Source organism: Schistocerca gregaria, chromosome 8 (genome assembly GCF_023897955.1).
Source record: "Schistocerca gregaria isolate iqSchGreg1 chromosome 8, iqSchGreg1.2, whole genome shotgun sequence".
In the NCBI taxonomy this organism is placed as follows: Eukaryota; Metazoa; Arthropoda; class Insecta; order Orthoptera; family Acrididae; genus Schistocerca; species Schistocerca gregaria.
In genome coordinates, this window is record NC_064927.1 from 201,555,690 (window position 1) to 201,699,868 (window position 144,179).

General features: G+C 42.1%; 2 protein-coding genes across 2 annotated transcripts; one reads left to right on the forward strand and one right to left on the reverse strand.

Annotated features, from left to right (window-relative positions):
- Positions 1-8,329: 8,329 nt before the first annotated feature.
- LOC126284433 (arrestin homolog) lies at positions 8,330-27,089 on the reverse strand. Its single transcript, XM_049983355.1, has 8 exons — positions 26,864-27,089; positions 25,098-25,219; positions 23,723-23,854; positions 21,432-21,638; positions 15,472-15,660; positions 13,245-13,433; positions 11,204-11,372; positions 8,330-10,088 (listed from the first exon to the last, which is right to left on the reverse strand). The coding sequence occupies exons 1-8, from the start codon at positions 27,078-27,080 to the stop codon at positions 9,940-9,942; spliced, it is 1,374 nt and encodes a 457-aa protein (XP_049839312.1). The 5' UTR covers positions 27,081-27,089; the 3' UTR covers positions 8,330-9,939.
- Positions 27,090-72,624: 45,535 nt separating this feature from the next.
- Positions 72,625-114,905, forward strand: LOC126284434 (peroxisomal targeting signal 2 receptor). Its single transcript, XM_049983356.1, has 8 exons — positions 72,625-73,660; positions 74,041-74,163; positions 78,971-79,146; positions 84,559-84,672; positions 98,050-98,158; positions 99,224-99,417; positions 100,502-100,587; positions 109,243-114,905. Exons 2-8 carry the CDS (start codon positions 74,058-74,060, stop codon positions 109,424-109,426), a joined length of 969 nt encoding a protein of 322 aa, XP_049839313.1. The 5' UTR covers positions 72,625-73,660; positions 74,041-74,057; the 3' UTR covers positions 109,427-114,905.
- The last annotated feature ends 29,274 nt before the right edge of the window (positions 114,906-144,179 follow it).

Consider the following 144,179-nt stretch of genomic DNA (forward strand, 5'->3'; position numbering starts at 1 on the left):
GCCCATAAGAACACAGCTCGAAAGCTGACACCGAGGAGCGTCACCAAAAAGCTGTGAGGCGGCGGCCATTCCTCACATGCCGCGCGGCAGGGCGCCGGCGGGGAAAGCGCCAGATTTCGCCGCACTTCTTGCCGCGGCAGTGCCCTCTTCTTGCCGCGAGCACTGCAGTCTCGCGCTAACGAACCGCCGCCCGCTGCCAGCTGACCAGGACACGCCGAAGACAAAGAAGGCGACCACAAGAAGCGCGCTCTTCAATGGCGGCGGCTCTGCGCCGCGACGACACGAGAGCAGGGCAGGGCAGGCCGCAGAGATTCCGTTCAGCTGGCCGGCCCACAGCGAGGAAACATCTGGCGTCAGGGCCATCTGTCGTTTCCGAGACGTACCGACGTTCACGCATACGAGGTGTCACGTTCCTGCACCGTCGCCACATGGGACTCGTTTCTCAAAATGAAGCATGTCCAACGTATTTTCCGACGCGGCTGGCCCACGCTTGTGGTGCTCAATGGGTGTGCTCTAGTGCTAACTCGAGGGTGTGCCGACAAGTAATGCCTCAGAGTATTTTTTTATGAGAAAACTATTGAAACTTCCTGGCAGATTAAAATTGTGTGCCGGACCGAGACTCGAACTCGGCCAGAATTAAGGCTGTGAGGACGGGGCGTGAGTCGTGCTTGGGTAGCGCGGTTGGTAGAGCACTTGCCCGCGAAAGTCAAAGGTCCCGAGTGCTAGTCTCGGCCCAGCCCACAGTTTTAATCTGCCAGGAAATTGCGTATCAGCGCACACTCCGCTGCAGAGTGAAAATTTCATTCTGGAGAAAACTATTGTTCTTAATTAAAAAACACGTGATTAACACTGTACAAATTTATTCTTAATGTCTACATAATTGTATACTTCTGCTGCTAGAACGCTCCGGATTGTACCATGCGCAATACAACCACGTAGGTGTGTGAAAACAGCGTGCTGTAATAGAATTTTGACTTCTGAGAGGTCGTCCACATAAGGAGCATCGTCTCCTTCAGCATGATAACGCCAGACCACTCGATCGCTGCGACATCTGCTCATCCTCCATACAATGTCGACTTTACCCCACTCGATTAGCATCTGATTCCAAAACGTAAAGAGCTCTTTCGAGGACTTCACTACGACAGTGACGAAACGGCGCAGGCAGTGGTAAGGTTGTAGTTCCGTCACTAAAATAAAACATTATACAGTGATGATACCTATAAATTGTTATCTCCATGGGAGAGATGCGTTCGTCTCAAGAGTGACTATTTTGAGAAATAAATGTTTAAGACATGAAGAACAAAGATGTAAAATGTTAATGCAGTTAGTTTTATTGAAATAGCTTTAATATTTTTCACATGAAATACTCGGAGCCATTACTTTTCACTACACCCTGGTATGATCTCAGCACTTGTAGGCGACTACATAATTATTGATGGCACAAGAAAATTATGTTAGAGATGATGTATTGTTCTGTAACTAATATCTCCCTTTTGATTGGCCACCCATACACAAAAAAGGCAGTGACTTTTACGGACAACCAAATGAAGATTAAAACTCAGATTTACGAAAAAATAACAATGCGTATGCTTAATTTATTTCGTTAATACTCCTTTTAACTTGAAACAAGTCCTCCCTCGGGCATGGGTGCGTGTGTTCTTCTTAGCATAAGTTAGTTTAAGCAATATGTAAGTCTAGGGACCGATGACCTGAGCAGTTTGGTCCCTTAGAAATTCACACATACTTGAACATTTCTTTTTAAACAAGCCAAGAAACAATATTTCTACTTCTCAATAGCTCATATATCCAAACTACGCAAATGCCATGTTTTTTTTATGTAGTTGTTATAGAGTAATATTAATGTGTTTTTCTTATTTACTGATACCGGTAAGAAAGTGAAAATTGTTCGATTTCACCCGGTCGTAGATTCAGGTTCTAAGGGAAACTCTTCTGTTCCGTATTTTCAAATTAAAGGAGTGATTAATTAAATATTTACTCTTCCCTAAGTTACGCTGAAAATTCCTGTACCTGCGTATCATCCTTCATATTTCATTTAAATTTTAGAAAGGAGCCAGCGATGTTATTTCTCTCAGAGATAAAACTTTCTATACCAGCTTCTGTTCAATAATTCCCTTTGTTAATCCATGGCTCCCTATCTCTTATAAATATAATTACTTTAAGTAATGATTTTAAATTACAAATCTAGTTGCGTATTAAAATTTTTCCATAGTACTTGAATAAAATTTTTCCTCATAGGACTTTTCTTTTGTTAAATACTGTCCATTCTTTCTTTACTTTCACTAGGAGAGCAAATGTATTTTCTATTCTTTTTTCAAGTATTTTCTTACTTTAAATTTATGGCAAACCTATTCTTTGATTAAACAGGTAATAGCTTTCATAGGCTTCAATGCAAATGTCTTTTTACTGTCTGTCTCCACTCGCTGTCTGCGAAAACTATAGTATTCCCACGTTTCCACTGCAACTATTACCGTCTTCTTTAACAAAAATGGTTCAAATGGCTCTGAGCACTATGTGACTTAACATCTGAGGTCATCGGTCCCATAGAACTTAGAACAGCTTAAACCTAGCTAACCTAAGGACATCACACACATCCACGCCCCATGCAGGATTCGAACCTGCGACCGTAGCCGTCGCGCGGCTCCAGACTGAAGCGTCTAGAACCGCTCGGCCACCCCGGCCGCCTTCTTTAACACATAGAAGCAAAATAAGCTCATTCACTTCAGGTGTTCGTGTCTCACTACTCATAAATGTGGTACCAAAATGTAACCGATGCTCTATGCAAGTTATTCATTAAGTAGTAAATTGTGTTGTTGCTTGCTTCATGTGATTCAAAAACATCTACTTCCAAATAAGGTACCAGTAAGCAAAAGTTACTGTGAGTGGTTCCAAAATTATTACGTGCTATGAGTTCTAACTATCCCGGAACCATTTGTCAAAGCGCCATTTCATCCTACAAATGACATTGAGTCTGTTTTAGTACTTAAATCATATATAATCACAATACCAGCAACGAAAATAGTCACGGTCCAAATAGACGTGATGTTGCGTATGGATCAGGTATGAATTTTGGATAACCTTCTGGCAACTTTGCTTTAAACATATGTCCAAACCCGTTCGAGACGTAATTTACCTCGCGATCAACTAATGATCTACATCTCTTTTCGATAAAAATCTTAATCGGAACTGAGCTACAGATAAAAGCAAAACGCACCTAATTAATCACAAAGATAATTGCTTTCTGTTCGCAATTGGATTATCGTACTCCGCCGATCGGTACGCAGTCGACATCCACCTCAAAACAAAACTTAGAACTACTCGTACAAAAACCGAAAAGAACATCGTCCTGGTCTTCTTCAAATCGGGCTTCTGACTATTTTGAAGAGAGCCGCCACGAATTCCTCTCCTGTGCCAAACCCTTCATCCCAGAGTAGCACTTACACCCACGGCCTCAATTGTTTGTTATATGTACACCGCCTGGCACGAAAATGTGGAACACACAGAAAGGGAGAAGGAAACGAAATAAAACTTCACGGGATGAGAGGTTATTTGATGTTATTTAAGTGGTTACTCCCCTGAGTTGATTATAAAATCGAGTCAAATTTCCAAGGCACTTGTAATAAGCTCCCTGCCGTGCGATCTAATGCACTGCTTTCCGGGCGGGAAGGCGTGCAGGTCCGTGGCACGAATCCACCCGGCGGATTAGTGTCGAGGTCCGGTGTGCCGGCCATTCTGTAGATGGTTTTTAGGCGGTTTTCCGTCTGCCTCGGTGAATTGGGGCTGGTTCCCCTTATTCCGCCTCAGCCACGCTATGTCGGCGATTGCTGCGCAAACACTTTCTCCACCTACGCGTACCGTACCACGCAAAAATTGGGTTTACACTCGTCTGCTCTGAGACGTTCCCGGTGGTCCACTGGGGGCCGAACCGCACAATAACCCTGGGTTTAGTGTGGGGCGGCGGTGCAGTGAGTGGACTGCTGTAGCCTGTTGTAGGGTTTGTGTACAACTGCGGGCTGTGGCGGAGACGAAGCCTCTCCGTCGTTTCTAGGACCCCAGACCCATACAGAATGGTTCAAATGGCTCTGATCACTATGGACTTAACATCTGAGGTCATCAGTTCCCTATAACGTAGAACTACTTAAACCTAACTAGCCTAAGGACATCACACACACCTATGCCCGAGGCAGGATTCGAACCTGCGACCGTACCGATCACGTGGTTCCAGACCGAAGCGCCTAGATCCGCTCAGTCACACCGGCCGGCTCCAGACCCATACAATACAATACAATATGATCCCACTCATCAGTATAACGTTACACCTCCCTGACCTGTATGCATGCATACAGGTCATAAAGTCGTATCATTTCCCGACGTAAGCTGGCCTACCGAAATTTTAACTTGTCCGTGATGTCCAGGCTACTGGCACTGGGGCTAGTCGATGCCCGAGCTAGTCCCACACATGTTCTATCGGGCGAAGATCTGGAGATCTTGCTGGTTACAGGATTTCAACATCAGGTGGACAGTTCATAGTGACACGTCCCTGTGTGGACGAGCATTGCCCAGTTGGAAAATGGCACCGCAGTGCCATCGCATGAGACGTGACACGTGTTTGTGAAAGTTCCCTCAGTCGTTACCAGCAATTAACTCATACCCAACGGCTCACAGGCCGCCGTTCTAGGCGCTTCAGTCCGGAACCGCGCGACTGCTACGGTCGCTGGTTCGAATCCTGCCTCGGGCATGGATGTGTGTGATGTCCTTAGGTTAGCTAGGTTTAAGTAGTTCTAAGTTCTAGGGGACTAATGACCTCAGATGTTAAGTCCCATAGTGCTCAGAGCCAACTGAACCAACCCAACGGCCCCACACAACATGACGCCCAGGTCACCGCCGTACTCGCCGGCGATGGTCAGCAGGTGCACTGCAGAATCGCGGCTTACCGCTGAACACGCCGTTCGTCGGCAGCGCGTACTTCCAGATTACGACACCACCCCATGCGCTGCCTTTATCGTTGTGGTGTCACGCCAGCCCACGCATGGGACTGTAATAGCCTAGTCCGACTGCTACCAGGCTCCGACCGAGGGTACGGTACACAGAACGTAGCAAGGAGTGTATTACTTGTTAGCGGAGTGCAGACACGGAATTGAGGGGCATACGATGTGCTTGGTCCGCAGTACAGTGAACACCTCCTGTGGTGGGCAGGCATGGTCGACTTTGACGACGAGTATGCCTGCGCTGATGGTCCCATGCAGTTCAACAACGAGCCACTGTCGCATCCGAATGCCCCACAGATCTGGATATTGCACCATAAGACTAACTGACCAAATGGAGATCCATAATGAGGACGCTTTCAAATGCCCAGTTGATGGCGGATGACGCTTCACAGGATCGTTCGACAGCTGGCACTGCTAACGCGCCTTACATACCCTACCAGGCCTGGTAACAACACTAAACACGAGCCGGCCGGGGTGGCAGAGCGGTTCTAGGCGCTACACTCTGGAATCGCGCGATCGCTACGATCGCAGGTTCGAATCCTGCCTCCGGCATGGATGTGTGTGATGTCCTTAGGTTAGTTAGGTTTAAGTAGTTCTATGTTCTAGGGGACTGATGACCTCAGGTGTTAAGTCCCATAGTGCCCAGATCCATTTGAACTAAATGCGAACAAATCTCTGGAGGCCATTCTACCTCTCACAGACACTGCAACTCTAACCACTTACGCACGTTCCGATGGTGTGTACGTGTATGAATTTACATTGACATCCGACCTTGTCATCTGGGTGCGCCACTTTTTTATCAGGTACTTTATATTTCAATCTCTGTTTTTCCTTCAGTTTTCACGCTCAACAGATCTCTCTTGCACCATGAAAGTTGTTCCTTCATGTCTTAACACATGTCCTGTGACGTAGTCCTTGTAAATGTTTTCCGCATGTTTCTCTCCTGACCCAATCTGTGCCGGCCGCTGTGACCGACCGGTTCTAGGCTCTTCAGTCCGGAACCACGCTGCTGCTGCAGGTTCGAATCCTACCTCGGGCATGGATGTGTGTGATGTCCTTAGGCTAGTGAGGTTTAAGTAGTTCTACGTCCAGGGGACTAATGACCTCAGATGTTAAGTCCCATAGTGCTTTGAGCCATTGGAATTTGAACCAATCTGTAGACAACTTTCTCGTTTCTCATCTAATTTTCAACTCCATACACTTCACATTGCAAGCGCTTCGATTCTCTTCTGTTTCGGTTCTCACAGTCCATTATCCACTTATATGCAGAAATTTCCTCCTCAAATTAAGACCGATTTTTGATACTGGTTACTTCTTTGGTCCGGGAATACTCTTATTGCCTTTGCTAGTTTGCTCTTCATATCGTCTATGCTTCATCCGTCATTTATAATTTTGCTTCCAAGATAGTAGAATTCCTTCTCTTCGTGTAGCTCGTGGAGCCCAGTTTTGAAATTAAGTTTGTCAGTAATCTCATTTATGGTGCTTTCACGTGTCTTCGGTTTACTTTCAGTCCGTCGTGTGTGTTCATTAGCTACTTCAATCTGCTTAACAGGTCTTGTAATTCTCATCCACTTTCACTAACAATAGTAGTAATATCAGCGAATCTTATCGGTGATATCATTTCATACTGAATTTTAATCACACATTTTAACCTTTCTTTTATTTCCATAATTGCTTCTTCGTTGTATATGTTGAATAGTAGTGGCATAAGACTATTTCCCAGCCTTACATTCAGGCGCTCAGTCCGGAGCTGCGCGACTGCTTCGGTCGCATGTTCGAATCCTGCCTCGGGCATGGATGTGTGTGATTTCCTTAGGTTAGTTAGGTTTAAGTAGTTCTAAGCTCTAGGGGACTAATGACCACAGATGTTAAGTCCCATAGTGCTCAGAGCCCTGCCTTACATCATTCATATTCTGAACACCTGTTTCTTGTTGTTCTCTCTTTCTCGTAAATATTGTGTATTACCCGTCTTTCCCTGCAGCTTACACCTAATTTTCAAAGAACTTGTTGGGTGCTTTTCCTAGGTCAGCAAATTCTATGAAAGCTTCCTGATTTTTCTTTAATCTTGCTTTCATTCCAAAGCGCGACATCAGAACTGCCTGTCTGGTAACTTTACCCTTCCAAAGTCCAAAATGATCAACATGTAACTGACCCTCAGTTTTCTTTTTCGTTATTTTTTATATTTTCTTGTCAGCCACATAGTTGTATGAGATGGTAAGCTAATTGTGCGACAGTTTTCCCAATTATCCGCCCTTGCTCTCTTTCCGTTGTATAGATGATATTCTTTGCAAAAGTCTGATGGACTGTCTCCACACTCATAATTCTTAGAACCAATTCGAATAATCGTTTGGTTGCCACTTCATCCATTATTTTATTTTCCAAAGGAATGTTATTTATACATTCTGCCTTGTTTGTTTGCAAGTGTTCGAAGCTCTGTTCAAATGGTTCAAATGGCTCTGAGCACTATGGGACTAAACATCTGAGGTCATCAGTCCCCTAGAACTTAGAACTACTTAAACCTAACTAACCTAAAGACATCACACACACTGCGATCGTCGCAGTGGCGCGGTTCGAGACCGTAGCTCCTAGAACCGCTCGGCCACTTCGGCTGGTGAAGCTCTGTTAAACTCCTACTTAAAACTGGATATCGACTTCCATTTTTTTTTCGGACAGTTCTTTAAGTGGTTTTTTTTATCATTTATTTTATCATCTCTGTCGTCTTTCTTAAGCTGTAGCATCTGCCACCTCCTTTCCAACTTTATTTGTCCCTTTAATTTTCCTGATATTCAACAACACAACATTTCGGTTTCCCCATTGCTAATTTTTATTTTCCTTATAGATGAAGGTCGTTTACATTGCATGTGCTACAATGTTTCTTACTTCTTCGTTGTAGTTCCCATGTTGCGTGATGTTGTTTTATGTTATATAGGAATTATTCCTCTCCCAACTTTAATTTCTCGCTGGTTATCATTCATCTTGTTACTTCCTATCACGACTGTTTCGAGTTTATGAAATCTTCAGTGAAAGTTTGCGGTCAGCAGTCTGTCCAAGTAATTTCAAATTTATTCCAAATGTTGTGTAATTCTGTTTTCTTTACTAAATCTTGGTGTCAATATTTGTGACATCTTTCAGATCGTCAATTCTTCGCTTTCCTTTTGAAAATAAACGTATAAGAAAAGCCATCATAAGAAAGGCAAAAAATTACTTTCAAGATTTCGTACACGGTACTAAATTTAACATATGATTTCAGTCGATGAAAACCTCAGTACGTGGACTGTAGGATTTAAGTAAAATATTCCTGAATTACCATTCAATAAGACACATTATTTACGTCCAGATGTCATTTTTTTATTCAGTAAACTCCACAAACAATTACAACCCATAATAATACAAAACGATTACAAATCAAGTTCTCAACCAAGGCAAACACAATTTAAAGCCAACAACTGAACGTATAATCAACTTATAGATCAGAAACGAACTTTGTCAGAAATAAACATTAAATGCACTAAACAAAACGTCTGTGTTGTTTCCTAGGTAGTGCAGCTACTTGCTAACTAGTTATTTACATCTTGAGCTATACCTCTTCTGGTGAGAGAATTTCACGATGATGATGATGAAGATGAAAGGGATGGGTGGTCCAACTATTCTGCTCTGCTTATAAGTTACGCTTCAGTTACCTTGAAAGTTTCACTTATTGGGGCATAAATAACGTTTTATTTTCTTTCTGTGTCGTTAGACATCTACGATGTTCTCAGGTGCAGTTGGTAAAGTGGGTGCTAAGATGGCAGTAGCTTCCTCAAACGTTATTGTATGCCAAAAATCTCTTTTTTTTTTTGCAAAATATTTTATTCGACATTTTTCAATTTTTTTGTAAATTTTTGAGAAATGTTATATTGCGTTTTACTACATAGGCTCCGTCCTTTTTTTCGATGACGTACGATTCGGTATTTTTGTTTTGTTGGCGTCATACACCTTTTTGCCGATTTCTATCAGGTAATTTTACCTTTCTTCTTCCTTGGCGTCGCGCGAAACCCGTGGCGTGACGTTGGGCTGACAAGAAGTTAGACGCTTTCGTATCGTCACAGCTGACGCGTCCGCATCAAGTCTAAGGGACGGGATGGAGTAATTCTACAATTCCTATGCCTCTCCCATAACGCTACTGTGAAGATAAAAAGCAAATGGCTTCATTGTGGTAACCACCGCTCAAAAGCCACCACAACTCGACACTTGCCTTCTGTTTAAGGGAATACTATCAGGACGGGGTGTCAAAGAATATTTATCGCTTTATTCCTACTGAAGTATTGCGGAGCAGTTTTTTCTGCGCAGCCGGGCGACGGGCGCTGAAAGACAAGCCCGAGTACAGTCACACCGGGCTCCACGGCGCGTCTCGTTCGGAGCCTACGCGTAAGAGACAGAGGTTTATTCAGGGGAGGATCCGCCCGGCAGAAGGGCCACTCGCGCTAGGTTATACTGCTGCTTTGTACGGAATCGTACCCCGCCGTCGAAATGTCGCTTGTTAATGCTAACAGGTCGCCGCGAGCGTAAAGGTTCCGTGAGCGCTTCCTTTTGTCGTGGGTAACAGTAGCCGGGAATTCTTCCGCCATTCTTCAAGTGCCTCCGAGGAGACAAGTTCCAAAGGGGCGAATCCTCCCGTTTCTTGGCGTCGAGGAGGGATGTGTCAGAGATGAAGCTACTCGTGTAAAGCTACAACTCTGTGCGCTAAAAGTCTGCTACCGTGCTTCCGCCTAAGATGGTGACAAGACAGGTGCGTGTCTTCGTGAATGAGATGATTCCACTAGAGTGCTCCGAGGAAGCGAGTGGAGGATGAGCTTGCGATCGATGAGAACACCTGTGCAGGGGAGGGGAGACGAACCAGCCTAGCGCCGGTGACTGCGGGGTACGAAGTGCTAACTAGAAATCAAGTCGCCGCTTATTCGGGCTCGTTGAGCCTGAGGCGGGCGAAGTCCTCGAAGACGATGTTGTCGTCGTCGTCGGCTGCGTAGCAAGAGTTCTCATAGCGCGTGCGCTCGACGCTCTTCATCTTCTTGATGGCCTGAGCCTTCTCGCGTTCAGCGGTGCCTGCGCAGGAGGGAAAAAAAGAAATGCCGTAAGCAGACCACTCCTGTTTAACGTAATGATTAAAACTTTAGGCAAAAATGTGTCACTGAAAAAGAACAACAATGGAAACTGCCATGCACTCGTAAATAGCAGGTACACTACAGGCCATTAAAATTGTTACACCATAAAGATGACGTGCTACAGACGCGAAATTTAACCGACATGAAGAAGATGCTGTGATATGCAAATGATTAGCTTTTCAGAGCATTCACACAAGGTGCCCATCTAGTGACATGGAAACCTGCAGTTTAATACAATTCACAAAAACTAAGAAAACAAGCAGAGGTCAAAAACAGATTAAATGCCAACAAGATAATTGTAGTCTCAGATATTAATCGAAATCTGAACGTTTCCACAGGCCAAAATACACTGGCACGAAGCCAAAGATTTGGAAAATTGTAAATGAATAATGTTAAAAGTTGGGAATTTCTATGGGCGCCGTTGAAATAATGCAAACGACACCCCCAGAGAATCTGCAGCGATGTGCTTTCGCACGTTGTATATTACGCGATCATTTGGCCATCTCGTGTAAATAAAGTGACATATCGGATGCTGTGGCATCAATCAACACTTATTTCACTCACTTTTGGATGCACATAGTAATTGCATCTTCCTTATGTTTACTATAGACCAGAAATAATCTTTCATAACTCTACGATTTAGTGACCCGGATCCCACAAGTAAATAAAGCTGTCATCATCCCAACATTGGACTGAAGACCACAGTACTGTGCTGGGCAAGATCCTGTTGGAGGTCAAAGGTGAGCGAAGTAATAAGTAAAAAACTAACATCCTATGACTGAGCATAGAAAGACTTAATTAACTGCTTTCCCTCGGTGCTTGTAATAGCCGATAATATCACTGTAACGTCACATAGTTCAGTAGATAATTGTAGAGCCATCAAAGCATACATCGCACGACTGCAGAGCTATTCATCTTAAAGCTTGGACAGTAGATGAGAATATCTTAAACCGAAGCAAACAGTCGGTGGGCTGCACGTTAATGACAGCCCGACCCTTGTATTGGCCACATTTAACGTAGATATGAGAGGTGAGAGGAAAGTTCCCTCCGGCTTACCTGGAGCTGGGTGCAACAGCTTGAAAGGCACGTCGGTCTGGAGTTCGCCGCCCAGGGTGCCACAGTTGAGCTTGACGCGCAGGGAGTACGAGATGACGATACCGATGGCGTCTGTGGTGTTCTTGCCCTCGCTGACCAGTGTGGAAGACGCCAGGTTCACGTCGTCGTCCTGTGGAAAGCACAGCCCAACTCCGTCAGTCCCGTAGCTGCTTACATTGCGTGACCGACAAGTTAGTTTATGGTGCCATTCTCTTCAGATCTCCCCTCACTCTGGCATCATACTTACATGAAATATTCCATAAGACCACAAGTCGGACAATAAGTATCATATAATGTCAATACTTCGTGTGTCGTAACAGTCCCTGCTACTAAAGCATCCTCAATACATTAGCTTCACATGCTTATTTTCCCAGTATAATTGTCTGCTTCAGAATTCCACAATTGACAGTAAGTCGTTATAAAAGTGGTGGCTGCGAAAATCCTCTATGATTACCCCACTCTACCCTAGAACTATGATTACCCCACTCTACCCTAGAACCAGTTCATCCCACGCCGCCATCCCAGTTTACTGGGCATTTGTTTTTAGGCACCAAAACGGAAGACAGCCTAGTCCCAGTATTTCTCAGTCAGAGATAGAGGCCAATACCACAGTCATCAACACAGAAAAGTGATTTTAATTTGAACTAAGACCCTCGTATCTGTGAGTTTAAAGATCTCGGTCATTGGAAATTGGTCAATATGACGGAATCCCCCTCCACACACACAATTACCATTCTGTCAAAGTAACTAACATTTCATTCTAGCTGGAGCGTTCTGTGAAAATTGCTTTCTTAATCCATTCTCCAAAATCATTTGTTACTATGTTCTTCAGGCTGAAGACTGATTTGATGCAACCCTCCACCTTAGTCTATCCTGTGAAAGCCTCTTAATTTGTGCATAACTACTGCCACCTACATCCTCTTGAACCTTCTTAGTCAAGCGTCTGCTCTCCCACATCTTCTCAAGCTCTGACCTCCCACTGTAGTTTTAACTTCTCAAACTTCCTTCCATTACCAAATTAACAATTCATTGATGTCTCAGTGTATGTACTATCAATCGTCCCCTCGTTTTACTCACGCTGTGCTATAAATCCCCCCCCCCCCCCCCCCCCCCCAGCTCGGTTCAGTACCTACTCATTAGTTATTGTATCTGTTCATCTAATCTTCAACCTGCAGCCCACATTTCAAGAACTTTTGTTCTTTTCTAGTTCATCGTCCACGTTTCATTTCCACACAAGGCTGCACTACAGAGGAATACTCTCCGAAAAGAACTTATATTCAATGTTAACAAGTTTCACTTTTCCAAAAAAAACGCCCTTCGTGACATTGCCAGACTGAGTTTTATATCCTCTCTACTTCGAACGTCGTCAGTTATTTTGCTGCCAAATAAAATGCTTTTAGTGTCTCTTCATCTAATCTACTTCCCATCATCACATGATTTGTTGCAACTCTGTTGCATTATTCTTGTGTTACTTTTGTCGATTACTTTTGAATAGATTGTGGGAGTGACAGTGATCAATATGTTGCAAATATTTACTATTAAAAAGAATCTGGATCACAATTTATTTCAGTCTGCTAGAGAATCACTAGCAGAAGGAGATTCTTACTCATTGGTCTGAAGATGATCATAGTAGAGGTCGAAACCGGCCACCGTACGAAATAAATTGTGATCAAGACTCTTTTTAATAGTAAAAGTTATGTTGATGTTCATCCTTAACCTCTTTTCAAGACTTTACCCATCCCCTTCACTTGAACCTTCAAGTCTTTTGCGATCTCCGACAGGATCACAATGTCTTCGACAAACCTAAAAGTCGAAAATCAGATGAAGCCCAAAATGGTTCATTTGGGAGCTGATATCTGTACCCCGCTTACGCTGCGTTACACGATTCTTGAAACAGGCAATGAAAAAAACGTCGCGAACTGTGACAGTCTGAATATACCTTCGTGATTTTGTCGTCCTTGTATTGGCCACACGAGATGTGACATTGTGGGTACTCACTCACCTTGAGGTATCCGTCGAGCGCGATGCCGTACCGGTCCTTGTTGCTGGCGGCGCAGGGCACCAGGTAGAAGACTTTGGTGAAGGAGGCGCCGGGCGTGATGGGGCAGCCCTCGCGAGTTTCCAAGCTGGCCACGTGTCGCGAGAATTGCGCGTTCACCATCGTCACCTCGCAGTGCTGCACGACGTACACCTGCCGCGCACACCACAAACAGATGCGTCACCACGCGGGCCTCGAGCACCACAAGTTGGCTGATGAGAGACTTTTGGCATTTGAAGGAAATGTCATGAGAAAGACCTTTGATACAGTGCTAGATACGGATTGCTGGATATGAAAGAAGGACCAGGAATGGCACGAGGTGATTCAGCAACACTGTCCATGAAATGACAAGTCTGAACACCAAAATCAGCGCTGGGAAAGACCCAATGGAAGCCACTGCTTCACAGACACGGCAAGTGGTGTATGGATGAAACCATGAGATGCCTACGCAGCTGGGGTTGAATCGAACTACACTCCTGGAAATGAAAAAAAGAACACATTGACACCGGTGTGTCAGACCCACCATACTTGCTCCGGACACTGCGAGAGGGCTGTACAAGCAATGATCACACGCACGGCACAGCGGACACACCAGGAACCGCGGTGTTGGCCGTCGAATGGCGCTAGCTACGCAGCATTTGTGCACCGCCGCCGTCAGTGTCAGCCAGTTTGCCGTGGCATACGGAGCTCCATCGCAGTCTTTAACACTGGTAGCATGCCGCGACAGCGTGGACGTGAACCGTATGTGCAGTTGACGGACTTTGAGCGAGGGCGTATAGTGGGCATGCGGGAGGCCGGGTGGACGTACCGCCGAATTGCTCAACACGTGGGGCGTGAGGTCTCCACAGTACATCGATGTTGTCGCCAGTGGTCGGCGGAAAGTGCACGTGCCCGTCGACCTGGGACCGGACCGCAGCGACGCACGGATGCACGCCAAGTCCGTAGGATCCTACGCAGTGCCGTAGGGGACCGCACCGCCACTTCCCAGCAAATCAGGGACACTGTTGCTCCTGGGGTATCGGCGAGGACCATTCGCAACCGTCTCCATGAAGCTGGGCTACGGTCCCGCACACCGTTAGGCCGTCTTCCGCTCACGCCCCAACATCGTGCAGCCCGCCTCCAGTGGTGTCGCGACAGGCGTGAATGGAGGGACGAATGGAGACGTGTCGTCTTCAGCGATGAGAGTCGCTTCTGCCTTGGTGCCAATGATGGTCGAATGCGTGTTTGGCGCCGTGCAGGTGAGCGCCACAATCAGAACTGCATACGACCGAGGCACACAGGTCCAACACCCGGCATCATGGTGTGGGGAGCGATCTCCTACACTGGCCGTACACCTCTGGTGATCGTCGAGGGGACACTGAATAGTGCACGGTACATCCAAACCGTCATCGAACCCATCGTTCTACCATTCCTAGACCGGCAAAGGAACTTGCTGTTCCAACAGGACAATGCACGTCCGCATGTATCACGTGCCACCCAACGTGCTCTAGAAGGTGTAAGTCAACTACCCTGGCCAGCAAGATCTCCGGATCTGTCCCCCATTGAGCATGTTTGGGACTGGATGAAGCGTCGTCTCACGCGGTCTGCACGTCCAGCACGAACGCTGGTCCAACTGAGGCGCCAGGTGGAAATGGCATGGCAAGCCGTTCCACAGGACTACATCCAGCATCTCTACGATCGTCTCCATGGGAGAATAGCAGCCTGCATTGCTGCGAAAGGTGGATATACACTGTACTAGTGCCGACATTGTGCATGCTCTGTTGCCTGTGTCTATGTGCCTGTGGTTCTGTCAGTGTAATCATGTGATGTATCTGACCCCAGGAATGTGTCAATAAAGTTTCCCCTTCCTGGGACAATGAATTCACGGTGTTCTTATTTCAATTTCCAGGAGTGTAGATACAAAATGCTTCCTGGAGGCAACGTCGATAAGTGTGACGTTACCGAGTTGTAGACTTCTATATCGCTCAGACATGATGTATAGTCGAATAATAGGAGCATTATATCTCACAAATGGTGAATTTACGCATTGCTCAACAAAGATTAACATACGAGAGTCGCAATGGAAAATGAAAGTGAAATCAACGTATGTAATGAAGGCACCGCTTCAGTATGGTTCCTGTGTTGACGAGAATAGAGGGGTCACCAATTTACCTCATAGATCAACAAGGAGGGAATGAGTCGGCGTACGTACCTTGATATTCTTGACGGTCTTCCTGGAGTTGTTATTGATAATGATGTTGGCTGCGAGCTTCTCGCCGTGGTAGTAGATCTCGCGGTCGAGGGTGACCTCCAGGTTGATCTTGCCCTGGGAGAAGGTGAAGCCCTTGCTGACCAGGGAGCTGGGAAGACGGCGGCCGCGAGTCGGTGGCGCGTATTGCAGCTGCGGGCATAAAACAACACACCGCATGAACCTCCTGTACTCTGTTCTAGTCACCTGTCACATAATAATGCCGAGAAACATACAACTCAAGGCACCCCAGCACTTGTTACGTCGTGTTGCTAGAACCATGTGATCTGCCCCGATCAAGGAAAGAAGGAAGATTAGGATTTAACAGTCCATCGACGGAGGCTTCATTACCCTAAGGCACGAGCTCAGATTGGGGAAGGATGCGGAAGGAAATAAGATCGCGTCCTTTCCAAACGAAATAAGGATAGAAGCTGAAGTATGAATTAAAATTGATGCCAACGCTGGAACTTGAGCTCGCGTCACCTGCTTCCTAGGCAGATGTTATCCACTACACCAACCTTTTTTTTATCTATTTTGTTCGCGTTTGTTCGTTGCATCTGCTCGGGGCGGACGTCGTAAGATATCCGTTTAAGTTCGTTGTTGATCGATTAACTCAGTTTTTTTTTATTACAGAGATCAGCTAACCCTCTGACCGAACACGCTGAGCTACCGTGCGGGCGAAATGTGCAACCCGACCGGGAATCGAACCCTGGCCCGCTCGCATCGTATTGCGGCTAACAGAGCTACACGGACTAACTCAGTCCAATGCCCTCCCTAACACAAACTTCAATTCACACCTCAGCCCATCTTGATTTTCCCCTCCTTTTCTCCAGAAAAACGTAATTCCATCAGACCATCCTTTCTATTCAACTGATCATCCTTCTCTTTAGCCGCCTATATATTAGAGCTGCACGTCCTCAGGTTACATAATGCTGTAGTTTCTTTTCACTTTCAGACGAGTCACAGTACCAACATTGGAAGGCCATGTCAGCAAATGTTACACAGCCGGATTAGTCAATCATGCACACTGTTACCCGTGCAACTACTGAAAAGGCTGCTGTACCTCTCAAGGACCATATGTTACTCTGCAGCTCCACTGATACTATCCGATGTGTTATGGCTGCCTATATCGTCGAGGTAGGGCACTTCCCGCCTCCCCCCTCCCCCCTCCCAAAGCAGCAGTGTCCGTTGTTAGTGGGAAGACTTTTCATTAGAAGTCAGAGCTGGAGTCATTCTGGACTTACAAATTTATGGGAGTAAATAAAGTGCGAGGCTTCACCTGTTAGTAGATATACAAGAAATGTATATGCAAATGCGAATATGGACCACTGTCGGCTGTATGTTAGAATGACGGACCGGAACTTGAACGTGGATTTCCAGCTTTATGCGAGTTGTCACCTTCACCGCTTCGGCTACTCGTGCACGAATCACGGCCGGACCTGAACATCCAGTACCTATGTGTCATAACCTGCACTCGTACATTACGTATACTTACCTTCGGGAAGGACATACTTGTTGAGAGTAGACACCCCTGTATTGGAGAATAAATACGAAATAGCAGTGCCTGTGTTGTTAAGAAGTTGGTTCATACATTCATGCATGGCCGAAGCAACATTACATCGTAATTCTCAATAACACAGGCACTGCTATTTTCGTATTAGTAGATAGACCTGTTGTACTGCTTGTTATCGTAGTCCAGCTCAAAGACTGGCTCAAAATGGTTCAAATGGCTCTGAGTAAAATGCGACTCAACTTCTGAGGTCATCAGTCGCCTAGAACTTAGAACTAATTAAACCTAAGGACATCACACATATCCATGCCCGAAGCAGGATTCGAACCTGCAACCGTAGCTCAAAAATGGTTCAAATGGCTCTGAGCACTATGGGACTAAACTGCTGTGGTCATCAGTCCATAGAACTTAGAACTACTTAAATCTAACTAACCTAAGGACATCACGACCGTAGCGGTCGCTCGGTTCCAGAGTGCAGCGCCTAGAACCGCACGGCCACTCCGGCCGGCTCAAAGACTTGTTTGATGCAGTTCTCCACACTAGTTTATCCTGTGCAAGTCTCTTCATCTCTGTTTACCTACTGCAACCAACATCAGCTTCTATCTCTCCCTCCTCAATTTCTACTCCTCACACTTCCCTCCATTAGCCAGCTGGCTATTCATGGATGCCTCGTGATATGTTTTAACGACCAGTACAGTCCGCCCCCGTAGAGTAGCGGTAGCGTTTTCGCCTACCACGCGGGGGACGCGGCTTCGATTCCCGGCAGGGGACTAGGTGTTGTGTGTCCTTCATCTGTGACCCGCAAGTCGCCGGAGTGGCGTCAGCTATGAAGGACTTACAATACGGCGGCCGAACTCACCCGCATGGGGCATCCGGCCAACAATGCCAAACGATCATTTCCATTTCTTTTTTTACGACTAATACATTCTTCGGGTCAAATTACTCCATAAATTTCTTTTCTCATCATTTCGATTTTGCACTTCCTCATTACCCATATCAACTTTGGCAGTCTTCTGTAGCACGATTTTTCAAAAGCTTCCATACCTACCTTGTCTGAATAGTTTATTTCCACATTTCTCTTCCATGCAAGGCTTCAGAGAGTGTAAGTTGAACATCAACAAAATCAAAACGAGGATAATGGAATGTAGTCGAATTAAGTCGGGTGATGCTGAGGGAATTAGATTAGGAAATGAGACGCTTAAAGTAGTAAAGGAGTTTTGCTATTTGGGGAGCAAAATAACTGATTATGGTCGAAGTAGAGAGAATATAAAATGTAGACTGGCAATGGCAAGCAAAGCATTTCTGAAGAAGAGAAATTTGTTAACATCGAGTATAGATTTAAGTGTCAGGAAGTCATTTCTTAAAGTATTTGTATGGAGTGTAGCCATGTATGAAAGTGAAACATGGACGATAAATAGTTTAGGCAAGAAGAGAACAGAAGCTTTCGAAATGTGGTGCTACAGAAGAATGCTGAAGATTAGATGGGTAGATCACATAACTAATGAGGAGGCACTGAATAGAACTGGGGAGAAGAGTTTGTGGCACAACTTGGCTAGAAGAAGGGATCGGTTGGTGGGACATGTTCTGAGGCATCAAGGTATCACCAATTTAGTACTGGAGGGCAGCGTGGAGGGTAAAAATCGTAGAGGGAGACCAAGAGATGAATACACTAAGCAAATTCAGAAGGATGCAGGCTGCAGTAGGTACTGGGAGATGAAGAAGCTTACACAGGATAGAGTAGCATGGAAAGCTGCATGAAACCAGTCTCAGGACTGAAGACCACAACAACAACAAGGCTTCACTCTGAGTAGGTTGAAGCATCACATTTGGTTCCTCCGTAGAATCTGTAGGACCCGACTGACTCCAGCTGTGACTCATCGGTGGTGTATTCGAAGCCAACCAGCGACGTGTTTGTGTTCTTCGAAGTGCTGAGCGCTACACGGAGAGCCAGTTGGCTTCCCCTGCGGTGCCCGGCTCACCTGGTTGCCCTTGCTCTTGTTGCGCACGTACAGGGCGGAGCTCTTGTAGTGGTTCTGCAGCTGGGAGCGGGCGCCGTAAGCGTGGCGCTCGGACACGTTGCTCACGAAGAACATGGCGCCGCGCCACGCCGGCTCAGCCGACAGCCGCGAGGGGTCGTGGCCGCGGTCGAAGCGCCGGCGGCTGTCTGGCCTCAGACGCGCCGCCAGCTGCTATTTAAACCGTCCGGGGTGGCTTCTTTCCCGCAGAAAGCCCATTTCTCACCAGCAAAATTCCTTCTCTTATCCAATTACAGCGGATTGAGGCCAGCCAAATTTTTTGGGCATCGCACGGTTTCCTCGTTGCCAGCTTTTCCACATCAGGGGAAACATTTTCAGTATTTTTACGTTCGTCTGGTGTCTCTTAAACGAAATGGGCTGTTTGCGACCTACATTAGTTACAGAAAAACGAAAGGAAAGACATATTGGTAACGCCACGTTGCGTTCTGTATGAAAATCACTGGATGTGCTATGTGCAGTCTGTGGCTGGTTGGCATTGTTGTAATATTCGCTATTGTAGAGTTGGGCAGTTGGCTGTTAACAGCACGTAGCGTTGCGCAGTTGGAGGTAAGCCGCCAGCAGTGGTGGATGTGGGGAGAGAGGTGGCGGAGTTTTGAGAGCGGATGATCTGGACGTGCGTCCATCAGAGACAGTAAATTTGTAAGAGTGGATGTCATAAGCTGCTATATATATTATGACTTTTGAACACTATTAAGGTAAATACATTGTTTGTTCTCCATCAAAATCTTTCATTTGCTAACTATGCCTATCAGTAGTTAGTGCCTTCAGTAGTTTGAATCTTTTATTTAGCTGGCAGTAGTGGCTCTCGCTGTATTGTAGTAGTTCGAGTAACGAATATTTTTGTGAGGTGAATGATTTGTGAAAGGTATTGGTTAATGTTTGTCAGGGCCATTCTTGTGTAGGGATTTTTGAAAGTCAGATTGCGTTGCGCTAAAAATATTGTGTGTCAGGTTAGTGTTAATCAGAATAGGTGAAGAGCGAAATGTCTGAGCACGTTCAGTTGTGCTCAGCTATCTGAAAATCAAATAATGTAAGAGGTTTACCAGCGCAGTCATTCATTAATCTTTCCAAGGGGACGTTACAAAGTGTGCCCGTTGTTCTCGGAAGTTTGACGATGAGAACTTGTCACATATTCGCTTTGCCTTGCTTGATCAGTAAAACTACATTGCACTTTAAAATGTTTTAAAATCGTCTGTGGTTAAAAGATTGCTATATCAGATACTTTCGTTAGTGGCATATCATCTGTTGTTTCTATTCAATATCTAGTCCAGTACTCTTCTCAACATGCAGCGGTCCTTTGCTGTTATTGGATCATATAAAAAGTCCCTTCCACCAGTTTGAATACAGAAAATACTGCATATTTTACATTGCAGATATAATTTTTATTGCTCTTCCTCTTTATCTATTTATCTTTTTTTAAATTTTTTACTTTTTCATTCTCTTTTCTAATTTTTCCCTTTTCTTCAGTTTATCTCATCTTTCAAATTTTATCATTTTTAGAGCTTTTTCCCTCCCCGATAGTTTCTCTTTTTCTATTCTCCTGTTTCTATTTCTCTCTCTCTTCTCTCTCTCTCTCTCTCTCTCTCTCTCTCTCTCTCTCTCTCTCTCTCTATGAACATACGTTATCAGACCCCCCCCTCCACAATTAATGAATGAAAGAAGCAAAACAAAACTGTTTTTAATTTATTTGCTCAGCATTATTCAAATACGTTGAGCACTGGCATATTTCATTTAATATCTAGTCCAGTACTCTTCTCAACATGCTGCCGTCCTTTGCTCTTACCGAATCGTATAAAAATCCATTTCACCAGTCTGCACCGAGATTACGAATACACAAAATATTCGTTGCAACTAAAAACTGTTGACATTTCCGAGCATTCACTATTTGCTCAGTTCTTCGCTATTTCTCCGACAATATGTGCTGCTGACCCCTAGAGTACTTGAATTCTTTTTATACTGCAAGTTGTTCTGGTCCTTTGGTTTACGATTCTGGACTCAGTTTTAGGGCCTTCGGGACGCCTGTAAAAGCTTTTATCATGAGGTACTCGACTGTTGCGAGATGAGGTGCCTTGGAAATTAGAGGACGTTTCTGCAGTACACTGCTGTTATGTCATCAGATGAGATAATTTGAGTGAAATTTTGTGTGTGTAGGGGAGGCGGGGGACAGTGTTATCTGAAGGTTATCTATCATTTACGATTTAATGATGACGACATGTCGGTGTGCTGTACAAATATCGAGTGATTTCCCCCCTCCTTGTGGAGCATCTCTAAGCGCCCCAATTGTCGAGGTTCTGGGCAAGTTTCCCTTTGGGGAGTTAAGTGAGATACTTTGTAGAGTTATGGGCCGCTGGTTGAGGACGCAGGGCCGTCGGACTTACCTTCTTGATGGCGAGAGTGACGGCGGATCGCTTGTGGCCCTTCTCCTCGGCGTGGTCGGCAACCCAGGTCTTGACTGAGTACTCGACTCCCAGGGGCTTCCCCTGGTCGTCGTCTCCCGGCTGCAGTGTCACGGAGGACGGCGACGACGCCGGGAAGTGGAAGGTGAACGGGAACGCGTTCGGGCCCAGCTTCTTCATGAGGCGCTCCTGCGGACACACCGGCGAACGTCTGGAGAGGGTGTGCCAAAGGTGCTGGCCGAGGAAGCGAGGGAACTCGTGGCCGGAGAGATGGTCCGTCTCAAACGTCAGCGAGGGCAGGAGAAAGGAGAGGGGTTTCAGACATCTGTACTCCGCAAACCAATTTGCGGTATCTGGTGGAGGGTACTTCATGTGCCACCCTCACTTTCTGCCTTTGCGGTTCTAGCCCACTGTTGGTCAGCTTCCGTGTGAACTTGAATCTCTCTAACGATCTTCCTGCGAGCAATATGTTGACTGCCTCTTCTAAGAAAATGCGCTTTCGGAAATTCGACAGTAAACCACAGTGTAATGAAGACAATTCCTCTGTAGCGTCTGCCAACGGAGTTGAACGAGCACCTTTCTCAAGCCACCGCGCTCACTAAACGAAATCGTGGGGAAACGCGCAGTTCTCTAATTTCACTGTCGATCTTAAGCAGTATGGACCTACTGATAAGAACTGGTCGAACGAGGGTTTGTAAGCTACCCCTACCGCGTGTGAACCGCACTTCCTGTAGATTCCTCCGATGCATCTCTATCTGGCATCGCCTTTCGTACGATTAGTTTTATGTGGTCATACCGCCTTAAATCGATCCTAACACATCATAGCGGATGTTTAATGTGTGTGGCTGTCTCCAGGGATTGTTCGGCAATCATGCAATCAAACATGCCGAGTCTTTCCGCCCATTTATACGCAATATACGTCGGTCCCCCGCAGCTCTCCCTGCATATCGCTACAGTTTTTTAGGGTTGGGACTTCTCTGTATGCAACAGCATCATCCGCGAAGAGACTCATGGGTCTTCCAACGTTATCCACTTGCTCATCTTTATCTATATTGAGAAAAATAGTGGTCCTACAACGAAGCAAACTAATACGTGATGTAGTTGCATGAAGGTGCATCGCCGTCTTAAACCCTGCTCTCGGCATTCAGATATCGAGGTGCATGTCGCACAAGCAATATACACTTTTGTACTTGATTATTTCTCGGCGTGCGCAGAATTCTTCGACTACATCAGGGCTATTACAACAATTCCGGACTCTTCAGTGTTACGCGAGGCTGAGGAATTGTGAGTGCTTCAAGTCATTTATAGAGGACTATTCCAATGAAACCTCATTTCCTTGAAGCTTTTTACTATATTTCGATGTTTATCTCATTTAAGTATAATCGGTTTCAAGAAAATATTGTTTCAACTGCAGGTGCCTTTTTTCAAGGAATGCGCTTGTAATACGTCTGTCACATAACTGGGTAATTCCTGTGAAACATCCTGTATTCCCTACGTGAAACGAAATGACTACTGGACACACAGACGTGATAAAAATGCGTTCCAACGAGAACGCAGTAGTGACACCTCTACAGGTGCTGCATCCACAGATACCGAACTCTTACTTTTTTCTCTTAGACCGTCACAGTAATGGCCAATTATCTACACCGCCGCAAACATCACACTTCATTACCAAATCAATTTTCTAGGTCGGAAAAACTCATTTCTGTATTTAAAAGTTACGAAATAATTTTTCGACTTAACGCTGTCCTTTGTTTCTCAGATAAAGAGTTGCCAAGGCAAAAACGTGACAACATAATTTACAAACATCTACATATGTTTCCGAAAAGTGCTTCTTGAAATAAATATCATATTCACAACGGCCGTTATGGCTCGACCGTTCCACAGAACGGAGTCTTTTCCCGAGAGTACTTATAATTTGTATATGAGACCTTTGTCTTGAAAATCTTGTAAAAGTTTTTTGACATCTGTCACATACTGAATCCGTCTGTACTTAGAATTATGGGGCAGTTACACAACTCATGAGGGATATTTGAAGGATACTTTGTAGTTATTGACTTGAAATTTTCCAAATGTAAAATAGCCCCCCAGGAGTGGCGGTACATGGATTTTGCTCCAGTACTGAATCTACATGAAGGCAGAGATGAACAGTTGTTGTGGCTGATACAGCAGTCAGGTTGGGAGAGAGAAAGGTGGTAAAAATGTGTGGATCATTAATCTGATTCTTGTTGATCGTCAGCTGGACGTCGGGATATGGAAAATGCGAGGCTCACCTGGATTGGTGTGAGCTCCATCTTCTCCTTTGGCTGCGGTACAATTTGTTCCTTGGCGAGAACCATCTCTTTGGTGAACTTGAGGCCCATAACCTCGTCCTCCTCTCGTCCATATCGGTAGGTCGTCGTCAGCTGCGCAGAGGAAATTAATCCATTCAGATCGATGGACACTCATTCGTCAGAACAACAAATAAACATTAGTGGTTACTTGAGGACTGTCAAACAGCTCGAAAAGCCAAACCTCTAGTCTGGAAAAGCCAATGCCTTGTAACTTAGGGATGTGGCCGGAGGAAGTTTACCATTCATCGACTGAGAAAACTTCTCCCATTTTTTTCTTGTGACAAAGTCTTATAATAAATATTCAACCGAGCAGTTCTAGCAGTAACATGAAAAGCAACAAGACACTGGGATTCTTGGTGTGTAACTAATTCCTGCGTAGACTATTGTTTCACGTTACTCATCTGCAGAAGATAAGCATCCTGAATCATCTCGTGTTTAGCTTTAGTTTTCCATGCGGTGACTTGCCGATGATGATTGCAAGCATCGAAAGGAAATCTCACTCCATTACCCCGCCTTTTGTAACTGACAACAGTGGGAAGTCCCTAAATTGTGTGCAGTTAAATTCGTAGTAATGATCTGCAGCTATTGTTACAAGAACAACACGAATTATTAAGTGTCGCTGATCTATTCATGCAACTATTTTTATTAAAAACGAAGGGATCGTAACACCATTATTATGGGCCATTACAGTACAGCAGTCTCGAACCTGAATGGTTAGCTGTTCCGCCAATTACGTGCGTGTTATAATCCTGGCGTCAATTAATCCCCTCAATGAAGTTACTGCCATCATTACGAGCAACAAAATGTTATTCCAATGTGTGTGAAACCTTGTGGGACTTAACTGCTTCGGTCATCAATCCCTGATCTTACACACTACTTAATCTAAATTACCGTAAGGACAAACACACACACTTATGCCCGACTGAGGACTCGAACCTCCGCCGGGATCAGCCGCACAGTCTATGACTGCAGCGCCTGAGACAGCTCTGCTAATCCCGCGCCGCAAAATGTTATTGAACCTGAATGGTTAGCTGTTACGAGCGTCTTATCTCCCTAGCGTCAATTTATTCCCGCAATAAAGTTACTGCCATAGTTACGAGCAACAAAATGTTATTGAACCGAATGAAAAGGAAAAACTACATTACATTTTATAGCGCTCTGGACTGTTTATGTAGTAGACTCCACGTTTCCTCCAAGGAATGCCTGATACTGTTACTGTATTTGAAGAAATTAACCAGCGAATTGATTGCACCGCATGAGGAATAAAGATTTTCTTTTTAATTTCAGTTCTCAGGAATGATGTTTGTGTACTTACCTGGCCAAAGACCTTTCTGCCCTTGAGGTAGTCATTGTCGACGACAACAATGCCATCGATGGGGTCCACATGGTCTAGGTGGTCGATGAAGTCCCTTTTACCAAGGTACACGGTGACCTTGCCTGCCAAACAGAAAAAAAGGCATGTCCGAATAATCTCTCCTCTCCTCGACGAAGATCGGTACGAAGCTCAACCCTATGTTCTTACAATAGATGATATCCGTTCACTGCGTTAAACAAAGATGGAGAGAATGGCATTCATACGCCCAGAATTCTTAGTTTTTGTGAATGAGTGGGTGGCTTTCGTCTTGGTATACAAGATCAGAAACTCCCTTACCACGGAATACAGTTTTCTTGACAGTCGATGCCGACTGTACTGTGTCTCTAAATGATTCTCTGGAGCTATTCGAGCATGTACTGCGCGAATCTGAGAGAAGCATAAATAGAAATCAGTGTCATTGGCGTGTATTCTTAAAATAAGTGCTCTAAAGAAAGTGAGTAAGGTTTTCGGCGCTGACATTAAATAGAGAACGAATGATGTCAGTTTCAGTTTACATAAGAAAATGCAGCTGAGTGTAAACTGTAAACGTTCATCATTCATTTGTGAGTTGAGAAATGCTGGATTGCAGTTTTGTAAGAGAAAACATATACGAGTCGATTTACTTGCTCTATATCTGGACTTCAGTGGATTTTTTCAGCTAGGAAAAATACTTTTATCAAATGAACCTATTTGGTTCCAGAGACCTTTTCAAGTCTCGAACATCTATGATGTATATATGCAGACTGAAGTGGTGAATGAAAATCTGTGCCAAAGTTGGGATTCTAATCCAGGTCTCCTCTTCACTAGCCAGATGCGACAACCACTACGCCACCTGGCACAATGGTTTTGCACAACTATACAGTCTATGCTAGCACGCCTTCCTCCTCATTCCAACCCACAAGTAGGCTGAATGGGTATTTGAACTGAAGAGGGAGGCATGCTAGCGTGGTCCGTGCTGTTGTGGAAAGTCTCTGTGCCAGGCTGACATAATGGTTGGCGATCTGCCTAGTTAGCAGAAGACTTGGGTTCGAATCCCGGCCTTGGTACAGATTGTCATTCGCCGCTTGAGTCTGCATACGTACATAAAACATACTTTTATTTACGAAGGCTCGTGTGCTAGGTTATTTACACGGATAAGACGGGATAAAACTTTATGTCAGCTTCCCCATCTAACGCTGAATATCTGCAGTGACTGTACTAGCACAACTCCCGATTCAGTGTTCTTGCACCTACATTCGTACAGTTTCGCCGATGGCTTCCTCACACTTCATAGTAAAAAAAAAAATCACAAAGAAGGGGAGAAACAAATAATTCGAGCATATTTGCAATCGAACCCAAGAACATCGTTTCAATAAACAGTCTTGTTAAACACTGAGCCACACAAATCATTCTCTAAGGAAATTATACTGAGTTTTCCGAGCTCTTTCTTAAATAAAGAAAAAAAAAAGTTTTCATTTGTCTCCAGCTTCAGCAACTGACTCGTTTCAAATGGCTCGAGTAGACCTAAAATGAAGCTGTCGCATCAAAAAGCTGAATGAGTACGCAAGAAACAGTAGCGAATGTGATTTTTTTTCTTCGTTTACAGCGAATGGCATACAGATTTCCCGATCAGTTTTATCGAATGACTGATTTCCTGCGTTGATATGAGGCGAAGAGAATGAAGATTTCTCGCACATTTTAGATGCAAATATCGTCGCGACCGAAAAACAACGAGTCGTTTTACTCACCATTAGGGGTGGTCTTTTTGAAGACCTTTACAGCGACGACGTACACGACGAAGAGTAGAGGTATCATGTCTGTCTGTCGGTTGCTGCTGCTGCTGCTGCTGCTGCTTCTGCTGGTGGCGGCTGCTGTGTCGTTGAGCAGAGAGACCAAAGAGGTTGTTGATGTAGGATGATGTTCCCACCAGAAGTGAGGGCGCGGTGTGCTGGCCGGCGGCGGCATATATAGTGGGGCAGCGAGGGTTTCTGGCGGCGCTAACAGGATGACGGCCGCAAACGGGATCAGCGCTAACCGGATGAAGGCGAGGGATGGGTCAGCGCCGGGCTTCCGCCACACGGCCGCGCCCCAGACACCCACAGGGCAGCCGACTTCGCCCACAGCCTCTGCTGCGAGCGTCTATAGAGCAGTGGTCGTCAAACTGCGACCCGTGCATTGCAAGCCGCCCGATCAGCGGTTGTCAGCCGTATTTTATAACACACTGAAGAGCCTAATATCGTGTAGGGCCCCCACGAGAATGCAGAAGTGCTGCAACATGACGTGGCATGAATCCAACTAATGTTTGAAGTAGTGCTGGAGGGAACTGACACCATGAAACTTGCAGCGCTGTCCAAAAATCCGTAAGAGTACGAGAGATTGGAGATCTCTTCTGAACTGCACTTTACAAGCCATCCCAGATATGTTCAATATTGTTCATGTCTGGGGAATTTGGTCGCCACCGGAAATGTTTAAACTCAGAAGAGTGTTCCTGGAGCCACTCAGTAGCAATTCTGGACGTGTAGGGCGTCGCATTGTCCTGCTCGAATTGCCCAAGTCCGTCGGAATGCAGGTGATCAGACAGGATGCTTACGCACGTGTCATCTGTCAGAGTCGTATCTAGACGTATGATGGGTCCCATATCACCCCCAAGGGCACACGCTCCGCACTATTAGAGTGCTTCTACCAGCTTCAACTGTTCGCTGTTGACATGTAGGGTCCATGGATTCATGAGGTTGTCTCCATACCCGTACCCGTCCATCCGCTCGATACAATTTGAAACGAGACTCGTTCGACCAGGCAACAGTCCAGCGTCGGTGTTGACGGGCACATGGTTTGTGTCGCGCAGTCATCAAAAATAAACAAGTGGGCCTTGGGCTCCGAAAGCCCATATCGATCATGTTTCGTTGAATGGTTCCCACACTGACACTTGTTGATGGCCCAATACTGAAATTTGCAGCAGTTTGCGAAAGGTTTGCACTTCTGTCACCGTGACCGATTCTCTTTAATCGTCGTTGATCCCGTTCTTGCAGCCGGTCGGAGTGGCCGTGCGGTTCTAGGCGCTACAGTCTGGAACCGAGCGACCGCACGTTCGAATTCTGCCTCGGCCATGGATGTGTGTGATGTCCTTAGGTTAGTTAGGTTTAATTAGTTCTAAGTTCTGGGCGACTGATGACCTGAGAAGTTTAGTCGCATAGTGCTCAGAGCCATTTGTAAGATAAGTTATTTGTGGCTCTGAGCACTATGGGACTCAACTGCTGTGGTTATCAGTCCCCTAGAACTTAGAACTACTTAAACCTAACTAACCTAAGGACATCACACACATTCATGCCCGAGGCAGGATTCGAACCTGCGACCGTAGCAGTCGCACGGTGCCGGACTGCGCGCCTAGAAGCGCGAGACCACCGCGGCCGGCAGTTATTTGTGTTATTCGTATGTGAAGAGTAGGAATTCGTAAAAACTCATTGTTCAAACATCGTCTTTTGGCCTACAAATGTACTTCCTTGTTATTTATTTCAGTTCCATAGTTTCTCCTGTGGATCACTAATGCCGACACGGCGCCCGATCCTGAAACGTGTCCATACCACTAGTCGAGAAAAGGGGCCACGGTGTTCACACCAATAAGACTTAGTTACTTCCATCCATCACACAACATATTGCAGATGAGACTGACTTTTACATCCTTTTATATATGCAAAGCCATCATCAGCCACTGTGACAATTTTGAATTAATAAAATTGTATTATTTAAAACCGCCTTACTTCTGTTATATATGACCTAATACGGAAGTCAGATCAAAACAGTGTGCCATAGTCGCTTGGTTTTCTTTCAGATAGTAGGGCCTGAAGGAGATGCGTAGAAAATGTGCCTGGAAATCAGAATAATAAACATGGCACCCTGTTGCGAATGCACTGGCCACAGTACCCGCTTAGGTACGGAAAAGTGGTCACTACGTTATCCTTCAGAAAAGTGCACGGAGTTCCAGTATAATATTTACTATTTCATTTAAAATATTTGGTGTGCTACCTTATAACATACGGATTCAAAATTTTTAAGTGGTAAGCTTCTATTAATAACGACGTGGCGATTACACCTCCGCTCTTCCCTCCCCCCGCCAACTTTCGATGCGTCCCGACATGTTGTCCTTTAATCTCAACATTGGCTGCTAAGCAAAAATGTTTGACGATCAGTGCTGTAGAATGAGATGCTATGAGCGCTGTTACGCACGCGTTGTGATACTGCAATACATAACCCGAAATAAAAAAAAATTGCCACAGCAAAAAGGAATGTTGATAGATGTGTTTCTACACCTGAAAGATGATGTCTATTCAAATTTCTCAGCAGTCGCATAAGAGTGGCGCGCTAGTAGCGCCACTATGAGGATACAAGTTACATTCGCTTTAAATACACGCTGTAACGATCGTGAGCGTTAGTTACCTTTGAGTATGGACGTGGTGAGTTAATGTTAGTCAAGAGTGCCGTTAAGGCAACAAAGACGCCATTGTCGACATCTCACTGAGTTTGAACAAGATCGTGTAATAGGGCTAGGGGAAGCTGGATGTTCCTTCTACGATAGTGCAAAAAGGCTTGGCAGCAGTGTAGCCACTGTACATGATTGAAGGCAGCGGTCGTCACAACAATGGACGGTCGCAAGAAGACCGGACTCTGCACGACCACGTGGCACTACCGAGGGGGAAGACCATCGTGTTCCGTGTGTGGCTGTGACACATCGAACTGCATCTGCAGGAACAATTTTAGCTGCAGTTGCCACAACAGTCACACAACATACTGTGACAAATCGATTACGTGACGGGCGGCTCAGAGCCAGGGGCACTGTAGCGTGCATTCCGCTGACCGCAAACCACGGCCATTTACGACTTCATTAGTCTCAAGGGAGAGCTCATTGGAGGGCAGAGTGGAGGTCTGTTGTGCTGTCTGCCAAAGCTGCTTCTGCCTCGGTGCCAGTGATGGATGCGTGTTGGTTAGAACGAGAGCAGTTGAAGGTCTGTAGGAACCTGTCTGCGTGTTAGACACGCTTGTCCTACATCTGGAGCTATGGTCTCGAGGTTATCCCACGCCCCCTGGCTGCAAATTTAATACGTCAGTCTGGTGATTCGACCTGTTGTGCTGCCATTCATGGACAACATTCCGGGGGGCAGGTTCAAATGGCTCTGAGCACTATGGGACTTAACATATATGGTCATCAGTCCCCTAGAACTTATAACTACTCGAACCTAACTAACCTAAGGACATCACACAACACCCAGCCATCACGAGGCAGAGAAAACCCCTGACCCCGCCGGGAATCAAAGCCGGGAACCCGAGCGTGGGAGTGGGGAGGGGGCAGGGGGGTGGGCTTCCAACAGGATAACGCGTCAAAATGTTGCGTTGGCATGCTCGATCATCAGATCTGTCTCCAATCGAGCACAGACGACAACTCCAGCGTCAACCATAAACAGCATTAACCATCCCAAGAATGCCGCGCGGGATTAGCCGAGCGGTCTCAGGCGCTGCAGTCATGGACCGTGCGGCTGGTCCCGGCGGAGGTTCGAGTCCTCCCTCGGGCATGGGTGTGTGTATTTGTCCTTAGGATAATTTAGGTTAAGTAGTGTGTAAGCTTAGGGACTGATGACCTTAGCAGTTAAGTCCTATAAGATTTCACATACATCTGAACATTTTTGAACATCCCAACAATGACCGATCTAGTGGAATAGGCATGGAACTCCATCCAACAAACTGACGTCTGGCACCTATACAACACAGTGCACACACATTTGCACGCTTGCATTCAACACTCTGGCGGTTACACCGGTTATTAATATACCAGTATTTCACATTTACGATGGATTATCGCGCGCTTGCATTAACCTGTGATCTTGCAATGTTATCACTTAAATATATTACGAGGGTCGGTCAAAAAGTAATGCCTCCCATTTTTTTCTACTTAAAAAAATTAAGTTAAGTGAAAAATTTGAATTTGGCGCCATTCCTCAAACCTTCTGCAATCCACTGCAGTAGTAACTTTCTGTGTCAACAGGTGGCAGCACAGCAGAAGTTTGTAAGATGGCCGACATCGATGTTTGTTTGAGACAGCGTTGTGTGATTGAATTCTTGAATGCAGAAGGTGAAACGGCCATACGCATTCATGAAAGACTGAAGAAGGTGTATGGTGTTGTGACAGTGGATGTCAGCACTGTTAGACGATGGGTTCGTCGTTGTAAGGAAGCTGAAGGGCAAACACCGTTGACTGACGAAAAGCGGAGCGGCAGGCCGGTGAGTGCAGTGACTCCACACAACATTCAGCAAGTTGATGATATCATTCGTGGTGACCGTCGGGTGACTGCAGATGAAGTGTGTCGCATTATTTCTCTTAGTAAAGGCAGTGTGATCACGATTATTAAACAATTGGGGTACTCAAAAGTTTGTGCACGGTGGATTCCAAGAATGTTAACCGATCAGAATACTTGCAGCGCTTCCGTTTGGAGGGAGATGAGTTTCTGAAAAAAATTGTGACCGGGGACGAAACATGGGTGCATTTTTTTGAACCCGAATCAAAGAGGCAGTCAATGGAGTGGCGTCACACAAGCTCGCCGAGGAAGAAAAAATTCAAAACTGTGCGATCGGCAGGGAAAGTTATGGCAACAGTTTTCTGGGATACAGAGGGTGTGATTCTGGTTGATTTTTTGGAGCAGGGATGCACAATAAATTCTGATCAATACGTCAAAACCCTCAAAAAACATAAAGCACGTCTTCAGCGAGTTCGCCCAACAAAATCAATGGCAGATGTTCTTCTTTTGCATGACAATGCAAGACCACACACCAGTCGTCACACCTCTGACGAGATTGTCAAAATTGGATGGGAAGTTTTGCCTCATCCCCCATACAGCCCTGACCTGGCACCATCAGACTTCCATCTGTTCGGGCCACTAAAAGAAGCTCATCGTGGGATTCATTTTGAAGATGAGGAGGCCGTCAAAACATCCGTGCGTCAATGGCTTAGGAAGCAGAGCTGTGATTTTTACCGTGCTGGGATACATGCCCTTGTTCAAAGATGGACCAAAACTGTAGAGATGGGCGGAGATTACATTGAAAAATGACAAAATGATCCTCAATGTTGTGGTTTTCAACCTATGTAATTGCATTTAAATTTCCTGACAATTAAACGTAGAAAAAAAAATAGGAGGCATTACTTTTTGACTGACCCTCGTACGTAAACAATTCCCGAAATTTCATGACTCTGCGTTACTTATTTTTTGGTGCTGTTATATTTGTTTTCGTCACTATATTTGGCAGCCGTGAGCAGAACCGGCCAGGTTTGTTAGTTCTACGAAGGCTGTGGACCCACCCCATACCAAATTACTGAACCTGTGATACGCCGCGCTGGTGCTGAAACCGCCGTCTCGCATCTGTTACAGGGAGATTACACACGGTGCAGGTACGAGTGACGCGTGCTGCCGCCGTCGACTGGAGATCGAGATATCGAGCAGCGAGGAGCCCTGCCGACGCCGCGATGCCAGGCCTGCTGAAGTCCCGTGAGTAGCCGCCGCTGCCGCCACACGGCGGGCCACACAGGCGGCCAGCTGCTGCTGCTGCTGGCTGGCTGCGGACCTCCCGGTGGCTCACCCACCAGCAGACTGGCAGCCCGCGGCCGCCGCAGCCACTGCTAAATCTGCATCTGCCACCGTACCTGCCGTTATTGTAATCCGCACACACACATAACTCACTGCGGAATTCTTTCTTGCCGGCACTAATACGCCAGAACAGAGATTTTGAAGCTCCATTTTCCAACAATGTTATTTACACCACAACCAGGCGATATCGACTGTTTCCCATTTTCAAATACCCTATCCTATGTTCACCAGTTTACACCATCGCCCTTCGTAGGTGTATACTAACGTACATTTGCCATTTTTAATACGCAGTCGCCGCGAAGATTAGTCGCGCAGTCTAGAGTGCCTTGTCACGGTCCGCGAGGCTCCCCCCGTCGGCGAGTCAAGTCCCCCCTCGGGCATGGGGGTGTGTGTTGTCCTTAGCGTCAGGTTAGATTAAGTAGTGCGTAAGCTTAGGGACTGATGACCTCAGCGGTTTGGTCCCATAAAACCTTACCAAAAAATACGTACTCGATCTAATAGTAACGTTAGTAAGAACATAGGCGAATGGTAGAATGTTGATGTTATTCGTGTTGCTTATGACAGCGCTTACGTATAAAACAGGCAGATGTACATTTATATACACCCATAAAGGGTGTAAATTTACGAGTATAGGAGTACGCACCTGAAAATGGCAAATAGCGAAATCAGTTGATAGTCGTGTAAATGATAGTGGCTATATAGCAGTCAGAGTAGACAACAAATCTTTCTAATGCCCAAGCATGTTTCAACACTTTGCGACATCATCAGTGGGCATTTTTAGTGGGCTCTGTTAAACGAAAACATGTTTTAACCACTTAAACTACACTATGTGATTAAAAGTATCCGGGCAACTGGCTGAAAATGACTTACAAGTTCGTGGCGCCCTCCGTCGGTAATCCTGGAATTCAATTTGGTGTTGGCCCACCCTTAGCCTTGATGACAGGTTCTATTCTCGCAGACATACGTTGAATCACGTGCTCGAAGTTGTCTTGGGGAATGGCAGCACATTCTTCACTGAGTGCTGCACTGAGGAGAGGTATCGATGTCGGTTGGTAACGCCTGGCACGAAGTCGGCGTCACAAAACATCCCACAGCTGTTCTATAGGCTTCAGATCAGGACTCTGTGCAAGCTAGTCCATTACACGGATGTTATTGTAGTGTGACAAATCCGCCACGGGCCGTGTATTATGAACAGGTACGCGATCGTGTTGAAAGATGCGATCGCCATACCCGAATTGCTCTTCAGCAGTTGGAAGCAAGATGGTGCTTAAAACATCAATTTAGGCCACTCAAAACAACGTTACAAGCCCCCTCCATCAAAAACCATGACCACAACATAACACTACCGCCTCCGAATGTTACTGTTGGAACTACACAAGCTGGCAGATGACGTTCAGCGGGCATTCGCCATACCCACACCCTACTATCAGTTCGCCATATTGTGTACCGTGTTTCGTCACTTCACACAACGTTTTTCCACTGTTCAATCGTCGCTACTTACACCAAGCGAGCCGTCGTTTGGCATTTACCGGCGTGATGTGTGACTTATGAGCAGCCGCTCGACCATGAAATCCGTTTTCTCACCTCCCGCCTAACTGTCATAGTACTTGCAGTGGATCCTGATGCAGTTTGGAATTCCTGTGTGATGGTCTGGATAGATGTCTGCCTATTACACATTACGACCCTCTTCGTCTGTCGGCGGTCTCTTGTCAGTCAACTGACGAGGTCGGCGGGTACGCTTTTGTGCTGTTCGTGTCCCGGCACGTTTCCATTTCACTATCACATCGGAAACAGTGGACCTAGGGATGTTTAGGAATGTGGAAATCTCGGCTACAGACTTATGACAGATGTGACACCCAATCATCTGACCATGACTCGAAGACCGTGAGTTCCGCAGAGCGCCACATTCTGCCTTCTCACGATGTCTAATGACTATTGAGGTCGCTGATATGGAGAACATGCAGTAGGTAGCAGCACCTAATATGAAAAACGTATGTTTTTGGGGTGTCCGGTGCTTTTGATCTCATAATGTATCTGCGGAATTAAAAACTGTGTACCTGGCAGATACCCGCACCTGAAACCTTCGTCTTTCGCTTGATTTACAAACGTAAGTTTCATGCACGAAAATATTTCGCGATTATATTTTGTGGTTACTTACAGTTTTTGCTGGAGTATCTGTTCTCATCAGCATGCTCAACTGGTGTGGGTATGGATGCAGACACACGATACACATTTTGTATATCCACAACAGATGAGGACATGTACAACGGTATTAACAGTAAGACGACGCGCGGACAGCTCATATTGTCACAGAAATCTATCCACAGATCAGCCAGACCTTGCTATCAGATGCATTAAATGGACCTATATTTAATTTCTTCTCTTCCGGAAACTTATTCTCTATATTTTGCAGGTTCGTATTTCCAAAAACGACAAACGAGCAGCAATAGCTTTCATTCTCTCGTAAAGATTCATGTTTGAAATGCAAATTTCAACCTGCTTTTCTATTGAAATTTACTGCAGTTAGTCTCTGTTGTCAAAACAAGCAGAGATGCTCGAGCGTATTACTAAACGGTCAAGCGCACAGTAGAATTAAGTGTATCTCTGATTCGCGTAGAATAACTGTCAAAATATTTCACTTTTCACTATTAAATTTTCAATAAACTTTAAAAACAGTCCCACCGTTTTCAAAAAAAGTCACTCGCTATCATTAGAACAAATTAATCACGAGTCATATGGTTTTCCAGTGTTTCTTGGTTGGGTATTATTTAACTCTTTATCTCTCATTCCAAACGTGTTCCATTATTTTCATGACGCCACTCTGCGAAAGCAAGCCCGTTTGAGAATTGTTATAGTCTAGAAATCACTTCCTCACAAATACTGCTTTAAGACAGGCTGCGTTGTCACACGCTGATATAAACGATCATCATTTCCGAACTGCTTGTCTACTGCGAGCGGTGCACAAAGCATTAAAAAGTAGTCATGTCCTTCAGCGTTTAGCGTTTTGTTTAGAGCCATAAGAGGAACACATCATGACCACGATGAACACTGGAATGTCATAACAGCACCTCCTCCGTATTTCACTGTTGGTACTATACACTATGGCAGGCAATATCCTTCAGGCAATTCCAAACCTAAACCGTTCCACAGGATTGGAACAGGGTATAGTGTGATTGACCCTTGCAGATCACGCCTTTCGAGTCGTTCGCTGTCCAATGGTGTCCTCAAGAGCCGCATAGCACTGTCAACAGAAATGTTTGGCTTTGAGGAGTCGATCAGTCACTGTACCCCGTTCTTTTTAACTACCTGCGCATTATCGTTGTGGTATCTGGACTGCTGGTCACGAGTCATTCATGTCGCTGATTTTTCACAACCACCCTCCTTCAAGCTCGACGGCCCCTGTCTATCAATATTGAGGTCTGTCTGGTCTTGATTTGCCTGTGGTTGTTCCTTCACGTATCCTCTGTACAATCACGCCACCAACAGTCGACTCGGGCAACTTTAGATGGTTGAAATGTCCCTGATGGATTTTTTACTCGTGTCACGTTCAACGAAATCCACATTCAGAATCACTGAGCTCTACTCATAGACCCGATCCGTTGTTGCAGCTTTCCTACTGGCAACACAACACGCCCTCACCACCTCCTTTTTTTTATGCTGGCTGGTCCGCCTCTCGTGACGTCTTATGGTCAACTTAGCATTCCATAGAAGTCTCCAGAAACTTTTGATCTGATAGTGTAATTCTCTCAGCATCGCCTGATTCAATTACAGTACATTCCACTAGCCTTGTTTTAGTTTTACTGATGTTCATCTTTTAACGTCTTTTGAAGATGATTTCCAAGTTCTTTGCTATTTGCCAACTGCAAACTCCAAATTTTATTACTTCTCTCCGAATCTTAATTCTCTTTCTGAATTTCTCCTTGATGTCCTTTACTTCTTGCTCAGAGTACAGATTGAACAACGTACGCTATAGGATACGACCCTGTCTCACTCCCGTCTCAACTACTACTTTTCTCTTACGTCCTTCAATTCGTATAACTGCAGTGTGTTTTCTGTACAAGCTGGTCATAATCTTTCACGCCCTTATTTTATCTCTGCTGTCTAGCGTATCATAAACTAATAATTTGTACTCTGCGGCCTTATGTGCATCACTACTCTGCAATTTACATCCAAGTGCTTGGCAGGGGTTTCACACAACCACATTCAGCCCATTTTTCGACCGTTTTGAATGGCAGGTGGGAAAAATGAACTCCTAAATCTTCCTGTGACAGTTGTGATTTCTCTTATTTTATTACGATCATCACTTGTCTGTATACAGGTCGCAATCAACAAAATATTTTCGCATTCCGAAGAAGGAAGGTAAATCATCGTTTTACGTCCCATCGGGATCGCTTTTCGCATCCGGAGGAAAAAGTTGGCGATTGGCATTTTGTAAGAAGTTTTCGCCGCAACGAAAAACGTCTTTGTTTCAATCATTGCCACCCCAACTCGCATACGATTCCCGGACATTTTCTCACTTATCTCGCGATGATACAAAACGAGCTGCTTTTCTTTCAACTTTATCGATGTCCTCAGTCCACCCTATCTGCTAAGCCGGCCGCGGTGGTCTCGCGGTTCTAGGCGCGCAGTCCGGAACCGTGCGACTGCTACGGTCGCAGGTTCGAATCCTGCCTCGGGCATGGATGTGTGTGATGTCCTGAGGTTAGTTGGGTTTAAGTAGTTCTAAGTTCTAGGGGACTAATGACCACAGCAGTTGAGTCCCATAGTGCTCAGAGCCATTTGAACCATTTTATCTGCGAAGGATCCCATACCACGCAACAATTTGTAGCAGAGGACGGACAAGCGTAGTGGATGCAGTCTCTTTCGAAGATTTGTTGCGTCTTCTAGGACTTCTGTCGATAAAACATAGTGTTTGGTTAGCTTTCTATGTGATGGTTTCAGTAGTCGTAATCCCTAGGTTTGTATTTATAGTGTAACCGAAATTTAACCTCACACTTTTTATTGTTTTCAATTTCAGAGCACAGCAATCAGCCGCCCTTATCTTGCAGGTTTTATGCGCCAAATCTAGAGCTCGACTAGTTCCTAGCCATTATCAATGCCATCATTTCATAGTATCGATGCATGTCCTAGTACGTCAGTTTCCTGTGCTTCTGTCACAGTTCTTTCAAGACTAGTTTGAAAGTCTAATCAAGAGTAGTCTTGAAAAAAATTGTGACAGAAACCCGAACAACAGGGAACTGAAGTACTAGAACATGCAATGATTGGAATTGTGCATTGATAATGAGTAGGCACTAGCCGAGACCTAGATCTCCCGAATAAAGCCCGCAAGAGAAGAGCGACTGACTGCTGTGCTCCATCATTTGAAAGTCATATCACAGTCGTTGTGCACAACCACGTTTCTAATGACAGGTAACCTGACTTCTTATTGTTGAAGGGCAGTTGGCACTTTTCAGTTAAGTCAGATACCTTGTCCAAATCATTTTGTAATTTGTATTGATCTTCTAATAACATTACTATACCACAGACTAGTGTGACCAGACGTCCAGTATTTCATACGCTCGGCCCTTATTGTTTAGCTTGAGTGTCCCGTTGTCCCGCCAAAATGCCTACGAGACGTGTACTGTCATGTTACTCAATAACAGTCCCGTATGTTCTGAAACAGCGTGGTTTTTTTAAAGTAATATGCAACATTAGCAAGTAGAAAACAAAAGAATAAAGAGAATTCACTCTTTGATTAAATCAAACTGAACGAGGAACGAGTTTGACGTTGTTTGGTACAATGAACTAATACTTTCATATTGCAAACAGTCATTTACGCTTTCTTTGTGCATTGCCTGTTGCTTGTGATTGCCACATTATGAAGTTGGAGTCGCAAGTTACGTTTCTTGATATGATATACTGTGAAGTTTCCACAGAACTATCAAAAAGAAAGTGTGTATTTACCAACGAATTTAAACATTTCTGAAACTAGAACACAAAAATGAGAAATTATTTTGCACATTTGTTTGCAAGTGAGAAGAATAAAAAGAATAAAATATTTACTTGATTAATTATGCAAGGTATTTTGAAGTTTTTTTAGTCCGAAATTTAGCAATAACGCAGTATGATCTGTGTAGTTGTAGCATAAACTATGTATTTTAACACTGCTCTACTACACAGAGATAGTATTATCGAAGGTTTCCACAAAATGTCGACTCATTTTAACTTCTATTTTTTGTCCGATAATTTGTTTTTGGAAATCTGATAACCCTACGGTACACCACAGCATCATCTGCAAATATTCTAAAAGGGTTGTTAACATTGCCTTCCAAATCGTTTACATAGATCAGAAATAGTTTATGGTCTGTAGGGTCTTCTTTGGGGAACGTCAGATATCACTTCTGTTTCATTCGATGACTCGCCGACGTAAATACACTACTGGCCATTAAAATTGCTTCACCAAGAAGAAATGCAGATGATAAACGGGTATACATTGGAAAAATATATTATACTAGAACTGACATGTCATTACATTTTCACTCAATTTGGGTGCATAGATCCTGAGAAATCAGTACCCGAAACATTCACCTCTGGCCGTAATAACGGCCTTAATACGCCTGGGCATTGAGTCAAACAGAGCTTGGATGGCGTGTACAGGTACAGCTCCCCATGCAACTTCAACACGATACCACAGTTCATCAAGAGTAGTGACTGGCGTATTGTGACGAGACAGTTGCTCGGCCACCATTGACCAGACGTCTTCAGTTGGTGAAAGATCTGGAGAAAGTACTGGCCAGGGCAGCAGTCGAACATTTTCTGTATCCAGAAACGTCCGTACAGGACCTGCAACATGCGGTCGTGCATTATCCTGCTGAAATGGAGGGTTTCGCAGGGATCGAATGAAGGGTAGAGCCACGGGTCATAACAAATCTGAAATGTAACGTCCTCTGTTCAAAGTGCCGTCAATGCGAACAAGAGATGATCGAGACGTGTAACCAATGGCACCCCATACCATCACGCCGGGTGATACGCCAGTAAGGCGATGACGAATACACGCTTCCAATGTGCGATTCACTGCGATGTCGCCAAACATGATGCTGTAAACAGAACCTGCATTCATCCGAAAAAATAACGTTTTGCCATTTGTGCACCCATGTTCGTCGCTGAGTACACCATCGCAGGCGCTCCTGTCTGTGACGCAGCGTCAAGGGTAACCGCAGCCGTGGTCTCCGAGCTGATAGTCCATGATGCTGCAAATGTCGTCGAACTGTTCGTGCAGATGGTTGCAAACGTCCTCATCTGTTGACTCAGGGATCGAGACGTGGCTGCACGATCCGTTACAGCCATGCGGATAAGATGCCTGTCATCTCGACTGCTAGTGATACGAGGCCATTTATGATACAGCAGGGCGGTCCGTATTACCCTCCTGAACCCACCGATTCCATATTCTGTTAACAGTCATTGGATCTCGACCAACGCGAACAGCAATGTCGCGATACGATAGACTGCAATAGGCTACAATCCGTCCTTCATCAAAGTCGGAAACGTGATGGTACGCATTTCTCCTCCTTACACGAGGCATCACAACAACGTTTCACCAGGCAATGCCGGTCAACTTCTGTTTACGTATGAGTAACCGGTTGGAAACTTTCCTAATGTTAGCACGTTGTAGGTGTCGCCACCGGCGCCAACCTTGTGTGAATGCTCTGAAAAGCTAATCATTTGCATGTCGCAGACTCTTCTTCCTGTAGGTTAAATTTCGCGTCTGTGGCACGTCATCTACGTGGTGTAGCAATTTTAATGGCCAGTGGTGTGGGTATGCGTAGAAGACGCCACTAGGAGTGGGGGTGTAGGATGTTGTGGACATCTTGCGCTGCCGTGCCTCCTGAAGACGTTTCCCTCGGTGCTGTCGATCGATGCTGGCGGGACCGAGGCGTTCGGCTTTAACGATAACCGCCACCGCCACCGCCACCGCGCCGCGCTGCAGCCGGCTGCCAGCTCTGAGCAGCCGCCTCATGCCTCACGCCCCGCTGGCACGCCGCCCGTGCCGCGGTAGGGACGCGCACACGTCGTGGCCATCTGGACAGGCGTCACCGTCCGCTGTCCGAAACACACCAGAGTATTTAATCTGCCTCTAGTGCATCCTCATCCCCACTACGACTGCTCGCCTACTTTTCCCCTCACAGCGCCCATGTACTCTCTTCTTTACGCGCAATGTATCAAAACCAATTCCCTAGGACGCGTTATGCTGAGTGGTTATGATTAAAATGCAGCTACTGACGGAGTTCCGGTGTGGTCTGTAATTATCGTTTGTCAGCGAATCGTGGTAGATACGCTGATGCGTTAATGCTGAACCGATTTACGCTGGAAAAAAAATTAGTTTCGAGTTCGGCCACAGAGTGAAAATCTGGCACTGTACAGCATCTCGTCGACGTGTCCGGTGCTCATATTGAACAAATTGTGTAATCGGCGGTTAATAATAAAATCAGCATTATGCCTCTCTCAATTCTTTGAATTTTTTGCCCGCGTTCTGTTCTAATCCATTATATACGAAACATACCTACAAGTCCAGAATGAGACTTTCACTCTGCAGCGGAGTGTGCGCTGATATGAAACTTCCTGGCAGATTAAAACTGTGTGCCGGACCGAGACTCGAACTCGGGACCTTTCCCTTTTGCGGGCAAGTACTCTACCAACTGAACTACCCAAGCACGAGTCACGACCCCACCTCACAGCATTAATTCCGCCAGCACTTCGTCTCCTACCTTCAAAACTGCACAGAAGCTCTCCTGCGTACCTTACAGAACTAGCACTCCTGGAAGAAAGGATACTGCGGAGACATTGCTTATCCACAGTCTGGGGGATGTTTCCAGAATGAGATTTTCACTCTGTAGCGGAGTGTGCGCTGATATCAAACTTACTGGCAGATTAAAACTGTGTGCCGGACCGAGAGAATGCTGTGATGGACGGGTCGTGAGTCGTGGGTGGGTAGCTGAGTTGACAGAGCACTTGCCCGAGACAGTCAAAGGTCCCGAGTTCGAGTCTCGGTGCGGCACATAGTTTTAATCTGCCCGGAAGTTTCATACCCACACGTCTTTCTCGCATTATAGCGCCAAATTTGCACCTGACGGCCAAAATAGGAACTAATTTTTTTCAGCGTAAATCAGTTTCGCATTAACGCTTTTTATTATTTGCCAAGTTTCGTTGTATTGCGATAATTACAAACCACAGTGGACCTCTGTGAGTAGTTGCACTTCAGGTCTTATCAAAACAAATAGGGTACTTCCCGTTTACCTACAAGCATGAAATATGGCAAGAAGCTAGGTGTTACAGTACAAGTAAAGGAAGAAATCCAAAAATGGTTAATTTGTAATAATATCGCATAAGAAGCATTGTTTTGCCATTTGTTGTCCGTCAATATGTGTGTCCATTTGTTAAGATCCCTTTTTATAAGAAATGGGTAGAGGAAAGAAGTTAAAATTTATGTCAAGTACTAAGATCTACGGTCCCTTGACGTCGTAAAAAATGTATGCATCTAATTCAATAGAACTAAAAGATATAGCCATCTATGTCGCATATTTTGATAATTGCAAACTCACTCATCGATATTTGTAAATATACTGTATACAAACAAAATAAAGTTTGTGCGGAACCATCTGAGCACGAATCCCACTCGTACCTGTCCGGGTCTTTTTTTTTTTTCGACAGTTTGATTTCGGATCCGAAATACGTCCCGCGATGAGGCAGTATGAAAAAAATTGAGGAGGGTTTTGAGCTATATTCCAGCTTCATTGTACCTACCACTATACAGGAAATCGAAGATGAAGGTAGTCGTAATACTGGCAAGTCTGTGCCTACTACGAAGAGAATGATTGATTAGTCTTCAAATAAATTGACAGTAAATAAATACTGCCAATACGCAAATCTATGCAAACTACCTACTTGAAATGCTATTATATGTAATAAATGTTCGTAGCGACTACTCACAGGTAATTTACACATGGCATCCCACGCTAAGGCCATTGCACGACAAGAGTGGGGGCGTTGTCAGAAGAGACCACATGTTCCGGGTCTGTGCACACGCATTTCTGCTGCGATAAAGATAACAGGTGCATCACATGGTGCAAGTGAAATGACGCGGCAACCGGAAACATGCTGCACAGTTAAAGTAGTTGGGACGGTATGTTTCTTGTGGACAAAACTTCTAAATTGCACACAGATTGGCCTCGAAATTCTGGCTGCGTATGGACCAAATGCAATGTAGTGTCCAGTCGTAGTGAACTGGTGTCAACAATTTGACCAAGGCCGCAAAGACGTTGGTTATGCTGATCGAGAAGTCTGGATCTTGCACCATACGGTTCTATCTTCTCGGCAAGAGGAGAGAATATATTGAGAGGAGGGGGGAGAGGGGGACGGGAGAGCGGTGGGAGGGGGGAGAAGCGGGAGGGGGGGGGGGAGAATATTTTCCAACAAAGAGGCCGATCACACTGCGGTTCTCGAATAGCTTCGGTACTAAGGAGAGGGTTCGATTCCCGGCGAGATCAGGGATTTTCACATGCCTCGAGATGACTGGGTGTTTGTGTTGTCCTCATCATTTCGTCATCATTCCTGAAAGTGGCGAGACTGGGCTGAGCAAAGGTTGGGAATTTGTATGGGCGCTGATAACCGTGCAGTTAAGCGCCCCACAGACGAATCATCATCATCCCAAAGGAGCGGATTTCTGTTGTCGAGTAACTGAACGATTAGTAGAGTGTTTACAGGGACTGCGGAGACATTGCTTATCCACAGCCTGGGGGATGTTTCCAGAATGAGATTTTCACTCTGTAGCGGAGTGTGCGCTGATATCAAACTTACTGGCAGATTAAAACTGTGTGCCGGACCGAGAGAATGCTGTGATGGACGGGTCGTGAGTCGTGGGTGGGTAGCTGAGTTGACAGAGCACTTGCCCGAGAAAGTCAAAGGTCCCGAGTTCGAGTCTCGGTGTGGCACATAGTTTTAATCTGCCCGGAAGTTTCATACCCACACGTCTTTCTCGCATTATAGCGCCAAATTTGCACCTGACGGCCAAAATAGGAACTAATTTTTTTCAGCGTAAATCAGTTTCGCATTAACGCTTTTTATTATTTGCCAAGTTTCGTTGTATTGCGATAATTACAAACCACAGTGGACCTCTGTGAGTAGTTGCACTTCAGGTCTTATCAAAACAAATAGGGTACTTCCCGTTTACCTACAAGCATGAAATATGGCAAGAAGCTAGGTGTTACAGTACAAGTAAAGGAAGAAATCCAAAAATGGTTAATTTGTAATAATATCGCATAAGAAGCATTGTTTTGCCATTTGTTGTCCGTCAATATGTGTGTCCATTTGTTAAGATCCCTTTTTATAAGAAATGGGTAGAGGAAAGAAGTTAAAATTTATGTCAAGTACTAAGATCTACGGTCCCTTGACGTCGTAAAAAATGTATGCATCTAATTCAATAGAACTAAAAGATATAGCCATCTATGTCGCATATTTTGATAATTGCAAACTCACTCATCGATATTTGTAAATATACTGTATACAAACAAAATAAAGTTTGTGCGGAACCATCTGAGCACGAATCCCACTCGTACCTGTCCGGGTCTTTTTTTTTTTTCGACAGTTTGATTTCGGATCCGAAATACGTCCCGCGATGAGGCAGTATGAAAAAAATTGAGGAGGGTTTTGAGCTATATTCCAGCTTCATTGTACCTACCACTATACAGGAAATCGAAGATGAAGGTAGTCGTAATACTGGCAAGTCTGTGCCTACTACGAAGAGAATGATTGATTAGTCTTCAAATAAATTGACAGTAAATAAATACTGCCAATACGCAAATCTATGCAAACTACCTACTTGAAATGCTATTATATGTAATAAATGTTCGTAGCGACTACTCACAGGTAATTTACACATGGCATCCCACGCTAAGGCCATTGCACGACAAGAGTGGGGGCGTTGTCAGAAGAGACCACATGTTCCGGGTCTGTGCACACGCATTTCTGCTGCGATAAAGATAACAGGTGCATCACATGGTGCAAGTGAAATGACGCGGCAACCGGAAACATGCTGCACAGTTAAAGTAGTTGGGACGGTATGTTTCTTGTGGACAAAACTTCTAAATTGCACACAGATTGGCCTCGAAATTCTGGCTGCGTATGGACCAAATGCAATGTAGTGTCCAGTCGTAGTGAACTGGTGTCAACAATTTGACCAAGGCCGCAAAGACGTTGGTTATGCTGATCGAGAAGTCTGGATCTTGCACCATACGGTTCTATCTTCTCGGCAAGAGGAGAGAATATATTGAGAGGAGGGGGGAGAGGGGGACGGGAGAGCGGTGGGAGGGGGGAGAAGCGGGAGGGGGGGGGAGAATATTTTCCAACAAAGAGGCCGATCACACTGCGGTTCTCGAATAGCTTCGGTACTAAGGAGAGGGTTCGATTCCCGGCGAGATCAGGGATTTTCACATGCCTCGAGATGACTGGGTGTTTGTGTTGTCCTCATCATTTCGTCATCATTCCTGAAAGTGGCGAGACTGGGCTGAGCAAAGGTTGGGAATTTGTATGGGCGCTGATAACCGTGCAGTTAAGCGCCCCACAGACGAATCATCATCATCCCAAAGGAGCGGATTTCTGTTGTCGAGTAACTGAACGATTAGTAGAGTGTTTACAGGGACTGCGGAGACATTGCTTATCCACAGCCTGGGGGATGTTTCCAGAATGAGATTTTCACTCTGTAGCGGAGTGTGCGCTGATATCAAACTTACTGGCAGATTAAAACTGTGTGCCGGACCGAGAGAATGCTGTGATGGACGGGTCGTGAGTCGTGGGTGGGTAGCTGAGTTGACAGAGCACTTGCCCGAGAAAGTCAAAGGTCCCGAGTTCGAGTCTCGGTGTGGCACATAGTTTTAATCTGCCCGGAAGTTTCATACCCACACGTCTTTCTCGCATTATAGCGCCAAATTTGCACCTGACGGCCAAAATAGGAACTAATTTTTTTCAGCGTAAATCAGTTTCGCATTAACGCTTTTTATTATTTGCCAAGTTTCGTTGTATTGCGATAATTACAAACCACAGTGGACCTCTGTGAGTAGTTGCACTTCAGGTCTTATCAAAACAAATAGGGTACTTCCCGTTTACCTACAAGCATGAAATATGGCAAGAAGCTAGGTGTTACAGTACAAGTAAAGGAAGAAATCCAAAAATGGTTAATTTGTAATAATATCGCATAAGAAGCATTGTTTTGCCATTTGTTGTCCGTCAATATGTGTGTCCATTTGTTAAGATCCCTTTTTATAAGAAATGGGTAGAGGAAAGAAGTTAAAATTTATGTCAAGTACTAAGATCTACGGTCCCTTGACGTCGTAAAAAATGTATGCATCTAATTCAATAGAACTAAAAGATATAGCCATCTATGTCGCATATTTTGATAATTGCAAACTCACTCATCGATATTTGTAAATATACTGTATACAAACAAAATAAAGTTTGTGCGGAACCATCTGAGCACGAATCCCACTCGTACCTGTCCGGGTCTTTTTTTTTTTTCGACAGTTTGATTTCGGATCCGAAATACGTCCCGCGATGAGGCAGTATGAAAAAAATTGAGGAGGGTTTTGAGCTATATTCCAGCTTCATTGTACCTACCACTATACAGGAAATCGAAGATGAAGGTAGTCGTAATACTGGCAAGTCTGTGCCTACTACGAAGAGAATGATTGATTAGTCTTCAAATAAATTGACAGTAAATAAATACTGCCAATACGCAAATCTATGCAAACTACCTACTTGAAATGCTATTATATGTAATAAATGTTCGTAGCGACTACTCACAGGTAATTTACACATGGCATCCCACGCTAAGGCCATTGCACGACAAGAGTGGGGGCGTTGTCAGAAGAGACCACATGTTCCGGGTCTGTGCACACGCATTTCTGCTGCGATAAAGATAACAGGTGCATCACATGGTGCAAGTGAAATGACGCGGCAACCGGAAACATGCTGCACAGTTAAAGTAGTTGGGACGGTATGTTTCTTGTGGACAAAACTTCTAAATTGCACACAGATTGGCCTCGAAATTCTGGCTGCGTATGGACCAAATGCAATGTAGTGTCCAGTCGTAGTGAACTGGTGTCAACAATTTGACCAAGGCCGCAAAGACGTCGGTTATGCTGATCGAGAAGTCTGGATCTTGCACCATACGGTTCTATCTTCTCGGCAAGAGGAGAGAATATATTGAGAGGAGGGGGGAGAGGGGGACGGGAGAGCGGTGGGAGGGGGGAGAAGCGGGAGGGGGGGGGAGAATATTTTCCAACAAAGAGGCCGATCACACTGCGGTTCTCGAATAGCTTCGGTACTAAGGAGAGGGTTCGATTCCCGGCGAGATCAGGGATTTTCACATGCCTCGAGATGACTGGGTGTTTGTGTTGTCCTCATCATTTCGTCATCATTCCTGAAAGTGGCGAGACTGGGCTGAGCAAAGGTTGGGAATTTGTATGGGCGCTGATAACCGTGCAGTTAAGCGCCCCACAAACGAATCATCATCATCCCAAAGGAGCGGATTTCTGTTGTCGAGTAACTGAACGATTAGTAGAGTGTTTACAGGGACTCGGTGGCTGTACTGAAAAGTAATGTCGGGTATCTGTGTCACTCTGACGCGTTGTGTAGCATTAAGTACAAATTACTTGGCCTTCCATAATAATGTATAACTTTTTTTTTAAAATCCCCTCGTAATATACACAGTCTCATACTTTCCACTTTTCTTCAATGTTCACGGTAGGTTTCCAGTTGCTTGAGCCATTTCATGTTATTAGGTCTAGACTTGGCTTCCACCTTTTTGCAATAAATGGCAGTAGCGCCACATGATGGTGCAAGTGATAGGTCGTAAGCGTTATACAATAAACTTAGGTATTTGCAACATTGAAGTTTCATCTGTGGATTCAGATTTAACGCTAAATTACCAAAATATGTATATTTAAATTAGAATTTTGTTATATTTAAAATAGAAATTTTGGAATTCCAACTACACATTTGTACACACGGGCTATTAAAAAAACGTATTTTTAACCAGTCGATTGGTAGTAGCGGCCACGTAAAAGACCAATGCCGTAGGTGTACATATAGTTCGGCATTACACTGGAAAGTATACAGCAAACTGCCGTAATGGCATACCCGTCTCCGTTATAAACAGAGTTTTAAATAAGGACTGCCTGCGATAAACATATCTTATCATGATAATTACCTCTTCTTTAGATCAACGGTTGCGAAGGGATGAACTTCGACCGATATCGATTTCTACAGTAAGGCATGTTGATTGCCGTACTCGTTCACACGCATGCTCGTAACATCGAGAGTCAGCGCAACTGGTGTGTAGGCTGCATGATACCTGCACTCGGTGACCATATGGAAACTATAAGGGCAGTATTACAGCCATCCTTACCAACGATCCACACGGCAGCTCCCTTCTAGCGGCTGCGACATGGTTAGTCTTCGAGAATGTTCCGGGCGCTTAACGCTTGTCACCAGCTGTCACCATCGTAGGGTATTGAAGACACCGCCCTGGCAGACTTCGCACGGTTTCATGCAATAGGGAAGGATGAGTGCGCGATGAGTGTGTGAGCGTGACGGCTAGACTGCGTCCCAGTGTGAGGACAAAAGTTAATATATGAGCAAGGAATAGGCTATACGTAATTGTAGAGAAGTATTTTCGATGAAGAATTGAACTATACTCAGGAAGTATTACTGCAGGCATATTTGTCAAAAATTTAAACTTTATATCGAGTTACAGTTGCGAAGCTCTACATTGTCTGATAAAACGTAAGCGGACACCTGCTAGTGGACATTAGTATGGGGCGAGTCCATCCTTCGCCTTTATGACGGCTTAGACTCCGCTTGGGACAGTTTCAGTAAGGTGTCTGAATGTTGAGGAATAGTAGCCCATTCTTCACTTAAAACTTCCGGGCTGATAGGCCGTAGTCGAAGTATAAAACTCTCTCCTGACGTTTCGTCTCCGACTGCGGGAGACATCCTCGGAGGTAAAGCGGCGAACTATAAAACTCCCTCCTGACGTTTCGTCTCCGACTGCGGGAGACATCCTCGGAGGTAAAGCGGCGATCTATAAAACTCCCTCCTGACGTTTCGTCTCCGACTGCGGGAGACATCCTCGGAGGTAAAGCGGCGAACTACAAAACTCCCTCCTGACGTTTCGTCTCCGACTGCGGGAGACATCCTCGGAGGTAAAGCGGCGAACTATAAAACTCCCTCCTGACGTTTCGTCTCCGACTGCGGGAGACATCCTCGGAGGTAAAGCGGCGAACTACAAAACTCCCTACTGACGTTTCGTCTCCGACTGCGGGAGACATCCTCGGAGGTAAAGCGGCGAACTATGAAACTCCCTCGTGACGTTTCGTCTCCGACTGCGAGAGACATCCTCGGAGGTAAAGCGACGAACTGCAGTTCGCCGCTTTACCTCCGAGGATGTCTCCCGCAGTCGGAGACGAAACGTCAGGAGAGAGTTTTATACTTCGACCACGGCCTATCAGCCCGGAAGTTTTAAGTGAAGACAATACCAGCCGTGAAAGCTTACATTGTATGATCAGTAGCCCATTCTTCCTCAAGAGCTGAAACCAGAGACGCTAGTGATGTTGGAGTCTGGGGCTTGGGGAGAAGTCGAATTTCTAAGGCGTTCCAGTGGGTCCAGGTCAGACGAGTGGGGCAGTCCAATTCAGGAATGTTATTGTCCACAAACCATTACCTCACAGATTATACCTTATGTCAGGATGCATTTTCATGCTGATACAAACAACCATTGCTCCGAACTGTTCCTCTACCGTACGCAATACACAATACTGTAAATTGTGTTAAAAAAAATTCCGCTTTTACCGTTTTCTAAAGCTCAATAAGGGGACCACACCCTAACCACGAAAAACACTGCCACAACATAGCACCACCTCCTCCGTATTTCAGTGATGGTGTTGTTGGTCTGGAGGGAAGTCGAAGCACTAAGGTGTTCCATTGGGTTTAGTTCGGGACTGTGGGTAAGCCTGTCCATTTCAGGAATTTTACAGTCCGCAGATCATTGCCTCACAGATACTGCTTCACGATAGGATGCAGTGTCATGTTGATCCAAACCATCATCGTCTCTGAAATGTTCCACCACTGGACGCAGTACACAACATTGTAAAATGGCTGGTTCAAATGGCCCTGAGCACTATGGGACTTCTTAGTCCCCTAGGACTTAGAACTACTTAAACCTAACTAACGTAAGGACATCACACACATCCACGACCGAGGCAGGATTCGAACCTGCGACGGTAGCGGGGCGCGCGGTGCCAAACTGTAGCGCCCAGAACCGCTCGGCCCGTTGTAAAATGTTTTCACATCATTCTGCTTTTAGCGTCATGTTAAGCGCAATAAGGGGATCACACCCTCACAACGAGACACACTGCCAGACAGCAACATCACGTCCTCCATACTTGGCACTACACGTGATGGTGGGTAACGTCCTTCAGGAATTCGCCAAACCCAAACAATCCCATCGGATTGATGCAGGGTATAGCGTGATATATCACTCGGCATCAATCGTTTCCAGACATCCACGCTCCATTATCGCCACTCTTTACATTCCCTAAAGCGTCGCGTAGTATTGAATACAGAAAAGTGTAGCTTACGAGGAGATAATCAACCATTGTACCTCATTATTTGTAAGTACCTACGCACGGTCATTATGCTAACCGGACTGCTGTAAGAACTTGAGTTCTGCCTGAACTCGATTTAGCTGTGCTTTTTCCTTTTAATTTCCACTTCATAATCACATCACCAAAAGTCGACTTCTTCAGCTTTAGATGGGTTGAAATTCTCCTGATGGATTTGTTACTCAGGTGATATCCAGTGAAGTGTACGTTCGAAGCCACTGAGCTCTCCAGAACGATCCATTCTGCTGTTGCTGCGTCTCCGCTGACAACACAACACTTCCCGCCTCCTTTCATATTGGTGGGTCCTCTCTTGACATACGGTGGTCAGTTTAGCATTATATAGGGGTGTCCAGATACTTTTGACTAGACAGTGTACATCCGCGTACGCGCCTCAGCTCTTGTACTACTTTTCAAAACATTTATTTTATAGGTGACCGTTTATCGAAAGATGTCTTTAACTTTTTTGTGTGAAGTAACGCAATAACTAAATTTCATAACGCGAAGTCCTATGTGGCTAATATGATTGATGAAGAGAGTGCTTATCTTTGGAATCGATAAACCTGCTCTAAAAAGCTGCAAAAACAATATAAAACTGAATGACTTTGTTTATTAAAGGAATATCGTTAAGCTAGTCCCCTACAACAATAGGAAGCAGAACACAGGTTCCTAACAGGCTCCTGTGTTTCCGATTAAATAGACCCTTTCGCCCGTTCGATTGCCGTTAATTCAGAGTGATCAGAATACATGAAAGAAGTTTTGCAGTCACAATGGTCGTCGACTGCAACAAGAGTCGCAAACTGACAAAAAAAATAATAAAAGAAGAAAAGATAATGCCCTTTTGCATATAGAAGAAATCCCCAACGGCGGCACAGATTTGGAAGTCTGACTGAAGACAGCTTTACCTTATAAAGAAATCAAGAAATATTATCACAAAATTCTTAGTAAATGGAGTTTAAAAGTATACACAGGATGATGAACCAACGAAAAATATCATAAAAATATTATTACGACATAAAGATGTATTTGATGAGGCATAAACTGAAGGAGAATCCAAGGGAGAAATGAAGACAAAACGAAAAGGGTAAAGCTTGATTGCTGTACTAGGTAACCTACTGACGAAATATCAGTAACTAAACTTGTAGGGGACGCGAAGACTTCACTAGTGGGAAGGGAGAGAGACGTTATGGTTCGCTTCCATTGGAAGTCAAGGTATTCCATAGCGAAATACTCAATACAGCATACGGACGCTTGTAAGGCCAGTAAAAACTGTAACTGTCTGAGAGCGGACGGGCTGCGTTCCTCCCAGAGGCTACTGAGGGCACGTGTTGTGTATCGAAACGTCAACATGAGGTTCAAATGGCTCTAAGCACTATGGTACTTTACATCTGAGGTCATCAGTCCCCTAGACTTAAAACTACTTAAACCTAACTAACCTAAGGACATCACACACATCCATGCCCGAGGCAGGATTCGAACCTGTGACCGTAGCAGCCGCGTGGTTCCACACTGAAGCGCCTAGAACCGCTCGGCCACTCAACGTGAGGACAAGAAGAAGCAGTCATTGGTTGCGTTTAGGAAGACAGCTGGTAGTCATTGCCTATTTAGAAAGCATTGCTCGCGTGAGACTCGGAACACCCATTTCTCACACGTAATCCTGCGAATGATGAATGAAGGGCAACATGCAGATCCATATTCCTAGATTTCCGGTAAGCGTTTGACACGGTGACCCACTGCAAACTGTTAACGATGGTCTGAACGTGCGGAATAGGTACCCAGATTTGTGAGCGGCTGATAGATTTCTTAAGTAATAGACCCCAGTATTTTGTTCTCGACGACGAATGTCCGTCAGAGACAAGGGCATCGGCAGGAGTGGCTCAGAGGAGTGTGATAGTACTGCTCTTGTTCTCTGTGCAGAGTACACAAATGATCTGGCAGTTGGGGTGAGCAGCAATCTACGACTGTTTGCTGATGACGCCGTGGTGTATTGGAAAGTGTCGTCATTGAATGACTGCAGGACGATACAAGACAAAAAGATAGAGTTTCTATTTGTCGTCTTCTTTCCGCCTAGTAAATTTGCGCTGCGGTGTGGAAATACTTTTTTTTTCCGTAAGCTTCGAGCGTGTACGTATTAGGCAGAGTATAGGTTGATAACTTGTACAATAGGTACCGAAGCCAACCTAAATTACTCGTACACGAACCTCTGAATAGATGGCGTCGGTAATGAATAAATAAGAGAAAGAATGAATGGAAAGTAAGAGAGACAGAAGGAGACTCTTCAATCCAGACGGACAGAATGTTTTGCAAATTATGAAGAAAATTATGTGCGCCAGCAACGGACTGCAGCAGCGCCAACGTAACGAGGAAGAAGGCGCCCCGTCATCCTGTTGCCGACGTTATTATCCCTTTATGTAAGGAAGCTCGCAAGGAGCCGGGGAGGGGGGAGAGGGAGGGAATTTGAGGATGGGGCTGCGGTGGCAGCGCCCGCAGGATTAGCTCGCGACTCGTGCGTTAGGAGGCAGGTCTGCCGCAGTTCGCACTTCTTATCTCTCAGGGAGGGTCGTTTTGAGTTGGCTACACTAGTTCCGTATGAAAAATTAAAACACACGCCTTACTCTGATTTATGTGACTTTCATTTCCCATTTCACGTTTTCTGCAGACGGAATGTGACAGGCTTTCTGAGCTGTTCTGTGTCCGCTACTCGTGCGAGGTGCAACGAAGAGCTACGTTTGTACCTTAAGGACACATCCGTCACTCATAGATCAAGAAAAAAGGTCAGGTGTCGTGAGCCAGAAAACATTTACTTCCGTGTTAGAACTGATTTTCTACAGATATTCATAGACAAATTTAAAATGCTTGATTTTAGTGAATAATCTATTTGCTTTTGCTAGATGATGTGCCGTAAAAGTGCGACGAAATTGTGTGATGGTTCTGAGCACTATGGGACTTAACATTTGAGGTCATCAGTCCCCTAGAACTTAGAACTACTTGTTGTTGTTGTTGTGGTCTTCAGTCCAGCAACTGGTTTGATGCAGCTCTCCATGCTACTCTATCCTGTGCAAGCTTCTTCATCTCCCAGTACCTTCTGCAGCCTACATCCTTCTGAATCTGCCTAGTGTATTCATCTCTTGGTCTCCCTCTGCGATTTTTACCCTCCACGTTGCCCTCCAATACTAAATTGGTGATCCCTTGATGCCTCAGAACATGCCCTACCAACCGATCCCTTCTTCTAGTCAACTTGTGCCACAAATTTCTCTTCTCCCCATCAGTTATGTGATCTACCCATCTAATCTTCAGCATTCTTCTGTAGCACCACATTTCGAAAGCTCTATTCTCTTCTTGTCTAAACCATTTATCGTCCATGTTTCCCTTCCATACTTAAACCTAACTAACCTAAGGACGTCACACACATCCATGCCCGAGGCAGGATTCGAACCTGCGATCGTAGCGGTCGCGCGGTTCCATACTGAAGCGCCTAGAGCCGCTCGGACACTCCGGCCGGCGAAATTGTGTGGTCAAAAATATTCAGACAGATATTAGTGTCCATCCTTCGCCATTACGATGACTTGCACCCTACTGGGGACATTGTCAATAACGTATCTGAATGTCTGTGGAGAAATGGCGACCCACTTTTTCTCAAGAGCTGGAACCAGAACAGATGGTGATGTTGGACGCTGGGGTCTGGAGGGAGGTCGACGTTCTAACTCATTCCGAAGGTGTTCTAGTGTGTTCAAGTCGGGAGTATGGGCAGGCCAGTACATCTCAGAAATGTTATTGTCCACAGTCCATTGCTTCACAGATACTGCTTTACGTCAGGTTGCATTGTCGAGCTGATATATACGATCATCGTTTACTGAACTGCTACTGTACTGTATGCGGTACACAGTGACGTAAAAATTGTACATGTCGTTCCGCGTGTAGCGTTTTGTTAAGCGCAATAAGTGAAACACGCCAGAACCACCAAAAATATCGGAATACCGCAATACTGCCGTACCTCCGTACCGTTGGTACTAAACACGATGGCAGGTAACATTTTTCAACCATTCGCCGAACCCAAACCCTTCCATAAGATTGGAACAGTGTACAGAATGATTCGTTTGCCGTCATCCACAGTCCAGCGGCTTCACTTTTTGCACCACCTCAAGCGTCGCTTGGCATTAACTACAGAAATACATTGTGCTAGCTAGACTGTTGGTTGCGCTTTAGAACTCACGAGTGGTCCCTTCCGCCGATTGCATACCATTTCTTACAGTAGTTCACTGCAGTTCTCGACGGTGCATCTCCGTCAGTACGAAAGATCTGCCCGCGGCGGGTTAGCGGTGATACACTATGTGATCAAAAGTATCCTGACACATGCGTTCTTCATATTAGGTGCATTGTGCTGCCACCCACTGCCAGGTACACAATATCAGCGACCTCAGTAGTCATTAGACATCGTGAGGGAGCAGAAAGGGGCGCTCTGCGGAACACACGGACTTCGAACGTGGTCGTAAGTCTGTACGCGAGATTTCCACACTCCTAAACATCCCTATGTCCACTGTTTCCGAAGAGATAGTGAATTAGAAAAGTGAAGGGACACGTGCAGCACAAAAGCGTACAGCTCGACCTCATCCGTTGACTGACAAAGATCGGCGATAGTTTAAGAGAGTCGTAATGTGTAATACGTAGACATGTGTTCCAGACCATCACACAGGAATTCCTAGCTCCAACAGGATCCACTGCAAGTACTATGACAGTTAGGCGGAGGTGAGAAAACTTGTACATCATGAGCGGCTGTTCATAAGCCACACATAATGTCAGGAGATGCCAAACTACACCTCGCTTGGTGTAAGTAGCGTAAACATTGGACGATTGAACAGTGGACTGACACAATGTGGCGATCCGATGGCAGGGTGTGGGTATGGCGAATGCCCGGTGAGCGTCATCTGCCAGCGTGTGTAGTGTCAACAGTAAAATTCGGAGGCGGTGGTGTTATGGTGTGGTCGTGTTTTTCATGGAGGGGGCTTGCACCCCTTATTGTTTTGCGTCACAGCACAGGCCTATATTGATGTTTTAAGCACCTTCTTGCTTCCACCTGTTGAAGAGCGATTCGGAAATGAGGAATGCATCTTTCAACACGATCGAGCACCTGTTCATAATGCACGGCCTGTGGTAGAGTGCTTACACGACAATAATATTCCTGTAATGGCCTGCACAGAGTCCTGAATCCTATAGAACACCTTTGGGATGTTTTGGAACGCCGACTTCGTGCCAGGCCTCACCGACCGACGTCGATATCTATCAGTGCAGCACTCCATGAAGAATTGGCTGCAATTCCCCAGAAACCTTCCAGCACCTGATTGAACGTATTCCTGCGAGAGTGGAAGCTGTCATCAAGGATAAGGGTGGGCCAACACCATATTTAATTCCAGCATTACCGATGGAGTGCGCCACGAATTTTTAAGTCATTTTCAGCCAAGTGTCCTGATACTTTCGATCACATAGTGTGGTTCCTGCGCAATTCCACCTCACAATCATATCGCCATCAGAACACTTGGACAGCCGTAGAAGGTTTGAAATGTCCCTGGCGGATCTGTTACTAAGCTGACATCTGACGTCCAATGTTCGCAGTTACTGACCTCTCGTGTCCGATCCTTATGCTATTATTGTTTCTCTCCTCGCCTCCTTTTACACCGGCGGCTCCGCCTCTCATGACTTCTATTGGTCAGTTTAGCATTATATAGGGGTGTGTGGATACTTTTCATCAGATAGGATACATCCTCTCCAATTTACAGTGAAGTGGTAATGATTCAGAAATTTTATTTCAGTTTAGTGGTGAGGAGACTAATTGTTCATAAACAGTGGTTTTTCTTTGCTATGTGAATTTAAGTTATGGAAAGCACAACGTAGTCCTGGACGGTTACTGCTTATCGGAGAGAAAGGTGTAGTCAAGAGTGTCTCAGAGAAGTGTGATAGGACGAGTCTTTATACACGATCCACTAACATCAACATGACCACCGTCATGTTCGACATCAGCGTGCCATAACCACTCACGGACAGCAGGTACTAGCATTAGCAGTGGATAGTGTACAGGGTGAAAAGTATTTAAACCGACAAACTCTGGCAGGTTGTAGCGGACATCAAAACAAATATTTTTCCCTAATGTCATTTTTTCCTATGAGGAGTATTTAAACCAGCAGAGGAATATTTCTCTGGCGGCAAATTAATTAAACCAGCAAACACTCTGCCTCTGCCAATCCACGTTTCTGGGAACCGTCGGTCCAGGAATCGACGCACACGATGACTGAAATGTGCCGGCGCCCCGTCATGTTGGAACCATATGCGTTGTCTTGTAGGGAGTGGGAGGTTTTCCAACAATGCTGGCAAGAAAATTCCAATAGTGCCTCCCATTTAATGGCCTATGTAGAGGATACGGCCCAATTAAACAGTCCCCAACAACAGCGGCCCACATATTAACGAAGAACCACACTTGATGAGCGCTATATTAACTGTGACATGTGGGTTACCCTCACTCCAAACTTGCGAATTGTGCATGTTGAAGACTCCATCACGCCCGAACGTTGCTTCCGCGGTAAACAACACAGAGGATGGAAATGTAGGATGCAATTCACACTGTTCCAGGTACCCCTGTGAAATTTGTGCTCTTGATAGATAATCAGCTGGTTCCAGGTTGTGGACACGCTGTAAGTGAAATGGACGTAACAATTGCTCTCGAAGGACTGTTCTTACATTCATCTGATTAGTCCCCATGTTACGTGCAATTGCACGAGTGCTGATTGAAGGATCTCGCACCACATGCCGCATGACAACTTCCTCAAATTGCAGCGTTCTTACCGTGCGACGGCGTCCCTGTCCAGATCATCAGCTAAATGACCCGGTCTCACGCAGACGTTGGTATACAGCAGCAAAGGTCGTATGATGCGAAATACGGTGATTAGGGTTTTATTGTTGATAAACCCGCTGTGCAGCTCGTCCGTTGTGGTCCGCTACGTAGTACGCACCAACCGTATCAGTGTACTCACTCCAGGTGTATCGCTCCATTGGTAAAATGAGACAATGCACTACTACACTGGTGGACAGCAGTTTCCTAAAACTGAAGAGTGTAATACGGACTCTAACAACTGAAGATCCTAATACGGCCTCTAACAACTGAAGAGCGTAATACGGCTTCCTCAGGTTTAAATAATCTTCATAGAAAAAAATGACATTTGGGAAAAATATTTGTTTTATGTCCACTACAACCTCCCAGAGTTTGTCTGTTTAAATACTTTTCACCCTGTATAAGCAATCTGACCGATTCAGTCAACAACAAACTGCGACTGTTTGCTGATGACGGCGCAGTATACGGAAAAGTGCCTTCGCTGAATGACTGTTTGGTGCGATGAATGGCACTTTGCTCTAAATGTGCGAACCTTTATGCAGACGAGTAGGAAAATGGTTCAAATGGCTCTGAGCACTGTGGGACTTAACTTCCGAGGTCATCAGTCACCTAGAATTTAGAACTACTTGAACCTAACTAACCTAAGGACATCACACACATCCATGCCCGAGGCAGGATTCGGACCTGTGACCGTAGCGGTTGCTCGGTTCCAAACTGCAGCGCCTAGAACCGCACGGCCACTCCGGCCAGCAGGAATGTGTAACTCATCTAAAAAGAGACCACGTACAGAAAATTAGTGCGACCCATTCTGTAGTACTGATCGAGTATTGGGGTCCCAGCTAGCTCCGATTCAAAGAAGGCGCCAAAGCAAGTGAGAGATGTGCTGCTAGATTTCTTACCGATAGCTTGGATCAACAAGCATTACGGTAATGCTGCATGAGCTCTGATGGGCACGTCTGGAGGGAGGAAGAAGTTCTTTTTGTGAAAGACTATTGAGAAAGTTTTCTAAACTGGCGTTTGCGACATATTGCAGAACGGTAATACTGTCACCAACATACACTTGCGTTAGGATTGTGGAAAGACAGAGAAATCAAGGCCCGTACGGGGGCATACAGAAAGTCGTTTCACCCTCGCGCCATTAGCTAGTGGAATGCGAAAGGGAATGAGTAACAGTAGTACAAAGTACCCTGCGCCATACACCGTGTACTGGCTTGCCGAGTTTGTATCTGGAAATTTCAACATTTGTGGTAAGATACTATGGGACCAGACTGCTGAGGCCATCGGTCACTAGGAAACTAACTAACGCTAAGGGCAACATACACATCCATGCCCGAGGGAGGACTCGAACCTCTGAAGGGGGAGCCGCGCGAAGCGTGGCAAGGCGCCCCAGACCGTGCGGCTACTCCGCGCGGCTATGTACGTGGATGTAGATGTAAACGAAGCTAATTAATATCAACAGTGGTTGCCTGTTTTAGTGATGTGAATAACGTTTATTACCATCATTACATGACAGTTCAAAAATCAACGTGCATCAGTTAGTGCTCATATTAATGAAATAACGGTAAGCGTAGCCTTAATATACTGGACTTCAGTACTTTATGGAAGGAAAATAGTCTGTTGAAAAATATCAGTATTTATGGCTGATTAGAGGCGACACTTCTTCGGCGGTAATAGCCTCGCGTCATCTTAGTAATGTGTGATGGATAGACCTACATATCGCTCTCAGAAAGTATGGAAGTGTTATCGCGAAAATATAAAGGTCCGACATTATCATTTCGCGCGTGTTATCGTTGGCGCAATGCATCGTCGTGGAGAGGAAGCTGATATCAGTGACTTTTGGATCGTATGGCCTCTCCTGAGCTGATTAGTAACTACGCAGACGCGTCTCAGACCTTCCAAGATAAAACCTGCCACGCACTGCTGCGCCATGACCACTTTATAAGGAGCATCTGTGTACTGAAAATGTAAGGACTGTCCATAAAGCTTCTTCGATGACTGCAGACGAGATATAGTATTCGTCTTTCAATAGCTGTAAAGCAGTAAAACTTTTCACTTAATCCGCAAACAATATACCAGCTTCATGTAAAATATAGCCTTCTTGATAACTTGTGAAACTTGTAATTCTCTAGACAATGTATACAGTGATCACCTTACCATCTTATGATTTGTTTAGGTTTCTGTGGAACAAACTGTCTGAAAAGTGACGCACCCGGTAGCGATGTTCGGATGTGAATGTAATTTGGTACGCGTACACACCATCGGCGGGTACGTGAATGGTTACCCAAAGAGTTTCAGTTCTCTGTGACAGGTAGAACGGCCATCAGTGTGCGTAAATGTTGTTCGTGTTTGGTGTTGTAATTAGGCTAGACAGGGCATACATGGGTCGTGAACAGCGTCAGACATCTAGTGCTGATTATGTAGGACATGGAGACGTCGCTTACTCGAGTGAGACAGCGTTATCAGCACGTAACAGACTATGTAGATCTCTATATGCCCGGATCAATAGTGAAATATTTATATTTGTGTGGCATTTTCGACGTGACACTGGCCCTATGCTGGGCTGTATGGGAACGTGAGAGCAGGCGTAATCGGCATCAAGGTTCCGGTCGATCAGATGTGACCACCACAAGGCTGGTGTGGTCTTCAGCCCAGAGACTGGTTTTATGTAGCTGTCCATGCTACTCTATCTTGTGCAAGCCTCCTCATCTCTGCATAACTACTGCAACTAACATCCTTCTGAATCTGCTTAGCGTACTCATCTCTTGGTCTCCCTCTACAAATTACCCTCCAAGCTCCCCTCCAGTACTAAATTGGTCATCCCTTGATGCTTCAGAACGTGTCCTACCAACCGACCCCTTCTTCTAGTCAAGTTGTGCCACAAATTTCTCGTCTCCCCAATTATATTCAGTACCTCCTCATTAGTTACGTGATCTACCTATCTAGAACAGCATTCTTCCGTAGCACCACATTTCGAAAGCTTCTATTCTTTTCTTGTCTAAACTGTTTACCGCCCTAATTTCACTTCCATACATGGCCACACTCCATACGCCGGCCGGAGTGGCCGAGCGGTTCTAGGCTCTACATGCTGGCACCGTGCGACCGCTACGGTCGCAGGTTCGAATTCCGCTGGGGCATGGATGTGTGGTGTGTAATGTCCTTAGGTTAGTTAGGTTTAAGTAGTTCTAAGTTCTAGGGGACTGATGACCTCAGAAGTTAAGTCCCATAGTGCTCAGAGCCATTTGAACCACACTCCATACAAATACTTCCAGGAAAGACTTCCTGACAAATCAATGCTCGATGTTAACAAATTCTTCTTCAGAAACGCTTTCCTTTGCCACAGCCAGTCTACGTTTTATATCCTCTCTACTTCGAACATCATCAGTTATTTTGCTCCACAAATAGTAAAACTCATGTAGTACTTTAAGTGCCTCATTTCCTAATCTAATACCGTCAACATCACCTGATTTAATTCGATTCATTCCATTATCCTCGGAAGAATCGTTGCATTGTGTTTCATCTGTTCGCTGTCATGCTAAGTACATACAGGTCTGCTAATAAAAAAGTACTGTAAGTGAAAGAAACGTGGAAGCAGAGCGGCCGGTATGGACGAGAGGGGAGGGGTCATCCGTGTGGAGATAGGCCGCAGTGTCTGGGACACGAGACCCACTAAAAGACTTACAGCGCTCGCTCCGTGCCAAAGTCCCGATTTTAGCCGCTACGACCTTCTGGGGCTGCCTCTACCTGTCGCACGCGGCTCTGCATTCGGCCGCCTCACGTGCCCGAAAAAAAAGGGCAAAGGTCGAGGCCGGGCTGCTTGCCAGTCCCCCCTGGCCACGCGACCTGCCACAGGGTGCGGCTAGGGTGGTCGTTCTCGCACCCTTCACGCCTGTTCTTCTTACAACATGATTACGTCTCCTCCGTGCCGCTTCGCATAAAAAAGCGCCGTCTTTGCAGTTACTGGCTACTAAAAACTAAAAACCCGCATTTTTTTAAGTTTTTGTTCTTTTTTAGTGTTCTGTACCTCAATCGGTAAAAACGAAACTCTTATAGAATCACTTTCCTGTCTGTCTGTCCGACTGCTAAAAACCCTTTTTCTCAGGAACGGGTAGACTCACCAAGTTGAAATTTGTTACATGCTAGGGTCTACGACCCTTGGCGGCGTAATAAATCTAAGCTTCTAAGTGAAGGCAACCAAAAAATATGGCCATTTATGTCCCAAGCAAGTTGTACTCTTTTTATTATTTGTGCAGTTGTCCAGTTTCAACGGTGGGCCATTTTCAAGCACATATCTTAAGCCTGTAGTATGATATGGTAGGTTTATGTTTGTGTCACACACGCACAGAAATACGATCTACCCCTGTCACACATACCAGCGATGTACTTCTGTTCACTCGATGATTTATCATCTATCACTGTGAACTGTGACCTCTCTGAGAGGAAATCACGATTCCGGTCACACAACTGAGGCGATACTCCATATGCACGCAATATGACTAATTAGGTTTTACGATAAATGTTAACGGAACATTCTGAAAATTGTTAATTTGTAATTATCTCACACAAAAAATTGTCATTTGTTATCTATCTATCTAACTGTCCGTCTGTTAAGACCTCTTTTTCTAAGGAAGGGGTAGACTGAAAAAAAGCTGGAAGATTAAGATGCGCCTTGTTTTCATTCTTAAAACACGTTGAGGCTATTGACAACGCCCCCCCCCCCCCCCCCCCCACACACACACACACACAAAATTTATTTTCTTATTTTGATACTCGCAAAGTCACTCATCAAAACCTATAGGGTACTTCCCGTTCGCTTGGAATCGTGAAATTTTGTAAGAAGGAAGATCTACATCTACATCTGCATGGCTACTCTGCAATTCACACTTAAGTGCCAGGCAGAGGGTTCATCGAACCATTTTCATACTACTACTCTACCATTCCACTCACGAATGGCGCGTGGGTTAAAGGAACACACAAATCTTTCCGTTCGATCATGATTTCTCTTACTTTATTACGATGATCATTTCTCCCTACGTATGTGGGTGTCAACAAAATACTTTCGCTTTCGGAAGAGAAAGTTGGCTATTGAAATTTCGTAAATAGATCTCGCAGCAAAGCAAACCGCCTTTGTTTCAGTGACTGCCACCCCAACTTGCGTATGATATCAGTGGCACTCTCACCCCTAGTGCTCGATAACACGAAACGAGCTGCCCTTCTTTGCAATTTTTCGATGTCCTCCGTCAATCCTACCTGGTAAGGATCCCATACTGCGCAGCAATATTCCAGCAGAGGACGCACAAGTGTAATGTAGGCTGTCTCTTTAGTGGGTTTGTCGCATCTTCTAAGTGTACTGCCAACAAAGCGCAGTCTTTGTTTCGCCTTCCCCACAATATTATCTATGTGGTCTTTCCAATTTGAGTTGCTCGTAATTGTAATTCCTAGGTATTTAGTCGAATTGACACCCCTTAGATTTGTGCGATTTATCGTATACCCAACATTTATCGGATTTCTTTTAGTACCCATGTGGATGACCTCACACTTTTCTTTGTTTAGTGTTTCGGACCATACAGAAATTCTCTCTCTAGATAATTTTGTAACTGGAATTGATCGTCTGATGATTTTACTAGACGGTAAATTACAGCGTCATCTGCAAACAATCTAAGAGGGCTGCTCAGATTATCACCTACATCATTTATATAAATCAGGAACAGCAGAGGGCCTATCACACTACCTTGCGGAACGCCAGATACCACTTCTGTTCTACTCGATGATTTACCGTCTATCACTACGAAATGTGACCTCTCTGAGAGGAAATCACGAATCCAGTCACACAACTGAGACAATACTGCATATGCACGCAATTTGATTAATTAGGTTTTACGATACACGTAAACGGAACATTCTGAAAATTGCTAATTTGTAATTATCTTACACAAAGAAATTTGTCATTTGTTATCTGTCTATCTGACTGTCCGTCTTTTAAGACCTGTTTTTCTAAGGAACGGGTAGGCGCTGTAAGTAGGCTTAGTAATTTAATAATTTTTGTAAGGGGATGTTTCAGAGTATCTACTTGCAATTGATATCATATACTAAGGTCTACTGCCCCTGTCGGTGTGAAAAACGTAATGCTATCGAAAAATACGGTAATTTATGGAGGAGGAGGAGATTTGTGTTTAACGTCCCGTCGACGTCGAGGTCATCAGAGACGGAGCACGAGCTCGGATTAGGGAAGGATGGGGAAGGAAATCGGCTGGGTCCTTTCAAAGGGTCATTAATGTCGTATAGTCTGCTACTCAAAACCTCACTCATCGAAACCTTTAGTGCACTTCCCACTGACCTAGATTCATGAAATTTGGTAAGGTTTAAAAGTGCAAGTAAAGATTTTAAAAAAATTGATTTGTCTTTTGTTGTCCGTTCTATCTACTTGTCGGTTCGTTAAGCCCCTTTTTTTCTCAGGAACAGATAGACTAATCAATTTGAAGTTTGTGTCACATACTAAGATCTATGGTACCCTGGTGTTGTGAAAAACTGAAGCTTCTAAGTCAGTGCAATCAAAAGATACTCGCAAAATTATGTGGTACAAGAAAAGGAAACACCCTGAAAATTGTTAATTTGTAAATACATCACACGAGAAAATATCTGTTGTTTTGATAATTCCCGAAAGCTGATTTAGGTTTTCCGTGATTTCCCTAAATCGCTCCAGGCAAATGCCGGGATGGTTCCTTTGAAAGGGCACGGCCGACTCCCTTCCCCATCCTTCCCTAATCCTATGAGACCGATAACCTTGCAGTTTGGTCTCTTCCTCCAAACAACCAACCAAGTCCTAGAATTACTGGGACTGACTTTTGCGGGTGCCGATATAGCTAACAGCTAAAAATAGTCGAGATTCTTGTTTCCTGGGATGGCTAAACTACCGGTATTCATAATTAAGTTTGTATGAAACCGTCGGTGCGCGAATCCTGCTCGAACTTACCAGGATTTTTTTCTTTGAGGTTTTTCGATGACGTGGTACTTCTGTCAGAGACAGAAGGAAGTTGACCGTACCCTTTCAAAGGAACCGTGCCGGCAAATGTCTGAAGCAATTTAGGGAAATCAAGGAAAACCTAAGTCGAATGGCCGAACGGGGGTTTGAACCGTCGTCTTCCTGAATGCGAGTCCAGTGTGCTAACCGCAGCGCCTTTTTCTGCTCCGCATGTGGAAGCTTATCTCATGAATTACTATAGTGATTTTGATACAGATTTCACTAACAGACTCATTAGCAAGGTTGATGCATACAGCCTAATTTATGAGGGCAATCCCAAAAGTAAGGTCTCCTATTTTTTTATAAGTACATAGACCTGTTTATTTCTACCACAGCTAACAGCTTGAACATTTAGCTATTTTTCGACATAATCGATGCATTTTTGTAGACGCTGTGGCAGTTTTTGTATGCCCATGTCATACCAGCTTGCCTCCATGCTGTTCAGAAAGTTATGAACCTCTTCTTTCATCTCGTCGTCGGAGCTGAATCGCTGGGACCACAATTAACGCTGACATGTACTGTGAGACTCTCAAAAAACTCAAACGGGAAATTCAGAACCAGAGAAGAGGAATGTTGAGCAAGGGCGTACACATTCTCCATGACAACGCTCGCCCACACATCGCTCGGTAAACCGTTGCTCTCCTGCAACAGTTTCAGTGGAACATAATCACCCACCCACCCTATAGTCCTAACTTGGCGCCCAGTGACTATCACCTGTTCCCTAGGTTAAAAGAACATTTGGCCGGTAAGCGATTCAGCTCCGACGACGAGGTGAAAGAAGAGGTTCATAACTTTCTGTAAAGCATGGCGGCGAGCTAGTATGACATGGGCATACAAAAACTGCCACAGCGTCCACAAAAATGCATCGACAGAAATGGTGATTATGTCGAAAAATAGCTAAATGTTCAAGCTGTAAAGTGATATAAACCACTGTAGAAATAAACAGTTCTATGTACTTATAAAAAAATAGGTGACCTTACTTTTGGGATTACCCTCGTATAATTATAGTAATGATGAGTGTGTAACACTGTACGTGTAATAACTTGATAGGACTGGAAATAACAGGCAACCAGTTTAAGAAATAAAGGTTTATTAACCCTTTACCATTGTGTCGACAAATATAAATTCCTCTTCTTCAGAAGGAAAATGGACCTGTTGAACAAGTTATTACAAAACAGTTGCAAATGTCAAACAGAGAAGGAACCAAATTCAATAAGCAGTAAATTACAAAATTTTTTTGGAGATCATGCTCACTCATATAATCACATATTGACAAATGTTTGAGTCCAAAGGTTCTTGTCACCTCGTTGACATCGGGTGTTCTGCCGGTGGTGCGTGTTTTCCCAACACGATAATTCGATGCCGTAAGGCGAGGTCGTCTTCACGTATTCCCTGCGGCTCTTGTCTAGTACCATGTGCATGTCAACCACAAATATCGTCAGTTGAAATGCATAATTGAACATAGTAGCCCAATGATGTAGGGCTTTGTCGCAGAAACTTTTAAAATAAAACACGCGTGACACTGAATTCAGCGTACGATTAGTAAGGCACACACATAACGAGTGACAAGGGCTGACTGACTAAGATGTGCAGACACTGGCGATAGGTAACCTATGGTAGGTGGCGCTTACTGCGTGAAAGAATTCATCTCGTGCTGCTTTCCGCACGTATATGCAAACAATTAACGCTGTTTACTTGAGCCTGCTTGCTCTTAATATGCACTATGGCTTTAACGTCACCCTTCCCTGCCTCCCCACTGCCCTTTCCCCCTCATTTTCCTATTTTCGTTAGTCTTGTTCTGGCTATAAACCATTTTATTTGCTGGATCAGGCACAGGCTGCTCAGCGCGGCTGTGCGCATTCTCTTTCACTCAGTAAGCGCCACATACCATGATCTACATATTGCTAGGGCCTGTACATTTTATTCAGTCAGCTCTTTTCATTAGTCTTGTAAGTGCCTCACTAATCCTATGCGTCCACTGTCGTGTGTTTTACTTCAAAAGTTTCTACGACAAAGCCCTACAGTGTCGGGATACTGTCTTCAATTACGCATTTTAACTAACGATATTTGTGGTTGACATGCACATTGTACTAGACAAGAGCCTTTGGCTCTAACATCCGTTTCTGTCAGTATGTGATTCTATGTTTATGCTATTCTAAAAAATTTTGTAGCTTATTGTTTAGTAAATTTGGTGTCTTTTCTCTTTGACATTTGTAAGTATTTTGTAATATCTTTGGTATTAATAACAGTTTCAGCTGTTTTTTGGTCCTTTATTATTATACCACTACCGGTTTTGTGGCTTAAACCCGCATCTTCAGGTGACATATGATTAAAACATTAGAGCAGGAAAGCTCGGATTTTTTTTCCCAACATTGGTTGTCTGTCAAAACAAAATTTTCTAATAACTTGTTCAACAGGTCTATTCTCCCCCTGAAGAAGAGAAATTTATATTTTCGAAACCTTTATTTAATTCTGCAGCTGCAGTAGTTGGCTATTATTTCCAGGTCTATCGAGTTTCTACGCGCACCGTTGCTGAAGCACAGACATGTTTAAAATTTTTAAAAAATGTATACATATGTATTTTTATGTACTGTGTTTAGTTGACGTTTGGAGTGACATGTCGTGGCAGTGACGGGAGCTATGAACTGGTCAGCTATAAAGAACGCTTTATGTGGTGGGAAAAGCAGAAAACAGCCGTCACAACTCCAGAGAGCAGCAAAGCCAGACTAGAATATACACTTGTCTATACACACTATAAATTGAAGACCCAGACCACAATTTTCTATCTCTTTGTGCGGGATAATCACAGAAACTATTGTAGGGGTTTTGATATTGACAGACAGTTCGATCCTTGAGAAAGGTTTGTGTACACAATTTATAAATATTTCATGCAAACCGACTGAACTATATGTGGGCTGATCTTAGGAATTTTCAGGAATTTTGATACGGTTTTCGTTAATAGGTAGGCTAGTTCCCAAGGAAGGTTTCTGTATATAGGACGTAACAGGTATAAGTATAGTTACTTCTGTCGGGGACTGAGGACGTTGTACTGAACAACAATACATTATACATTCGGACACCTCACATGCAGGGTGAATCACCTAAAACTTGCACCGCAAATACTGCGGAAATGGAAAGTGTTCTTGATGTGTGGTTTTCGCAGAATGAAGGGGCTCATATTGTTAGCCAATACGCTGATACCCAGAAAGTGTATTTTCTGTACGAACATACACCTTTTTAAGAGGAACAATGTCTACTGACATTAACAAACTATAAGTAGGGTAAATTAGAATGTCAGTGGTGTTTCTTGTAGAATTCCTGTACGAGTCGTTTACGAGATGTCGTTTAGTGCAAAGTTTCCACATGGACATTAGTTTGTGCCATTCAACCTGCGTTGTTGATAGATACGATGCTGTTATGTTTGTTCACAATGTGCTTGTGTATTTTTTGACTGTACTGAAACCTGATAGTCAGTCAGTGTGTGACGGGCCAAGCAGTAGGCCACGAGGGGACGATGGGATTTATCAATGCTGAAAAAGACAACGTGCTCATGGTATAAGGAGAGTGTAGGATGAATGCAGTTCATTCTTGTACGGTGTATGCGGCAAGATAGCCCAGTAGACGTGAACCATCTCGATGCGGAACACAGTTTTAATCTGCCAGGGAGTTTCATATAAGCGCACACTCCGCTGCAGAGCGAAGATTTCATTCTGGAAACTTCCCCCAGGCTGTGGCTAAGCCATGTCTCCGTAATATCTTCTCTTCCAGGAGAGTTAGTCTTGCAGGTTTCGCAGGCGAACCTCTGTGAAGCCTGGAAGGTGGGAGACGAGGTACTGGGAACGGGTCGTGAGTCGTGCTTGGATAGCTCATTTGGTAGAGCACTCGCTCCCGAAAGGGCAAAGTGCCCCAAGTTCGAGTCTCAGTCCGCATCACAGTTTTAATCTGCCAACAATTTTCATAAGCGCACTCCTCGCTGCAGAGTGAAAATTTCATTCACTCTCGGCAATTATTTATCAACCTCTTCAACCAGCTACGTGAAGGCTGTAGTGTAACACCTAGACAACGTAACAGAAGGAAACAAGTGATGACATAAGAGGGGGAAGTTAATGTTCTTGCTAATGTTGCAGTTGATCCGTACCTTAGGTCCCGTGCAATAGCACTAGGAAGTGTCACGAGTCAGGCAAGTGTACTAACTGTACTACACATTCTACACTGACATAGGTTCCATCCCTGTCACATCTCTCTCAGTTAAGAGCTGTGTGGAAACGATTACGAGAATCGTGTTAACTTCTGTACAAGGGCATTAAGACGTGATACTCCAGATGTATCATCTCCCTTGTTAAGCGATGAAGCCAAATTCACCAATCACGGCCAGGTAAACCGCCGAAACATGCGCTATAGGTCTGTTGACAAACCCCGTTGGTTTCGTTAAGAGAAACGTCAACTTCCATGAGCGTAAATGTGTGGTGTGGGATAGTGAACCATCAGCTCATAGGCCCGTCTTTCGTAGACGGAACGCTGAACGCTCCCAAGTATCACAGCCTCCTAATAGAGCATCTTCCACCGATACTAAAAGACATTCCTCTGCGATTAGAGGAACCTGTGGTACAAACATGGTAGCTGTTCAACCCATAGTGTACGGTACTACAGCATGTCCTCACGAATTGTTTCCAAATTGTTGGATTGGATACAGATGACCTGTGCCTTGGCTGGCCCGTTCCCCGGATTTCACGCCATGTAGACTTTTTATCCATGGGAAAAGCTGAACGACGCTGCCTGCAAGGATATACCAACTACATTCGATGATATGCGACGACGTATTACTGCAGCCTGTTCGGACATCTCCGGTGAAATGCTAGCGTCGTTCCATACCAGACTGGAAGCGTGTATTGCTGCTGCCGGTGGTGATTTTGAACACAGCCTGCGATGGTCAATTGTCTAGTTACTGGTCAGAATCCACGTAACTAGAGTATGCACTTAGTTGTTCTTTGGTGTGTGCTACCAAAGATATTGTGCTAGTGTAGGTGTGCGAACTCCTCAAAGTACTATATCCCGTAAACGACTCGCGCTGGAACCTTGCAACAAACACCAGTGACATTCTAATTTACCCTACTTTGAGTCTGTTAATGTCAATAGGCTTTGTTACATTTAAAAAAGTGTACGTTTGAAAAAAAATACTTTTTAGGTATTACTAAAATTTATTTATTGCCTAAGAATATGAGCCCCTAACTACCAATCCATTCCGTGAAAATTGCACATCAATAGCACTTTCCATTTCCTCAACATTAGCGGTGCAAATTTTTGGTGAATCATCCCGTGTAAGTAAGGCGAAGACGGCCAATGGTCACTTCAGTGTGGATGCACAACATGCCTGAACTCAAACGGAAATCAGCGAAATACCACAAGTGAGGAGGCACTACACGCACTACATCAGGGTTGTGCGATTAGGTTGAAAACTTGGACGAGAGCCGTGCTAAGGTAGTCCGTGCAGTTACGATACCATTGTGTCTGGATGGACCAGTGGTCAGCGCATCTGCCTCGTAGGCAGCACCGAGCGAGGTGGCGCAGTGGTTAGCACACTGGACTCGCATTCGGGAGGACGACGGTTCAATCCCACGTCCGGCCATCCTGATTTAGGTTTGCCGTGAATTCCCTAGATCACTCCAGGCAATTGCTGGTATGGTTCCTTTGAAAGGGCACGGCCGATTTCCTTTCCCATCCTTCCCTAATCCGAGCTTGTGCTCCGTCCCTAATGACCTCGTTGTCGACGGGACGTTAAACAGTAATCTCCTGACCTGGTCTGGCACAAATTTTTAACTTACCCCATTGATTCAAACAACGCCCCCTGGTACCTGATGTTATTAATTCCTTTGTGTCTTGAACATCACATCAGTATTTACGCCGTTTGCACACTAATAATTATAGCCATTACAAGTCGCACGTTTGTAGGTTGCTTAATACCTCCAAGAATATGCGGAAACAAGTGAAATGTTCAAGTGTTGACAGGTAGACACAAAACGGTTAGTCTATACAGACAGGCGTAAAGGGGCCGTAGGTTGTGTTCCAAAAATGAACAGCATAGAGACAGAAGTGATGACACTTTCTGCAGGGCCTGGCCATCATTTTGCTCGGCAATGCTCAAGCATTTACAGTGCAAACTGTTACTGATTTGTTTGACTGACGGAGCTGCTAAGTGTTATATCACCTACTACACTACCCTGACTTAAGCCCTTGTAAGTTCAACTCGATTTCTAAACTGAAGGAAACACTTCACGGCATTCACTTCAGAACTGCTACAGATTCGTCGGGCAATAGACCGCGCCGGCCAGAATGGCTGAGCGGTTCTGGGCGCTACAGTCTGGAACCGCGCGACCGCTACGGTAGCAGGTTCCAGTCCTGCCTCGGGCATGGATGTGTGTGATGTCCTTAGGTTTGTTAGGTTTAAGTAGTTCCAAGTTCTAGGGGACTGATGACCTCAGAAGTTCAAGTCCCATAGTGCTCAGAGCCATTTGAACCAATAGACTGCGCCGCTCCAACTGTCAACACAACCGGCACTGCTAAGAGTATCCTACGGCTTCCACATCGCTGGCGACGGGTTGTACACAATGCTGGTGACTACTTTGAAGGCCAGTAAAACTATGAAACACGTGTCTATTTTGTACGAGCTGCACTATTAAAGTTCCAAACCATAACTTCGTAGCGGTTTTGTTTTGCTTGTCGGTATTCCTGTTGCTATGGATTTATTTATAATCATTTTTTATTTGTTTTTGAGTTTATGTACTGTCATTTTATCATTTGAAGATAGTGAGTAGGGCTGTGGACGCTAGAAAACGGGGTGCCAAGCGGAGAAATCGAAACACTTCCGACATAGTCTTCTGTTTGAGTTCAACAGAGGGGTGAATTGCAACCGAGGCAGTCAGAAACATTTGCGTCGTGCAAAGGGATAACGCCAATGAACAGAGCACGGCAAGAGAATGATTTCTCTTCAAAACGAGTATCGTTTTGACGTACGTGACCCCCCACCCCCACGTGCAGGAACACCTTCTGGGTTTGCTGATGATCGTTTAAACGCATTAATCCATTCGAAAACGCATTCAGAAATGCGTGGGGTGGGGTGGGAGGGGTACTACACGCTCTAAGCCAAGATCACATAAATCAGCGCGTGGTCGTATGTGCACCTCTGCTTGCTCGTCATCAATTGGCTGGTAAAAAACATCGTTCATTCCTGTCCTGTAACTTTTATGCTGACGAGAAACTGTGTCTTTATGCTAACATCAGGAAACGAAAGAAAGGAAGGGTTGAGCCCAAACAAAGCAGCAACTCGCCCACCTTATTCACCTGATCTTGCGCCTTCACTTTACGAACAACTTTCCGGATGAAAATGCTCTCCGGCCAAGGCTCTACGTGTTCGCCTCAAAACCTCGGAATTTCTACAGCTGCGGTATATGAAAGTTACCCCAGCGTTGGCGGACTGCTGTAGATACTGAAAGAGAATATATTATTTATGACTAAAATCTCTGTTATGTGAACTGTGGTGCTTATCAAACCTAATGGAAGAACGCTACGAACTCACGCACCAACCTTTAATGTGATATTTAACCCATAAAAACAGCATTGTAGAGCATTTTTTGAATGGAAACCCTATAACATAGCACTGAAGCTCTATTATTTTGCTGTATAAAGTTTTACCATACAACTTATGCTTCCATGAAGTGACAAGATTAAAAATCTATACAGAACTGACATTATTTGTGCCTTCAATAGAATTCGTTAACATTGCTATATCAGTTACATTAGTAGTAGCTTAATCATTACGACAAAAAATATTTTAAAAAGTACATTCGTATTTCAAAAAACGCTTTCCTCGCCTGACAGTAGGGTTGTGCGGCCTATATCACAAGTTTTACAATTTGCAGGGACCATTTCCGACGGGTAGTGAGTTACTATTTTAGACCAGTTCAAGAGCAAGAAGCTGAATGAAGCTCTAAAATGAGTACAGTACAACTGGGGTTTGATTGAGATCGGTTGATTTGGTTGTTGTGACGGACAGATCTGTAACGTAGCTCGAGGTCTGGATTAAGTTGAGAGGTGATTATTTAGTTATGAGTTGGCGAAGCCAACGAAAATGAATGCCAAATAAAGGTTGTGATAACGGCAGAGTCTATAGTCTGTGGGAATACACTGACCTGTAGTAGCGTAGCCTAATGTTTACGCTCGAGCCATATTTACACCATCGATTTCAGCCGAACGCCAGTTGTAGATGCCCATTTAAATTGCTCGTGTAAGCCGTTGCCTTATCAGTACGCTGTCAATCACTAGGGATCTTATGACAGCTTGTACCTTTCCCATAATATTTTGTTAGCGAATAAAGTTATCTAAAACTGGTTTTTTCAGCTCATAGGCTCGGGACCCATGTCTGGCGACAGGAAATATATAGTTGTTAGGGACCCTGGTTTGGATAAAATGAGATATGGAGCCAGTCGGCTTTCCACGAAACCGAACTTACATTAAACTGTCAGAATTCTCTTAACCTTTGTTTTGAAAGTGTTATCGATGTTTCCAACTGAAATGCCATGAGCATGAGTGGGGTTTTAACGTGAGGTGGTGTCTGGTTTTAGAGGTAAATGCTGACGAGATTCATATCAGATTTCCAATAAAAAAAATATTTAAAAAAATCTGGCGAATAAGCGTCTACTTTTTATGGTAAGAGGAACTTCTCCATGTTATTACAACAATGGCACGGGTGTCTATGAGACAGCCTGCTCATAAATACGGCCCTGATCCTATAACGTTAGTTTTAATGCGTCAACCCATACTGATACACATGCATAAGAGTTTCTGAGAATATGAAATGGAATGATCATAGAGTCCCAGCCATAAAGTGGCAAGCTTCGTTTCCCAGACGGCATAATGAGAAAACGCGGTCAACCTACGTAGGACATTCCGTACTAAACACTGGTACGATCAACCCCAAAATTGTGCTTTAGTGTGTGGAACCCATATCTTGTATTGTAATTTTTCATGGAGAGTTAGCTATTAAACAATGGAACTTGTGGTCCACGTATTCGTACCATAGTATCGACGAGTAATAAGACAACGCGTACGGAACTTGTGCTGCTGACATAACGCGCGCCAAGAGTCTGACGCTTAGCGCTTGCCATTTGTTTGGTTTAATTCCAAATGTTTCCACTAGGTGCTAGGGTGGTATTATGGATTCCCGACAAATTTTGAAGATTGGTGAAATATGTCAGATGTTTGAAAAATTACTAATAGATCCTACGAAGTGAACTGAAAGTGCAAGTAAGATGGTGTGAATCGCGTATATACGGACGGTAAGAACTTGTATATGCTGCTAATGTGTCGTGTATTGTACACTTGTCCATAAAAAAATCTGTATTATGGTAGTTCACTGCTAAACTGTAAATTCATCTACAATTTTCCATACTCACATTGCGTGTCACAAGGACCATGGTTTTTGTTTCTGTTTGTGAATGTCAACATTTTCAGTGACGGTCGCCCTTTCACATAAACCAACCGCAATCTCATATTCTCTTCAGAATGTTCAATTTTCTCCAGAAATTGGTGTTTTTGGGACATGTTTGTTGCTTTCAATAAATTACTTTTCTGTCACTACGCGGGCTGTTAAAGGGAAGCCCCCATTCATTTGTTAAAAGTACTATGTTTTAATCAAAACTTACATTCATTCTCATAGGCAACACCAGGAGAAGAATGCCTACATTTTTAACGCCGAATCGCCATGGGTATTCGGTTCGTTTTTCTCCATTCCATCCTGAAAGAATAGTATGTGCAACATCACAGTATTATGGATTGGCTGGTGAGTACTTAATTTAATGTAATACAGGAACAAAACAGTTACCAGTTCATGCAGATCAGGTAATGGCAGCTTTCAGTGATAATATTATTTCTGTCTGTCATTTTTCTGACGGAATGTGCATACTTAAGGCGACATCTATATTGGAGATCTACATCACCTGTGTACTTTGTAGCCCAAACTTTTCATCTGAAGACCTATTTACACTGCATAATGTAGACTTCATGTTTTCATTAATTGTCTAAAACATTTACAGTGCACAAAGTTTAATGGGGAGATCTACGGCGAAAAATACAAAAAGTTGTCAGTTAAATTGAAAATTTGAAATTTATTGTTGAGCATTTATTATCCTTGAAAGTGTGACAAAAATAGAAGTTTCATATTTCATTATATCCTTATCCAAAGAGTTGCAGATGAGTATTCCAAACACAAGTCTTTCTACTAAGAGGACACAGTAATTGTATTTTGTTCAATACATAGAGATGGGCATGAGAGAGTACCCGATGAGAAACCTTTTGATAGATAAATGTATACTGGAAATAAGGAAGCAAACAGAAAAGGTCTTTTAGCTTTGGGCAGGCTTATACTTTATGGATATGAATTAGCATAGGAGCAAAGAAATTATTTACAAAAGAAACAGCCTCCTATTTAACAGCTGTTAGCTTTGTTTTGATTTTTAGATACTGTTTCACATACAATCTAAGAAGTATGTTAAATGCTGTACTTCACATCATGGTATGTGCCTTAGCAGTATTTTGTTGTTAGAAGTTTCTGAAAGAACAACAGAAGTAATATTTAACTGAATTTCTCTGTGGTGTTAAAAATAAAGTGCAGCATTGTATAGCTATCATCTGAAGACCTATTTACACATCCATTTGGTGGGTCTTAAATAAAAGAATTCTTTACTAGTATATTAGTCATGTGGATCAACAGTGTGATAAATTTTCGGGTCAGCTAAAGAATGGGATTCAACCCATCGGCTTTGAACAATGACATCATAGTTTACTCACAGATATTAATGTCTTTTTTTTTTTAAGATGATAAATCTTGTGTGGCGAGGCATCATCATTGTAAATTGAAATAAGTGAACATGTTTTTAAAAGACAGGGCTAGACATTGTGTACGATTTTTGTCACTTGTAGTAATTTAAATCATGTTCATTCAAACTTATTCAGTACTTAGTTTCATTCTTAGTGAGTTTGAGATATTTTTGAAGAATTGTTATTCATCTGGACAATTTTTACTTTTTGATATATGTTTGTAGGTATGGATTTATGTACCTTAATTGCAGTGCGGGATACAAATTTTACAATTCTTGCTTTTTTTTCGCCTTCTCTAGCACTAATATTACTGTGATATGTTTCTGTCAATACTAGTACTATCGGAGGTGAAAAGACTGACATACAAAATATTTTTATCCTGTACTTCAGTTGCCCTATACAGGTCAACTAAAGTACAGGATACAAATGTTATGTATGTCGCTATTTTTCGCCTTCGCTAGCACTAGTATCCTATTTTTCAGTTGACCTATATAGGACACATGAAGAACGGGATACAAATTTTTTGTATGCCACTTTTTTTCGACTTCGCATGCACTAGTATACTGTTCTTCAGTTGAGCTATATAAGTCAGCTGAAGAATAGTCTAACTGAGGTACAAAATGCCAGTGTTACGTATGATTCACTGAGCGTATAGGATGCCAAAGTGACATATAGTTCACTGAGATTCAGCATGCTAATGTTACGTATGCTGTTTTAATTCACCTTTGCTAGCACTAGTTTCCTATTTTTCAGTTTACATATGTGGATAAACTGAAGTGCAGGATACGAATTTTACTTATGCCAAGTTTTTCGCTTTCACTAGCACTGGTATCCTATGCAGGTCAACTGAAGTACAGGATACAAATAATACTGTTGTCGGTTTTTTTCACCGTTACTAGTACTACTAAGATACTTTACAGTCAATACCATTACTGTCAAAGGTGGAAAAAAATTGTATCCCATACAGGGATACAAATTTTATGTACATTTCTTTTTCTTGCGTTTGCGTAGTTCAACTGAGGTACAGGATACCAATTTTATGAACGTCGACCTTTTTTGTCTTCGGTAGCATTTGTGGTAGTGCTTGCTAGTGCTTACTTCTGTGCCTTTTTTCCTTTTTTTTTCACTAGTATCCCTTTCTTCAGTTGAGTTATATAGGTCAACTAAACAATAGAATACCAGAACTTAAAGAAGTGATGTATCTAACATTACGTTTGAAACATGGATGTGTGTGATATATGTCTACCATCTGGTTTCTCTGTCCTGCATTTGTTTGGATTTCCTCAACATTTGTTTGTGCTGTTAAATCTGTGGAATTTATCATCTTCAATAACTTCTGATGTCATTGGTCAAAGCTGACGGGCTGTATCCCATTCTTCAGTTATCCCAAATTTTCTTATCACAAGGGAAAAAAGTGAAATCTTTTGTGTGTTCAACAGGTCAGGAACAAACCAGTTGTTGTTCATTGTGGCATTCTGTATGTTACGAGACAACAGATAAAGGGGTGGTCATTACTTTGTTCCAGGGCAACAACTTCCTGACAGTATTTTTCTCTGCTCAGTATAGAACCAAACATCATCATGAACATACCTACACACACATAGGTCTACAGTGACTATTTGTGTGCATTTTGATGCTCTTGATACTTAATATAAGTAAAATATTTATGCCACCTTGTACTAATTTTAAAACTTACCATGATGCACCACAGCAAGTAGGTTAATCCTAATCAGCAGAACAAAACATTCTGTTATGACTCCATAAACAACCAACCTGTGTATTAATAGTTACTTACAATGATAAACAATGAGAGAAGTTGACAGGGCATTTTCCAGACTGTGGGATATAGAGCAGTGACAGGATTTGCTCATTCCTCAGATTCCTGCTCCATATAAGTATTCCTAAAATCTGAAAAGCTGGATGTGTTTCCAATTGGATTTGCATATAACAGAAGACTTGTTGCGTGGAAGTCTACATCCAAAATGTTCAGTCTTAGCATACTGTGGTGCCAGGAAACGAGATATCTTAATGCTAACTGACACTATTCTGTGCATTGTGTCAATAATGAAGAACCAGAAAACAAAAAGCAACAAAACCATTATTGAAAATGAGTGGTACAACAAGTGCTGAGAAATACTGCAGCATACTGTTGTGTTTGAATAAAAGACTAGACGGTAATAGCCTACATCATGAAAATAGTAACATTTGCTTTGTTAAATGCTGACACAATGTAGAAACATTCAATAGTGAAGCATGTATGGAATTTACCCAAAAAACTATGAATAAAATAAATAGTGTCAAAAGTGATTAGCATGAAAGTAAGTAGAGCAAGGTATCATACTTTCATGTAATAATCATTGACTAATAAGAAAAGATGTTAGGGTCAGGGGAAGGGATGGAGAAGAAAAGGTGTTAGGGGCAGGGGAAGGGAGGGAGAAAGAGAGGAAAGAAACACAGGCCAAGAAACAGCTAGTAATACTTAAATGAGGCTAAATTTACGGCCAAAAAGGCAAGGAAAAAATGCACTTAACTGATAAAGACGCTGATTAGTAAAGGAATGAGAAGCAATAGAGGGTCAATGGTAATTAAAAGAGTAGGAACATAAGCTAAATGTTCATGTGATAAGTAGGTAAGGGAAAGATAGATACAAGTCACTGCATATTTGTTTCAAAGAACATGAAGTTTTCAGGAAGTCTTTACTTGTAGATAGAATATGTAAGAAGAAGCAGAAGTTGAGAAGTAGATGTAAGATGATTTATTTAAATACTAAACACTGTAGGATTGTAATTCTTTGTGTGACACAATTTTCTTTCCTGAATTGTGTGTGGAAGTAATAGACAGTGTGTTCCAGGAGTAATGGTCAGTATTTAGGGATTTGGGAACCATCATTTGAACCAAAAAAAGTCCCAGTAAACATGGACTCTAAAATGCATACCTTAAGAGCCATGGCCACCTGTTCAATAGAATAGATGTGCTTCACAGCAGCAAAGATGGAAAAAGTGCCCATAGCTTATTTTGGTCCATTCTACCATCTCTCAAAATATGGAGAAAAAAAGCTTGCAGTAGAAGAGATTTTTGTGCAGTATCAAACGTGTAGTACTGGTAGCTCTTACAATACTCATACAAACCCATGTTGACCAGACTTTGTTGCTTCAAATGATCTTTCTTGTCATTATCCTGAATATTGACCATTCCTCCTGGGGCACCCTGCATAGAAGATAGTTTGCACGAAAGCTCATTATTTTGTTAAGTGCAGCCTGTAATGGAATTTGAGTAGCAAATGGGAATGGGTAATGTTACTGCTCATAATGATTACAAGGGTTCAAGGTTAATCGTTTAAAAGTGGCTGATAATTTTAAGCAAAATTATGCCCAACTTGGCAGTGCTATGGCAGATTTGTCATGCAGTTTGCTGGCAGTGGTCTGAGAAAATTGGTGTAACCCTCTATATCCTTAATTAATTGTGGGTTGTCCTGGAATTTTGAATCGCACATAATATGACTTTTTTGAGGAGGGAGGGAGGAGGGGAGGGGAGGAGAGGAGGAACGAGTGTGATTCTTCAGTTGAAGACTGGTAGCTACCCTGGTAATATTCACATTATAAATTCAGGTTCTTGCCAGAATGCTTAATTATTCACTTTAAAAATATAGCCATAGATGGATACTTCTAGACTGGAACTACTCCTAAGTTGCATGGGATTTTCATTCCACAGTACTTGACCCTAACCTCATCTATCTCTATCACTGTTTAAGAAAGGTTTTAATTATACAGGTGGAGGAACACTGTTTCTCCTGGAGCTGACACCTGATGGTGGCCTTGTGGAAGTGTCAAGTGTCACATGGCCAGATGGACTATTTGATGTTGTATGGAGTGAAACTGATGCCAACATTGCTGTCAGTGCAAGTGGGGATGGAGTCCTGCAGCTATGGAATGTCGCTTGCCCACAGGTATGCTCTATGAGTAGCAAAATTGCTAATTTCTCCAATAATGAGTGAATGTAAACTTATGCACAAGAAAATTATGCGAAAAGCAATTATTACTTCCAACTGCTGTCTCCGTATATTGCTCATAATACAGGTTTTCGAATATCTTCCTTTCTCTACAAGACCTATACATCTTACAGGTGACTCCTAAAAAAATTCTGTATGACATGAAATTCTCTCTTGTTGAAGCCACAAAAACTTGAACTTTTAAACCTCTGCACTTTATTCTTCATCAGGAGATGGCTTGCATCTCCTGATGAAAAATAAAGTGCAGAGTTTCAAAAGTTCAAGTGCATCTTAATGATGTTGTATAGAGGAAGCAGGGTTAACAGATGCAAATGCAAAAATTTGGATGTGGAGGATGTGCACCCAGCACTAGGTTAGAGAAATGTGGACACTGAAACACAACTTGTTCCGTAACATTGTTACAATTTTTTCCTATTTGTTAACATTCCATCTCTCGCAACCATTCAGATTCTGCTGACTTTATAGCCACTGTTTATTAAATTTTTTGGTGCACAAGTGAACTGTTATTGTTTCTTAGTGACTAAGTGGGTAAGTGTCAAATTACAAATCCGAAGATCCATCCTCAGTCAGTCACAGGACTTTTTCTGTGATTTACTGTTTCTTTCATGTCTGCCAATGAATTGCTAACAACAAAAATGACAATCTGCACTGTGGTTTGGAGTTGATGTTCCCCATAACTGTCTGGGTGAGTGAGGCAATGGCATACCACGTCTAATAGGAGCGTGCCTAGTAAAACACTGTGATGTGTGGTCAATCTTCAGGTTGTTAATAACCTTACCTTTTGTTCATTTGCTACTGAATCCCAGTACAACAAAGCACAGGAGCCATTTCATAAGGCCATGTTCCAATGTTATTGACTTCTGAGAATCTGGTTTCTTTATATTTGAAGCATTGGTTGAATGGCTCGATGGGCCATTTTGTATCTGGGAAGGGAACACACATTTAACTGAAAGATTGCAGCTCAGAAGAAATCTGTCAGTTCCATCCAGATCAGAATAATTCTGTCCTGAGCATTTTAATGTACAGAACTTGGATGCTGTCAGATCACAACAACTGAGATCTAAATTAAATCATTTAAAGGCTGTGTTTAGGAAGAATGAGTGTAAACGACACCAAGTGAGATCTGTGACAATGAGTAAAGGAAGGTCCATCCCCTTTCTGCAGTATTAAGAGATATCCACACCGTGTGTTCTATTCTGTGTAACCATCTCAAGTTAGGTAGCACTTTATGAAGAAATATAGCATTAGACTAGTGTTTTGCCCACTGCCTAAAATTAAAGAATTGCTGTGTTTTAGTGAAAGATGACATGGTATCTCCAGAGATTCAGCAAGCTGTCCAAACACTGCACTGAACATAAACAGCACTTCACTTTCAGAAACCAGGAAAAGTCAGCAATAGTGGAATCTAAGCTTAAGAAGTTTTGAAGATCCCACTATCCTATACTTGTCTTACTGAGTTTCTGTAGTGAAAGTAGCATGCTGATCCACCCTTAGTTTTGGAATGGTTTTCACCTAGAAGTTTGTATCTTATTGCCACAAGTTCATTTCAGACTATCAAAATCTTAGTTCTGAAAATTTTATTTAGTTTGCCAAACACGGTTCAGGCCATTTCTTTTTCTGTTCGACCAGATGTTATCAAACGACCTAAGTGTAAAACCTCTTCAAATGATAATATGACATAATTGTAATTTGTACAATTTTCATTTTGGTGTATTGATTCAATATTAATTTAATATTACTATAATTGAGTATGTGGCCTACTTTCGAACAAGCTCCATTAGTTGTTGAAGTTTATCTGTATATTAATTTAATATCACTATAATTGAGTGTGTGGCCTACTTTCGAACATGCTCCATTATTTGTTGAAGTTTATCTGTGATGAGGCAAAGGTACAATGTCATCAGCAATACAAAGGTAGTTGACATATATTCACTGAAGAATCAATACCATATATCGGATTTTTCCGATTTTCTGAATTTCAGTTAGTTGCTATACTCAACTTTGGTCACTTGCTGTTACTGTGGTAGTGATGTATATTCATTTCCTCACAATGAACATGAAGCAGAGAGAATACCTCATAATTCAAACAAATTTTACAAAAGAGTAAATTCTGCATAACTGCAAAAGAATGAATCACCACATGATTGGAGTGTTGGAAGCTTTATGAGGTTATGATGCTGCTCGCGGACAATGCTATATACTCGTCTGTAGAGAAGCTGTAATGTCACAGTATTGTAGCAGAATGCAGGAAGATTTTCAGAACATCATTGAGGGTGCAGGAAATCAGTCAAGAACTTTCCAATATTTTTGCCAACAATGTTTCTCTTGAAGTAAATCAGTCAAGCGCTTTCAGATATTTTTGGTAACAATGTTAAAGTATACCTTGTCTTTATACAGTAATATAGATGATAGTTACCTTCCATTTGCAGAATGTAATCACTCACTAAACTGAGCAATTGTACAGGGTGAAGCAAAATCCGCACACTCGGGCTTCACAGCACGACTTCTCACATGGCAGCGATAAAAAAATCTCTGTCACAAAATTTCGTCCGACGAGTACATCTGGCAGAAAAAGAACATTAAAGAGTGGCAATCTGGCAGCACTGTAAATATATGTGTGGTAACAACCTCTGTCAGCACATATTAATCGTGGTGCTGTACAGTTGGAGCAGTGGATGGAGTTTTGGGTTAGCATGCAGGAGGTCGAAGGTTTGATCTTGGGTTGGGGTGCTTTTTTGTGCTAATTTCATACTGTAATATACACCGCTTCATATATTACCTTCACAACAGAGTACGTTGCCCTCAGAGCAATAGATGCTCAAAGCGATCTCCCTGTATGTCCAAACATTGTGCAGCCTGCCAGATCATACAGCTCTGTACCCTTAACAGCAGTAACAAGAGCAGCATGAACATGTGCTACCAATTCTTCCACATTTGTTGGCAGAGTAGGGTACACATGTTAGATGAATTGTGATTTTCGATCTGATCACATGCAGCTCTTTCAAATATTTCTGAGAAAATTGGTAACGGTGAGATTGGCCTATAGTTGCCCAATTGCCCAATTCAACTTGTTTGCCTTTTTTATGTACTGGTTGAACTTCAATCTGGAAAACATCCCTCATCAAAAGATTGGTTGATTATGAAAGAGAGTGGATGTGCAATACTGTGTTGGACTATTTTTATTATTTCGGTGGGGACCTCATCCCGCCCCACAGATTTTAAATTTTTTAGGGACATTATGATTTTGATGACATCTGAGATGGAAACATGAGAAAACGTCAAACATGGATAATTACTGTCTGTCATATTGGGCTTTGTTTTTGGTGATGAACAGTCACCAAATTTGTTACAGTTTATGAAAAAGTCATTGAATGATTCACAAATGGCAAACAGCTCTACCATTTATCACTATTTTAGAATGGCATTTTCTCTCTGCCTTACTACCAACTTCGCTTCTTGTAACAGACCGAACAGCTTTTGATTTGTTTTTTGCATTTTAAATGAAGTTATTATTCACAGTACATTTTGCTAGTTTAACTAGTTTGTCACATTTTTTTTTTTTTTTTTTTTTTTTTTTTTTTTTTTTTTTAATGTGCTTACATACTTAAGAAATTCAGGGCTTCGATTTCCTTTTGATGACATCAGAGATGGAAACATGCAGTTTCCTCTTAGTAGCACTAGACACTCTAATTCCTTTTGTTACCCATGATCTACTTTTATGGGACCTGCTCCTCACTGTTACAAAAGGGAAGCATTCATTGAATATACCCAAGAATTCAGTTGAAAAGTTATTGTAATTGTCACTTGTGGAAGTGTGTTTGCTAACTGTCCACTTGGTTTGGCTTAGTTTTTTACAAAATACTTCCATATTTTCTTGACTGGAATTCCTAAATCTTTTTGTTGTGCAGACTGAATTTTGCTTTGGTAGTGATAAAAATAGCACTTTATGGACTGATACTCCTAAATCTAGAAGAAACTTTTCTTTTACGTAATAAATATAACTACTTATAATATTGTCAATACATGTTGCAGAGGTTGTTGCAATTTTTGTATACTGGTCAAAATTGAGATTTAGCCCATTTGTGGCTACTATCAGGTTCCTTAAGTGTGAAGAAAATTTGTCATCAGTCCTTACATCTATGTCGAAGTCAGCACATATAACCACTTTTTTGTACAGTTTCTCAATTTTTAATTTATGTGGCAATGTATTAAACTTATCTAAAATACAGAGCTTATATGGTACCCAGGGGTGTGATATATGCTGATAATTAATATGTTATACTCTTTAAGTTCTATACAACAACTTATCTGCATGACATTTTGTACTGCCTGTTGTTGAAATTACATGATAAGCCATTTGACATGAATCACAAGTTGAGTTTTTCAAATATTTTGAGTTACTTACTTTTTCAGTAACACAATATTTTATTCCTATAATTGTATTATCTGCAAAAAGAAAAAAAAATTGTATGTTTTGTAACTCTTAGTGGAACATCATCAATGTTCATCAGAAGACTGAAAATAGAATCATGTCATACACTTTGTCTGGATGCTTCTAATTGCAAGTGCCTTGATTGATGTGGAACTGATATGCTCTGCTTTCTGTCATTCTGATAGGATGCTATTCCACAATATTTTAACATTTGTGTGACAATGTAATGATTAACACAATCCAGTCACAAAATATTTCCAGTGGGTGTAATTTCAGATTTGATCCAAATATTTCCTCCCTTGCAGCATTTTTATTCTGACATAGACATTTTAAAAATCTGGAAACCAGATACTCAATGATATGTTAAAATTTGTTTATTTGTTAGTACTGCTCCATGTGTTTTTATTTTGGTAGCCAGTATATGGAATTATTCGTGTCAGTAATAAGTCCAAATGTACTCTTGGCCCATATAATTCTGTTTCATTGAGAACTAACGATCACAAGTAGCCTTCCAGTTATAGTCAGACATGGAATATAAAAAGAATTCACAGGTACCCTTAAAGCCAGTCAGGTTTCTTCGCCAGATTCTCAGGTGATTTCTCTTGCATTTTTTTGCGAATCTGAGTTAGTCCCTCATATCTAATACCTTTAACTGTGGCAGGCTGCTCAGTACGAAGTAAATAAATTGTAGGTTTCACAGGTAATGGTGCACATGATAAAAAGTCAGAGATAACATGTCAGTTGTGTTATATGTTTGTAATTATCCATTAAATAATTAAGTTGCGATTTTTTAGAAATTAAAATTGATGTGAGGTGCTGGAAATAAATTTTACTTTATTAAATTGCAATGTGGTATTACAACACAACCTTCAGATTGACAACAGCTCTACTTACTTACCCACATATCAACATTTCAGCTACCTCCGCAGACTTTCAGGGAGCACAAGAAAGAGGTATACTCTGTGGACTGGAGTCAAACACGGCAAGAGCAGTTCATCCTTTCTGCTTCGTGGGACTGCAGTGTGAAACTGGCAAGTACTGTCTTACAATGTTGTGATAACTTGAAATGTTCCTGGTAACGAAACTGTAATGTACTACCCTACCACAATACTATTGCACTTGGCTTCCTGTGGCCATTATCAAAAATGTGTTGACTTTACTGTAGACAAGTACAGTGGTGAGTAAGGAAAACACATTGTACTGTAAATGATTTCAAGACAGTTATGCATATACAGTCAAGTTTTTCACCATATCCTCTTGAAATATCACGATGAAAGCTTGCAATATGGTGAGCAAAGTGCCCTCACACTCGCAGATGCAAGAATATCGTGGTTGACTACTATAGCTCTGCCTCTTTGTTCCCACCTTCCTCCCCATTTATAAATCAAGATTCATGACACACTGCACACACATTAAACTATTAGAATGTGTCAGATGATATGTAAATAAAATTAACACTGTAATTGAACATCTCAGAGGGAAAATAAAATTGAATATCCTTAAGACAATGTACAGAGTGGTAGAGAAACAAAAAAGAAGACGAGGTAACAGCTTTCATCCATATTCTTTCTGTTCACATACATTTTTAGCAGTATTAGAATAGTAATACACAATATACATCTGAAGAGTATTACATTCTGTCATTTTGTCAGTAGTTGAAAATAGCCTGTGTGGCCTACCCAGCTTCCCTGATCTACCTCCCTTCCCCTCTGTCAAGGAAGGAACTAACAGTTAAATGTGTGTGTGGAGAGACATCGACACAAACGACGTCCATCAACTTGTCAAATCAAGGGAGGAGTGATGGTACGAGTTGTAATGGTTTAATTAGGCTGTTTAGTATTAAAAACAGCCAACCAAGAGAGCTCAGCCTTCTATAAAAATTAAAAATTACATACCGTCACAGCTGTCACGTAGCATAACAAATTTTATTTGTAAAATTTATAATTGTAACTGAATTTTCTGTTGGTGCTTGGCAGAACATTTTAATAACACCGAAAAAGGAAAATACTTCCTAATTTTCTGAAAAATTATATTTATTTGGTCATGAACCAGCTTTCAGCTCCTCAGGCAGTTTTCATGTGACAACTGAATGTCGCAAAGAGAGATAACACGATGTGGGAATTATACAGATGTTATTTGTACAGAAGATACAAATATGACAAACTAAACTGAATTTTCTTATTTTGTGAGCTTAAATGCTGTAGTAACAATATTATGAGAAGGAAAGTAGCTACTCACCATATAGTAGAGATGCTGAGTTGCAGATAGTCACAACAAAAAGATTTTCACACTTAAAGCTTTCGGCCAATGGCCTTTGTCAAACACACACACACACACACACACACACACACACACACACACACACACACACACACACAAATGCAACTCACACACACGACTGCAGTCTCAGGCAACTGAAACCACTCTGCGAGCAGTAGCATTGGTGCACGATGGGAGTGGCGACTGGGTGGGGGAAAGGAGGAGGCTGGGGCTGGGAGGGTGTATAGTATGGTGGGGATGGCGAACAGTGAAGTGCTTCAGGTTGGGTGACAGGCAGGGGAGAGGTGGGGAGGGGAAGTAGCAGGAAAGGAAAGAAATGGAGAGAAATAAGTAAAAAAAGACTGGGTTTGGCAGTTGAATGATGGCGGTGTAGTGCTGGATGGGAGCAAGAAAGGGGCTGGATGGGTGAGGACAGTGACTAACAAAGATTGAGGCCTGGAGGGTTACGAGAATGTAGGATGTATTGCAGGGGAAGTTCCCATGTGCGCTATTCAGAAAAGCTGGTGTTGATGGGAAGGATCCATATGGCACAGGCTGTGAAGCAATCTGAGAAATGAAGTATATCATGTTTGCAGTGTATTCAGCAACAGTGTGGACCACTTGTATCCTGGCAGTTCGTCGGTGCCCAATCATGTGGACCAGCTTGTTGGTTGTCATGCCTGCATAGAATGCAGTACAGTGGTTGCAGCTTGGCTTGTAGACCTCATGACTGGTTTCACAGGTAGCCCTGCCTGTGGTGGGATAGGTGGTGATAGTGACCAGACTGCAGTAGGTGGTGGTGGGAGGATGTATGGGACATGTCTTACCATATAGGTCTATTATAGGAGTATAAGCCGTGAGGTAAGGAATTGGAAGCAGGGGTTGTGTAAGGATGGACAAGTATATTTTTAGGTTCAGTGGACGGCAGAATACAACTGTGAGAGGGGTGAGAAGGATAGTGGGCAGGACATTTCTCATTTCAGGAGGTAATCAAAACCCTGGCGGAGTAATTCAGTTGCTCCAGTCCTGGGTGGAACTGAGTTAAGAGGGGAATGCTCCTCTGTGGCCGGACGGTGGGGCTTTGGGAGGTGATGGAAGATTGGAAAGATAAGTCACGGGAGATTAGTTTTTGTAAAAGGTTGGGAGTATAATTACGGTCAGTGAAGGCTTCAGTGAGACCCTCGGTAAATTTCAAGAGGAACTGCTCATCCCTGCAGATGCGAAGACCACGGCTGGCTAGGCTGTACAGAAGGGGCTTCTTGGTATGGAATGGGTGGCAGCTACTGAAGTGGAGGTATTGCTGGTGGTTAATAGGTCTGATATGGACAGAGGTACTGATGTAGCCATCGTTGAGGTGGAGATCAACATCTAGAAAGGTGGAAAGGTGGCTTTTTTGTTTGAGTAGGACCAGGTGGTGTGTGTGTGTGTGTGTGTGTGTGTGTGTGTGTGTGTGTGTGTGTGGTGTTGTTGTTGTTGTTGTTGTTGTTGATAAAGGCCATTGGCCAAAAGTTTTAAGTGTGAAAATCTTTTTGTTGTGCCTATCTGTGACCCAGCATCTCCGCTATATCGTGAGTAGCAACTTTCCTTCTTGTAATATTGTTACATTCCCTCCTGGATTTTCCATTGTTTGATAAATGCTGTAATAATATATCTGTCTAATGGTACCTGTTCACAAGTACAGCACAAGTGGTTCAAATGGCTCTGAGGTCATCAGTCCTCTAGAACTTAGAACTACATAAACCTAACTAACCTAAGGACATCACACACATCCATGCCTGAGGCAGGATTCAAACCTGCGACTGGAGCGGTCACGCAGTTCCAAACTGTAGCGCCTAGAACCACTTGGCCACTCTGGCCGGCAGTACAGCGCATCATCAACAAATATGATTCAGTACTTAATTTTACAATTCGGTGGCTCTTTCTGTAAGAAATTTTGTTTGAAATTGTCCAAAAAAATACGTATCAACTCTTGAAAACTTTGTTTACCTTTTTTTAGTTACTGTAATTATTGTAATATTTTCCTATGTAATACTTTGCAATTTTTTTGTATCTTCTGTGCAAATAGTATCTGCGTAAGTTGCACATTATGTTTATTCCTGTTTGTGACATTTAGTTGTCACCTGAAGATGGCCTGAGAAGCAAAAGCCAGTTTGTGACCAAATAAATATAATTTTGTAGAACATCAGGAAGTGTTTCATTTTTAATATTTGTGTTTGTAAACATTAAATGTGGACAAGGATTTACCCATTCAGAAGGGTGCTGAAGCCTTTATGAGGACCTGAAAATCACCAAGAGACTGTACAGTGGGAGATTACTACTAGCAAGCCAAGAAAATGCAGCAAGATACCAGCTGCATGAAACCACTGACGGAATAGCCTTTTTCAAGGAAACTGCAGCATATACCTAACTAGAAGTTCTTTTCCCAGGGAGGAGAGGGATAGAGTGGGGAAGTTTAAAAGGAAGAGGAGGTCAACTAGACCCTTAGTAGGGGGGTGGGGGGAGGGAGAGTAGACAAAGATTAAGTATCCAGATGCTCCTGTTTGATTATTTCAGGTACAGTGATTTTGCTATACTTAAAGTTTTATTATGGATTATATTATCAATCCTTAGAGCAAGTGTGTGCATTTTATGCTTTGTGTGGGTATGTGAGGGGGAGAGAGAAAATGTCACAGAATTGCTGAAGAAGTTGTATATTCAGTATTGCTATTGTCCGAAACGCCTTTGATTGTCTTAATTATACTTTTTTGTTTGATAATGTGACATCTAGGGGCCTGGTTAGTATACTGTGTGAATTCACAATTTTGTCACACCTATGTTGCCATGAATAAGTCAGTGCCATCATGCCACCATTGTCCCCCCTGCCTGTCGTAAGAGGCGACTAAAAGGAGTTTCAACCGTTTCGGCCTTCCATGTGATTGTCCCCTTTGGGGTTTGATCTCCATTTTTCAAAATTCTACAGAAGTACGAGCCTTTTGGGGAAGGACGCCCTATGTGGTGTATCACTGGTCCTCAGTGCACTAAGACCTTGGCACTCAGCATTGCAACGGCGTTGTAACCGCACCCACTATTCCACAAATTGGGCCTAAACGCCTGATGGGTTGCACAAATTACGCCCATAGTGCGTCCCCATCTGCACCTACGATCATGATGGACTTTCCATGGCACCCGAAATCCAGCATGGTAGCCAGCCCGTTGTGGTGGGGTCGTCATGTACCCTCTAGATTGTAGCCCCCTGACAACACAGGGATCGTACTGCCGATACCTGAGCTGCACCCTCCCCACATCGGCCAAGGAGTAGATGCCCGTCTCCTTGGGGCATCAGGACTCTCCCGGCAACGGTCATCCTGCCAGGTGGCACTTGCTGAGGCTGGGTGGCGCCCATGGGGAGAGCCCCTGGTTGGAGTGGGTGGTATCGGGGCGGACGTTTCGCAGATGAAACGTCAACACGTGTTAGGTTGATCTGCGGCTGAGTCTTTTAAAAAAAAAGGTACTGTCTCTGGTTCTGGTTCTCCTGACCTTTCCCCCTTGGCCACTCCCTGGGAGGAAGGAGAAGCCCGCCGGCTTGGGGCGAAGTACTTCCCCCACTATTTAGTCTGTTCTCGGACCGATGGGGGGACAGTCGCCACCTCCAAGCCCATGTTCTTTGTCCAGCACATTGTGGACATCTTCGGGGAAATCGACGCTCTCAGTAAAATGCGTTCAGGGTCCGTTCTTATAAAGACCACCTCCGCCACACAGTCGGCGGCGCTCCAGGCGTGCGACCGACTAGGGGACATTCCAGTGTCCATTGTCCCGCATCTGGCACTGAATAGGACGCAGGGGGTTGTTTTTCATCGAGACCTCCTGCTGCAATCTGAGGAGGAGCTCAGGGCCAACCTGGAGCACCGAGGCGTGCATTTCGTCCAGCGATTCCAGTGTGGCCCCAAAGACCGTCGCATTGACACTGGGGCCTTTATCCTCGCCTTCGAGGGGGACGTTCTCCCAGAGAAGGTAAAGTTGATATGCTACCGGTGCGATGTGCGACCTTACGTCCCACCTCCTATGCGCTGTTTTCGGTGTTTGCGCTTCGGGCACATGTCGTCGTGGTGTGAGGCTGAGCCCCTTTGTGGCGATTGTGGACATCCTCTTCGTGAGGAACATACATGCACCACACCACCTCGGTGCGTCAATTGTCCTGGCCTCCACTCGCCTAGATTTTTAGACTGCCCCGTGTATCAGAAGGAGAAGAAGATTCAAGAATTAAAAACTTTGGACCGTCTCTCTTATTCTGAGGCCAGGAAGAAGTATGACCGCCTCCATCCCATGACGTTGACAACTTCGTTTGCCTCAGTTGTGCCCACTCCTTCCACAGTATCCTCACCCCTATCCTGTCCCCCCTCCACCTCCTCACCCCATCCGGGTTCTATGCCTCCGCCTCCCAAATCCCTCCCTTCCAAATCCTCCTCTCTCGCGGCCCCTGCCCCCTCTGCCCCAGGGGCCACCCTTCCTCCTCCTCCCCCTCCGCCGCCTGAGAAGCGATCATCTTCTCAGGCGTCCATGGGGGAAATGTTCTGGACCCTGGCTTCCGAGGTCCGGCTTTCCAAAACTGACCCCGCGCATGAGGACCTTCTTCGGGTCCAGCCCACCATCCCCGTGCCTCATCGGACTTCCAAGGAGGCCTCCAAGAAGAATTCTTTATCCCCCTCTCCACACCGGCGCGTTTCCTCTGACGCTCCATCCTTGAGTCGCTGCTCCCGGCTGTCCTCAGTTTCCCCGGGGTGCTCTGCTGCCAGGCGCTCAGCTGGCCAGTCGTCGGCGAATGATGCTCCCCCTCCTACGCAAGCCAGGAATGTGGCCGCAGCTGGCGACGACTCGATGGAACAGGATCCGCCTCCCGCCGGTTGTAGCATTGTTCCCTCGAAACCTGGCCCTCCGCGGCTGTCGAGGTGACCAGCTCTTCCCCGTTTCGTTCCCCCTTTTTTCTGACTAGCGATGGCTTTGTTACATTGGAACATAAGAGGTATTCGATCTAATCAGGAGGAATTACAACTGCTCCTCCGCCTGCACTGTCCGCTCGTCCTTGGTCTCCAGGAAACCAAGTTGCGCACAACTGACCGTATTGCTTTTACCCACTATACCTCGGAGTGGTCTGACCTCATCCCTGTGGACGGTATTCCAGCTCATGGTGGGGTCATGTTGCTCATTCGAGACGATGTCTATTACCATCCCATCCCATTGACCACCGCACTCCAAGCAAGAGCTGTCCATATTACTTATTCTGCCTTTACTTTTTCTGTTTGTACTGTCTACACTCCATCGTCATCTGCAGTTAGTCGGGCTGACATGATGCACCTGATTGTTCAGCTTCCTCTGCCGTTTTTATTGGTTGACAACTTCAATGCCCATCATTCCCTTTGGGGCTCTCCTGCATCCTGTCAGAGAGGCTCCATCTTGGCGGATGTCTTCAACCATCTCAATCTTGTCTGCCTCAATACTGGCGAGGTGATGGAGCGCATGGTTAACGCTCGGTTAATTTGGATTCTTGAATCTCGATGGCTACTTACCAATGTTCAATGCGGCTTTCGTCGCCACCGCCGCTCCGCTGTTGACCACCTTGTGACCTTGTCGACATTCATCATGACCAACTTTTTGCGAAAGCTCCCAACGGTAGCCGTGTTCTTCGATTTGGAAAAGGCTTATGATACCTGTTGGAGAGGAAGTATCCTCCGCACTATGCACAGGTGGGGTCTACGCGGTCGCCTGCCCCTCTTTATTGATTCCTTTTTAACAGATCGAAAGTTTAGGGTACGTGTGGGTTCCGTATTGTCCGACGTCTTCCTCCAGGAGAACGGAGTGCCTCAGGGCTCCGTCTTGAGCGTAGCCCTTTTTGCCATAGCGATCAATCCAATTATGGATTGCATTCCATTCCACCTAATGTCTCAGGCTCTCTTTTTGTCGATGACTTCGCAATCTACTGCAGTGCCCAGAGAACACGCCTCCTGGAGCGCTGCCTTCAGAGTTGTCTTGACAGCCTATACTCATGGAGTGTGGCTAATGGCTTCCGGTTCTCTGAAGAGAAGACAGTTTGCATTAACTTTTGGCGATATAAAGTGTTCCTTCCGCTATCCTTACATCTCGGTCCCGTTGTTCTCCCATTCGTGGAAACAACTAAGTTTCTGGGGCTCACACTGGACAGGAAACATTGTTGGTCTCCGCACGTCTCTTATTTGGCTGCCCGTTGCACACGTTCCCTTAATGTCCTCAGAGTTCTTAGTGGTTCATCTTGGGGAGCGGATCGCACTGTCCTGCTTCACTTGTATTGGTCCATAGTCTGATCAAAGCTGGATTATGGGAGCCTCGTCTGCTCGGCCATCCCTCTTACGCCGTCTCAACTCCATCCACCATCGGGGGCTACGTCTTGCGACCGGAGCATTCTACACTAGTCCCGTCGAGAGTCTTTATGCTGAAGCTGCCGAATTACCATTGACCTACCGTCACGGCGTACTGCTTTGTCGGTATGCCTGCCGGCTGTTTTCAATGCCCGACCACCCCTCTTATCAGTCCTTCTTCACCGATTCTCTCGACCGTCAGTATGGGTTGTACGTGTCTGCCCTGCTGCCCCATGGAGTCCACTTTCGTCACCTGCTTCGACAATTGGATTTTGCCCTCCCTACCACCTTCAGAGAGGGTGAGAGCCCGACACCACCTTGGCTCCAGGCTCCGGTTCATATTCATCTCGTCCTCAGGTCGCTCCCGAAGGAGGGTACTCCGGCTGCAGTGTATTGCTCACAGTTTGTCGAACTTCACGCGTGACTTGCCAGTCACACCTTTATTTACACTGATGGCTCCAAAACTGACGATGGTGTCGGCTGTGCCTTTGTCGTCGGGGCCGTCACCTTTAAATACCGGCTCCTCGACCAGTGTTCCAGCTTTACGGACGAGCTTTTTGCTCTCCATCAGACCGTTCAGTATGCCCGCCGCCACCGCCATTCATCGTATGTACTCTGCTCTGATTTACTCAGTGCTCTTCAGAGTCTTGGAGCTCCATATCTGGTCCATCCTTTGGTGCAGTGGATCCAGCAGTCCCTCCATTCTTTTGCTGATGATGGCTCTCCTGTCAGCTTTCTGTGGGTTTCCAGCCATGTAAGAGTGCCTGGGAATGAGGCTGCTGATGCTGCAGCCAAGGCTGCAGTCTTCCTGCCTTGGTCAGCCTCCCATTGTGTCCCGTCATCTGACATTAGTGGGGTTATTTGTAAGAGGCTTGTGTCATCGTGGTGGGATAGTTGTTCATCACTTCAAGGAAACATGCTCCGGGCCGTAAAACTGTTCCCGACTGCTTGGACAACCTCCTCCCAACCATCTCAGCGAGAAGAGGTCCTTCTGACCAGGTTGCGGATTGGGCATTGCCGGTTTAGCCACCACTACCTGCTCTCCGGTGACCCAGCCCCGCAGTGCCCTTGTGGTCATGCATTGACAGTGCGCCACGGTTTATTGTCGTGTCCCCGTTTTAGTCAATCTCGTGTTGTCCTGTCTCTGCCATCTACTTTACAGGATATTTTAGCTAATGGCGCTCGAGCAGCTGCTCGTGTTCTTCGTTTTATTACTTTGACTGGCTTGTCCAAAGACATCTAACTCTTTCACTTATTTTATCTGCATCTTTGTAAGAACTTTCTGGTGTTCCCCCCCCCCCCCCCCCCCCCTTCCCCGAGTTTTACTAGATTCTATGTGCTCTTACAATTGTGACTCGACGCTAATGACCTCAGTAGTTGAGCGCCCTTAAACCTCAAACAAACAAAAAACAAAAAAAATGCCACCATTGTCTAACATGAAGTAATAAACTGTAACAGTGATGAAAGAACAGGCATTTCCCATATATTAGATTTCTGCATAACTCCATAGTGGTTTTTTTCCAATGTTGGTATTCCAGTTGCTATGGGCTTATTTATCGATTTTCATTTTCTCTTTGAAGTTCATTGTTGCTATTTGAGTTAACGTATTGTCATTTTGTCACCGTGAGTGAAGCAATGGGTGCTAGAAAATTGAATGCCAAGTGGAGGAATCAGAACATTTCCAACACCCTCTTCTATTTGAGTTCAGTAGATGGGTGACAGCAGCAGAGGTAGCCAGAAACATTTGTGCTATGTATGGGGATAATGCCACTGGACAAAGCAGTAAAATGGTTTTCTCAATTTAAGAAAGATCGTCGTAACGTTAGTGACTATCCGCATTCGGGAAGACCTTCGGGGTTTGAAGAAGATTGTTTAAATGAATTAATCCAACAGTGACATCCATCTGTGTACTCAAGAACTTGCAGATGTGATGAACTGTGATCATTCCCCCATCATGCTACATTTACATGCAATGGGGAAGGTTAAAAAATCAGGTATATGCTCCAAGTGAAATTAACAAAAATCAATGCTTGGTCATATGTTCATCTCTGCTTGCATGTCATCAATTGGCGCCTGAACAATGACCATTCCTATCCTGAATTGTTACTGATGATCAGAAATGGCGTCTTTATGCTAATATCAGGAAAAGAAAGGAATGGTTGAGCCCACACAAAGCAGCAACTTCCTGTACAAACATCTGTTCACATCCACAAAGGATAATGTTATGCATCTGGTGGAACAGCGATGGTGTGGTGTACTACAAATTTCTTCCTTGAGGAGTAACCATACAGCTGACATTTATTGTCAACAACTGAGATGGCTTTGGAGACACAGTCCAAGATCAATGACCAGAAAGACAACATGAATTGATGCTAACTCTACTATCATGCCCACCTCCATTCTGCTAGACTGACAAAAAGCACCATACAGAAATTGGGTTGGGAAGTCATTTCACAACTCTGCCCCCCCCCCCCCCCCCCTGCCCTTATTCACCTGATCTTGTGCCTCAGATTGTTAACTTTTCTGCTCTCTATCAAACAACCTTCAAGGAACTTTCTTCCTAATGAACATGTGCTCCAAACATAGCTCAACAAATTCTTCACCTCAAAACCAAGTGATTTCTACAGCTGCAGAATCGAAAAGGTACCCCAGCATTGGCAGACTGCTGTAAGTAGTGAAGGATAATATACTATTGATAACAAGTCTCTGTTATGTGTATATGTTGTTTATTAAAATTATGTAAAAACCTTAAACTTATACACCAACCCAATATTTTAGTGGAGACAAAAAGGTTAAGAGAGATTTGACATAAAATGACAGAGGGAAAAACTTTGCTGCAATTGTTGATTATGCAGTGGTTGTTGTAGTTGGCCTATGTGCAACAGTTTATTTTTATTGAGAATTTCAGTAACATTGTGCTCATGTACCATACTGAATTTGTAAGAAATGGTAACACATCTTAAAGTATTACACTAGACAAAACAGTTCCAATGAGATTCAACTCAGTAGCCATTATCAGAAAATGATGTGCTAGACAGATAAGATTATGAAGGAATGTCAATATAAATAGGAGAAGCTGTTCTCTATGTACTAAGCATTCAGTCCAAGGCTTATGTATGCAGCAAAACAAGTAAATGTTGACTTAAAAGAGAATTCTGTTGTTAAGTTTCAGCTTGAAAAAAAAAGATATGAATTATTTAACAAATGCTAGCAATTGATGAGACAAGAACAAAAGATAATGTCAGAGAATTAGTAGCAGAATGATGGAAACTATAATTTTGATCCAGAATTGCAGACTATCACAAACTAATGAGCTGCTGTATAAGAGCCATATATTAACCTCTTTATAGTTAAGATAACATCTACACACTGGATGTACAATTTGTTTTTTTGCAAACCATGATTGGTGGAAAGTGTGCTAATGTCTGTGGATGACTCAAAGTTTGAGCATGTATGTTCTCTCCCTCCTCATGTTCCAAGATTTACAGAGGCTCTCTCAAAAGTGTTGTCCAGCGGTATAGCAAGAGAATTTCGGTGAAGCTTGTAACATCTGGAGGTAACAAATGAAAAGATGAAACTTTTAGTCAATATGTGATGCATCCATGGTTAATGTAATTTTTAGGTCACTTCCAACAAAATTATCTCTTAATGGTTTTGAGGCCAGATCCAGCAAACAATTTTAACCTGTTATGAATATATTCACTTTGTTACTTGAAGTGGAGACATTGGGAACATGGCAGCTATGAGGTTGAAAAAGGAAAGAAGAAAAAAAAAAAAATCCGCAATCATGCGTTGAAGATTACATGATGTTGACTGGCCACTGTGTGATCCTCTGCAATGTGCATTGTGTGGATGCAATATGGAGGAAAGATGTTTCTTCAGTTGCTATCATGAGGCTGACTCCACTCTATTCCAGGCCTCCTACCAAGGAAAAATCCATGGAATTACTGGGAATTGAACCAGGGTCCTCTGTACGAATGTCACACATACAAGTCAGTAGGCTACAAAGACGAGATAGAAAAATGCCATATTAATTCAGAGTTAATGGTCTTGTCACTTCCAAACAGTGTAATCTGATATCCATAAAGGGAACTACAAAATAATTTGTCAACAACCTTAATAATTGTTTATCCCTGAGACAATTTGTGTAGTAATATAATAAAACTTATTTTGCCATCCATGTATGTATTTTCTGTCACCTTTCTGTCTAGAATGAAACCCAATTTCCCAAATAATTTAAATTTTAATGTGAATTTTTTAAAATGCCTTGCAAGTGTTGGAATAAAGAAGCAGTCGAATACACTAGTGAGCCAAAACATTGACCACCTGCTCAGTAGTATTTTGGTCCACCACTGGAGATCAATAGATTCTGCATTTCATGGATTCAGTAAGTCCTTGGTAGATTTCTGGAGGTATGTGGCACCAGCTGTTTAAACACAGGTCATGCAATGCCTACATATTATGGACTGGTAGTATGTGGGTGGAAAGCTGACATCTAGTAGTATATTCGATGTGTTACATTGTATTTAGATCAGGCAAATTTGGTGATCAAGACTTCAGTGTGAGCTCTCTATTGTGCTGCTCCAATCACTCTAGCACGATTCTGGCCTTGTGACAAGGCAGTTATTCTGCTGGAATAGTCCATCACCACTTGAGAAGACCTGAAACATGAAGGGCTGCAGGTGTTCTGCTATAATTTTCCATAGTCCACAGATGTCATAATGCCTTTGATTACTGCTCATGTCCCATGGAAGGCAAAGTGAGTGTCCTCCATAGCACAACACTGCCCCAACTGCCATATGTCAGTGGCCCAGTTATATTTCAGGCAGCCATTTGCCTGGTTGCAGCATATCTGGACATGGCCATTGAATTGGTGTAGTAAGAAACTTGATCCACTCAGATAGGTAATACATTTCTGTTGATTCATGGTCCAATTTCAATTATCTTGTGCCCATTGCTGTTGTAAACGGTTATGTCATTGGGTCAGCACAGGAATGCACAGGGTTTGTCTGCTCAGAGCCACATAATGATGCGTTCCTAAGCACTTGTGGCTGTACTAAAACTGTACTCTGGTCATCAGATCTGCCATAGATCACTCCTACTCTACTTTACAGAGTAGGCAAGCCTCTAATCTCAGCATCCTGTGATAAGACCTGGAAGTCCAACACCTTGTTACCTACTTGTACTTTCACAGTCCTTCAACCACTTTCTGTAGGTGCTCATGGCAGAAGTACTTAGTCAGAGACCAGCTTCACTATATTTGAAATGCACATTCCCAAGCACTGAACCATAACAGCCTGCCCTTTGTCAAAGTTAACCCATGTCGCTAGACTTCACCATTGTTAGAATGATTCCTCATTTGTTTCCATTCCACATACATACTTTCCTTATCACCAAGTGGGCTTTAGTTTGCAGTCAGCATAATTTTTGGCTCGTATATCACAACTTACGATGTTGGTTACTTTTTATAGTAAATCTCTCCAAAACATTAAAATGGAGAATCACTGGGGGAATTGTGGTGTATACTAAAAACAAAACTCCAGTGATGATTCCGGGAATGATGATGAGTTAACACTTTAAATAATTGCAATTGTGATTACTCAAATTTGCAAGAAGAGGAGCATTTTCAGTGCATATCACCCATTCCTCAGTTGCTGTTCCAGTTCATGTATGGTAGAGATCCAAAACCTAATCCGTTGCTAATATTAAATATTTTGCAGTTAAAAATTAAAAACTATTCTGAATGTTAAGAAGTTATATATGTCTATAATTCTCTTGCAGTGGGATCCAAACCGTTCAAACTCTCTGGCAACGTTCTTGGGACACTCCCAACTAGTTTACAATGCTATGTGGTCTCCACATGTTCCTTCATGCTTCGCCTCTGTGTCAGGTGTGTTTCTACAATGCCTAAAGTTTGTATTCTCTTTATTTGTTACTTCATTAATATTTCTGATTTATTAATTGTCTAATTGTGTTTAATATATGTAAACATAAAGCCAGTACAATGTCATTGGCAAAACAATGATGTAACGCATTATTCGAGTACATTTCATTAACACACATTCTTCTTTCACTAGTTTAGAGATACATATTTCCATTTTCTTGTATAATGATAATTTTCAAAGTGAACCTTGGTTAGCTGAACCTTTTTATTATCTTTAGGAAATAAATCAATAAAGCATGGCAGACTACTTCCCCCTCCTTTTGTATCAAGAAAAAGAATCCTCCATTCACATAAGTTCAAGATCCTCTTAACTTTCTCCCTGCTTTTCTTTCAAATATTTTTGTGGGTAAACTCGTGTGTTACATCGTTGTTTTAGCCACATCTATAGATAACTAGATCATCTTATACCAGAAAAAACAAACCTGCTTTAGTTGAAGGCCAGGGACAGTCATTTCTATGCTATATCATCAGAGAATTTAGAAAATCCGTAACATAGCTAAAGTGATGACTTCAAATTTTACAACCTAATGTGCACATATAGTTATGTATAGTAGAATATAAAATAGTTAAAAATCATGCAGTCTCAAAGTAAATATTGTAGGTATTACTATTTCTTTAATTTTCTGTCTTGGTCACATTCACCTTTGAGTTAACGGAGACTAGTTTCAGACATTTCTGGTCATCTGTCATATTGTAAAATACAAAATATTGAAGTATACATGTAATTTACATATAGCATTCTATATGTACAGATAATAATGGTTCATATTAATGGTTATAACATACCAGAGTTGTTCTCAAGTGATTAATCAAATAAATTCACAGTATAACAACATTTACAGATTTTAAATTATTCTTGATGCATGTACATGTGAGCGTGCCCGCCCACACACACACACACACACACACACACACACACACACACACACACACACACACACACACACACTCTTTTAATGTTGTAATCTCTCATTATTTTCTGAATTAATTGATCATCATACTATCCTGTAGGTGATGGAACGCTGCGAATATGGAACTCGCATATGCCACAACGTGCTACAATGACATTACGAGCACATGATGCTGAGGTGCTTAGTTGTGATTGGTGCAAGTACGACCAAAATATTCTAGCCACAGGTGGTTCAGATGGCCTCATCCGGGGGTGGGATCTCCGTAGTTTCTCAATGCCAATCTTTGAGCAGAAGGTAAGTAGCAGTTAAAAAATTCAAAACAAGAATATGGGAGACAGAAAGAGCATAACTCTTAAGGTCTGCTATGTTTTTCCAAAATGGGCACTGTCACTAATGGTGTGAAAACTTGCTCTCATACTGGAAGGTACCGTATTTCAAAAGTACCATTGTTTTAGCAAGGTGTGGGCAAATTTGGAGGTCCCTGTTTGCAAATGTTCAGCATGTTGTCAAATTGTGTGTCAATTTCTTAGCTCTTAAATTAAATTATGTGGTAATGAATGAGTCCCGATTACTCTGAGATTGTGCAAGACAGGAAAAATTCCTTAGTTCAGTAGCTTATGTTTGTGGTAGAAATCATATCACAGAATGTATTGCACCTCTTAATGAAAAAAGAAAAAAAAAACATATTTAGCTAACTCATACTCCCAACTGATCATCATTTCTCTCCTCTGTTTTGAGTGCTCTCCTAGATTTGTTATCAGTGATACATTGAATAAAAATTGCTATAAGAGCTAACTATAACATTGTTGAGTTCAATAATCAGAATTATTGTTGCATAGTAGCTGTCATCAAGATAAAGTTAGTCACATGAGGAGGTTACTGGAGAAGAGGTAGGTGGCACAAATAACTTGGAAAATAAATACCTGTGATGAAAAGTAAAGTAGATGGGCCAAGGAAAATAATGAGTAGAAGGAATAAAAGTTACGGCAAGAAGTAGTCTACAGGAGGCAATTGAGAAAATAAATTGTGGAACTTAGAATGCAACAAATGACCTTTGATGTTGGAGGAAGACATCTGCTAGATAGATAGATAGATAGATAGATAAAGCAGCATGTGTAAGATATTATTAGTTTATGAATACGAAAAAAGTGTATAATTTATATTTTCAAAATGGTACGTTGGGTCCTTTATCCCTGTAATTGATAGAGAAAATTGTATTAAGTTGAAGGCATTCATATTTTCAGCAGCAGGATAGGCAAGCACTTTTCATTTGGCAGTTATATTATTTTGGCAGTTTCATACATGAAATGAAAAGATAAAATAGCTTCTTATATTGAATATTGCTTTGGTTTTCTGTAATAATTATTTCTCTTTCTAGGGGTGCGAATTTGCAGTTAGAAGGGTGAAGTTCTCTCCACATCATCTCTCAGTATTAGCATCTGTTGCGTATGATTTCACTACAAGGTATGTCCTCAATGTATTCATTACTCTATGTGTTGAACTTTTCAATGAATGAGAATTTTCTATCTCCCGTAACAAGCTGAGTTAAGGATCAATGGTAAATCATGGGGCAAAAAATTAAGGAATGATAGCTGAGCAGCAACAGTAAAGCCAACTTATACTTAATTTAGAACATGAAATACCATTTGCCTTGTTTAGAAGCCAAATGTAATGAAAATATGTATAAAAGGCTATCAGTGGTAGACTAAAGGATAATATGCTCTACAAATTTCAAAGACAACTGTGCATGCGTGGCAGCAGAGCTTGGGCCAACAAAGTCTACATTGCCGAACTGTGTTGCTACAGACAAGTCAGCTCATTTGCCTACTGTACATTACACATTCAAATATGCGAGGGGAATAATAAATATTAAAACCAATTTTGATTAATTGTCATGAGAGAAATATTAATTCATGTCTTGACGACGTTGTGTGCACTGCTCCACAGATTTACTCTGCATGACGTCGGGAGGCGAGAACAGCTGACACAGCTTTGTGAAGATGTTGTTGTTGTTGTTGTTGTTGTGGTCTTCAGACCTGAGACTGGTTTGATGCAGCTGTCCATGCCACTCTATCCTGTGCAAGCATCTTCATCTCCCAGTAGCTACAGCAACCTACATCCTTCTGAATATGCTTAGTGTATTCATCTCTTGGTCTCCCTCTACGATTTTTACCCTCCACACTGCCTTCCAGTATTAAATTGGTGATCCCTTGATGCCTCAGAACATGTCCCACCAACCGATCCCTTCTTCTAGTCAAGTTGTGCCACAAACTTCTCTTCTCCCCAATCCTATTCAATACTTCCTCATTAGTTACGTGATCTACCCATCTAATCTTCAGCATTCTTCAGTAGCACCACATTTCGGAAGCTTCTATTCTCTTCTTGTCTAAACTACTTATTGTCCATGTTTCACTTCCATACATGGCTACACTCCATACAAATACTTTCAGAAAAGATTTCCTGACACTTAAATCTATACTCGATGTTAACAAATTTCTCTTCTTCAGAAACGCTTTTCTTGCCATTACCAGTCTACATTTTATATCCTCTCTACTTCGGCCATCATCAGTTATTTTGATCCCCCAATAGCAAAACTCCTTTACTACTTTAAGTGTCTCATTTCCTAATCTAATTCCCTCAGCATCACCCGACTTAATTCGACTACATTCCATTATCCTCGTTTTGCTTTTGTTGATGTTCATCTTATATACTCCTTTCAAGACCTATCCATTCCATTCAACTGCTCTTCCAAGTCCTTTTTCTGTCTCTGACAGAATTACAATGTCATTGGCAAACCTCAAAGCTTTTATTTCTTCTCCATGGATTTTAATACCTACTCCGAATTTTTCTTTTGTTTCCTTTACTGCTTGCTCAATATACAGATTGAATAACATCGGGGAGAGGCTACAATCCTGTCTCACTCCCTTCCCAATCACTGCTTCCCTTTCATGCCCCTCGACTTTTATAACTGCCATCTGGTTTCTGTACAAATTATAAATAGCCTTTCACTCCCTGTATTTTACCCCTGCCACCTTCAGAATTTGAAAGAGAGTATTCCAGTCAACATTGTCAAAAGCTTTCCCTAAGTCTACAAATGCTAGAAACGTGGGTTTGCCTTTCCTCAATCTTTCTTCTAAGATAAGTCGTAAGGTCAGTATTGCCTCACGTGATCCAGTATTTCTACGGAATTCAAACTGATCTTCCCCGAGGTCGGCTTCTACTAGTTTTTCCATTTGTCTGTAAAGAATTCATGTTAGTATTTTGCAGCTATGGCTTATTAAACTGATTGTTCGGTAATTTTCGCATCTGTCAACACCTGCTTTCTTTGGGATTGGAATTAATATATTATTCTTGAAGTCTGAGGGTATGTCGCCTGTTTCATACATCTTGCTCACCATATGGTAGAGTTTTGTCAGGACTGGCTCTCCCAAGGCCGTCAGTAGTTCCAACGGAATGTTGTCTACTCCGGGGGCCTTGTTTCGACTCAGGTATTTCAGTACTCTGTCAAACTCTTCACGCTGTATCATATCCTCCATTTCATCTTCATCTACATCCTCTGCCCTTTCAATAATATTGTCCTCAAGTACATCGCCCTTGTATAGACCTTCTATATACTCCCTCCACCTTTCTGCTTTCCCTTCTTTGCTTAGAACTGGGTTTCCATCTGAGATCTTGATGTTCATACAAGTGGTTCTCTTATCTCCAAAGGTCTCTCTAATTTTCCTGTAGGCAGAATCTATCTTACCCCTAGTGAGATAAGCCTCTACATCGTTACATTTGTCCTCTAGGCATCCCTGCTTAGCCATTTTGCACTTCCTGTCGATCTCATTTTTGAGACGTTTGTATTCCTTTTTGCCTGCTTCATTTACTGCATTTTTATATTTTCTCCTTTCATCAATTAAATTCAATATTTCTTCTGTTACCCAAGGATTTCTAGCAGCCCTCGTCTTTTTACCTACTTTATCCTCTGCTGCCTTCACTACTTCATCCCTCAGAGCTACCCATTCTTCTTCTACCGTATTTCTTTCCCCTATTCCTGTCAATTGTTCCCTTATGCTCTCCCTGAAACTCTGTACAACCTCTGGTTCTTTCAGTTTATCCAGGTCCCATCTCCTTAAATTCCCACCTTTTTGCAGTTTCTTCAGTTTTAATCTACAGGTCATAATCAATAGATTGTGGTCAGAGTCCACATCTGCCCCTGGAAATGTCTTACAATTTAAAACCTGGTTCCTAAATCTCTGTCTTACCATTATATAATCTATCGGATACCTTTTAGTATCTCCAGGGTTCTTCCATGTATACAACCTTCTTTCATGATTCTTAAACCAAGTGTTAGCTGTGATTAAGTTGTGCTCTGTGCAAAATTCTACAAGGCGGCTTCCTCTTTCACTTCTTAGCCCCAATCCATATCCACTTACTACGTTTCCTTCTCTCCCTTTTCCTACACTCGAATTCCAGTCACCCATGACTATTAAATTTTCATCTCCCTTCACTATCTGAATAATTTCTTTTATCTCATCATATATTTCATCAACTTCTTCATCATCTGCAGAGCTAGTTGGCATATAAACTTGTACTACTGTAGTAGGTGTGGGCTTCGTATCTATCTTGGCCACAATAATGCGTTCACTATGCTGTTTGTAGTAGGTTAGCCACATTCCTATTTTCCTATTTATCATTAAACCTACTCCTGCATTACCCCTATTTGATTTTGTGTTTATAACCCTGTAGTCACCTGACCAGAAGTCTTTTTCCTCCTGCCATCAAACTTTAACCTATCCATTTCCCTTTTTAATTTTTCTAACCTACCTGCCCGATTAAGGGATGTGAGATTCCACGCTCCGATCCATAGAACGCCAGTTTTCTTTCTCCTGATAACGACGTCCTCTTGAGTAGTCCCCGCCCGGAGATCCGAATGGGGGACTATTTTACCTCCGGAATATCTTACCCAAGAGGACGCCATCATCATTTAGTCATACAGTAAAGCTGCATGCCCTCGGGAAAAATTACGGCCGTAGTTTCCCCTCGCTTTCAGCCGTTCGCAATGCCAGCACAGCAAGGCCGTTTTGGTTATTGTTACAAGGCCAGATCAGTCAATCATCCAGACTGTTGCCCTTGCAACTAGTGAAAAGGCTGCTGCCCCTTTTCAGGAATCACACGTTTGTCTGGCCTCTCAACAGATATCCCTCCGTTTTGGCTGTCTGTATCGCTGAGGCACGCAAGCCTCCCCACCAACGGCAAGGTCCATGGTTCATGGGGGTAGGTTTGTGAAGATATGAAGTATAATTTTTCTCAAAATGGCAATTGGCTACCGATAAGGTCATTGAAACTGCTTGCAGTAATTACCATTTATTGTAATTTGAACTGCATAATAAGTAAAAATGCCATACTTTTGGCTGTTAATTGGCATTATGATTGTAAACTAACACATCCAATGTTACAGTGAGAGACCACATTTATAATCCTTTGAATAAGCAAACAATTAACCAACTCCAGGGAATGCTGACCGATAACATCGAAAACCATCGATATCTCGACAAGTAACAGCTACTGTCATTTTAGGGCCTTATCCAGTTTGTGCCTTGAAAATAACATACGTTTACATGTGGAAATAGGACTTCTGATGAATTTATCCAGCTGCATTCTCGCATACAACATGATGGGAGAAGCTTAACTGCTGCTTGGGCAATGTTTTGAACATTATAGACTTCTTAATTAAAAGGATACAAAGTCCTAATGAAAAAGGCTAGGAAGTTCTCCATTATTATGTATGCAACTGATATGTTGACAAACACTTTTTTAAACCATGAGTCTGTAAAACTAAGAAATGTTATTACTTTGTTCCAAAGTCCCTTCTGTTTGAGTCAATTTCTGAACAATATGATTGTAAATTTACAATGGGAGGTTCAAGTCACATATCCATCATCACTTCCCTGTCAAATTCTTCTTTCTGAAGCGTTTCAGCATGCCAAACAGACAGTGTGCCAGCTGCAGGTGGAATGTTGTCTATTGCCTCATTGTCTATTGTCACGTGCACAAGCGATTCGCTGTATGTTATCTTGAATGTTTCATTTCTTTCTCCCACATAGCCTTAAAACCCTTTGCCCAAATCAATTCTATGGGGCTACACTGACAGTGACACAGGGGTAAATGTTAAACTGTGTGACCCCATTCAGATGCAATGTGGTCATGTTTGTACATTCTGTCACGTGACTATAAATTGACAGGCTGCAGGAGATCGGCACGAGTCTAGTTTATACAGTGCTTAATATTTTTGTTTTTAAGCTGGGGAATTTTGTAATTTAATTATAATTGACAATGACCAACTGCAAAGCAAGGTATGACAAGATTTGTGAATCACATCATGAAAATGACAGCGCTCATTTCCAAACGGTAATCACTGCTGTTTTTCTTACACGTAAATAAAATTTTAATCTCAGCAACAAAACCAGAAGAACAGCCAACACGAAGAATGATTATCCGAGAACCTATTCCTATGAGAACTTTAAATCTGCCACTACCATTACACATTTTCCGGCAGATCTTTTTCAAAAGATTCTGACTGACTCATCAAGGTAATACAATGATCAACTACCTCCTTCTCTTGTATCATGAATCTTTATATGGGATATAGTTCACACTGCATCTATGTCACTTCTTTGATCTAAAACTCTCTTCTTAATGTATCTGGAACCGCATTTACATTGACGAAGCTGCATAACTATTACAGGTTTATGTGATGTCGGGCATTCATCATTCGCATCAAGCATTTTAAAATAGCGTTGTTAAAACCATCCATTTGTGTTACAGGTTCCTTGTGATTTAAGTGCTTTCCAGGCGACATGAAACCAACTGTTTCTATGGTTGCTACAGCTCTGACCACTTTATTTACAATTCCTTTTACAGTTCTCTTGCCGATACCACCTGGTTCTGCAGTCTGTTCTTGTGTTTTCAAATGTCAACGGTAGGAGACCTGCTGTCAAATTCACGTTTGAAAAAATGTAGCATGTAGAAGTGAGATTCTCACTCTATAGCTGTAACTCTTTGCCAATGCCTAGTGGAGGGGGACATGCAAAATGGCTGAAAACTGACCACCACCTTACATGATGCAAACTTGAGGACCAGTTCAATCAGTACTCTTGTCCCCACACACAAAAAATTGTACCAACCCTTTGCAGTTTAACTGTTGTTCCTTTTTTATGTTGTGTAGCATACTGAGAATTCAGTGTTATGTGGCATAGCTACTGTTTTAAAATGTACGGCGGCATCATCATCAGAATCAAATGCTTTTGGCATTTCTGTTGCAAATTATTTTAAGGATAAGCCGTTGCTGATGCATTTCTGAGCTTTAGGTAATTTTAAGTGTGCGACATACGACGCATTGAAACTCTCTTCTTCGAGATTCGATGGTTCAGTCAACTCGTGTACCTCTTCCTTTAAGTTATTGACAAGAGGACATTGTTCGTCATAGGAGTAATGCCTGTGTGTCACTTCACGGAGCAAAAAGAAATACATATTAAACTTTGAGGTTTTTCATCGGAATTATGTACAGAAAGTCCTTTATTTCCCATAACTCAAGACAAACGCTCTTTTTTTTTTTTTTTTTAAAAAAAAAAGGCATAGAAATAACCAGAATGAAACTAGAATGGGCCATAGCAATAAACACAATGACAACTTGAATGATCGTGTGATGTTAAGGTGAGTGAATCTGAACAAAATGCGTGGAGGAAGTGGACTAACAAAACAGTGATGCCTCTTCGAAGTCAAAAAGATGCTGCTCCACTGAATTGCTGATAAGCAAACGAACTGAGGGCTGCTGCTGCAGTGTGACGACACTGCCCGAGTAGTGTTCGAGGAGGAAACACTCATTGGAGGGAACTATCTTAAGAGTCACACTGTTCCAGTCCTGCCTTAATCCCTTAACATAAAACCCTGAGTTATCTTGATTTTATTTTGACAGAAACTTAAAATCCCTAGTACACTTGGGCAACTTGAGAACATACCTTTAAAAAAAATAAAAAATAATAATAATAATAAATTATGCCCGCTTATATCCGTTTCAGCACCGACAGTTACATGTTCGGCCACCCAAGAGTATCTGGTACTACATTTGCAGCCTGGCTGTCACATTTTGGTTGAGGTTGTTGTCACCAGATATTGTCTTTACTGTGTGGAGCTTTGGACCTAGACAACACAACACATGCTTTCACACTCTCTCTTATATTGTTGTTTAGGTAATGCTTTCAGAAAAAGGATTACTATAGTGATCCTGAGTTTGACATTGAATTTAGTAGCTCAGAAAGTGAAGAAGAATATGATGTTACTTAGAGACTGAAAGTGACGGCAGTTAGTCAGTTGAATGCCAAATGTTCAGCAATGGTAAGAGATACATACATTCACTGTGCTTCAGCTAGCTCCTTCAAGATTTATGTTCACAGAAAAATGTTATGAAGTACATGGTTAGACTTCATAATTACACAGAACCTAAAAAATGACTTCAAGTTTCAGTATAATCAAGAGTCCAGTGCATGAGTATACTCGGGATTTTATCATTGGTGATTTTCAAAATTTTGTAACTCATTATTTTAAGCTTTTAAAACCATCTTTGTGTGTTCATATGTAATGTCATTCATTATAGGATGTATTTCATTAATAAAAAAAATTGTTTTTGGAACTTAATTTGGAAAAAAAGTTATGTTAACCCTTTAATGACCTCTTCCCCCCCCCCCAACACACACACACATTGTCCCAAATATGATAATTTTTTTTTTTAATAATGAAAAACATGTTGTAATGAATGACATTACATAAAGACATATGTACATAGGTTTTAAAGATCAGAATAATGAGTTATAATATTATGAGAAGGAAAGTTGCTACTCACCATAATGCAAAGATGCTGAGTTGCAGCTAGGCACAACAAAAAGACTCTCACAAATAAAGTTTTTGGCATGCCTGTATTGTTGACGAAGGCCTTAATGGCTGAAAGAGCCATTTTTGTTGTGCCTATCTGCGACTCAGCATCTCCGCTATATGGTGAGTAGCAACTTTCCCTCTCATAATATTGTTACATTCCGTCCTGGATCTTCCATTGTTTGAATATGAGTAATAAAACTTTGAAGATCACCATTACTAAAATCCTGAGTATACTTGTGCACTGGACTTTGACTAAAATATCTAGATACTTTGTCATATTTTTTAGTTTCTGTATAGTTGTGAAATCTAACCATGTGTACACAATGGTTGCCTGTGAACATATATCTTGAAGGAGCTGGCTAGAGCACAGCAGATGCATTTATCTTGTATCACTGGCAAGCGTTAGTCACTCAGCTGACAAACTGTTGTCACTTTCAGTTTCTAATGAAATAACATCACTATACATATCCTTTTTCGAAAGCATTACTAAAGGAAGAGTCTGAGAGTCCGTGTTTCATTGTGTAAGGGCGATATCTACTGGTAACCTTTTCAAACAAAACACGACAGCCAGGCTACAAATGTAGTACCATATGCTCTCTAGCAACCGAACATATAACTACCCGCTCTGAAGCAGATATAAGTGGGGTTTTATATTTCCAAGGGTCTGTCTTTAAGTTGCCTGTGAATACTCGGGATTTTAAGTTCCTGTCAAAATAATAAAAACAAGATAGCTCGGCATTTTAAGTTAAGGGGCTAATGCTGTCGATACACAATATCCTAGCTTTTCAATGATTTGAGGTAGGTTAAAAAGGAAGGGCACATCATTTGGACCTCCAGAATGAAATTTTTTTTTTCTTTTTCATACTTTTTCAGATTGCTGTGTCAAAATGTGAAATCTAGAACATTTAAATACCATCTAATTTTGTACCCTATTCCTGAACTTACATCATTTCCTATTTAGTCACTACTATGATTAATCTTTCTTTTTTTCCTCTGTCATTGTTCTCTTATGGCTGTTATTTTACTGTCTGTAAACAAGTTCAGAAGCTGTTGATGAAAACTTAAACATTGTCAGATTTTGTATGTAACAAGAATACTGTCAGACTGAATTAATATATCACACTTTCTTCATGCTGTTTTTTATTAATGTTGTACTACTTTGTTTATTGTGTACAAATTATCTCAATTATCTCTTTTCCTCAGGATTTGGGACTTCAAAGTATCATCAGAAGCAGTGGAGACAGTAAAGCATCACTCAGAGTTCGTGTATGGTTTGGACTTCAATAGCCATGTGGTAGGACAGATTGCTGACTGTGGATGGGACTCACTCGTTCATGTTTTCAACCCTCGTTCTCTCAGTACCGTGCCATCCATTCCTATAAAGTGAATCATTCCAGTTTTCTTTGTGGTTTTCCTCCTCCTAGAATTTGTTTGTCAGTGCATCATCTGGTACATAGATCCCTGCCTCATATTTAAGTGGAAATAATGTAATCATTAATGAAATTATGAAGTAGGGATGATGGAATGTGATGCCAAAGAAGGTGACCACTCACCTACAATAATGAAGTTCTGAGCCATGAATGTGATCCACACATTAGAGTATGGGTAGATGTATTTTGTTTGAGTCTGCAGAATTACACATGAGCTGTAATAGTAGCTGGTAATGACCAACAACTATGCGGATACACCACTGTCTTAAAAATATTCAAGCTACTTTACTTATTATGGTATTGTTTTGCTTGCTAATGAAGTAGCGATACAGCTTTTGAGCATATGTTTTGGAAGCTTAACACTCATAAGCTAGATTTACTGCACTGGCTTTGAATAAAGCAGTCAGAAGACAAGTTATGTAAGCTTTTCATCCCAAGATCTTTGGTGAATGACTTGTCATGTGTATTCCTCCAGATAAAAGTTATAGTACCTGTAGCCTTTTTAAATAAATTCACCAGCAGAAATAGTTTGTGGAGACAAGGAGATTTCTATGAGCTGCCTTAATTATAATGCAAAAACTAAATTGTTTTCTTTGCAACTGTATACATCACTGTTCATTTTCATCTTAAAATTTGAACATTTATTGTAGTCTGAGCACAGTGCACACAAGATTTTAGACTATTTCAAACTGTGTAATAATAAAATAACCATCAGTCTAATGTTTTAATATTTTTCCTTACTCATTTTGTTTAAGTTTACAAACCTTCAAAGTCAGATACATATTTGTATTTACTCGTTGCTGGTCATTCTCTCTAAATACAGTGATATGTCACACAAGTTAAATTTTTTTGGGATTCATATCTCTATTTTAGTCGTTGTAATTGTGCATAACCATGACTTAATTGTTTAAAACAATAAAATAATACTAGTGATCACTCTATTCTTATTCAGTTCTTTTTATTACTCTTTGTACATGTGGTCATATCTATTCATGACTATAGATTTTTTACTTCATACTGAAGAAGGGAGTGGTTTTTTTTGAAGAAAAGAAAAGTAAAAAGTCAACTACTGTATTGATTACTATTAATTGATTCAGGTTTCCATGTTTATCAAATCTCCTAATTAATAAGTACATTGTACAGTTTTTTGTCATGTATTTATTCAACGTGAACAGCATGGTGGCATCAATTTTTGTACTTATTCAGTGAGACACTTTTCTCCTTTAAGTGTTATAATATGCAAATGGGAAGATGTCAGTGTCATGTGGTTGAAGATGGATGTATGTATATCAACATAACTTCTGAAGTTTTCCAATATTTAATTGCACAAGAAACAGATTAAATTTTACTTTTACCTACAATATTTCTGTAACTTAATTTATAAATCTATCTGCCATTTACCGGTGCAATATAAATGTTAGCCCCACCTTAAAGACACATGAGTAATAGTGTGATGTAGCATTTCACTAAATTAATGCTGGAATTGTTTTGCATCTCTGGATCTTGAGTATGTTTAATAGACCACTTCTTACTTAATAGATGTTATCTCATATTTGGTTTTATGGCACTTGACAGGACTTTCACCACTGTTGAAGCTGAGTGTAAGCCAAAACTTATCTTGTTTATCTGTGTTAATGAAGCTCTACAGCTTTTCCATAACTGGAGAGGCTGGTTCAATCAACATGTAACACAAAGACAAGGGCATCTCCTTTATAACAGTATCTAGTGGAGCATTATGAAACAAGGCTGTCTTCATATTTTACAGCTGCATAATTTTAGTTAAATATTTGGCCATACTATTTTCAAAATAATTATTACAAAAATGTGAACAACTTCAGTATAATTAATAACAGAAAAGCAAGCCTTGCATGCAGAAGAATCAGAATCTTAGCTTTGCAATGAAACCATTGAGTCTTAAGATTGTGAGACGATTGCTTTTTTTTTGGGGGGGGGGGGGGAGAAGAGACAGGAAAATAATTATTTTCCATTGTTTTTGATTGCACATGCTTGCATTTTGAAACTATGGTTTTAAATAGTTTCAATAGTATGTCACTTTACAGTTATTGGCCTCATCCTGCTATGGAAGCAACAGCTTGAGGTTTTTTTTTTTTTTTTTTTTTTTTTTGTAGTTCTTTTTTTCTTTAAGGAATGCAATGCATTCTGTAATATGATCTCTACCGTCCCTTGCCCGAACATAAGCTGTTGAACTAAATAAGCTCTCCTGCCCTCCACAATCTCAAAGTAATCTGCACACATTCCTTATCACATAATGCCGGTTAGAGTTAAGAAACAGACACATAATTAACCAACTGGCTTAACAGTTGCAAACAAGCAAGTCTAAATCTATCTACAATTTACATAAACAATGACATTTTTTAAATATGGTACATTCCAGTATAACAGCAAGATTTCAACAAATGTATGTTTACATTCTAATGGGCAATATGGTACCGTGCTATCCACATTACAAGATGCATATTTCCCACATTTGGGTTATAAATGTGTCACTGATATTTGTGTCATACACATCCACATCATATGTACCTATGAGGTTAGACATTTTCTTCATAATATTTCAATATTATGGTTACAGATAATCCACTATTTATTTATGTTGAAAAAAATTCATTATCATTTTTCTGAGCTGGATATACACGGTAACATTATTTTAGTTTAACTAGATTTGACTCATCAAGAATAATTACTATTAGGTTAGAGACCAAGCTACTATTCATCTGTTTTTAATGAATTCATGTATTGAACTGCCAGTTTTGTCTCAGAATTGCTGTGTATAGCGTGGCTGAACAAAGCAATATACAATTTAAGAAATGGTTTTTATCCAGTATGGGACATATAATGTATGTTTTATTTTCCTTCATTCCCTCATTTAACATTATGGGAAATAATTGTCATGATAGAGTTTTTCCTGGGTTTTTTACTAAAAGTAGTCGGTTACATGTATTCATTTCATCTGCAACTCTAAGCTCCCTAATGCAGAACAGAAAGAAGTCTGAAGTCATGGATGAAAAGTGTTTACACATTTTGGAGTTTGTCATCATGTGAACAAACACTTTGATGCAGTAGCAGCGGTAGCAACGTTACTTTCGGGAGTGTTACCTGCCTTTGCATTGTATTCTGAAGTTTGTCACACAAAATATTTAAGCATTTGTTGCCTACAGAAGCCAGTCTTGAATTGATAGGTGCTTTGAATGAATAACAAAATATGAAACAAGCCTGTCTTCATCACATGTAACAAAATATAGTTACATCACTAATATTTTTATCTGTGGGTTTACTGTGACTATAACTCTTAGGTTAAAGTTAAAGGATAACCAACTGTCTCTGAGCATTTTATTTTTATTGCTTCTTCAATGTCCAACCCACTTCAGAGTTAAACTCTGTTTTCCATCATTGCTGTTTGGGTTTTCCCGTAGTAAGAAACAGAACTAAGACAGCTGCTATTCTTGCATTCTGGACTTAATTTAACACAAAAGTAATTGTCAACATAAATTTAGATGTAAATCTTTCTTTTGTTACTGAATTTATGCCATTTGCAACCTTCAGTTGATGATCCAAATACAGAGGTATTTCACCAGTACATATGCCAAACATTCAGTGGCAGAATGAAGGTACGAACTGAGAATTCACACATATATACATTCAAGTGCATTAGATGTAATTATCTTGCAAAAGTAACAGTCTTTCACTTTCTTTCTTTACGAAGCATGTTAAGCTGAAAACCCGAACAGTAGTTCTAGAAAGGGTGTTGCACATGGTAGGCACAATAAACACAGTGATACTCCCTGCATTGTATGGGATGGGAGGAGGCCGGTCTGACACACACACACACACACACACACACACACACACACACACACACACACACAGAGAGAGAGAGAGAGAGAGAGAGAGAGAGAGAGAGAGATTTCTCTTGCCTCCTCCATGCAGCAGACCATTTGAGGTACTTTAATCAATACCTTTCACTCCCAACAGGTCCAAAGAATTTGTGAGAAAGTAGTAGTGCCTCACAGAATTGAGTACTGTACAATTAAGTCCCATAGGGGTAGCAGGGATACTGGTGTTAATACTCCATAGCTCTGCCAGCTTTGTATTTTGAAATGCAGTAGGGTTTTTATCTGAAAACACAATTGAAAGTCAGTTATGATGCTAACTTTTCATCCTATGCATTTGTCCAGTACAGGATATCTGAAATTATTTGTCAATAATATGACTTCATTTTTTTGCAGTCAAGTTATATTGTTGTTGCATCCACATTGTTATAAGACATGATCATTTGTTATGCGGTGTTTAAAGGATATGTGATAGAACAAGTGATAATGACCTTCTGTCAAGAAATTACTTGGCAGAGAAATTCAAGTTTATATTATGTGAAACATAAAATTGTTCCTTATTCTGTACCTTTGGGGAGGTGTTCAGTACAGATTACCAAATAGTGATATACTGCTTTGACGTCATTACATGAGAAAGGTGGATAATCCTTTTGAAAGTGACAAAAGAAAGCTTCATAAATGGTAATCTGAGCAGAATACTCAGCAGCATGTAGCAACAAAACAATGGAAGGGTTCCACACATTGTCAGTAATTACAATCTTCAGTTTCTTACTAATTTAAATTTGTTTACCTTCTGAGATCATTCTTGGAATATTTTTAGCAGCACAAAGCAGGATGTCATATAAAACTTGCAAAACAACTGTGTCATGTACATACACTATTTTATTTATTCTTGTTACAGAATTATTAATAATATTTATGTTTAGAATATATTGCGTGTTTCCTAGTTTTTCAGTTTTAACATCTGGAGTACTTACAGCACAGATCTGTTAAAAAATGTAGCTTTTATGGATTACAAAGATAACTAGATAATTACACAGTTGTAATGCATTGTAATCATTTGAAGTGCATACAAAATTAATAACATCAAGCTGACTTATTGTCTCCTGAACTAAGTATTTTTAAAACTGAAGTTGCTTCATTACTGTAGTCTTTTAGGTTCTTTGAACATGTTCATGGTTTATAACTAATGGTTCATAAACCATATAAGTTCATATATAAACTGAACTGACTTCATAAGATTTTCATTGTAGAAAATTAAGAGAGTCAGAATGACAAGGACAGAGACTACAGAAAATTTGTGGAATAAGTGAAAAGAATTTTGAAGTCTATTTCCATTACAGAAATTCACTAAACTTAAGACTTGGTAACAGAAGTTTTATTTATTGTTAAATGATATTGTTAATTTTTAATGTTGATTTAAAGGTCCACACACACTAATTCCATAAGACTGTTATTGTGTTTTTATTGTTTTTGTAACTACAGAAGTTTATGGGGTTATGCAACTAATGAATCCGAATTATTTGTGTAGAAAATTTGTATAGACTGAAATTGTTGATTGAAATAAAATAGTACAATAATGAAATTTATTTTCATTCTCTACACAATTTCTTTTCCCCCACTTTGTTTTTCTTCTCTCTGCACATATAGCTTAATGCGTGACCTATAAATGTACAGTTACAATCAATCAGGGTAACTTTTTGCCAGTCAGGGTATCTTTGAACTATGTATTACTTCTGTTCCAAATGGCTGCTGCTCCACCAACTTCCATTATTTTGTACGAAAAGTGTCAGTTTGATTACCTTTGTGACTTCTAGTTAGTATTTCAGTCATCTTCCTACAACCTCTTAGGCTTTTGGTTATCCTTTAATTATATTGGCTGTGAAGAGATGTCCTTACAACAAATGACTTAAGCTGAATAATTCCAGGTCTAGTTAATTAGTAACATGTTCTATGGATCATTTAGAACGATAGATCTTAATGGTGTGGAATGAGTCATTATGCATTCACATTGCAAATTAATTTGTATGAGGGTTGACCCAGAAGTAAAATTCCCTCTATTTTTACAAATGGACATCTGTTTATTCTCATAGAAATTTACGTAGTTACAAGGAAGAAACTTAGCTCTATATTTCTACATAATTTCCATTTTTTTCTATTTATTTTTGTAGATGGTGCTCCAATTCCTGTATTCCCATTCGTAGAACTCTGGCACCTACCCATTGAGGAAGAATTTCATTTCTTCTTTGACTTCATTGTTGCTCTGGGAGCAGTGGCCAGGTAAGTATGATAATTGCTAGGCACAAGGTCCGAACTGTAAGTTGGGTGGAGCATGACACTCCAACCAAAGTTTGTCAAAAGTTCCTGGGTGTGGCAGAACACGTGAGGTCAGGTGTTATCGTGAAGCAGCTTTACACCTTCTGTCAGTCGTCCTCTCCACCTGAGTTTTCATAGTGTGTTGCAATGACTGTCTGAGTTGTTTATTGCCCCATGTTCCATGAAATCAGTCACCAGTATTCCCTTATGATCCCAAAACACTGACCATGAAGCAGCACGAGTTTGTTTGAATTCCTTTGTGACTTGTGACCCCGAGTGATACCTTTGTTTGGATTTTTCTTTCATTTCGGAAGTGAAACGAAACACACATTTCATCTCCTGTAACAATGGAGTCCAACAATCCTTCCTTATGTTCTTGACACTTTTGAAGAAACTGGCGAGCACTGTGAAGGCATTTCTTCTTGGGTTCTGCTATCAGCGTATGTGGTACCCACTGAGCACTACACTTGTGATACCTCAATTTTTACATCAAAGCTCTTTCAACTGTACTGTAAGAACTCCTATGAATCCAAGAAACAAGCTCATGGATGGTGACCCGTTCCGAAAGGCTTCACATCGGACCATCTCAATAACCATTTCCGAAACTGAAGATCTTCCACTTACTCCCTGCACCATTTTCGGACATGTTGAAAGGACATATACTTGTGTCAACTGATGACGAATATCTATGGGTGAAGTCCCTTTCGTGTGCAGAAACTGAATTACAGAGTGAACCTTGCACGTGAAGGGATCAACAATGGGCACCTCCATCGCAGACGGCTGCTGAGCTAATACTGGCAATGCAGTGAAGTGCGGCTGGTTGAAATTGGGAATGGGGGAACAGCCGCACACAGCAGTCTTGAAGATTTTGAGTAGCACCTTCCAACGCATCTGGAGCCCTTTGGGAACCTTACTTCTGGATTAGCCCTCGTACCTATGGTACGTTCTAAGCGTTTGCAAACAGGGGAATATATATATATATATATATATATATATATATATATATATATATATATAGAGAGAGAGAGAGAGAGAGAGAGAGAGAGAGAGAGAGAGATATGTAAGGTAGTAATTCGTATCCACCAACTTTACATGTTACAATAAAAGAAATTATTCTACAAGATAGAAGGAGTTGTGAAGGATAAACTTTCTCAGTTTGTTATCTAACTGTACTTTGCTGTCTGTCAGACATTTTGTATTATTTGGTAAATGATTAAAAAGTTCTGTTGCAACATTGTACCCCTTTTTGTGCTAAAGACAACCTTATTGTGAAGTAATGAATGTAAATTTTCCTTCTAGTATTGTAATTATGTACCTCATTGGGGGTCTTGAACTGTAGTGGATTATTGACAGCAAACTTCATGAGGGAATAAATATACTGTGAAGCAGTAGTCAGAATGCCCATCCCCTTAAACAGATGTCTACAAGATAATGGGGATGAGCACTACATATTATTCTCACAGCACTTTTTTGCACAATGAAGATTTTCTTTCTTAAAGATGAGTCACCCCAGAAGATTATTCCATATGATGTTATTGAATGAAAATATGTCAGCTTAACAGTTTGTATCTTCCAAGATTTGCAATGATTTTAAGTGCAAATCTGGCTGAACTAAGTTGTTTTAGGAGTTCCAACATTTATTTTTTCCAATTTAAATTCTCATCATATAGACCCCTAAGAAGTTTGAAGTTCCCACCCTATTTATTATTTCCTCACCGTGTGTTACACTTATCATTGGTGTAGTACCTCTTGATCTGCAAAACTGAATATGGTGGGCCTTTCTAAAATTGAGGGTGAGACCATTCACAGAAAACCAGTCAATTACACTGCTAAGAACTTTACCATTTCTTTTGTTTCTGTACATATGTTTGGAGTGATTACACTAGCAGTATCATCTGCAAAAAGCAATAATTCTGCTTGCTGTATATTACATGGAAGATCTTTTATATGCAGTGTGAGTTAGGAGGAAAGGTACGTGCTTTGCGACATGATAGTACTAGTGATTCTGAACAATAATCTTCATATGGACATATGCCCTATTGCGAATGGTTTCTGCAATAGAACACTTTTAATATCACTTTTGTACATTTTTCTTTAGTAACACAAAAACTACACACTCCAATGAAAACTTGTCTCAGTAAACAAATTTACTACAAAAAAGTCCTATCTATTTTTTGTCTAGGACTAACAGTTTGTGCACAGGAATACTGAAAATCTCGCGCCACACATGCGCTGTAACTTAGGTACATTTTGTAGGCCAGTTTGAGGTAGTTTTCTGACTTGATAGACCACAATCATCCTGTATGAAAATGTTCGTGTCAACTTCCCCTATATTACTGTGATACATTGTAAACAGTGACAATGAATAATACATCAAATAAATAGAAATGTACATTAAAAGTGTTCTCTCTCGAAAACCATTTGGAATAGGGCATATGTCCACATCAAGGGTTCTTCCCCCCCCCCCCCCCCCCCCCCCCCCTCCGAGAATCAGTCAAAACATGCACCTTCCCTCCTGACTCACCCTGTATATATGAGGAAAAGTAGTGGACCTATAATTGAACCTTTGGGAACCCCAGATGTAACTTCTCCTGTCAGATTTATGTCCCTGGACTATATTGCTTGAATTACTAAGTACAACTTTCAGCATTCTTTTGGTTGGATATGAGATGATCCATTGGTTGGCTATATCATCATCAATGCTATAAAATGTTAATTTATCTAGGAAAATACTGAGATTCACACAGTCAAATGCCTTAGAGAGATCTCCGAAATACCAACTGATGCTATTGTATTATTTAATGCTTGTCTTGCACAGTGTAGTGAGTGAAAGTGTAAATGGCATTCTCAGCAGAGACAACCTTCTGAAACCCCAAAGTGTGATTCACTAAGGATACTATTGTTGCTAAAGTGAGATACTATTCTAGAATACATCACCTCAAAAATTTTGGAGAATGATATTAATGAACCAGATCAGTAGTTATTGACATGTCTGTCGACACCTTACGTAAAGAGAGGTTTAAGAACGGCATATTTCAACCTCTCTACAAAAATGGCTTGAGTTAGTGATGTATTACTTTTTTCAGAGAAGGCTGGGCTTGTTACATGGAAACTATTGAAAACATTGTCAAAACCAGATGAATTTTTTTGAGAAATTTTCTTAATTTGTGGAGAAGCTGATGATGCATTCATTCATATGATTGGATTTTATGAAACTTACATTTTCAGCATGCTGCTCTTTCTCCCTTTGCCTTGTACTATATTTAAGAAATAATTATTAAATGTGTTTGCTACCTGTGACTCATCATTTGTAGCCCTTCCATTCCGTTCAATAGAGCTTTGTTTTGTTGTGTGTCTGGCTGGCTGTCCCGTCTCTCACTTAATTACATTCCTATTGCCTTCTGTCTGTTGTTGGAAGTACTGGTACCTGACACTATGTGCATGTCTTTCGATTATTTAATAACCTTTATTAGTAAGTTTGAATATTTTTGTAGTGTGCAACTACTGCAGGATTCATACTTGTCCTTGCCAAAAATTTGTTTCCCTTTTCCTTTTACAATATGCTTTAATCCCTTTAGTGATCCATTTTTTTTTTAATTGGCTGCTCAGTGTTCCTTCTTATTAGCTTATGTGGAAATCTATTTTCAAATAATGATATGAATTTATCATAGAAAAGATTAAATTTTATGTTAGCATTTAGTTCATTATAAATTATATCCCGTGTCATTTCCCGGAAACTATTCTTAAAAACATTTGTCGTGGAATCATTAATTATTCTAACTGATTCCTACTAAGGAGTATTCATACTCTAAGGTGCAATGTTATTTATTCTAACTGACTGTGCAACATTATCAGAGAGAGCTTTTGTTACTCGGTAAACAGTTATTTTCTTACCCTGAGCTTCATCAAAGAAAACAACGTAAATTAGGGTCCTACTGCCTTTCTCCACCAATGTTGAAAGTTAATTACCAAGACTAAATTGTAGGGGCCAAATAAGGTTTCCAGATCATTTTTCCAATCAGAATCCTTTAAAAAATCTATACTGAAGTCACCTTAGACTAGTAACTGCTTGGTGCTGTCTGTCAGCACAGTAAGGAATCCAGATTCTTCATAAATAATTCAAAATTTCACAATGGAGATCTATTAACAGTTACAATTAAAAGTGAATTTTTTTCAACATTTATTCACAATCAAATGCCGCTGTGTGGTGATCACTACAAATTCTACTTGTCTCATTGTTTTTGAACTTGTGTTCTGTCTTAATGATGTAACAACTCCTCCTTTTCCTGTGTTATTTCTACACGAGTAAGCTACAATAGCATAATCTTTTACCTGTAACTTGTCTAGCCCTGTGGTTATTTGGTGCTCAGACAGGCATAGTATCTCTGCTCTCTAAAAGTTTGCAAACAGACAAGAACATCTAGATTTTCCAGCTGAGACTTGGTTTAGGTTTGAAATCAGTATATATTTGCTCGTCTGCTGACTTGCTAGGCCTAACGCAGGTGAGAATTTTCTTTCAGGGTTTACTCCCTTAGCCCTTGAAGATCCCACTTCTCCACAAGGCAATGGCAATGGTATCCTCTTCTAATTACCCATGAAGGATGGGTTGTCTCATCTGCCATCTCCGCCATTAGGAAGGTCTCCTCCTCTGCCGAAGGTGCCATTAAGGTCTTTGCCGTAACCCTGAGCCTGGATTCCACATTATACCGTGTGAAGCTGGGTCCCTGCCTAAACTTAGCTATCCTTTCCACCCCACAGCGTGGGTGTACCAGGCACAAGAATTACTCAAGTACATGACAGAGAATGTGGCCCTATCTCCCTTGAGCCAGGTTAATGGTTGTGTATGATGCCACAACTGAGCCCATCTTATAATATATTCTAAATGATTAACATCTCTGATTTACTGGGGAGAGACAGAAGCTGAAGCACAGAAGAAACTTAAATGATTGGAACATCACATTCAAAAATTTTGGACTGAAAATAAGTAAAACAAAGACAGTAGAAATGACCATCAACAGGTAATGAATGACCTGAAATATATTTCTAGAAGGAGTCAAAGTAGAATCTGGTTTCCATTTCAGGTACTTAGAAAGCATGATCTTAAAACACACCATTAAGCAGGAAATACTCAGCAGGACACAGAAAGCATCCAAGTTTTACAGTCAAATCAGAAATCTTCTCTGGGATGATAAAATGTCCCAAAAAGTTAAAGTGATCATGTACCACACCTATTTCGTACTGATCCTAACATATGGTTTAAGTCAAACAATGGCAAATCCAGGACGGAATGTAATACGAGAGAAGGAAAGTTGCTACTCACCATATAGTGAAGATGCTGAGCCACGATAGACACAATAAAAAGATTCACACAATGATAGCTTTCGACCATTAAGGCCTTTGTCAGCAGTACACACACACACACACGCACACACACACACACGCACACACGCACACACACACACACACACACACACACACACACGCACACACACACACACACACACGCGCACACACACACGTGTACACACACACACGTGTACACACACACACGTGTACACACATGCGCGCGCAGCTTGCACACACATCTGCAGTCTCACATACACACATGCTCACACACACTCACTGTAGTTTCAGCTCTCTGAGGCTGCAGCCGCTATATGGTGAGTAGCAATTTTCCTTCTCTTGTATTGTTACATATGGTTTAGAAACTTGTACCCTACTAAACGAAGACCTCAGCAGAAGTCTGGTAGTAGAAATGAGATTCATTAGAATTGTGAACCAAACCACTAGACAGGGCAAAATCAGGAATAAGAAATAAAGTAGCTGGTACTGAGGTTTCCGTTACCACTGTCATAAAGAAACAGAGCCTTCAGTGGTACAGGCACTTAATGAGAAAGAATAGTGAAAGATCTGCAAAAAAAGTATTTCAATCTGAACCTCATAGGAAGAAGACTATGGGAAAAACCAAGAAAATGCTGGATAGACTGTAAGATCAAATTTGAAAGAGAAAGGACACAAATGGGAAGTTGTCCTGGAACAGATGATGTGTGAAGACAGATGCAGTTGGCGAGCACTTATACACCACATCCGGGGGGCTGGAGTCAGAAAACGACGATGGTGATAACACGAAGCTCTTCTACCTTACTACTCAATCCTCTCATATTCTGATGAAATAAGCAATTGTTTTGTGCATTATTAAGCATTATACAAATATCTTGATGTTTCAAAGCCAGCTCATATTACTGAATTACCACTGCTTGTTTTTTACTTCTTATTAACACCCAATTTCCTCCTGAAATAATCTAAATTTATCTATAGTATCAGAAACAGGGAAAATTGTTGTTATTTTTAAGACTGGTCTGAAGTTATCCTGAATGACAGTGTAACTTTACACCAGCATTAAAATTGAAGTTTTACTCTAATAGGGCATAGTTAGTATACATTTTCACTTTTCCAAGCACTCAGCAATGAGATGTAAGACATTACAATGTCTGTTGTGAGATGTAATTTATTGTGTGCCCGGTATTTTCAAAAAGTGGTACAAAGTAACCCTATTGATGGTACTGTTCATTGTCACCAGACTGCTGGGAACAACACGTTATCCAGAAGTACTATTAATCTGTTTACTGCACAGTTGTCAGTAGCCTGATTCTTGCCTGTGGCCTAGCACAGTGTGTGTTCCAGAACCGCAATAGTTTTGAAGGTAACAATTATTTTACAGAAACTCTTAGAGAAAAGCATCAATGTATTTACCACAGTTTTACACCCCTGCCTCAGCTGAATACAGCAATGTAATGAATTCACTTACTGGGAATTGAGAATAATGACTGGCACTTAATGAAATTTTACTGGAAGAGACTAAAATCACTCCAATTCAAGAAGTGAGAATTAAAAGAGAAATTTCAGTGATGTGTATCTGTCTAGTATATGTGCATCTCTACTTTCTCAATTTATTGCTTTTGTACAAAACACAATGTCACAGTATGTTTGAAATAGTGGAAAAGATTCCCCAGTCTGTCTCAGTCTTTGACAATAATTGCTTGTTCTTGTAGTTGGTCTTGCCCTATGCAAGATCCCAAAACACACATAGTGATGACCAGAAATTTGTAAATCCCCACTTCACAAGTTCAGATAGCAGTAGCATGTGACTGCAAATACAGGTCATTAGATATATGGGCAAACTGAAATGTCTCTATAGCTCTTTGTGATAATTTTCCTATGTATGATCATTCTCATCTTTGTGGATTGATTTTTTCCATGCACTAGTAGTCTACTCTCATAATGATGTCTTGTCTTAACTCTGTCTGCCATCCTGGACCAACTGTGCAGATGAACATTCTCTCTCTCTCTCTCTCTCTCTCTCTCTCTCTCTCTCTCTCTCACTCTCACTTCCACATCCCACAGCCACTTCATTACATGATACACAATTCAAATTACACAAGCTAAAGACAACAGTAATATCATCCATTCGTGTTAATTTGATCTATACAAATAAAGCTTTCAAACAGTTTACAACCCATTATTCAAACTGCATAATGAGAAATTTACAGCACCAGTTTCAAGTATCTGAAAACTTTTTATCAGAGATCCCTTCTTAACAAGAGCCAACACTGTATTGTACTACAAAGCCTTTGAAGGTTTTTATTTGAAGAAAACAAGCACATTAACTGATTTCTTATTTTTTCTGTGTTAATTGAGGCTTAACTTAATGATATGGGCAAGAGATGTATGAAGTTAGTTTTCTCGGAAAGTGAGCTCTATATCTTCTCTTACCACTACTTTGCAGGTGGGGGTGCAAGTGTCTGAGAAAGTGAGGTTTCCTTGCAGTTTGTTATTTAACCCTGTAACTGTAGGCATAACATGTATGTTCAGTTTTGCTATGAGGGAGTGGTATGGTATTGCCCATTTAAAAATGAAGTGGAATGGAGAACTTGCAAGTTTGTGTGTGTGTGTGTGTGTGTGTGTGTGTGTGTGTGTGAATGCAAAACTCATTCTCTCTGCATTACAAAAATTTTTGCAGCCACCCATCCATTACCAAACTGACAATCCCTTGACGCCTTTGGATATGCCCCATCAACTGAACCCTTCTTTTACTCAAACTGCACCACAAATTTCTCTTTTCCCCAATTCAATTCAGTGTCAATCTCATTAGTTACCTGATCTACTCTGATATTTTCTGTAGCATCACAATTCTAAAAATTCTACTCTCTTCTTGCCTGAACTGTTCATAGAACTCATTTCACTTTCATACCAGGTTACACGTCAGACAAATACCTTCAGAAAAAGGTGTCCTATTATTTACTTTAATATTCAGAGTCAATAAATTTCTTTTTTCACAAACACACTGTTTCTGTTGCTTGTCTGCATTTTGTATCCTCTATACTTTCAATAGTTATTTTGTTGCGCAAATAACTCACTACCTAATCAAATTTCCTCAGCATTGTGTGATTTTATTTGGCTACATTACATTACCCTTGTTTTACTTCTTTTCATTTTCATCTCAAAATTTATTTTCAAGACACTATTCATTTTGATCAACTGCTCTTCCAAGTTCTTGGCTAGCTCTGACAGCATTATAATGTCAGTAGCAAACCTCAAAGTTATAATTTTTTTCTCCCCGAACCTAAAGAAGGAGAGGAGTGGGGAAGACAGGTGGATGCATTGGTAGACGGCCGCAAATAAACAGGGTGGAAGGTGAGAATGGGGAGGAGATGATGGACATATGGTGTGGAAACTGTTTCGTTATCACAGGTTGAGCCCATGATAATTACGGGAGTCGAGAATGTGTTGTAAGGATAACTCCATTTGCGCAGTTCAGAAAAGCCAGTGGTGAAGGGAAAGATCCAGATGGCTCGAGTAGTGAAGAAGCCATTGAAATCAAGTGTGTTCAACAGCATGTTGTGCCACAGGTGGTCTGCTTTGGCCTTGGCACTGGCCGTTCATCCTGAGGGACAGCTGGTTGGGGGGTCACACCTATATAAAACACTGTGCAATGATTGCAGCAGTTACGGTAAATGACATGGCTGCTTTCACAGGTGGCCTGGTCCCAGATGGGATAGGATAAACCTGTGACAGGATTGGAATAGGGAGTGCTGGGTGGGTGGATAGGGCAGGTTTTGCACTTGGATCTTCCAAAGGGATATGATCCTTGTGGCAAGGGGTTGAGGTTGGCATTGGGAGTGGCACTCACCTGTTGGCAGACTAGTCCCCGCACACTCCACCAGGCAGCATTTGTCTCTCCCCCCACACATACGGTACTATCCCTTCCTCTTCCGTGCCCCATCCAGATTGCTGCTTGCATCCCACGTGATAGCTGCATTCCAGTCCAAGATGTTGGAGTCAGCAGTCGTGTATGCGTGAGGTGTGCTAGCTTGCGTGTATGAATGGTGTGTGTCTCTTTTACTGATGAAGGCTGTGGCCAAAAGCTTTATGTGAGAGTCTTTTAATTGTGCCTGTCTGCAATTGATATGTCTTAATTAGAGTTCATAGTAATCTGTATTTTCTTACAGTGTTGATATTCCTACCTGGAGTTTCTACTATCTGAAATTCTCAAGAATTGATTTGTCAATGGAGTAGAACTGATATTTAGAGCCAGAAAACCCAGTGGTGCTTATCACAGTCAAATGAGAGCTACCAATTTCATGATGCAGGTGCAGAAAAATTAGCTCCCCAGCCTATCCAAAGCTAATATTGTAATTGTTGAAATGCTCTTTATCATAGATGACAGCCTAGACAGAAATGTCAGATTTGAATAGGATACACCTTGGTGACGAGAATGACAAAAAAGAGCTCTTCGTGGTCTGATCTAGCTCAACCAGAGACTGAAGAAAACGCAACTGAAGTCTAGACACATAATAGGATGACACTCTAGTGAGAGTATTTGTGCCAAACATAGTATTTAACAACATGTTTTTGGGCATACAATTAGTATGTATATGACAGGACAGTGCATAGTGTACACTGACTGACACAAATGCATTACCTGCAATAATTCTATGTGTGCAGTTATTAAAAATACATGGTTTTGTCATCATCGAAGTCATATCATATCCCTTAAAAACCAATACATGTTGGTGCCCCATCTTCCATTAAGCAGTTATGAAGGTACGAATACCCTGCTCGCACATTTCACACGACTTTTATCTTTGTCACTAACTTACACATTTTTTATTCATAGCATCAGTGCCACAACTGACAATTTTTGTGAAACAAGCATAAGATGGCAAATCCTCATTGTGAGCAAGGAGCAGACAAGAAAACTCCACCATTTGAAATGCTTTAACTGAGTAAGACAAAACTGCCATGACAAAGCAGCACAGTTCAGCAGTTGTATGCAAAATAACAACATAAAAAACTATTTACATAGTAACTACTGATGCAAATAAAGAATTTAACCATTTTTATTATGGAAGGATTCGTACAGTGTAAAGTGCAACACCTCAGCACAATATTAACATAATGACAGTAATAACACCATTTAAAATGATGCATAATATTATGTTGTAGATTACATCATCTGCAACTGCTTTCCTGTCAAGCTCATTATTCTCAGTAGCAGACAGTAGTTTCCTCCAACAGTAGTTCCCTCCAGGACATCCAAACAAGGGACTAATTTTGCCTCTGGAGTATTTTACCCAAGAGAATGCCATCAATCGTTTAATCATACAATATAGCTGCATGCTACTCAGGAAAAAATAAAGGTGCTGATTCACCTCGCTTTCAGCCATTCACAGCAGCAGCATAGCTATGCCTCATTGGTTTGTGTTAACAGGGTCTGATCAGTTACTTAACCAGACAGTTGTTCCTGCAACTACTGAAAAGGCTGTCACCCCTCTTCAGGAACAATATGTGAGTCTGGTCTCTCCACAGAGCCCCTCCAATGTGATTGCACCTATGATACAGCTATCTGTATCACTAAGGCTCGCAAGCCCCCTCAGTACGGCAAGGTTCCTGATTCATAGGGAGGACTTCGTATTATGCTGATTTCAATTTGTCACCTATGTTTTAAACGTCTCCATGACCAATGTCACCATATATTATTGACTATATTGCGCTACATGCATGGCCAATCGCCTGCATAGGGCGTGCATTTCACCTCAAGGTAAGGCATCTTACCAATGTCTGCCCTAAATGAACAACAAGGTGACAGTATAATTCTGAAGCCTGTTGGTATGCATGCAACAACATACATACCAATATGTTCCAAAATGCCGTGCATAAAAATGGGATTTTACGGTGGCTATACCTCAGTTTATATTGGTGATAAAAACGTAGCGCCAAGTGTTTCGGATAGCCCCTGGGCTGGGGACCATTTGTATACCCAACAGAAGGATCGTCTTAAGAGTTACTATCCTACAGTACAGGTTCAAAGTATGATTACTACACTTCGCCTCCTGCTTAGGCAAATGGAGCAAATCAGCTGGTTCTTTTTGCATTTGATGTGGTTTGTAGAGGACTTCATGGGACTTATGAAGACATCATTACTTCATGGACGATTACTCAGAAAACCAGAAAAAAGTTTTATTTTTTTATTACATTTTCACCCTCACCAAAGGACCAAAACCCAGCCAAAGATTTCAGGGTGGCTACACACAACATATGGCTGAAATTTTTATGAATATTCCAAAGACTCTGATCTCAAACAACCTCAAAAATTTTCTTGATATCTTTATTCCTTTTCCAGATACAGAGGTTTAAAGTTACCCTACTTGTGCAGTGAAACCATACTTTATGAAGTGATGCAGTATGGAAAACCATGATGCAAAGTGTGTTCGTTATCATCGGAAGGGTTCTGGAAACTCGACGTCGTAGCACTGAACCACATACAAAATTTAAGTGCATGTAAAATGCGGTCTGAGGAGTAAAATTAGTTTGCATTATTTAAATTTCACATAAGTAAACTATCAAAATTTTACTGACCCATAAATTTCTTTTCACATGAGTGATATGCCCTGCTGTGGTGGGGAAAAGAAGGGAACCAGTGGAAAAATGCTCCTACTGGAGCACAAAAAAGGTGAGTACTCTCCTCTTTATTAAAAGACTCTGAAAAGTAGGGTGCCAACTGTCTCATTCTACCTTCTTAAGCACCTTTAAAAATGTCCACAAAATATTGGCAAGCAAAAATATTCACACTTTTTGATGCTGAAAGAGGAGGAGACGGTGGCAGCAGAATGAGACAAAGAAGTAATAAATATTGTTAACTAGTAGACAGTAGTTGTGGTATAGAAAGAGCGAAGGAACGAGAGAGAGAGAGAGAGAGAGAGAGAGAGAGAGAGAGAGAGAGAGAGAGAGAGATAGGCAGGCCATGAAACATAGCAGACAGTGACAGAACTGTGCTAGGTAAAGAGTGAAGGAGACAGTGCCAATGAGAGAGGCAAATGTATGAGCACCTGTGATAATGAGAGACAGAGTCTGTAACAATGTCAATGAGCAAGAAGCAGATAGCGACAGAAGCGACAGCAGCAGTAGGAAGAAATGAATAAGTTAGTAGCAGTAAGAGATAACAAGAGAGAGACAGTGTTTGTGTGAGGAGACAGCAGTAGTTGTAGTTGGACAGAAAAATGGTGTCTGTAGCTGTGAGACAGGAGACAGTGACAGTTGGAGAGCCACAAAGAGATAATGAAATGAATTGGGCTGAATGAGTAAGCGAGAATGTGTAATTGGACGTGGATGGACATAGAGACTTATAGAAATGGACTAGTGGTTGTAAGCGACCTACAGTTAGGGCAGTTTGTGGGTGCGAGAGGTGAGCTGCATGTTAAAAAGAAAAAAAAAAAAAAAAAAAAAGAGTGCAAATTTGTTGACATTCTAACATTTTTTGCAAAAAATTTTAACTTGGTGAGAAAGGTAGAATGAGGCGGCTGCTACTTCACTTTTCAGTCAGTCTTTTAATGAAGAGGAGCATATTCGCCTCTTTTTGCACTCCGATAGGAGCGTTTTACACTGGTACTAGTATGAATAGCATTTCAAAATTTGGAATCTCGTGACGTATATCCCACACAGTATAAAAATATAATCTGGCATTCCTCAAGGAAGCGTTACAAGCCTTCTGCTGTCCCTGATCTATAAAAAAGGATTTACGAGAAAATCTGATCAACACTCTTATGTTGTTTGCAGATGATGCTGGCATTTAGGGTCTAGTTAAGTCATCAGATGATCAAAACCAACTGCAAAAAGATTTAAGCAAGATACATATACAGGGTGTTACAAAAAGGTACGGCCAAACTTTCAGGAAACATTCCTCACACACAAATAAAGAAAAGATGTTATGTGGACATGTGTCCGGAAACACTTAATTTCCATGTTAGAGTTCATTTTAGTTTTGTCAGTATGTACTGTACTTCAGTGCAAGTGTTCTCTTTACGGATGAGGCTTCATTCTAATGTGATCAAACTGTAAATTTTCACAATCAACATGTGTGGGCTGACCAGAATCTGCACGCAATTGTGCAATCACGTCATCAACACAGATTTTCTGTGAACGTTTGGGCAGGCATTGTTGGTGATGTCTTGATTGGGCCCCATGTTCTTCCACTTATGCCCAATGCAGCACGTTATCATGATTTCATACGGGATACTCTACCTGTGCTGCTAGAAGATGTGTCTTTACAAGTACGACACAACATGTGGTTCATGCACGATGGAGCTCCTGCACATTTCAGTCGAAGTGTTCGTACGCTTCTCAACAACAGATTCCGTGACCAATGGATTGGTAAAGGCGGACCAATTCCATGGTATCCACGCTCTCCTGACCTCAACCCTCTTGACTCTCATTTATGGGGGCATTTGGAAGCTCTTGTCTAACCAACCGTGGTACCAAATGTAGAGACTCTTCGTGCTCGTATTGTGGACGGTTGTGATACAACACGCCATTCTCCAGGGCTGCATCAGCACATCAGGGATTCCATGCAACGGAGGGTGGATGCATGTATCCTCGCTAACGGAGGACATTTTGAACATTTCCTGTAACAAAGTGTTTGAAGTCACGCTGGTGCATTCTGTTGCTGTGTGTTTCCATTCCATGATTAATGTGATTTGAAGAGAAGTAATAAAATGAGCTCTAACATGGAAAATAAGTGTTTCCGGACACATGTCCTCATAACATATTTTCTTTCTTTGTGTGTGAGGAACGTTTCCTGAAAGTTTGGCCGTACCTTTTTGTAACACCCTTTATATGGTGTGGAAAAGGGCAATTGACTCCAAATAGCCGACCGCTGTGGCCGAGTGGTTCTAGGTGCTTCAGTCCGGAACAGCACTGCTGCTATGGTCACAGGTTCAAATCCTGCATCGGGGCATGGTTGTGTGTGATGTCCTTAGGTCAGTTAGGTTTAAGTAGTTCTAAGTCTAGGGGGCTGATAACCTCAGTTGTTAAATCCAATAGTGCTTAGAGTCATTTTTGACTCCAAATAATGAAAAGTGTGAAGTCATCCACATGAGTACTAAAAGTGATCCACTAAATTTCAGTTATGTGATAAATCACACAAATCTAAAGGCTGTGAATTCAACCAAATTCCTAGGAATTACAATTACAAAGAACTTAATGGAATGATCACATAGATAATGTTTTAGTGAAAGCAAACCAAAGACTATAATTTATTAGCATAACACTTAGAAAATGTAACAGGTCTACTAACGACAGACACTTGTCCATCCTCTTCTGGAGTATTGCTCCACAGTGTGGGATCCATGACGGACATTAAAAAAGTTCAAAGAAGGGCAGCTCTTTTCTATTTTTGCAAAATGGAGGCGTGTGTGCCATGGATATGATACACAAATTGGGGTGGCAATCAAACCAAAGAAAGTTTTCTTTACAGCTGGATCTCTTCATGAAATTTCAATCACCAGCTTTTCCCTCCGAATATGAAAATATTTCGCTGGTACCCACCTACACAGGGAGATATGCTCATCATCAAAAAAGACGAGAAATGAGAGCTCACACTCAAAGATTCAAGTGTTCTCATTTCTTGCACGTTGTTTGTGTGTGGAATGGTAGAGAGACAGCTTTAAAGTTGTTCAATGAACCCTCTGCCAGGCACTTAATTGTGAATTGATGTAGAATATGCTTTAACTTACACAAAATGAAGTTTTTTTGTTCCTTTCCAAGCAGACCCAAGTGCTACAATGACTTGTTTGCACCCAGATTTGCCATAACTAGTTGCCACATAATATTGTTTGCTGAATTACAGTGGTCAGCAAGTTTCTGTCGTAAGTAAATTTTATGTATAGGTTGCATAGTAGAGACTACTCTGTCATTCTGAGAGAATGTTAATCTTAATGCTAGAAATATATTTGCATTGCATAACTTTTCAACATCTGTGTTATCAATTCATGAGAATTGTTAATTTAGTCTCTGAAACCTTACCACTCCAGATTTCAATAGTATATGCTACAAGCAGCAAATTCTAAGAACTTTCCCTGCCAGACCGGGCAAAGCAATGTCGTACAAAATGCACACTCACGTGCTGCCTCCTGTAACCTCTGCCCTTCTCCCTCAACTTATTACTAATTTCATCACTTCCATATACGCTAAATGACATCACTAAAACTGAACTGGACCATATAGTTTCTATCACTGAATCAATTACTCCATTTCTTGCTACATTAGAATGAGTTGAATGTTTTTGCTACTTGGCCCTTTCCTCCATCTACTTTTGACAGACACATTATCCAAGTCTCAAAAGATAGTGAAGAGTAACACACATTTTAATTTATAATCGAAGAAACTGATATCTTTTGGGATAGCAGCAGATATAGTTCATGTTCTTGGATCAGTTCATTTAACCTACCCCTATGTGTGCTAATTAGTTGGATAACATCACAACAGATTCCAGATGATAGGGACATTTACAAACTTTGTATATGCAGAGAATTGGAAAACAATATGCTGCTAGAAGCTTATTTCAGCTTTATTGCATTCATCATTACAACTGCAAAAAATCACATTTATTTAAAACTTACATAATATGTAATTCATAAAAGTTTTCTTACATTTAATGTTGTACTCATGTCCTGACAATGTGGATGGACATATGTCAACTTTGAATAAACCATTATTGTTGCTTGTAGTTGTTGGTTGTAATATTTTTACAGCGACATTTTAAAGTTGTTTGATAATATGATATTACACATACATTATATTACTTTTTTAACTATCTGACTGTTGTAAAAATTCAAGTTTGACAGCTAGTTGTTTACTCAGAGATATTTATGGTGTTGTGCGTCGTATACCTACCAAACTATTATTGGTGTGTTTGTATTCTCTGGTGTTTTGGTTATCCATTATCCCTATACAAAATTTTGTATGGGGATAATGGGTAACCAAATCACCAGAGATTAGAAAAACATCAATAACAGTTCCATAGATGTATGATCCACACCAATATAAATATCTCTGAGTGAACAACTAGCTGTCAAATTTGAATTTTGATAGCTGTCAGTTAGTTAAAAAAAGTATCGAATGTCTACATGTGACTTCTGAAATTTTCCCGACGTATTTGTTCTTCTAATGATTTCCAGGTATGCAGCCGGATCCCGTTGACAGTCTGCCACGATATTTCGGCCCAGAGATGTCCGGCCATCATCAGGTCAGTACACAACTACCAAATCACCAGAGATTAGAAAAACATCAATAACAGTTGTGTACTCACCTGATGATGGCTGGACGTCTCTGGGCCGAAAAATCGTGGCAGACTGTCGACGGGATCCGCCTGCATACCCGGAAATTATTAGAAGAATGTCTACAACTGGCACATAGTAAAAAATGCATTATAATATACAAGCAACAGAAAATTATTGAACAGCTTCAAAACACTGATGAAAAAAATATTACAACAAACAACTACAGACAGCAATAATGGTTTGCTCAAAGTGGACATACATCCATCAAATCTACAACGTTAGGACATCATCATCATAAAGAAAAGAAAAAAACTATAAATTATACATTATCTATCAGTTTAATAAGTCACAGCTGCAAAATACTAACGCGAATTCTTTACAGACGAATGGAAAAACTAGTAGAAGCCGACCTTGGGGAAGATCAATTTGGATTCCATAGAAATGTTGGAACACGTGAGGCAATACTAACCCTACGACTTATCTTAGAAGCTAGATTAAGGAAAGGCAAACCTACATTTCTAGCATTTGTAGACTTAGAGAAAGCTTTTGACAATGTTGACTGGAATAGTCTCTTTCAAATTCTGAAGGTGGCAGGGGTAAAATACAGGGAGCGAATGGCTATTTACAATTTGTACAGAAACCAGATGGCAGTTATAAGAGTCGAGGGACATGAAAGGGAAGCAGTGGTTGGGAAGGTAGTGAGACAGGGCTGTAGTCTCTCCCCAATGTTATTCAGTCTGTATATTGAGCAAGCAGTGAAGGAAACAAAAGAAAAATTCGGAGTAGGTATTAAAGTCCATGGAGAAGAAATAAAAACTTTGAGGTTCGCCAATGACATTGTAATTCTGTCAGAGACAGCAAAGGACTTGGAAGAGCAGTTGAATGAAATGGATAGTGTCTTGAAAGGAGGATAGAAGATAATCATCAACAAAAGCAAAACGAGGATAATGGAATGTAGTCGAATTAAGTCGGGTGATGCTGAGGGAATTAGATTAGGAAATGAGACACTTAAAGTAGTAAAGGAGTTTTGCTATTTGGGGATCAAAATAACTGATGATGGTCGAAGTAGAGAGGATATAAAATGTAGACTGGCAATGGGAAGGAAAGCGTTTCTGAAGAAGAGAAATTTGTTAACATCGAGTATAGATTTAAGTGTCAGGAAGTCATTTCTGAAAATATTTGTATCGAGTGTAGCCATGTATGGAAGTGAAATATGGACGATAAATAGTTTGGACAAGAAGAGAATAGAAGCTTTCGAATTGTATTATCGCGTTATAGGGGAGAGAGTGTGGCAGATATGATACACGAGTTGGGATGGAAGTCATTACAGCATAGACGTTTTTCGTTGAGGCGAGACCTTTTTACGAAATTTCAGTCACCAACTTTCTCTTCCGAATGCGAAAATATTTTGTTGAGCCCAACCTACATAGGTAGGAATGATCATCAAAATAAAATAAGAGAAATCAGAGCTCGAACAGAAAGGTTTAGGCGTTCGTTTTTCCCGCTCGCTGTTCGGGAGTGGAATAGTAGAGAGATAGTATGATAGTGGTTCGATGAACCCTCTGCCAAGCACTTAAATGTGAATTGCAGAGTAGTCATGTAGATGTAGATGTAGAAATGTGGTGCTACAGAAGAATGCTGAAGATTAAATGGGTAGATCACATAATTAATGAGGAAGTATTGAATTGGATTGGGGAGAAGAGAAGTTTGTGGCACAACTTGACCAGAAGAAGGGATCTGTTTGTAGGACATGTTCTGAGGCATCAAGGGATCACCAATTTCGTATTGGAGGGCAGCGTGGAGGGTAAAAATCGTAGAGGGAGACCAAGAGATCACTACACTAAGCAGATTCAGAAGGATGTAGGTTGCAGTAGGTACTGGGAGATGAAGAAGCTTGCACAGGATAGAGTAGCATGGAGAGCTGCATCAAACCAGTCTCAGGACTGAAGACCACAACAACAACAACAACATGTAAATTATAAATAAATGCAATTGTTTGCAATGAATTGATAAAGGTAAAAACCAAATAAGCCTATACACACACACACACACACACACACACACACACACACACACACACAAAATATATATATATCAAGCAGCTTACTGTTTTCCAGTTATCTACATAATGTCCTACTGCAACATAATATATGCTGCAGGTCCACAATAAAGAAACTTTGTATACTTAATTTACTAAATTGCAGTCATCAAAATTGTATTCAAATTTGTACTAGCGGCAGTTTTTGTAGCCTATATAAGATACTTAAGGCTTCTAAAGTTTACATTACCTGAACACATAAAGGAGATAACCTGAAAGACAATGTTCTAGAAAAGGAAGAGGAAGCACACGAAGGTTAGATGGGACATATATTGTGAGAATAATTTGCTAGAAGACAAAGACCTAAGTAAAAACAAAGCACCAGGGGCACACAACATTCCATCAGGGTTATTGTGCTCTTTGGGAGAACATATTATAACGGAAATATTCCAATTATTATGCAAGGTTAAGCTGACCTTAGAAAAGATCTGTTTTGGTCCAAAAAAATGAAGGAACATTTGAGGCAATGATTTATCTTAGAAGATAGCAAGAAAAACAAACTTATATTTATGGCAGTTGTAAATTTAGAGAGAGCTTTTAATAATGTTGACTGGAATACACTCCATGGAATTCTCAAGTTAAAAGGGATGAAATACAGGGAGCCAAAGTTTATCTACAGATTCCTCAGAAACCACACTGGAGGCAGAGACAAAGTACATGAAAAGGTAGCAGCAGTAGTAGAAAAGGAAGTGAGACATACCCCCCTTGATGTTGCTCAGTCTGTACATTGAGAAAGCAGTAAAGAAAGGGTAGGAGAAATTTGGAAAGGAAATAAAAACTTTGAGATTTGGTGACGACATCGTAATTCTGTCAGAGACAACAAAAGAACTTCCAAGAAAGGAATTGATATATTTTTTAAAAGAGGTTATAAGATGAATATCAACCAAAATAAACAAGAGAAATGGAATATAGTCAAATTAAATCAATTGATGCTAAGGGAATTATGAGCCATGTCCAAAAATGAAGACTATTCAAATGTCTAAAAACTGAGAAGACAAAATATTTATGAAAAATTAACACAGATGAACATCAAACAATATGTATCAACGTGGTCACCATCAGTCTCACTGCATTTTGCGAGCTGAGAGACAAGCTTCATCATGCCTCTGTCAAAAAAATTATCCCCTCACCTCTCTGGTCCATTGCTTTCAGTCTGGATCTCATTATCAGTAACTTTTATCAATCCATAAACAACTTCAGAGAGGTGAAAGAAACTCAAGAAGCTAGGTCAGGGCTGTGGGTATGGCAGTTGATGATGTCTCAAGAGAATGAATCCAAGAGTTGCTTTGTGGCACTGACTGTGTGGGGATGGACACTGTCATGCAACAAGCACACTCCCTCCAGTAACATTTCCCCTTTTTGTTCTGCATCACCCTACATAGCTTCGAGAGTTCCTCAGTACTGTGCAGCATTAATTGCTTTCCCATGGGTCAAAAATTTGATTAGAATCCCAAAAGGCAGATGCAATGATTCTCTGTGCCGAAACTATTGATTTGAATTTGTTTGCTGATGAGAAGTTATGTTACCACTGCACTGATTGTTTTTTTCATTTCAAGGCTTCAGAGGGCACCCACATTTTGCTCTCTGTCACAACATATTCAAGGAATTGTCTATCTTCCAGTTTGAAATGCTCAACAAATTCCCATGAAGATGTGATTTTATTGACTTTGAGTTGAACTGTAGGTTATTTTGGTTCCTACCTCACACACAATTTCTGAAAACTTAATGTGCTTCAGTGACAATTTCATGCAGATGAGATCAGGAGATTCCTGTAAATACAGTGTTATCTCGCCCAAAGTCAACTGACAGTCGCCACAAATCATTTCTTCGATTTTGTTCACCATCTCATCAGTCACAATTGAGGGACACCCATTCCCTGATTCCCCATAAACATTCATTCTGCCAGCATTAAAATGAGGACACCACCTGTATGATTCATCATGCCATCCCCATAAACGCTTTTCCTTTTGCAAGAAGAAACCAGATTACACACCTCACACAGCAGCTGATGGGATCTGGAATAGACACACTCATTTGAACGTGGCACTATAGCCAGAGTTTTCAGCTGATTGAACCACATTACCATTCATTCTACTGAGAACAAGTTGTCATTTAACACATGCTGCCTACTTTACAATCTTCCACATGGGAAAAATACATTAAAACAAAGATTCCAAGACTTACCAAATGGGAAAGCGCCGGCAGACAGGCACAATGAACAAAAAACAATGAGTTTTGTGTGTTTTGTTCATTGTGCCTGTCTGCCGGCGCTTTCCCGCTTGGTAAGTCTTGGAATCTTTGTTTATATTCCTATGAGTATCAGAGGCGAACATTATGCAAAATGTGTCTTCTGCAACCTACAGCCAGTGGCAGATTTACATTTAGGCCCACTTGGTATGGGCCTAGGGACGGCACCGTAAGGGGGGTGGCATTTTTTGCTCTGTACTCATTTTAACCTTTTACGTTTTAAAATAACTGCGCTTGCAAAAGAAAATTTTTTAATATTGTTAAACAGCTTGCTAGTTTAAATAAGCCTTAAGAACGAAATTGTACAATAAAAACTTGAAAATATACAAAACTTACTTGGTGACTGAATGGCTGTTTAGCACTGGCTTTCTGTCTGGTATCATCCTCATGACTGATCAAAATAATATGAAGTTGTCAGGATGGCAATCATTAATACAATGTTTGAAACATTATTATTCTGAGAATGTTGGCGGCTTCTACTTGTTGTTGTTGAGGTCTTCAGTCCAGAGACTGTTTTAATGCAGCTCTCCATGCTACTCTATCCTATACAAGCATCTTCATCTCCCAGTACCTACTGCAACCTACATCCTTCCGAATCTGCTTAGTGTATTCATCTCTTGGTCTCCCTCTAAGATTTTTAGCCCCCACACTGCCCTCCAATACTAAATTAGTGATCCCTTGATGCCTCAGAACATGTCCTACAAACCGATCCCTACTTCTAGCCAAGGTGTGCCAGAAATTTATCTTCTCCCCAATCCTATTCAACACCTCCTCATCAGTTATGTGATCTACCCATCCAATCTTCAGCATTCTTCTGTAGCACCACATTTCGAAAGCTTCTATTCTCTTCTTGTCCAAACTATTTATCGTCCATGTTTCACCTCCATACATGGCTACACTTCATACAAATACTTTCAGAAACGACTTCCTGACACTTAAATCTATACTCGATGTTAACAAATTTCTCTTCTTCAGAAATGCTTTCTTTGCCATTGCCAGTCTACATTTTATATCCTCTCTACTTTGACCATCATCAGTTATTTTTCTCCCCAAATAGCAAAACTCATTTACTACTTTAAGCATATCATTTCCTACCCTAAGACCCTCAGCATCACCCGATTTAATTTGACTACATTCCATTATCCTCGTTTTGCTTTTGTTGATGTTCATCTTATATCCTCCTTTCAAGACACTGTCCATTCCATTCAGTTGCTCTTCCAGGTCCTTTGCTGTCTGACAGAAGTACAATGTCATTGGCAAACCTCAAAGTTTTTATTTCTTGTCTGTGGATTTTAATTCCTACTCTGAATTTTTCTTTTGTTTCCTTTACTACTTGCTCAATATACAGACTGAATAACATCGGGGATAGGCTACAACCCTGTCTCCCTCCCTTCCCAACCACTGTATCCCTTTCATGCCCCTCAACCCTTATAACTGCCATCTGGTTTCTGTACAAATTGTAAATAGCCTTTCGCTCCCAGTATTTTACTCCTGCCACCATCAGAATTTGATAGTATTCCAGTCAACATTATCAAAAGCTTTCTCTAAGTCTACAAATGCTAGAAACGTAGGGTAGGTTTGCCTTTTCTTAATCTATTTTCTAAAATAAGTCATAGGGTCAGTATTGCCTCACGTGTTCCAACATTTCTATGGAATCCAAACTGATCCTGATCTCCCCCGAGGTTGGTTTTTCCATTCGTCTATAACGAATTCGTGTTAGTGTTTTGCAGCTGTGGCTTATGAAACAATTAGTTAAGTAATTTTCACATCTGTTAACACCTGCTTTCTTTGGGATTGGAATTACTATATTCTTCTTGATGTCTGAGGGTATTTCGCCTGTCTCATACATCTTGCTCACCAGAGGGTAGAGTTTTGTCCGGGCTGGCTCTCCCAAGGCTTTCAGTAGTTCCAATGGAATGTTGTCTACTCCGGGGGCCTTGTTTTGACTCAGGTCTTTTAGTACTCTGTCAAACTCTTCACGCAGTATCGTATCTCCCATTTCATCTTCATCTACATCCTCTTCCATTTCCATAATATTGTCCTCAAGTACATCGCCCTTGTATAGACCTTCTATATACTCCCTCCACCTTTCTGCTTTCCCTTCTTTGCTTAGAACTGGGTTTCCATCTGAGATCTTTATGTTCATGCAAGTGGTTCTCTTATCTCCAAAGGTCTCTCTAATTTTCCTGTAGGCAGTATCTATCTTACCCCTAGTGAGATAAGCCTCTACATCGTTACATTTGTCCTCTAGCCATCCCTGCTTAGCCATTTTGCACTTCCTGTCGATCTCATTTTTGAGATGTCTGTATTTCTTTTTCCCTGCTTCATTTACTGAATTTTTATATTTTCTCCTTTCATCAATTAATTTCAATATTTCTTCTGTTACCCAAGGATTTCTAGCAGCCCTCGTCTTTTTACCTACTTGATCGTCTGCTGCCTTCACTACTTCATCCCTCAAAGCTACCCATTCTTCTTCTACTGTACTTCTTTTCCCCCATTCCTGTCAATTCTCCCTTATGCTCTCCCTGAAATTCTCTACAACCTCTGGTTCTTTCAGTTTATCCAGGTCCCATCTCCTTAATTTCCCACCTTTTCGCAGTTTTTTCAGTTTTAATCTACAGGTCATAACCAATAGATTGCGGTCAGAGTCCACATCTGCCCTGGAAATGTCTTACAATTTAAAAGCTGGTTCCTAAATCTCTGTCTTATTATATAATCTATCTGAAACCTGTCAGAATCTCCAGGCTTCTTCCATGTATACAGCCTTCTTTTATGATTCTTGAACCAAGTGTTAGCTATGATTAAGTTGTGCTCTGTGCAAAATTCTACCAGGCGGCTTCCTCTTTCATTTCTTAGCCCCAATCCATATTCACCTACTACGTTTCCTTTTCTCCCTTTTCCTACTACCTACTAGTCACCCATGACTATTAAATTTTCGTCACCCTACACTATCTGAATAATTTCTTTTATTTAATCATACATTTCTTCAATTTCTTCATCATCTGCAGAGCTAGTTGGCATATAAACTTGTACTACTGTAGTAGGTGTGGGCTTTGTGTCTATCTTGGCCACAATAATGCGTTCACTATGCTGTTTGTAGTAGCTTATCCGCATTCCTATTCATTATTAAACCCACTCCTGCATTACCCCTATTTGATTTTGTGTTTATAACCCTGTAGTCACCTGACCAGAAGTCGTGTTCCTCCTGCCACCGAACTTTACTAATTCTCATTATATCTAACGTTACCCTATCCATTTCCCTTTTTAAATTTTCCAACCTACCTGCCGGATTAAGGGATCTGACATTCCACACTCCGATCCGTAGGACGCCAGCTTTCTTTCTCCTGATAACGACGTCCTCTTGAGTAGACCCCGCCCAGAGATACGAATGGGGGACTATTTTACCTACGAAATATTTTACCCAAGAGGATGCCATCATCATTTAATCATACAGTAAAGCTGCATGCTCTCGAGAAAAATTACAGCCGTAGTTTCCTCTTGCTTTCAGCTGTTCACAGTACCAGCACAGCAAGGCCATTTTGGTTATTGTTACAAGGCTAGATCAGTCAATCATCCAGACTGCTTCCCCTGCAACTACTGAAAAGGCTGCTGCCCCTCTTCAGGAACCACACATTTGTCTGGCCTCTCAACAGATACCCCTCCGTTGTGGTTGCACCTACGGTACGGCTATCTGTATCGCTGAGGCACGCAAGCCTCCCCACCAACGGCAAGGTTCATGGGGGGAGGGGGTAGCAACTATCCTTTTCATAATATTGTTACATTCCATCCAGGATTTTCCATTGTTTAATAGTAATAGTAACAAAACACACACTACATTCTTTAAGTGTAGGTGCATGAGTAGGACTAAAAAAAAGGGGGGGGGGGTCTTTAATGTTAACACTAATCATGTGTGCACATCCTGTAAACTGACTTGTTCCACATAATTTTAATAAATGTATCACTCAAATCATCTACGGAATATGTAACTACATAACTTACAGTCGACGAACTAGTGACGTGAAATTTTGGCACATTAGAAACACAGTCATGAATGTGTCTAGCTCTAACATCTACAATGTACTCCTAGACACTCCTAACAGCAGCATTTCAAAAACGAAGCTGTTAGGATAAGATTTAATTCCCACACGATAGTTGACAAAATTAGGAAACAACTACTACTTTGTATGAGTATGTTTTTTTTTTTTTTTTTTTTTTGGGGGGGGGGGGGGGCGAGTAAAGGGAGGATGAAAGATGGAGTACTGGCCATGACACTCCTAATGATCCAACTCCCCAAGACTCTATCCAAATTGAACCCTGCCTGGAACAGTTACGTCCTCCATCACAGCGGGACCCACCTCCTCTTCCTCAAAATCACCCTCTCCAAACCCTCCAGGAATTTCTCACTTCCATCCTTGCCTCTCAATCTTTCTTGAAAAACCTTAATCCTACTCCCAACATCACCACAGCCGAAGGCCTGGCTATCCGTGATCTGAAAGCTGACCGATCCATCATCATTCTTCTGGCTGACAAGAGTTCCACGACCGTGGTACTTGATCGTCGGGAGTATGTGGCTGAGGGACTGCGTCAGCTTTCAGACAACTCTACATACAAAGTTTGCCAAGGTAATCCCATTCCTGATGTCCAGGCAGAGCTTCAAGGAATCCTCAGAACCTTAGGCCCCCTACAAAACCTTTCACCTGGCTCCATCAAACTCCTGACCCCGCGGACATGTCGCACTCCTACCTTCTACCTACTTCCTAAAATTCACAAACCCAAACATCCCGGCCGCCCCACAGAACGTATCTATGCCTACGTAGATCAACACCTTCAACCCATTACATGCAGTCTCCCATCCTTCATCAAAGACACCAACCACTTTCTCGAACACCTGGAATCTTTACCCAGTCTGTTACCATCCTTGTAACCATTGATGCCACTTCCCTATACACAAATATCCCGCACGTCCAGAGCCTCGCTGCGATGGAGCACTTCCTTTCACGCCGATCACCTGCCACCCTACCTAAAACCTCTTTCCTCATCACCTTAGCCAGCTTCATCCTGACCCACAACTTCTTCGCTTTTGAAGGCCAGAAATACCAACAATTAAAGGGAACAGCCATGGGTACCAGGATGGCCCCCTCATACGCCAACCTATTCATGGGTCGCTTAGAGGAAGCCTTCTTGGTTACCCAAGCCTGCCAACCCAAAGTTTGGTACAGATTTATTGATGACATCTTCATGATCTGGACTCACAGTGAAGAAGAACTCCAGAATTTCCTCTCCAACCTCAACTCCTTTGGTTCCATCAGATTCAGGTCCTACTCCAAATCCCATTCCACTTTCCTTGACGTTGACCTCCATCTGTCCAATGGCCAGCTGCACACATCCGTCCACATCAAACCCACCAACAAGCAACAGTACCTCCATTATGACAGCTGCCACCCATTCCATATCAAACGGTCCCTTCCCTACAGCCTAGGCCTTCGTGACAAACGAATCTGCTCCAGTCCTGAATCCCTGAACCATTACGCCAAAAACCTGAAACAGCTTTCGCATCCCACTACTACCCTCCTGACCTGGTACAGAAGCACATAACCAGAGCCACTTCCTCATCCCCTCAAACCCAGAACCTCTCACAGAAGAACCCCAAAAGTGCCCCACTTGTGACAGGATACTTCCCAGGACTGGATCAGACTCTGAATGTGGCGGGGATACGACTTCCTAAAATCCTGCCCCGAAATGAGATCCATCCTTCATGAAATCCTCCCCATTCCACCAAGAGTGTCTTTCCGCCGTCCACTTAACCTTCGTAACCTCTTTGTTCATTCCTATGAAATCCCCAAACCACCTTCCCTACCCTCTGGCTCCTACCCTTGTAACCGCCCCCGGTGTAAAACCTGTCCTATGCACCCTCCCACCACCACGTACTCCAGTCCTGTAACCCGGAAGGTGTACACGATCAAAGGCAGAACCACGTGTGAAAGCACCCACGTGATTTACCGACTGACCTGCCTACACTGTGACGCTTTCTATGTGGAAATGACCAGCAACAAACTGTCCATTCGCATGAATGGACACAGGCAGACAGTGTTTGTTGGTAATGAGGATCACCCAGTGGCTAAACATGCCTTGGTGCATGGCCAGCACATCTTGGCACAGTGTTACACCGTCCGGGTTATCTGGATACTTCCCATCAACACCAACCTATCCGAACTCCGGAGATGGGAACTTGCCCTTCAATATATCCTCTCTTCTTGTGATCCACCAGGCCTCAATCTCCGCTAATTTCAAGTTGCCGCCCCTCATACCTCAACTGTCATTCAACATCATCTTTGCCTCTGCACTTCCACCTCGACTGACATCTCTGCCCAAACTCTTTGCCTTTAAATATGTCTGCTTGTGTCTATATATATATATATATGTGTGTGTGTGTGTGTGTGTGTGTGTGTGTGTGTGTGTGTGTGTGTGTGTGTGTGTGTGTGTGTGTGTGTCTGTGTGTGTCTGTGTGTGTGAGCGCGCGCGCGTATATACCTATCCTTTTTTTCCCCCCAAGGTAAGTCTTTCCGCTCCCGGGATTGGAATGGCTCTACCCTCTCCCTTAAAACCCACATCCTTTCATCTTTCCTTCTCCTTCCCTCTTCCCTGACGAAGTAACTGCCGGTTGCGAAAGCTCGTAATTTTGTGTGTGTGTTTGTGTGTTATTTTATTGTGCCTGTCTACCGGCGCTTTCCCGCTTGGTAAGTCTTGGAATCTTTGTTTTTAATATATTTTTCCCATGTGGAAGTTTCTTTCTATTTTATTTACATCATTAAATATGAATTTAGAAAGAACCAACGACAGGGACGTAGACTCCTTGACCTGCCAGCTTGATATTTACTCTTTATATCAAACACTATTAAGAATTGCCACTGCCTAAAATTTTACAGCAGTAACAGACATGAAAAACTGTGTGTCTGTTATAGGACATATTTTAGATTTGATCGTATTAACTGAATTCATGTAACTGCTACAGAGGTGCATAATGTAAGTGCACTTATGTTACTGCTATTATATGTACAGTTATAGTTTTGTAGAAATTGATGTACATACAGTTGTTTGTTCCTCTGTATCACATGCTAATAATGAAGGGTTATAACCTGAAACTTGGTTTTGACAAATAAAACAATTCCAGTGCAGCTCATGGGATATAGATGTTGTTCTTAAAATAAAAAATATTGTCCCCTTCACAATAGTTCCCATCAGCAGCTAAACACTGGCAGAGTCGTCGTTCCTAGTCTTGGTAGCAGTGCTGAAAGGTTTCAGTTGGTAGGGCCTTTAATTTGTCAGTCATTCTTTTGAATGTTCTCCAGAGGCCCAGTATAACATCCTCTTTTACATTTTTCAATTTTTGGGAAAAAAGTCACAAGGACTCTGGTCAAATGAAGTTGTTCATGGTCATTGACAGTCCTCTCAAGATGATCAACATATATGCTTCTTTGATTGTCCTCCTTCTCAGTGTTTAACAGGTCACACATCATCCTTCCAGTTAAGCATTGACTGATCTCATAAGAGCAAGCACACGTTCAACATTTTCATCAGTTTT

What these genes read in the sequence shown, in the direction of transcription:
- LOC126284433 (XM_049983355.1), bottom strand. Translation starts at nt 27,080, where the DNA reads ATGCCGCCGCCGGCCAGCACACCGCGCCCTCACTTCTGGTGGGAACAT. An exon ending in GCAGAAAGGTCTTTGGCCAG is followed by an intron (nt 23,855 to 25,097) that starts GTAAGTACACAA and finishes TCCTCTGCGCAG; the next exon opens with CTGACGACGACCTACCGATA. An exon ending in AGACCGTCAAGAATATCAAG is followed by an intron (nt 13,434 to 15,471) that starts GTACGTACGCCG and finishes TGTGCGCGGCAG; the next exon opens with GTGTACGTCGTGCAGCACTG.
- LOC126284434 (XM_049983356.1), top strand. Translation starts at nt 74,058, where the DNA reads ATGCCTACATTTTTAACGCCGAATCGCCATGGGTATTCGGTTCGTTTT. An exon ending in GGAATGTCGCTTGCCCACAG is followed by an intron (nt 79,147 to 84,558) that starts GTATGCTCTATG and finishes TCAACATTTCAG; the next exon opens with CTACCTCCGCAGACTTTCAG. An exon ending in GCGTATGATTTCACTACAAG is followed by an intron (nt 100,588 to 109,242) that starts GTATGTCCTCAA and finishes TCTTTTCCTCAG; the next exon opens with GATTTGGGACTTCAAAGTAT.